The sequence below is a fragment of the Accipiter gentilis genome, chromosome 3 (assembly GCF_929443795.1).
Source record: "Accipiter gentilis chromosome 3, bAccGen1.1, whole genome shotgun sequence".
NCBI lineage: Eukaryota > Metazoa > Chordata > Aves > Accipitriformes > Accipitridae > Astur > Astur gentilis.
In genome coordinates, this window is record NC_064882.1 from 12464880 (window position 1) to 12578591 (window position 113712).

The 113712-nt window shown below is 41.1% G+C and overlaps 2 protein-coding genes across 4 annotated transcripts; one reads left to right on the forward strand and one right to left on the reverse strand.

Annotated features, from left to right (window-relative positions):
- Positions 1-5242: 5242 nt before the first annotated feature.
- Positions 5243-97485, forward strand: SNX25 (sorting nexin 25). Its single transcript, XM_049796742.1, has 19 exons — positions 5243-5954; positions 18064-18148; positions 26014-26230; positions 39177-39349; positions 40239-40425; positions 46953-47023; positions 56865-57055; positions 66790-66921; positions 68852-69127; positions 73192-73347; positions 77058-77189; positions 83097-83237; positions 83855-83968; positions 84510-84674; positions 90171-90288; positions 91507-91573; positions 93489-93670; positions 95207-95307; positions 96175-97485. Exons 1-19 carry the CDS (start codon positions 5502-5504, stop codon positions 96247-96249), a joined length of 3036 nt encoding a protein of 1011 aa, XP_049652699.1. The 5' UTR covers positions 5243-5501; the 3' UTR covers positions 96250-97485.
- On the reverse strand, positions 97485-111419 carry LRP2BP (LRP2 binding protein). Of its 3 annotated transcripts, none has more exons than XM_049797089.1 (8): positions 111287-111419; positions 110786-110898; positions 108668-108781; positions 107002-107144; positions 106819-106924; positions 106127-106350; positions 100202-100367; positions 97485-98365 (listed from the first exon to the last, which is right to left on the reverse strand). In XM_049797089.1, exons 1-8 carry the CDS (start codon positions 111348-111350, stop codon positions 98300-98302), a joined length of 996 nt encoding a protein of 331 aa, XP_049653046.1. In that variant the 5' UTR covers positions 111351-111419; the 3' UTR covers positions 97485-98299. The 3 variants fall into 3 exon arrangements, with proteins under 3 accessions (XP_049653046.1, XP_049653038.1, XP_049653054.1); XM_049797081.1 differs by having other exon boundaries at positions 110786-110901; XM_049797097.1 differs by lacking the exon at positions 111287-111419 and having other exon boundaries at positions 110765-110847.
- Positions 111420-113712: the final 2293 nt, after the last annotated feature.

The following is a 113712-nucleotide window of genomic DNA, read 5'->3' on the forward strand; positions in this document are numbered from 1 at the left end:
TGCCTGAGGTTGAGATAGTAGTGCCCCAGGCTGAGGTGCTGGACTCCATTTTGAGATAATGGTGCCCCACGTTGAGGCAATGAGGCCTTATGCCAAGGTGATGGTTTTCCGTGTGGGGGAAAGAGTGCCCCAGATTGATGTGATGGTGCTCCATATTGAGATGATGGTGCCCTGGGTTGGGATGATGGCACTCCTGGTCGATGTGCTGGCAGCCTATATGGAGGGGATGGCAACCCAGGTTGAGGGGATGGTGCCCCAGGCTAAGGTGACAGTGACCCACCTTGAGGTGATGGTGCCCCATGTTAAGGCAACAGGACCCTGGTTCAAGGCAATGGGCCCCTACATTATAGCATTATACACATACACACACACACACACATATATATATATATACACATTGCAGCACTGAGTGACATATACTGAGGAAATGGAGGGGGGAAATTGATCTGGAGGACTTCTAGGGACATCTGACCCAAATCTTTGGGGTTGGAGGATCAGGACCTTTCCCCGCATGAACCTGATCTCAACATCCTTGAATCTCAGTAGAATTATTGCAGAAACATGGATGAAGCCTTCAGGCAGAGTTTCATTACTTCTAGCACTGACTAGGTAAGTGGTGGCTACCTACTAGTGATCTGCCACCAGGAAGTGGTAGTGTCCTGTGTAAGGGTGGGAAAGGTTCCACCTCTTTCGAAGGGGTCAGTTGCAATATCAGACCTTGGCATTTCTTTAATAATAGTAATGTTACATTTTAACAAAGTAAGAAAGAATTATGTGAAAAGAAAGACTCCAGATTACTGATCTACACATTCAAAACTAAAAATTCAACTTTACTTTGGCCCCATTGTTCATTATAAAAAGATTTAATGACATGATCACATTTTTTTCTGAGCATACTGAATTTTGAGTTCAATCAGGGCTGTGCAGCCAAGAAAACTGTTGTGTATATGACCCTATTTCACTTGACTAATGAACACACACACACACACACACACACACAGAGGCACACATACATGTATGTATGTGTGTATATATATACTAGGTACCTCACATTGGACACTAAATGGGTAATTTTGTCCTTGTTTCCTGTGTCTCAGGTTCCTACCTGCAAATAGGCAAAAAATTGTCTCAAAAAGGTGTAGTGAAAAATAAAATCAGTTCATATTAGTATAGCATACTCTGTGGAAATGTGGGCAACAAAAATTAATGGTTATCTTCTGAGAGCAGTTCACCTAATTTTCAGTAAAGGAGGAATGGGGCCTAATGGAAAGATAGTATATGATTGTGTAAAGATTGTATCATAAGATCTTTACAAATTACATTCTTGTAAGGAGAAGAAACCTGTGTAAGTAGAAGTTTTGCTGTTGTAATATATAAACATTGAGGTAAAGTTCTATCAGACAAATGGTGTCTGCTTTTATAGAGACAGATTGTTTGCATGGTTTCCACTGAAATGTGTCTGCATTTTACATTTTCAATCAGGTCCAAAGCATCTACCATTGCAGGAAAAGTTTTAAAAGGCAAAAAACGTTGACAGTTTTAAGCCCCTTCATTCTACAAGCCTTTGAGAAATAAACACAATCATTTTCTTGAGTTTCTTGAAAGGTGTTAAATAAGATTTATTATACTGAGAAGTGTAACAGATAATCTCCTTTTCTCTCGCTCTGTTATCTAGGGTTTGTGAAATCAACAACATCCACTACCAAGTAAATTTGTTTCCTCTCTTTCCTATGATTATTTCTAACGGTGTTAGTTATCACTCTTCCATACCACCAGGTTTAAAAGTTCATGAGCGCTTCTGGGTTTTGTGCCCAAGAGGCTTTTAGGAATTCATATAAACTCTTAACATGACTGTAACTACAATGCAGCACCACAGCGGTTATAAAAAAGCATGTAACTAGTTCAAAGTTTTAAGAATACTAAAAATATAAACTAAGTATGCACTTTGCACACCTGTTTTTTTGCTTATAATGTAAATTTCTATTTTAATTGAGAAGTGGTAAATTGCTAACCTTTATAGCAATGTGATCTGAGCCAGAATGGCTCACAAAACAGAAAGTAAATCTGAAAAAGCCTTTAGGAAAGTATACATTTTAAGCATGTCTAAACATTTTAAAGGTGCAAATTTATTAAAGTTTAAAGCTTGCAGTACTGTGAAGGTGAAAGTTACAAGACTGTTACTAAACACATACCTAAAAGTGTGTTCAGACCAGTGTGGCTTTGTCTAGGGTATGTTATAAAGAAGTAAATTACACTCCTAGCTCAAAGGAAAAAAGAATATGCTGACTCTTCCCCCAAATCAGACATCTGTTTTAAAGTGAGATTAAAGTAGTCTTATCTTTGTAGGAAAGATACTTGCTACAATGCTTGAATAAGGTAGAGTTTGAATCTCTTATCTCATGAACTGGTTCCATGACTGAGCAAATAGTTACGGAAAGAGAATAAAATAAGCCTCAATTCACAAAATTGACCTCTGAAGTCCTTTTGTCTGTACAGAAAAGTAATTTTTAAAGTACAAAAGGGAAAGTTCAAATAACACTGAGGTAAACTTGAAAATTGCCATTGACTTTAGTGGAGCTAGGATGTCATCTAGAATATTAGGAATTGCACCTCAGGTTGAAAAGTCATAGAATCTTATTAAAAACTAAAAGAAAAACAATCAACTTCCCCCAGCTGTATGGATACACACTTGAGTTGATTTAGACATATCTAATACAGGGTATGGTGTGTAAATCCTAGCTAAAATTGGTGGGATTACTCATTCAGACGAGCTGGTTTTGTGCGTAAGCATTGCAGGACTAAACCGTGGTTGCAGGTATGTTTTTATCTTCCTCTTCACTTCTGAGAATTAATACCCTAATAAGAAAATAATCTCTGTTTACACAGGACTAACAACATTACATGCTCTGCTTCAGGTTAATTTAAAAATTCAATTCCCTTAAGTAGTTTTGACAGAGGCCCAGGCAGTTTCCTGAACGCATTTGCAGTAGAAGGCCTCTACACACTCTGTCTGGTTTCTTGTGTGGATCTTTATTAAGATCCCAGAATAGATCTTGAACTCAGTCCAAGGCCCTGTATTTTCTGAAATCTTTGAGGAATAAAGTATGGGCTGGGAGATGGATCTTTGCTTTTTGTTTTCTACCTGATGAGAATAAAATAACTTTATAGGAAACCTTCTGGCATGTTGGGCCTTATCCAAAAGCTTTCAGACTCTGCAACAATCTCTCTGTTGGTCTTGGTGATCAGATATATTGGAAGAACCTTGGTCCCCAAGGCCTCTGGTGAAGCGTCAGGAAGTATTGGCACATGGTAGTTCGCATGGGAATGGATTGTCGTTGCAGTAGTATTTTCACTATTATGATATGACGATTTTCACCGTTAATCACATTAGAGACATTACTTAAGTAATCAATTTCAGACACTCTGTGAATGGTCTGAGCTCGCATTTAAAAGGTCTTTGTGCAATTTAATATCCACTAAATAGAATAAACTGTAATAAAATTATATTTAAGTTGCTGTAAGGACTATGGATCAGATTAAGGAGTAGTGTCTTTTTTGGTCAGTGACTAAAATGGGAGCTAAAATCACTTCAAAACTACTTTGGGATTTTGAGAGGAAATACATTGCTATGCAGACCTCTAACAGATAAAGGCATGTATATATGGAGACAATTTTGTATACAAGTCAGGCCATACCATCAGACACTGTGGGGTTGGAAAACATAGTGGTGGAGTAAAACATTTGTTGTAACTTAGAATCCTGACTAGCTCTGTGCCTGTACTGTGCACATTTCCATGACACTGCTGCGCCGCGAGCTGACACCCAACCTCCCCGGTGCAGCGCAGTGCCAGGGCTGTAACCGAACCTTTCGGAACACCTGTACTGTTCATGTTCAATGCCTCGGCTCGATTAGTGTCGCAGAAGCATAGGGAAGTTTGGTGTCTTGTTTTAAAACGGTGCTAGTTGCGCTCTTGGAAGTTACATGGAAATGCAAACATTCACAAGATCAGGGCCTTGGTATTCATACCTCTTCTTCATCAAGCTAGTACAGTTCATTTTACAGAAGTACCTTTTTTACAGAACATGAATAAATCAAAAGGACTCCAACCTCAGCAACAGTGGCTGTTGTTTAAAAGATAAGATTCAGGGCTATTTTGCACATTAAGACCGCCAGAGTAGCAGCAATCTGAGAAGTGCTTCCCAGAAGTCTCAACACCTGTAAACACTTCTACAGCGCTTAACTTTCTCCCTGGGATATCTGCTCTTAAAATTAAGCCCATCACTAAATGCTTGTAAATCCACTTTTGAAGAGTCTGGCTTCCATAAGGAAAGCATCGCCCTTTACTCCTACTCTGAGGAGACCAAGGCCTCCCACTTTGGCAGTGCTCGGTAGCTGCTATAAACCCGCCAATTTGGAGGAGCTGTAATTGTGCCATGCCTATGGCCAGGAGAACATGCATCCCAGGCACAGCCGAAATATGGCAAGGCTTTTTGCCGCATGAGGAACTTCTGTTCTCAGATGTTAATGCCCCAAGCATTAACAAAACATCAGACCAGCAGAGGGAGGGTGGCGACGGGGGTGCTGGTAGGCTTCCTTTGGGGTAGCCGGGCAGGGTTCTGCAGAATCACGGTTGTCTCATTTCAACTGCTGTTCTGTCAACTTTTTCTTTCTGAAACCCAGTTATTTATGGTCTCCTTCGGCTCATCAGAGGGGTGCAGGTGGAGGGGTGCGTACAGCGCTCGCTCAGGAGGGGCTCTGGACCTCCGAGATGACCCAAGTCAAGGCTGTGCCCCGACCTCAGGCCAGGGCCTCGGTTCTGCAGCCAGACCATCCCGGGCCCCACCGGGCCGAGCGGCCGCCTGCGGGCTGCAGCCCCCCAGCTCTGCCAGGCCGCCCGTGGCGGAGGGGCGCCCGGTAGCTTTCCGCGGGGCGCACCTCCACACCGCAGCCGGCGGGGATCGCCGCGGGGAGGCACCTTCCCCGCCTCGCTTCCTCCCAGCGTCGCTGCTGTGCGCGGGGACGCCTCCGCGCCCCGCCACGGCGGAGCCCCGCAGGCCAGAGCCCGGCGCAGGGCGGCCCGCCCCAGCCCGGCCCCGCCGTGGGGCGGCGCGGCACGGCACGGCGCGGCGCGGCGGGCGCACATGTCCCCGGTCCGCCCACCCGCCCGCCCGGCAGGCACCGCCCCCGCCTCCTCCCCCTCCGCCTCCCCCTGCCGGACACCGAGCGGCGCGGCCGCGCCACGGCGCTCGGCTCCCGCCGCCCACCGGCGGGCAGCGCTGCCGCCTCAGCGGCCGCCAGGAAGCGGCCGGGCCGCCGCGCATCCGCCTGCCGCTGGGCATGAGCTCCGGCTCCCCCGGCGGCCACAGCGGTGCCAGTGGCGGCGGCGGCGGGCGGCGGCGGAGGCGGCGGAGGAGGCGAGGGGGGGCCCCGGGAGCGGCGACCTTCGCAGGGGGCTGCCGCGGCGGGAGATGCTCTTGCTCCCAGCGGCGCCAGGAGCAGCATGTTCCCCGGTGCCGACAGCGCTAGCAGCACGGCCGGGCAGCCCGAGGCGGCGGGGGCCGCCGCCCCGGGCCCCCCGGGCTCGCACGGCCCCGGCGGCGAGGCCGGCCGCCGCAGCGCCCCGGCGGCCGCCGCTGTGGCCGGCGGCGGCGGCGAGGAGGAGGCGGCGGCGGAAGACGAGGAGGACGAAGATCCCGGCTCGTCCCGCTTCGTGCTGGCGGCGGGGCTGGGGCTGCTGGCCGTGTCCGTCGTCCACCTGGGGCAGGAGCGGGCCGAGGCGGGGGGCGGCGGGCCGCCGTGCCTGGCCCTGCTGCTGCTCCGCCTCGCCCTCTACGGGGGCTGCGCCGCCGCCGCCGCCGCGCTGGGCACCCTGATCGTCCTGATGGGTCGCGGCCGCCGCCGCCTGCCGCCGCCGGACTTCGCCGCCGCAGCTCCGGTCCTGCGGGCCGCGGGGGTAAGTGGCGGGAGCGGGGCGGGCGGCGGCGGCGCGCCCTGTCCTTCCCGCCGGCGGGAGAGCGGGGACGAGGGGGACGGAGGCGGCGCGGCCCTCGCTCCGCCGCGGAGCGCCGGGCCACCCGAGCCCGTCGTCCTCCCGCGGCCGCAGGAGCCCGCCCGCTCTCTGCCGCTCGTCGGGGCTTGAAACGCGAAAAGTTGTGCTGGAGGGTGGCGGGCGGGGAGGAAAGAAATCAGGTCCTGGCCCCGAGAGAGACCTTCGGATTGCGGGAACGCTCGTAGGGCAGTGTGGTGGTGTTGGCTGTGTGTCAAATCCTTTTCTGCTCCTTCAGCTGAAATGTCATTAGTAAAAAGAGGGAGACGTGCTCCAAGAGCCAGCGTAGCGTTGCTGAAATGCATGCTCTGAAGTTGGGCAGCTTCAGATAGTCTTATCGTAGTGCCTTGAGGAAGTGCCCGCGCGTTCCCAAACGGCTGCAGACCTCTATGCAAAAGATAAACAAGTTTATTTTCTGTACCTCTTCTAAAATGTGCTAATTCATGTCCACGAGCTCTTTGTAGTTCACTGCTTAGGAGTATTGTTTGGTTTCTTCAGAACGGGACTGGTAGTACAAGATTTTCGGAGACTGACTGCAGGTACTAGTCAAAATAACTTTCCTCCCATCCACGCCCCAGCCCCCCATCACGTCAGCCAGTGCTCCCGAGCTGATCCTAGACGGGCCTGAAAAACTGCTGCTGGAAATGAGGACCTGTCTGCGCTCCTGTTCTGCCCGCGGGTCACAGGGCTGTAGTGTTTGACATCGCAGCCAGCGACGCTGGCTGGGTGCCCTTGGCCCCTCACCAGTGAGTTGGCAGGCCTTGGAGGGGTGCGTTGGTACGTGAAGTGCTGCGGCAGTAGACGGGACCGCCTAAGTGCTATTTCACTTCGATAGTGTCCCGTGGGATACCTGAGAGTAATCTACAAAAAAAAGAAAGGAGCATAATTGGTGCCACCTTGGTGTACAGCCTAGCTGTTCTGGTGACCCAGTTCATTACGTTTAGTATGTGTACTCTTTTTGTTAGCAGCCAGTAAATAATGCTGTCACTTCTGTGTTTCTGGGGCTGCAGTTGGTGCAGCTGAATTTGCAGAAATCAGAGGGTGCTGGCAGGGCAGAGAACCTGTTGGAAATCACTTGCTGATGTATTTGGCTGTCTTTCCGTCTTGCCAATCAAATCAGCTAATGACCTGCAGTAGTGGTTTATTTCTTCGTTCTTTGACCTAGGGAGGGAAAGAGCCTGTGTTTGTGAACAATACATTTTTCCAGGCCTGCATCTAATAGAAACTGGCAGGATGTTATTGCCAGTAGAAGGGATCGCTGGCCAGGGGATGGTGACTTCAATGACTGATAAAACTTGCAAAGGTGCATTCAGGATCTATTTGTGGCAGTGGGTGTGTGTGATACTTGTTTTGTCTTCTCGGTAGACTTTTTAAAAATCCTCTTTGCTTTGAAGACTCAACATCATACTCAGCTTTTTGAAGGGAGTGAGGAATAAATAGTGTGTACGAGCGTTAGAAGTGGGAAATGGGGAAGTGAGAAGACATAACGCACAAAGTCAGCAAGTGATAAGCAGAAGGTACCTGTCCTGCACGTAGGGTATTAAGTTGGTACAGCTAGGCATTGTTCAGCTGGTTTTTGTCATAGGGGTGCTGGGGAACAAATGTGTATTAAGTGCATAAGCACCTGCATAGTAAAGGACTATATGCTTTTGTATTTCACCATTCAGCTACCTTACACCAAATGGGGAAAAAAAAAAAGAAAAGAAAAATGCATCAGTAATAAATTCCCGTTGCCTTCAGATTTGCAAGATTAAATATTTTAGTGATAATGCCATAGCTCCAGTGATATTTATGGGCTGGTATACTTATCTGAAAGTCTGGATGTGTGTTAATTTACTTTTAGGAGAGCGTATTGTATACACAGTAGAAAAAAACTTTATGTAAACTTAGTAACTAAAATCTCCCTGCTGCAACTTTCAGATTTGCGAAATAGCCAAACGATGAAAATTGATTTAATTTGGGATGGTGAGAATTGAAGAAAAAACCCAGGAATTTATTGGTCTCTTTGTCTCCCCCTTTGTGAAAAACATAATATATAAGCCTACTGAACAGGAGTGAAACTAACACTGTCCAGAGACAAATACAGTCACTTTAGTTACTATACCATATGCACTTTTTTTTTGTGGTATGTTACTGCCTGTTTTTCGTCAAGATGTTCTCCTCTTGTGTCCATCCATTGGTTTAGTATATGTAACTAGTGCACACCTGCTCCTGCTTTGTGTGGTCTAGTATGTGGTGTTTGGATTTATTGTAGCTCTGTGATATGTGTTTGCTGTTTCAGAAGGGAAATGAAGTTTGGTGTTTAAAAGTCACTGCTCAAGCAGCATTACCTGCGGCAAAACTTTTTCCGAGATTGTTTCTTTACTCTCTCCCTGATTCAGTTAAAATTTTTCATTCTTCCCTCTTTGCAGTGTTCTCAAAATTTAATCTGGCTGTATGAAAGGGACTGTCAAAAAAGGAGTGAGCTTTTTTTACCCTTTCTATTCAGAAGCTGTTATTCCAGGCATCTTGTTTGGATGGCCTTCAATTTACAATTTTCTTGATTTCTTTCTGATACAAAATGGCTTCAGGGCCCCAAAGCTCCTTGATGTACTTTTTCTGAACACAATTTTGTATATGTTTAGCAGATTTCCTGATTGGTGCTTCAGCAACGTGTAGTTGAAGAAAATGATAGTGTCTGTATAGGCAGCATATAGAAGTGTAGGCCACTCCCTAAAATGTTTCTTCCAAAGTTTCCTCCATACATTTATCTTTGAAAAATTTGTAGGTTAATCTTTTTGTTATACGTACTTTTGTATTTACACCTCTTTATTATCATTCAGTTGTTACTCTCCCGTTTTTCATAGAGCCTTATGATCCTGTTGTCTTGTCTTTTCTGGGAGCCAGTAGTAGTATGACTGTAAAACTAGAATTTCTTCAGCCTTGTTGTGCCTTTTCTTCAAGAATAGGGAAGAACCCTCTGTTGGCCTAATAATTTTTTTTTTTTTTTGGTTAAGGAAAGAGTCTTATGACTGGTGTCTTGCTCTGCATGTGTCCTATGTACATGAACTCAAGGCAGATAGGTTCATTTTTCATTCCTTGAGTGATTTTCACACTGGGCTTAACAAACGAGGAAACACTAAGTGCTCAGTAATAAATATTTACTCTAGTAGGAGTCAGGCTCAGCTCTTCGAAAAAGAGTGGGAGTACTCTTGATCAACTTCAAAGGGACTTGGATCGAGTTCTTTATGGTGTGCTGAAAAAAGGGAGTTTTTTTTTAAGTTCTCAATTCTGCAAGCACTTACAATGTGAGTTCAGTGCTGTTGATTTTCAAGGACCTGTTCATGCAAGTGAATAACTTGGGTGAGGATGTGCTGTGTTGCAGGTTTGGACTTCAGAAGAGCAAGGTGTATGCCTTTTTTCATTTTGCTTGAGCTTGCTACTAGAGAAGCCATCTTTCCAAGTGTGAAGCTGTGCTTTGTCCTAAATATTGTTTGTGTAATCCCTTTGGGACTTGAAAGATGAAGACCTTCTGCTGAAGTCAGGTATCTCAGCAAGAGCGTCTGAAATCTGCTGAGAATTGCAAAGCAAGGTGTGCAAATTATATCCCTGTGATGAGGTGTGCTTTCAACATAGTCTTCCTGTATGCAAGAACTCTGATTGCAAGGTATATCTGGGTAGTCTTCTGGCTTCCACATAAAGCTTTGTGTTTCTTCCAGTGTTCTTTTATATTTTCATTGGAAAGAGAAGGGAAGAGAGGTGTACAGGTAACTCATAATATTGTTTTACTTACAAATTTAATAATATTGGTAAGTAGTTTCTGTTGATATTGAAATAGTGGGAATCAAACACCTTGAAATTGTACATTATGTTATTGTCAGGTATTTTTCAGCACTTCCCAGAAGCTGTTTTAGGACAAGATTATTTGTGGTAGAGGAGGGCTGCAAAATGCAAGGCAGCAAAAAGGCATGGTGACCCAATTGTACTTTCTTAAGAATGTCTGTCTCAAAGGGGATTTTTACTTTTCAAGTATCAGTGGACTTGCTCATACCAAAGATAGCCCTGGTTAGAACATGTGTCACCTCTTAAATTTAAGCTTGCTCCCTACATTGTTGTTAACTTGTGTGGCTGTAGGGGAGATAGCTTTGACTCATCTGAAGAACCATGTTAACCAAGTTAGTGGGAAGGGTAAGGAAAATGCTTTTTCCCACATTCCCAGTGTGAGTTGTTTCTCTGCCAAAAAACGTGGCAGGACAGAGTTTTTTCAGCATAGTGTTTTGACTTTGATGCAAAGCAAAAACTCTGAATAATAGAGACTTGGGTTATTGACTTCATTTAAATAATGCAAAACCCACAGATTAGTTTATTAAAGTGCTGCATTTTAAATTCAGATTAAATGAATGATACTCTGTATAGAGAATGATCTACCTAGTCTGTCTTGCAGCACTATCAGAAAGGTAATGTGTTTTTTTCCAGCTAAAAGGGTACACTGATTCTAATGTCCTGGTTTTAGTTTCCTATGATTAACGGTTGCCAATGATTTTGAGTATTTATTTAAAGCTCAGCTTCAGACCTATTTGGTCACTCTTGTTCACTACTGTTTAGTAGCTCTCCGTTTTCAGAAATAGTTTACTCTTACTTTCTGGCCCTGCGGGAGGTGTATGTGACTGTGTTTTATGTTCCTAAAGCCTTCTTCGATCCTTGAATGTGCACTTTTTGTGAATCTGGCATTAATGGGAGGGCATGGGTAAAGCTTTTCTCATTGGATCAGGTAATCGTTGAAATCTCTGGATGCTGGAAGATAGTACTGTTTTGTATTTAAGCCATAGGAGGATGAGTAGTGAGATTATTGGAAATGGTCTGAGTGATTCAGGTGGGATGGCAACTTAACCTCGGTTGACATCTGCCATGGTATCCAAGCTGAGTGCTCGGCTCTTTTTGAGGGACATAAGCAGAGAGAAAGGACATGCAGTTTTATTTTCCTTCACTGTTGGACTTCTGCCATCGGATGAAGTTTGCGAAGGTAAGCTCGCAGGAGCCCCAGCAGCTGTAGGAAGGGGAAGGTTTGCCATCTGTGGGCATCGATTTCAAGCATGATGCAAAGCAGTTCTTGAGGCAATGAGCAGTTTGGAGCTGCTGTGAGGGAGAGGAGAAACTTTCTAACTCCTTTCAGTCTGGATCTTTATGCCTTAGTTAAGTCTTCAAAAGTATTTATGGGGTTCTTATCAGTCTAAAGCCAAGCATGTTTTGCAGTGTGTCTCATTCTCTGGTCCGTTAGGGAATGTTGAGAGCCCCGATACTACTGGATTTTTGCTGTTACTTCTGGCAGTCATTAGCCTCTGCTTGCCGCTCTTCTGTCTTGCTTGTTTTAGATCCTCTTGGGCTTGCAACCAAATATTCTGATCTACTGCCATTCTTTTTTATCTTTTTTTTTTAATCAGTCATTTCTGGATTGAAAGGAGAGGATATGTTTAAATTTGGGTTTTTTTTAACAGAACTGAGAGTCTGACACTTGTTCTTAGTGCTATCTCTTACATAGGCAGGTTAACAATCAGTTTCTGATGATGCAGGTGACTTTACTTGCAGGCAGGTCCTGAAATGAAAATAATGAAAAGGTGTCGTAGCATTGCCTACCAATTTCAGGAATATTTTAAAATTTTAAAAGAATGTTGCATGAATTGCAAATGTTCAGTTATAGTTCAGTGGGGGCACTTTGGGGCCTGTAGTTTGGACATTTCTGCTACAGTTTATTTTTAGGGATCTGTGGAATATCTGTTATCCTTAGGGATTTATAAGCTTTTTCAGAATTGAAGTTTTGTCAGGACTGCATGCGTTGATTACCTGCAGGCGTAACTTTGAAGTGGTTACTTTATTCTCACAGGAGACTGATCTCAGGAAATGAAATGTTTTTCAGGCTCTGTGTCTCACTTATTTGTCCCTAACTCCTTAGTGGTGAGCAGACTTAGTTTTCCACACGGCCTTTTATCTGTCATGTATTATTTAGAGATTTCTTGTCTTGTCATGCAACCCTTTCTGTTTCCTTCCATTGTATCCTATGTCATCTTCAGCTCTGCATTGTATTGTGCTTGACATTTAATTTTCTCAACCTTGTGTTAGATTGATGTTTCATATTTTGATATGAATCAGGCTGCTTTTACCTTTGGTAAGTAATTAAAATAAAAAATAGAACTTGCATAGTCATAAGGGGAACAAGTTTGTGTTGTGTCCATGGGAGGTTTATATGACCAGTCATTCTGTACCATTTTTTCCCCTATTAAGCACGCACAGTGAAAGAGAACAAGTTAATGTTAATAAAATTAATGATGACAATTCATTGTGCATGTTTTGTGATGCTCTGTTAAAAAGACAGAACACCCTACCTTTGTACGGTGAAAAGTCCTGTGGGAAGGAGGGTATAGCAGTAGACAACGCAGGAGTTTCTCTTTGGTTGTCAAGCTGAGACTCTGCAGCTGAGGCATGAGCCTGTGCAGGTTTTTCTGGCTTGCCAGCAATTCAGTTATCATAGCACATGGCTCTTTTGGCCTTGAAGTCTAGGCCGTGGGTTCTTGTTGTCTGTTTTTAGCCGAGGAGGAGAGTGTGGAGGTGTCAGTAGACTGGGGCTGTGCATGTACCCTGAGAATGCATGTAAGCCTTTATTTTGATGGTAATATTAAAGATCCCAGCAGAGAATAATGCTGTAATTCTTGCTGAGCAGAAATTTGAATGCTAACTTGCCAATTATTTGTTAGCTGTACTGATGGGAATGAAAGTATTACCTGAGAAAAGTTTAATTTTCAAATTCTTATCTATCTAGTATTATATGATATCTCAAGTGAAGGAAGTTCTGACCTGATGATAAAATTTCTATACTGCTACAGTTTTGTGAGTTTTGAAGATGGTACATTTAAGATAGAAGATCCCCATATAATAAACACAGTTTACATGTTCCAGAAGCTACTATGGTAGTGGAAATAAGATATGCTGATATTATAAAATTGTTATTGAGATAATGATGCTTAACATAATAGGATTAACATGCTTTAAGTATGTTGATTTTTAAATTGGTAGTTATGGTATCCCTTATTATATGTAGAGAAACGCTTAATGTGACACACATAGACTTGCTTTGTAATCTAAAATAGAACTACAGGTATTAATTAAAAATATTAACTCTTGTGAATAGAAGATTTATTTTTGCTTTCTAAGTTGTAGTAATACTTAAGACTATAAGAAAACATCTATCCAGATCAGTTAAAGCTGAATTTATGGAGAGATCAGTGAAGTATTATTTGAAGCTGTGACTGTCGTCAAAGTCCAGTCTGATGTTAATGTTATGTTTTACAAAGAAAAGAAAGTTAATAGGGGAGCAGTGGGTGGAGCAAGTAGCTATGAATAACTGGATAGTGCTTATATGCTGAATTAGATGTCGTCTTTGCCTTTTAGATCGGTGATTAAACTGAGCGTCTCATGCACAGTGCCTATTTATATTGTGGGATCTGTCCAGAGCTCTTTTCTAGTTTTGTTGCAATTGAGTTAAGGTAATAGAAATAATTGTTAATTTTTCTCTGTTTCTGGCTTTAATTCCATGCCAGAGTAAGTCTGCGTGTGGGGTGTCTGTAGCATGTGCCTGGCTTTCTGCTGTTATGTTTTAAGAATTGCATTTGTTGACCGAGTGTTGCAGATGGATTTCTTGATAGTGGAAGGTACTCCTGTGCTGTCCGTGCTTTGCCATTTATTCAGTGTAGTTGCTGAAGCACTTTCTTTATTCTTTTTTATTTAACATTTATTGTTTTCTTCAAAACTAATTTTAAATTACTTAAATTGTTTAAACCAATAAATGACTGAGTTTTGGATCTGCAGGAGATGAACCTAAGCCAAAATTTCAGGCTCAATGCCAACCTTGGGTTTTTTCCCCTGGGTCTTTCAGACTGTTGTTGTCTGCGTCTTAAATCATTCTCGAAAGTAGAAAACAGTGAGTATTATTCAGAAGTCTCCAGGAAATACACACATCCTTTTTTTACAGCCTGTAAAAAAAAAAGTCAAAAATGGGGAAAACTTGAACTGTTTCAGGAAGCAGGCCTCCCTGTTTGTTAGCAACCTCATTCTTTGCATGTGCTTTCCAAATGTGCTCCACCCCTACCCCTTCAAGTCATTTTGTCAAGTCTTACTTAAGTTTCAGCCTGTTTGCTGCCATTCTTCAACAATAAACTCTACAGAGTAGGGCCTGATTTTTTTGGACTGTGATAGTGCAAGTCAGGACTAACAGGGAACACAAAAGGTTTTAATCAGTACAAGAGAGCATCTCAGCTAGAGCTTTGAGCTGTGTTAAATCCATTTAAGAACATCTTTGGCTCAGTCAGGGTTATGCCAACTGTTTCATAAAATGTAGCACCATTTTCCTTTAGATGAGCGACATGAAGAAAAATGTGAAAACATTCAAGTCTAGGCTTTCTAGCTGAACCTGTTCTCTGCATACATCCTCCGTCTGACTTGAGACAGTGGTGGGATGAAAATCTAGTGAAATCTGCTGGATTTTTCATTCTCTCAGCTGTTAGAGCTGAGTTTGGACTGTGAATTTTCTGATACCCTTCTGTTACCACAGGTGCTGGTAAACCTGTGTTACTGGGTTGTTATTGTTGCTTTTAAGGTGTTTGTTGCTACATGGCAGGCAACTCGGGGGTGCCTGTTAGTTTTTTAGTTTTTTTTCTTCTAGTCAATTCATCATTATAGTTGTCACAGAAACAGATTTTTTTAAAAGCAAATCTAAGCGAACAGGACTTACAAACTTGCATTTAGCAGAATCAAGTCTTAAGACTGAAAGGAGTTTGAGCAGCTGTTTTAGAGAACACAACTTAAGGTGTGAGACATTATCCATCACTAAATTAAATTCACAGTTCTCTGAAGGATTATTAACAATCACAGAATAGTTCGGGTTGGAAGGAATGTCTGGAGGGCATCTACTACTCCACTCTCCTGTTCAGAGTGGGTCCAACAAGGTAAGGTTGCTCAGGGCTTTGTCCTGTTGAGTTTTGAGTATCTCCGGGGATGGAGACTCCACAGCCTCTCAGCTCCCCCATTCTGGTATTTGACCAGCCTCATAATTAAAATAGTTTTGTCTTGTAAGTGATGGGAATCTTCTGTGTTCCAGCCTTGCCTCTTGTCCTGTGCATCTGCAAAGAAGAATCTGGTTCCCTCCTCTCTGCATCTTCTTGTTCAGTAGTTGGAGACAGGGATAAGGTCTCCCCGAACTGTTTTTCCTTGAGCCTGAACTAACCCAACTGACGTCACTCCAATGCATTGAAACGTTCCTATTTATTCAAATGTTAGATTCTCATCTGTTCTTGAAAATTGTTTTTAAACAAAGTTGAAACCTTGTTTTTAAACAAGGTTTGTTTCTTGCTCTGTGCTTTTCTCTCAGGCTGTTCATAGTGGTGTATGCAACACCTGTATGAGTATGGAAAATTTCTCAGAAAATCCAATATACTGTGCATCTTCCTTTGCCCTTCAGTAATTAATTCGTGCAGCAGCAAAATCACCTTTGCTAGTGGTGGTACTCACTTCTGAGCTTTTAAATTCTTTATGATTGGTTGTCTTACTTGAACTTCTCTATGCTAAACATTAATGTTACTCTTTTTAAAAAATTTTAAAAGCCCAGTACCTTTTAGAAGTCAAACGTACCCAACCGTAGAGGACACTCTCAATGAAACATGTTCTTGCAAGCTGAAGTGTGAGTTTGTATCTTGGTGTTTAAGAGGCGGGATTTCACTGAGGCAATAATAGTCTGCCTTGTTCTTAACATAAAAGGATCAGTTCCTGCTTTGTGGAATTGTGTAGACTGGATCCTAGTGTGGTGATGTGGAGCAAGCTATTTGCAACCATGGATCCCCTCTGAAGGCCTTTTTTTGTTTTGTTTTTTTTGTTCCCTCTGCTGTAAAGAAGTCCTGAACTGAGGCAGGTAGGGAGGCAAAAGTAAGGGTTCAACATTTGTAATTTTCTTAGCTTATGTTTAAACTAGTTTTGAAAGGAGTAATTTGGCTAGTGCTTAATGAGAGGGCTTATTGATCCTTTAGGCCATAAAAAAACCACTTCATGCAAACTATGTACAAATGAGAACTGTTGATGCCTAAGTTAGGGGCTTGAGGTTACAGACCTCTATGCAGGTATGACTTAGTTCAGCAGAAGGATTAGTCTTGAGGATACCCAAGCTAGCGTGGGTGTTAAGGAAGAAGGAGTATGTTGAGCACAGAGCTTCCTTCAGGATTGTGGCCTCATTTTTAGGAGCTCTTTCTTCACAGAAAGACCTGAGCGACTCAGCTTAATAGGGCTTTCTGAATCCCTTCCCCCTCCCCAAATGTACTTGGGATGTTTAATGTCTCTGAGTGTGCGTCTTCTCTTTTTAAATTGGAGTGGTTGTGAATCATCCTATTTCCTGCTGCAAATAAAGCAGAAAAATCCCGAAGTAATTGTGTGAGTAGCATTAACGCAGCTTTGCGTGGAGGAAGCACGACAACATTAGCAGTCAGAGGTGATGTATTAGAGCCTTACAAATACTGTTGTTAGGTGTTCTTCCAAACAGCAAAAATACTTTCTGCAGCTGTTTAGGTGGATATGGCTTAAGCTTCTACCAGCATTGTGTTCAGGTAAAAGGGGGTCATGAAAATCTGTAGTGGTTCATTAATCAGATTATACTCTGTTCTTACCCCTCCTTAACTATAGTTCTGATAGCAAGAAGGGCTGCAAATGGAGGCAAACATGCTGAAATCTTGCTGCTCTTGCCACTGATAGTGTTGTGAAGGGGGGAAGGAAATGGCTGGAAGACCACAGCCATGGTCTCAGAGTAGCGACTGGAAGAAGTCTAGGGAGTATTGCTGCACTCACCCAGAAGCTGGAACAAATTAACTGTGGGTGGAAGGAGGGCACTTGAGGCCTGGAAAGTATCCATTGAAATGCTGTGTGTTAGGCGTGAGGGAGTCTGAACAGCTTTATTCTGCTTTTGGGGTAGTGCTTAGACTCCTTCATCTATGTCCCATTAGACATACTTTATACTAGACTCTGTGTGCATGTATCTACAGTAGAAGGAGAACATGTTACACCAAAATACACTATTAGCCTGCTAATTGACTGAAATAATGGCATACTACCTTTAAAAACATTAAAGAGTGTTTTTACTTAAATCCCCCTTAAAGTTTATGCTGCTCTCTTATTCTGTATTTGGTGAATGTTGGAGGGATTGGGACGTTTCTGAAGCACTGTCTCCTCACCGAGGAGAGTCGGAGCGCCCATCAAGGGGAGTGAAGTAAGCTGAGAGGAGGTGGGGAGAAGTCCTACTTCTGATTTGAATTACACTCCTTTCTCTATAAGGGCAGCATGAATCACTGCTTTTTGTCTACACCCTGAAAAATGTTTCTGTCTGCCCGCCTGCTTGGACAGTATAAGAGCTAATACTTCAAAACAGACAAATGTTTGTATAGTACAGCAGCTTAGAATGCAGTGGCCAGAGGTTTCTTTGAAGGAAGGAGCCTAAAAGAACGTGAACCAAAATTACTGTAGGAGATCTAAGGGCTTTGCTTTTATTTTAAAAGTGGATCATGAGGCTAAATGAAGTCCATCATGACAGTAGGCTGTAAAGATGTTATATTTGATGTTGACCTATCTCTTGGAAATCTTAAAAGCTGGGAAAATACTGAGTAGAAGAGTTCCAGTTGTTTTATTAAATGCATGCCCTATTCTCAATGCATTGAATTGCAAATGGATACAGCTCCCTTCTACCAAAAAACCCTTAAAACCTCTTAAGGTTTTAAGATAATTTGGCAAGTTGTACAGCGTACGATAAGCAACACTGGGTATTAATGTGTGGTTAATGAATGATGTATAATCTCATAGACAATTGACACTCATCTGTTTTAATCATATGGGGTGACACTATTTGTATAAACCCCAAATTATTGGTACTAGTGCCTTGAATTGCAGTTTTATTTCTTCTGTCATTTTTGGTTTATTCCTTCCTCTTATGATGAATGTTCTCTTTGAATTTCAGAGTAATTGGTCTGGAAGCTCCTATGATTCAGTCCAATCAAGGAGAGTGGTCATTTCTCACAACATGGATAAAGCACTGAAAGAAGGTGAGTCTTAACTTGGACAAAGGATCATTAGACTCTGAATGTCTCTTGTCCTCTTAGCAAACCATGACTGCACAATATTCCAGGATTTTAGAATATGACCCTGGTTTATTCCTTGATACAAAATAAAAGTGCAAGGTCTTGGTTTCCCCAAGAGATCCACTCTAGTAAGTAATGTGTTGCTGTTTTTACAATTTAACTGATATCTCATCATTTTACTGGCTCTTTTTTACAGAAATATATTGAAATAGAATCCTCAATACAAAAGGGTAACAGTTCAAAGATTCTTGATTGAGTTTTCATGGACTAATAAATCCTGTAGACTCTTGCGAACAGTCTTCCCATTTAGTGCAATTCTTACCATGAAGACTGAATCTAAAATCAACATTTGTATTTCTGGCTGATATAGTCTATGAAATCTGTGGATCACCAGTGTAGTCATTGAGCTTTAGATTGTAAAATGTGAACCATGATCATATGGATTTAAAATATCTTGTTTACAGTTCTTTAAAATAAAGAATAACTACTACTCTACACGCATTTTTTTTTTTTTAACAGACTCCTGGTAATACAAAATATTGTAGAACTTAGGGATAGCATCAGAGTTTGAAGTAAAAATTTTTTTATTTGTTACTTGAAAGATTATGCTAGGTTGGAACTTAAAGAATGATTTGGGGGGGGGGGGGAAGCTGGCTTGCATATTAAAAGGAGGAAACTTGTAAAGATTTATGTCCTGTAGCTTTTAAAATGTATTTATAAAATTTGATGCCATTTCAGTTTTTGTAAATATTTTATGTAATTTTGAATATTTTTTCCTTTAAGACTTCTTTGCAGCGCTGGTTTTTTCCATATCTCTTTTCATATCTGGAGAGTATATTTTAAAATTAATGTTGCTTTAAACAGGTTGGCTGATTTATGAAAACTTCTTGGGATGTATAATGTTTTTAAAGTTATTTTTACGAATACCTGCTAGCAGGATACGTAGCTAAAATATAAAATTAAAACACTTTACCTACTATGTCATGTTTCATCTCAAGGTGAGCTATTATAACATATCATAATTTGGTTTTAGGCACCATTTTCATCTGCAGTCTGTCAGATTATAGGATTCCTGATGACGTGAAAAAGATAGTGGACTCCAAACATTACACATATGAAACAAGCACTAACAAGTTATTAGCTGTATTCTCACATGCGTACTTCACATTTTGGATAATCTGCATTGGAATTTTGAAATCAAGCCTTGACATAATTGGCACGGAGTCAGAGGTAGTGGGGTTATCCTGAGACAGACAACAGGTATTGTGGAATACTGGGGGAAGACAGTTGGGTTACACTTCTCTCCTGTTACTTGCACTTAGGAGTAACTTGTGTCTGTAAAAAATACAGGAGCTGTCTTCATCTAAGGTATTTATCCTGCAGACCATTCAGTTGGATGCATAAGTCCATCCTTACTCAGTAAGGCTGAAAGTAAGTTACCAATATTTAAGTGATTCATTTTTCAGAGTTGAGGAACTTCTGTTGTGACAGCTTACTTGCCTTTCTGCTATTTCTTTTCAGAGTAGCTTTTACCCTCCATTCTCACTCTGAATTTTGGAGAGCAAACTTGTCAGATGTGGTTGTATTTGTTCCAGGCCTAAGTGACTAATGAAGCCAACTTCTCTTCTGTTACACAGTTTGACAAGGATGCAACTGTACTTTTCACTCTACCACACATAGACTTAAGCAAGCTTTTTGGTTTTGGAAGGTGCCCGAGTCAACTGGAGTTTGAGATACTGAATGAATCCCCAAAAGAAACGTTTTACTTTTTTATTAAGTAAAATAAGTCTGTCTGAAAATAGACAGGACACATTCCTTGCCCTGTGACAGTTCCAAAACTTGTAGTTGTCTTGATGTTATGAATGGTTTTTTTAACAAGTTCATGGTTAAATAAAACTTCACTACTAATGGTACAAAAAATACTGTCTGTATTTCTGTTTCATTAGTGCTATATTCTAATGCTAAATTAATCTTACACTGATGAGGATTAAAGTATTTGTAAATCCCAGGAATTTTTGCCAACTTCTTGCTGTCTAGATCTAACATGCTGTTCAACAAAATGCTTTAAAAAGTCTAATTCATTTTAGTTGGGAGACGTTCAGTTCTCCTGAGGTTTTAATCTTGGTGACCAGTGCAGACTCCTACTGCCATTTGAGGTTTTGAATAGGTGGTGTCAGCTTATCACAGTTGATGGTGTTTTGCAGTGTGTTTTTAATCAGGTTTTACTTCTCGTTACATTACCTTAGAGATGCAAGGATAACATTTTTGGAGGAGCCAGCATCACCTAACTTCAGAAATGCTGTTGCTGGTTATAAAGAGACAGCCCTGTGGTTAATTCTGACTTCTTCACCTGTTCTTCGTCATCTGTGTAATTAAGTTTGCCTAGGGTTTACTTTTAGTTGCACCCCTCAAGAATTCGTGTTGACTGTTACTCAGTCATGTCATGCTTTTGCTGGTGTTACAGCCAGTCTGCGTGGACTTTTCTCTCTGGGTTTAGAGTGACTCTCCATTACTGCAGCGTTCCCTGAGGTTCTGTGGTGTCTCTCGTTTGACCAGCTGTCACGGGCTTTGCTGTGTTTTTCCTAATGTTCTCATCATAGTCTGTTAGTGTAGTTGGGAGGATAGATATCAGCGATCATCCTTAGTTTTAATTTAAGGAGTCATGCACATTTCCATTTCAACCATTGGTCTTATTTCAATAAACTTAAAAACATTATAGTGCTTAGATAGTTTTCCCGTGATGGTCATTGGCTGATAATAGTTGCCTGTGTCTTGGATAGTTTCTCATCTTGCCAAAGCCAGCGTAACAGAGTTGTTGGGAATCGTCTTTCTACAATGTTGGTCACTAAGTGCCACCAAGAAGAAACTTCTGTATACATTGGTTTACAGCTCGGTTCTTAATTTCTTTTCTATCTCCTGTTGACAACAGAGTAGTATAAAAGGACAGTGCTTCAGAGTGCTGCTTCATTCTTGATTATAGCATACTTGCATAAGCTGTAGATACAAGGTGAGGGAAAGCTGTGAATTAGCCCTGCTGCTGTGTGGTGTGTTTTATGAAATCTAAGTGCTCAAAATCAGAACAAGTTTAACGTTATAAAAAGGTTTTCCTTGCTGAATAAGGCAGAAAGAGAAGGCCTTTTAGTTGTAAACCCGAGTCCCTTTTTCAGCCAGTAGTACTTGAGTGACTAACGCAAAAATGTGTTTTCAGTATTTTTCATGCTTTTTCTTGATAGATTGATTTGATTCTTGTTTGCCTTTCATTTATCTTATGCAAAGAATAGATGAGCCACCTTTACAAATACTTTTAGCCTTTTAATGCTTCCTGTTGCTTATGTGGTAACTTCATGTTTTCAGCCTGTATCATATGGTAGTTTAGGAATATGTCTCTTGAGAGGCTGCGTTCAGTCAGACTCATGCTGCTGTCGCGCAGCATACTGTTTGGGCTGAAGGCTGTAGCTGTCAGTAGATTTATCTGCCGTGTGAGTAGCTGGTCTCCCAGGAACTGAATTTCATCTTCCATTTTTATTGCCCCATATCCTGTCGTCTTTTTGTTATTCTTCACAGTCAGTCTTTGTCTCTACTGCTTTAGTAGTGCCAGGAAAATAGATCTCCATATTACTTACCTGCTTTACTGCATCATTGATGAGGAAGTAAAACAGCATGGGCCATACATAGCACAACAAATCCCAGCAGAACTCCACTGGTGAAATCCTACTGCTGTGAAAACTGACTATTTATTCATATCCTGTGTTTCTTAGCTGTTAAAATATTTCATGCCAGACAGCCATCTCTTCTTTCATAGTGGCTTATCTTCCTTCAACCTGGTGTTGACCTTGTTGGAAATATTTTGGGAATTTAATTAGATTCTACCTCTGGATCAGATTTTCCCTGTCTGTGTTGTTGTTGACCCCTTAGAAGAACTCTGTTAGGGATGTAAGGCAGGACTTCGCTTTAGAGAAGGAGTTTTTTCCTCAATCTATCTCATTTCCCAACTTAAGGTCCACATACTGACATTTAGAAAAATAATTTGCAGTAGCTTCTGCCATTCTCTATTTGAAAAGCTGTATTCTTTTTTTTTTTTCCACAGGTCTCAAAAAATGAGTTGTTTGGGTCCAAAACATGAGCAAGACTTAATTTGAATTCATGTTCGCTCTGTTACTGGATTCAAACACTTGGAGCTAAGAACTCTTGGCAAAGGGTACATGGGCAGAACTATTTGAACAGAAATTTGGCTGATTTTTTTTTTTTTTTTTAAAGCATTTCCTAGATCTTTTGAACATATTTTTTTCTCTATTGTTTATATATTTGGAAATGTCCATGTTTTTTCTGCACATTTATAATAATGATTAAAGAAGCAAATGTCAAGGAAATTGTAATAAAAATAAACCAGACAATGTGGAGTGGGAGACTGTCAGGGTATGATCCCTTTTGCACAGGGGCTATCCATCTATGCACAATGATAACATCTAGTCTTAAACATGTCAGTTTCATAGAGTTTGAATAATGTTGTAAAATGCAAGTAAGCCAAGAAATGCTAGTGGTTTTGCAAGCACAAACTTTAACAAGAGAACTGAAATCTGGAAATCACTATTGCTAGTGACTGGGGCAGATTCCTAGTCACTAAAGTCTGGGCATTTACACAGCATTTCGCCAACCTTTAACACCATGGTCTAAATAAAGATTTAGTGGGCATGAGAAACTTCAATAAATAAAGATAATATTAAGTATAAAACATCATAATCTTAATTTATATTGTATACCTAAAACATAATAAAATCTAAAATACAGTGAGTGAATAATGGCCTTTATCTCTTTAAATTTAAAAATTAGTATCTTGGAAATGATGGAGTTGCATATTCAGAGTATTTATTAGTAATTTTTAGGGTCTTCAATATAGGGGCTTTAATATTTTAGTTTGATTTTTGAGGATGAAGATAAGGTGCTTTTTTTTTTTTTTTTGACTGAATTGGGTTTTGGCAAGAGGGGAAAAGTAGTAGCTGTAACAAATAACTGAGCATTTAACTTTTACTTATATAACAGTTCTTTGCCATGTACTTAACGGTGGTATAGTCTGCCATCTTTTTCCGTTAAATTTTTGTTGAAAGTATTTTTCTTCCAATTATAGCTTAGGATAACCATATCATACATGGTAAATCTAGTGTTGTAGTAGAGCATTATAATATTGCTTCTTGGCTGTTTGATGGTGGTTTCCTGTTGCAGGGTCTTAACACAATTCACATTGATGTTGCATTTCTATTTTACAGATTGCGATGCTTGCTGTTGTAGAATAACTCAAGCCAGTATTGTAGCTATACCTTCCCTTCTGTTGTTCATATGGTCACAGGAGAGTTTTGGATTTGACCATAACTTAAACGTAATGATTTGGTTCTCTCCAGTGCTTTCAGGAAAGGATATTTACTTCTTGTTTGAAACTTGGAAGGCTGTGTTTGCATTTGCATAGGGAGAATATTTCTAGTCTATTTTTTATTGGTGCTTTAAGAAAATGGGTAGGCATTTAGTCCTTGTTATTCAGATTTCTGTGTTATTTTTCATGAGGTTGGGTGATGAATTTTAGCAGCATAAGAACTGTCTACTGTGAAGTTCTGCAAATGGCAGATTGGAAGCCAGTCTGACCCACTGACTCTTACGGTGCCACTGATCCTCTGAATGAATGAGTGTGGAAGAAGGGGCAGCAGTTACTGTAGACCTGCGTGGGGTTAGGAGTGAAGGAAGGGTCTAGAGGGCTGTCCTCATGAACCTCCACACAAGTTTCTGGCTCTCTACTCCCAACACTCTTTTAGTTTGCAGTCTTTAAAAAGAGTAATTAAAGAGGCTCAACTTCATGCAGGAATTATTTTTAATCAGATTGTGACAACCGGGGACTTGGACCTTCTGAACTAGTTTAGAAAACCCAGTAGAGGTTTCTACGGTTTTGCACCAGACTCAATGCTGTCATTGCATCTGATTTGATCAGAAGAAATTTGTTTCGTGTTTGTAGCAGCTGAGTTAGCGGTAGTAAGGTATTGTCCTGAAAGTGTCTTCTGCTTTGCCTTTTATTCCTTTCTTGTCTTCTGATCAGTTGTTTTCAATGTTTTGGAGAACGTGCAGTGTAAAAATAATGAGAGTAGATGCAGGTATTGCAAAAGAAAAGAGTAACCAAGCTATAAGAAAAAGGTGGTTGCAGAAAGATGTGGGAAAAGTTGTGGAAAAATAGATAGTTAAAATGTGTATCGTGATGGGAGACTTAAGTAATAAACTTCAGTTTTTAAAATGCTGTTCCCAGTTGCTCTTCGGTGTGTCAAGGGATTATTTGTCAGTTTGCTTATCAGAAGACCACTACCTCTTAACTGTTCTTATCACTTTGTAGTATTTATGGGTGAGAGTTTTCAATGAAACATGATTTCTTCTATTTTAGAAAAGTAATGATATTGGATATGTTTCAACGTTGGAAGTTCCTATCCTGCAATATGGCTCTGCATATTTTTTTCTCTCCTGGATCAGAAAAAAGAATAAAAGCTTCTATTTCTTTATTTTCTCAAAATTAATTTAGAAGCCTCGAAATGACTTAGCAAAAGGCTTTTAAGTATGTATTTCAGCATACTCAGTGAAGTGACTCAGTTTCTTTCTTTATAAACCTGAGGAAGTTGACTAATGAAGCATTTGACTAGAAACTTTTATCAATTTTAGCGTTTTCATTTGAAATGTTTTTAACAAGGTGACATTGGATGAGGTCTGCTAGTATTTCAGGCAAGCAAAAGTATTCAACTTAGCACACTAATAGCAGAACAACTCATTAGTTCACTGTAACGCTGCTGGGGAGCTTTTTATAGCTTACTAAGCTGCCCAACAAACAACTTCTATCGAAGTGGAAAGTAAGAAATAGTGGAGTCACATGATTAATTGGCACCATGGGCTTACACTGGCAAATGAGATGTACTTTTGATGTAAAAGTCTGAAATCAGGATGTCTGGTAAAGAAGCTGCTCAGATTATCAGGAACATGACCGATTTTTTCCCCCTTCTTGTTCAGTTATCCCTCTGGTAGATGCAAACTGACTCCTTCCACCCCAACTCTTTCCCCATCTTGTAACTGCTAAACATGGCTGGTGCATGCTCCCTCCTAGACCTCCAGGGACATTCCTATAGTGAAACATCAGTAAAACTGGCGGCACACAAATACCAAAAAGAAAAGTCAGAACGGTAGAAGATGGTGTTGCCATGGGAATTGCAATTACAGTGATCTTGGTTATTGCTTGTAGATGTTGTTTGGAATACCTCGTCATTTTTGAAGTTGATGCTGTCTCACTAATCTACTTGTTCTATCTTATCTCTAGCTCTTCTGATCCTATAATGTACTTTCTGCAGTGTTGTTCAGTACTCTGTCTCTTGGAATCCAAAAATCTTACCACCGCCCCTTTTAACTGTGACTTTGGAGTGGAGACTCTTGAATTCCTGTGTAAAGGCAACTGCTTTCAGTCTGCAACGGTCTAGACACAGGCAGATTATATGATAGTTCATATAATGAAATCTACCGGGGAGAGACAGGTATTGGTTTGAGGTTTGTGTGTAGCTAGTAACCTGACTGCCTGAGCAAATCCACTTACAGGCTTTGCTTTGCAAAATGACCTCCAGTAACCTGTTAGGTGCAGATTTCTGTAACTTTGCCAACCTTACTTTCTTTGGCAAGAATTTAAAACCCAGAGAAGAAGATATGAAACTTACTACCCATCTAATTTTTGAGGAGAAGGGTGGAGGATTACATTTTTCCTGGCTTGGTGTGCCTTCCTCTTTTGCAGTTTTTGCTATTTATTGTTTTGTTTCTTCTTTCAGTGTTTGACTACAGCTATAGAGATTACATCCTGTCCTGGTATGGGCAACTCAGCAGAGATGAAGGGCAGCTGTACCAGCTGCTATCTGAAGACTTCTGGGAGATTGCCAAACAGCTGCGACAGAGGCTGAGTCACATTGATGTAGTTAAAGTTGTCTGCAATGATGTAGTGAAAGCTTTACTCTCACACTTCTGTGACCTTAAAGGAGCCAACACCAGGTAAAAACAGAACTGTCTTTTGTTGGAATTTTCTGCTTCTCTCTTTGCTTTCAGAGGTGTTATATCAAAGTAATGAAGTGTAACGCTTTTGTAGGCAACTGATGAAGAAAACAGTTCAAGCGTATTACCAGTTTTAGAGATCAAGCAGGCCTCGAGGCATCTGTAAGACCTGTGGAAGGAAACAGTTGTCCTCCTTTTTCTCAGAGTTTGGATTCACTGCTGTTTCCATTTAATCCTTGAATCCTTCGCTCATCGTAGGAGGTGGGCTGTGTGAGCAGTTCCTGCAAGTGTGAACCTGCAAGGGAAAGGAGAGGCGCTGTCAGAGCAGTCAACAGACAAGAAAATAGTTATTTGCACCTTTCCCAAAATAGGACCAGGGTTAGTTCCATTCAGTTTTCCATTTCTTCTGGCCCTGGGAGGCAAAGCCTTGCGGTTTCTGTAAGTGGCCTGTCCTGCAGTAACAAGATTTTTCTAGTGGCAAAAATTGTTGTCTGGATTTTCTTTCTATGTCTAGGTTATCTTGCTAATTCCATGAATTTCCTTTTTGGCAAGGGTCTTTTTGTCCACTTAAAAATGTCAGCTGTCCACTAGAGTTGCACCTAAATTGTAACTGCAAATGAGAACTCTTAGCCTATGCAATTTCCACATCTGAATGCACAGTTTGTGTAATTGTGCATGGAATTTGGGCTTATTTCTGCACTTAACTTGCATTTCAGTTATCGTAATTTAAATATGCGTTGGTCATTCAGATTTAGACTCTACATTTTATACTATGAAGTAGTTTTGCTTACAGTTAGATCCACATATTTTTAACACCCCTTCAGAGAAAAAAGATCAACTGTTTTCCGTCAGTGACCAGTCTGTGCTGCCGTTCACACTTCTTTATGTTCTGGACCAGAAGATAGGGTTAATGTATTTGTGGTCGATGCCAGCTTTTTATGTAAGCTGATGTGTAGGAAATAAAGACAAAAAAGGGTGGTTACATTCAAGAAAAGAAGAAATTAAGGTGTAGGCATGCTGCAGTAGATCTTGCACTGGATTCCAGATACTGCTTTATTTCAGCTCTGGAATGTGGTAGAAATCTTTTGGTCAGGTAAAGCTCCTAAGTGTGCTGCCTGATTTTTAAGCGTTATGCTTGCACGTGCCCTGTGTCACAGTAAAGTGCTTGCATTTGGGAAGAGTTTGATTTGAACAGTTAAAGGATGAGGATGGTGTTTTTCTTGTAAAGTGTAAATATTTTCCTGTTTGAAGCTGGGGATGTAGAATGTACAGTTGCAGAATTATTAATTGTTACTAATGCTGATTCTTCATGAGGTTTCTTATCTGCTGAGAATTATGACCAAAATTCTCCTGGGTATTTTCCAATTAACTTTTTCCCTTTGGAATGGTAAATGCCCCTTAGTCAATGCTGGATAAGGCAGGCTGCGTTAACGTGGTAATGAAAAAAATTCTGTCAAGAATTAATGTGATAGTGGGTTAAAAAAACACGACAAACCCCACAGCTGTAACTGCAGGCTTCGTATAGGTTGAAACTGGACCCACTGACTGTTTTCCACATACTGCAAGGCTGTGAATTCACAAGGAGGAAGGAAGGTCTGGTTTTAAGCCGCCTAACAGTAGATCAGCGGCATGACGCTGCATGATGCAAAAAGTGAAGCACTAGTGTATCCTCATGCTGCTCATCCAAACTTGCTCAAAAAGGCCAGGAGGCTTTATGGAAATTGCACAGGGCTCACCTTTTCTTGGCAGATGGAGAGAGGACTTAAATGCTATGTGTGCACTATGGCAAAGTCAGCAGAAGTGTGACATTGTGCTCATATGCTACAGATTGAATTTGTACTGCTGGGTGATCTGAGCATGCATCTAATAAACCTGGAAGCACAGCAGAAGACTGATACTGTTTTCTTTTTAAGGGAATTTGTGGTTTTAAGACTAATTAGAGTTTTGTACTAAATTGCCTACTGCTGTAGAGTTGTTGCTGGAACCTGCTGACATTTTGAGCTATAGACCAAGAACTGCAAAGTATGTCACTTCTAGCTTGGAAGGCAGAGTTTCTTGGAAAGCCTTCAATTCATTTCTATATTGCTGTCCTGGTTTTGGCTGGGATAGAGTTAATTTTCTCCCTAGTAGCTGGTATGGTGCTGTGTTCTGGATTTAGGATGAGAATAATGTCGACAGCACACTGATGTGTTAGTAGTTCCTAAGCAGTGTTCATAGGAAGTCAGGGACTCTTCAGCCTCTCATAATGCCCTGGAGTGAGAGGAGGGGTGTGGGGTGGGCACAAGAAGCTGGGAGGGGACACAGCCGGGATAGCTGACCCCAACTGGCCAAAGGGATATTCCGTATCGTGTGATGTCATGCCCAGTATGTAAACTGGGGGGAAAGCTGGCTGTGGGCCGCTGCTCGGGAACTGGCTGGGCATTGGTCAGCGTGTGGTAAGCAACTGCATTGTGCATCACTTGTTCTGTATATTCTACTTCTGTTATCGTTGTGATTATTATTTTCCCTTCCTTTTCTGTCCTATTAAACTGTCTTTATCTCAACCCACAAGTTTTACCTTTTTTTCTGATTCTCGCCCCCATCCTGTGGGGGAGTGGGCGAAAGGCTGTGTGGTGTTCAGCATCCTGCTGGGTTAAACCACGACAGTGGCCACAGTTCAAACACGGGAAATTCTTCCTTCTAAGGTAGGGAGCACCGAGATCTTCTTGATCTAGCTCCGCTTTCTGCCAAATGTTTTAAAGATGGTAGTGAATTTAAATTGGCATTCACATGTTTCCCTCTGTGTGTCCAATAATGAATCCAGTTAGTTTTGGATGATAAATATAGTGGAACAGAGACTGTCATGAGAGCAAGGTATCTTTCCTGTTGTGATGCCTGTTGGAGCACCGCATCCCGTTTCCGCTGCTGAGTTTATACCGCAGTGTGACAGCGAAGGGCATTTTGTTTGTTATCTGGTGGCTTACGAAGTTTTGAATACCTCTCCTACCATCTCCGGAGGACGTGCCACCCAAGCCACTTTGTCTCAGTTTTCCTTTATGACAAAAGATGAATCCACTGAAGTAACGGAAAGAAATTGTCTGTGCCCAGGAGGACAGAGATGTCCGTTTCTTCAGTGTGAAGTTCATATGTTGTGTCACTGCGTACATGTCAGCCACAGAAATTCCTTTACTTTTGTGCTTTCACTGACTAACTTCGACCTGTAATACCTGATAGATCAGGGTGCCCGAGGGTATGAAAACAGGCTGTGACTTTTCAGAATGAGGAAGGGTGCTACAGTCCTTCCCTTTGGTCCTGCTTTCCCTCTGGCTTATTTTAATCATCTCGAGGCTCTGCTTAGTAATAAACAGCTGAAGGTAAATGGCCAGCAGAGGCCAACAGATGAGGAAAAATGCTTCCCTGAATGAGGGAGAGCATGAGGGGAGGGGAGGCCGCTTCCACGGTGGCCAGTGGGAGGCAGGGAATCGGGAGGGAGAAGCCTGGCAGCGTTATGTCCGTTTCCCCTTTCTTTATTCTGTCCCCTGGCCTTCTTTAACGGTGACTGTCTTTCCTGCGCCTGCCAGACACTTCTACAGGGTGAAGTAAGGGCAGAGACACTCCTCTAGCCATGGGCAGAACTGTCCGGGGTGACACAGAGCCATGCAAGCTGTAGGCAAGACAACTCCCGACTCGTCCGTCTTGCATGCATTGCTGGGGTGTACCTTGAGGTCCAGTGGGGCTCTAAAGGATGCTGGCACTTTTCAGTTACAAAATTTGTGGCAATTCAGAATATTTTAGGTAGGAAACGGTTTCATTCCTAATATTAGCTCAGGGAAGAAATGGAATATGATGCTTCCCTGGGTCCAGCGTTAGCTAGTTTATGAGTTTGTGATATGGAAGAAAAATCAGCCTTGGATTTATTGGTAGAAGCCACTGTTCTTTTCCCATATGTTGTACAGAATCAGGAGCACATTCATAACAGGGTTAGCGAAGTGCATGCTGCAGGGTAGGGAGGGTAGTATTTGGCTGGGGCAACTTGATCCCAAAGGTAGAGGAAGAATTGATTTCTGCAAATACAGGTATGTGGTGTTGCAGGCTGCTTCTCACAGGTTGACTGATACATGACATCTGATGGGATGCTCAGAAGTCTTTCTGTGAGTGTGTGCCTGGACTTGCAGCATAAGTCATGACTTCGCAAAATGGATTCTTGGGGGCTGTAGGCTACTCGCGGTGCTGATTCAGAACCCATATTTAAGGGCTCAAAGCTCTTGGAAAGTGTGAGGTGGGGGGGAAGTGCTGTGGGGAAATTGCTGTTTGAGTGATCAGTGTGACAAGCAATTTGGGGATTTAAGTTCATATTGCACAAGTTTTGGTAATATTCCTTTTGTTTTCTATGTGCTACTGACAGGGTAAGGAGGGAGACAACTCAGTTCTTCATTTTCTTGACCCATGTGAATACCTTTGCTCGTGTAGATATATAACTTGTATTTTTTGTGATCACAATATGTAGTGTGATAAGAAACTCAGTAAAAATAAAAAGTGCTGCCACCACAAACTGATCAAGAGCAGATTGATGCAAAGGGAATTTAAGCACTTGAGATTTAACTTGTTTAATCCTATAGATGCATCCAAGTTGTCAGGATAGCTACTAAACACCTCCCACAGTTCTTGTTTTTCTTTCATAATTCCATTTGCTACCCACAAACCAAGAATACCAAGAACTGCTTATCACAGCCTCTGGAAAAGAATATCAAGAGGATTAGTATGAAATTGTAGACGTTCGTTGCAAAGGGAGCAGCTATATGAAAGTACTGAGAACAAAATAGTCACAAAAAGCCAAGGTCTGAGCATGTTATTAAAGTTAATTCATGGGTAGCACCAGGTCTAAAGCTCACCGTTGCCTTCAGGCTTCAGTGTGGGAAGCTTGGGTTTCCTGTTAATGACAGAGTATGACCTAGATACCACAATAAGCATTAGGACCTCCTGGTGCTGATATGGTCATACCACAGCTTGTAAGCTATTCATACATTTAAGTCTGTTATCAACATGACATGTCAAATGCTATTTCCTGAAAGAGGTAACTGTGACATGTATAAATTATATGGTTATCTTCACAGTAAATATTAAAGTGATTTATAAAATTTGCTGATGTATCTTGATAAAAATGGGAGCTGTGGAAATTTTGGTGTTGGCTTTGTCCTTATTTTTTGTTATGCTTTTTGGGATTGGTGTGGTTTGTTTTCAGAGGTTTCGGTATGTTTCTTTTTTATTTCTTTCTTTTTTTTCCAGGTGTGTTTATGATCCTGGCTTGTAAAGGTCTAAATTTGTTTCTTTTATTTTTTAGAAAGTTCAAATAGATCGAGCAGTTTTCATTCTGCTGCACTAGCAAGAAGCTTAGAGATCTGAGGGCGATAACAGGTGAAGAGATGCAGCCTGCAGGTGGTTTTGATGGTTTTCAGAATCAGTTTAATGAAAGTGTGTGGTGAGCGTTGAATGTACTGATGAAAGTCATTTAGAGTTACATGTGCATGTCAGCTCACAATTGCACTGATTGAGACTTAAATGTAACTCTGCAAGACTCTCTTGAAAGACTAATTAAAGAAATAACAAGGCTGAAGGGAATGTTTTGGGATTATTTACTTAAAGAGAAAGCACCTTTACATAATTTCCTGTAGAGTTGTTAATGTTTTTACAGATTCTTTGGTGGTCTGGGATTATTTTTTTTGGGGGGGGTATTCTTTTAATATTATTTATTTATTTGCTTGCTTCCTATTTTCAAAGCAGACAGATTTATCTTGTTTGTCATCATTAAGTTCCTGATAATGCATGTCTCCTAATCAGTGTACTTATTTTGGGATTTCTTGCCCTTGAACTGGTGGTACTGCCAACCCCAAACCTGCAAAGTCCCAAGTTGCATGGGTATTGCAAGTGATGACTTTGGGGCTGGCTTTTAATTTTTTTTCACCCCCTTTAGGACTCATTTTTAAGCTCCTCCATGTCATCGTGAGGGTTGAAACTATACAAAAATAAAGACAATGTTTCATGTCAGGAGCATATACCCAACCACAAATATCAGTCGTCTTTTAATACTCCTGACTGTAATGAGTCTTTACAATACAGGGAGTTACCAGATGGTTCTAATTAAGACTGTGGGTATCTAGAGTAGAACCTAGATAAAAAGAGGTATTTCAATGAGGTGCCTGTATTGGGAAACCTGGAAGCCCAGTCATAGGTGATGGTCCAGTATTACAAATCTGCCGTGGGTCCTGCGTTCCTGAGAAATGAGGAATTGGTGTTAAAGACGTGTTGGTATTGGCTCAGAGTTGCTTAGTTATAGCATGGGAAGGAAATGATGGTATTTCTATAATGTTGGCAATGTTTTAACTGCTTGTCTTCAGGAATACCAAAGCAAATCTGCTGTTCGGCTTTCCTTTATAAAGTGCTGGATGAACTCGCAGGTTTGCAGCAGTAGGGGGTAAAGTCTTAGTATTGATGACATTCAGCAGGATACACGTTCAGTAATTGCACGAAGCAATCTCAGAGCAGGGGATGGTTACAGCAGGTGTCATTTTGGTCCCAAAGAAAAGTGCTGCTTGGAACAGACCCGGCACAAAGGAATTTGCTTTGGCAGGCCCTACCCTATGGATCTATATTCACAGACCACTGCCTGTTCTTCTACTGGTTTGGGGGGGCAGCTGAAGGAAATCCCTTTGCTTTCTGATGCTATGAAATAACATTGGATAGCATTAAAAATTCAGAACAGGCTTAAAAGATTTCATAAAATGAAACTTACGGTAAAGAAACTTAGGTACAATTAAGGCTGGCTTTGTAGCTCATGGGGGAGCGAAGAGGGATATGACCTGTAAGCATGCTGTGTAAAGCATGAGTTCTGTCTAGTGTTTTAAATCACTGAAGTCACCCGCATCTTGATACACCAATATATGTCATTATTACTTCAGTCTTGATTGTTCAGGAAGACACAAATGAATTAAGTTGCCACTTGCCATTATTTTTCAATCGCCTAAAGCAGATTAAATGAGCCTGGTTTACAAAGCTTGTATCATGCCTGTTTTGGAACTGTTTGCTAGAGTGCCACATTTATGTTAGTTCACTGCACGCAGTTGTGCTCAGAATTTATGGATAATTGGCTGGGCTTTCAAAGCGCTCTCTAAAAATATCTGCACACAGCAAGAGTTTTCTCTGTGTGTACGTGCATGTGGATTGCAGCTAAGTTTCAGCTTTTCCTGTTGGTCTCTGCAAAATGAGCAGTGCCTTTCTTTACGCTTGATCACATTCCCACAGAGTTGAAGATCAAAGTATTATACCAAGCTGTAAGAATATGCCTGATCAGGACATCTTAGCTCCTGCTCCACAATAGTAATCAGACTTGGTTTGGTAGTTGAGCAGTGCTGTTAATACTTCTGTATTCTGCTCCTTTTTTTTATGGTTATCAGTGAAGGGATTGCTGTTTTCTGGGCAGACCTTTCATTGACACACAATGTATTCTCCCTGCAAGCTGATCAATGGTTATATTGAGGCAAACAGAAGTGTAATGCTTCGTGTATAAATGCAAATGAGGATATAAGCCTTGGATGTCTTGTCTTGTCTGGTTTACCACTGGCATATTGATTTATTTTGTAGCTGCTAAGCCTCCCCCCAAGCTTCCTCTACTGCTTTCAGTCTCCCCTTTATTTCTCTTGCCCAAACAGCAGTGAAAACTGCAGGATTTGTTGACACAACTGTTTGGCACTGATATGCAAAGCTTTGAATTTCCTGAAGACTTTGTTTCTCTATTCTTTTCATAAAAATCTGGTGGGGTTCTGTGCCTTCCCTTTTGCTTATTAAGTCACAGTTTAGGTACACTTTAGCTAGGAGAACAGTTGAAAGAACCCCTCTTTAGAGAGTCCTGTCATCTTAAGTAATGGAGACGACTCCAGAAAAAATTGAAACTCTTTGTAAATGGCCTGTCAACTGGAGAGTATGCAACTCTGCTCCCCCCCTTGCATTCCTGTAGGCAGGAACACAGACAAATGAGAAGGGTAAGAATCAAATATTTGACTTTCTCGTTGTTTATTCTGTTCCGTTTTCCATTTGTGTTCTGCTGGCTGTGTATCAGAAGAGTCCTGGCATAGGTCCAACTCAGCCAAGCTGTGTGTATTGGCTGTTGACTAGGAATAAATTTGTACAATAGGGAGACAAAGATAATGAGAAATGAGTTCTCTTGCGTGGATGATAGTATAGGTGCAGTTAATGCTTCAGGGTGTTTGCAGTCCCAAACAGACTGGCATTCCTCAGGAGACTTGTAGAGAGGCATTGAAGGCAAAGAAGACTAATCACAGTTTAGTAAAATTTTATGTGCATTATGGCTCTGTTTCGTGCTTTGCACATGATATGAAAGTATAGCTTGATCTAATCACTATGCATGATGTCCCACAAATAAGGTAAGAGCGTCTAAAAAGAATGGGTTTTGTGAGTTCATGGGCAAAAAAGCGATCACCACTTGCTTTTAGTTCTCACTCTGTATTGTTGTTAATACACAGAAACCAATTTTTAGGAGAAGTTAGTTTGCTGGTAGCCAACTGATGTTCAGTGTAAGTCATCCTGTTTGCCAGCATTTTGCATATGCTTCTGGCTGTGTTTCTAAGTGGCTGACTTTGGGTGGACCAACCTGTCCAGAAAAGGAAGACTTTACTTCCCCACTAAGAGGTCGCTGTACATAAAATGACCCAGACTTTCTGTCTGCCAGTAGTCTGCCTGGGATGTGTCTGGTTTTGGATAAATAATGAATGCCTTTAGGGAGAGCATGTGATGGGAAGTGTTTGATGCAGCGTAGAGGAGGCTGTAGGATATGTCTGGAGTATGCAAGAGGAATGGAAATGCACTGAGGTAAATAGTTAGGTATGCAGCTGCCAGAGAGAAAAGAAAAGATCCTGCCAAAACAAGATAAACAGCTTTCTGAGCTCAGTCATCTGCGCAACCTGCACTGGTTGATAATGAAGACTACACATCATCTTCATAAACCGCTGCTCCTCAGAAGAACAGAGTATTTACATCCAAGCTCTTCCAAGGAACTTGTTTTGAAATTTGTCTTACTTGTAACAATTGAAACTCTCTCCATGATCTACATTTGAAAACTAAGCATTTGATTTGAGATTGAGTAAGAGGCTTCAGTCAGTTCGAAACCAAATGTCATCTTTACATTTCTGTTGTACTGAAAATTAATTTAAAAACTAATTTTGTTCAGCTTGAGAAAAATCACTTGTATTATTAGAACAGAATTAGAGCTATTGTTAGAGTGTTGTTACTATTCCAACGTATTTGCTCCCTCCTGGACTGACTAGCAAAAATCAGTTTTTACACAATGCTGCCTGTCACTAGTGTCCATATAGTGGTGTCTAACTGAAAACTTCTGGTTTGACTGTATGCAGTCCTTGGTCACTTTTTCACATACAGAGGCAATGGGCTTGGAGCAGCTCTGTGAGTAACAGTCAGTTGACTCTAACCAGGACAGCAGCCTCCAGCTCTGAGAAGGACACAGAGGTTATAGACAAAGGGAGGAGGCACTGGTATGAGGATGTGACAGTTCTGAGCCTTTTTAACACCTTAGACCCTTCAAGTGAAGACCAGTGCTGGCTGCCTTTGGAAATTACCGTGGTGCCTTTCAGGCGACACTGCGTCTGTCTTGCTTTAACCGCTGGCATGGGTCACCTTGCTGTTAAACTGTAAGTCTGTGATTGGAGCACATCAGGCATGTGGCCGTGAAAGAACTGCTAGGGCACCTTGTCTCTGCTTCTACAGTCATTTTTGTATAAAGAGGCGGCACTGCTGTGACCTGCACTAAGGACTTCCCTTGGCACATCAAGTCAAACACGTTGAGAAGTCCAGAAAACCATCAGCACCTGCGAGGAGATGAACCGGTCAGTATTGGGCACAAAATCAAGATGGGGGAGGTTTGCTCCCTGTTTCTTTCAGAGCTGTGATCAGAAGAGCTGTTCGTGGGGAGTCTGCAAACAACACAGACTGTGCTGCCATGGGCTTGCTCATCCAGCAAGCACGTTGCTGTGAGTGTTCAGTGGCGCACAGCGCCCACCCAGTGCTTCATGCTGCAGTAGTGGCACAACCACCCCTTCACTGTGTTAGCTCTTCCCAAAATGCACCTACCACGATTGCCAGGAGCAGGGAGGATGTACTTGCCTGTTCAGTGGCAGGAAAAAGAGTTTATACTACGTTACTGTATAGTATAGCACACTATACCTGTCCTAACTCCAGTACTGATGTACTTGCTTGAAGTTAGGAGCCTAATTTTTTCACCAAGTGCAAAGTGAAAACAGCAAGAAATTTTGGATTTCCTCCATTCATTAGTATCCAGCTTGTATAACCCTTACAGTTAGTGAGTGGATTATAGTGAATGCCTTCCCCAGCAGGCTAAGAGTGATTCTGGCTGATAGTATTCTCCTGCTCTCTCTTGAAGCTGAACCAGAATTAGCCAAAGGCAGGCAAGATGGATCCTGACTCTGAAGCATTTAGGATGATGGAGGAAAACTGAGACTTTGTTCCCTAGTTATTTTTTTTTTGATCTGTGGTGATTTATTAAGATATAACATGAGCACATTCCAGCTTCAGCCTACTGATCAGAGGACTCAGCTTGAGGCAAGTTCTCTTGTCTCTTTTCTGAATCGTTCTGTGATTTCTGCATGCCTGAGATGCTCAGATCCAAGCAAGTGTTGTTAACCTGATTTGGCCAAGAAGTAACTTGCCAAATCTGTGATCTGGCTGAGAGGTGACTCAGATGGGACTTGGAAGATGCAGGTTCAGACCTATCAGACTGAGCAGAGCCTGAAGTCCAGGGCCTCTTACCCGCTCTGGGGTGAGCATACTGCCCACAGGGGTATTGACCCAAAGGTGGGGTTGCACACACACACACACGGAGCCCCTACAGTTTCATGCTTTCAAGTTTCATGCTTTATGTACCAGTAACACTGGTACTGGTAACAACATGGTTGGCTCTCGCTTGTCAAACTACTGAGGGGACTTTGCAAGTTTCTTTGCGCTTTGGGAGTCAGTTCACCTTTCCCTGTTTGCCATCACGATTCCACCCTCTTTCTAAATCTGTGGGTGGGTTTTTAAAATCTTTTTCTAAATTAGTTTTCCACTTAGTGTAGATGGGTGATAATGCCAAGTCTGTTACTATATAGTATCTTGCACAGACCAATTTGATGTAGCCTGCAGGTGGCAAGTTGAAAACTGCTGTTCTAGGAAAAGTCAGGTCAAACAGGCCAGTTATTTACTGGGAGATTTATTTGCCAGTAACAAAGGAAAGGTGGTAACTTCGGTATCTAACAGGTAGACCTGTTTCTCAAACTAGATATGATCCCAAATCCTCTGCTTAAAGGTTCAGGTCTACAGTTAGTTTGGTCTACAAGAATGTATTTGCTTCTTGAGTTTGTGTTGTGGGTTGACTGTGGCTGGATGCCAGGTGCCCACCAAAGCCGCTCTATCACTGCCCCCCTCAACTGGACAGGGGAGAGAAAATATAACAGAAGGCTTGTGGGTCGAGACAAGGACAGGGAGAGATCACTCAGCAATTACCGTCACGGGCAAAACAGACTTGACTTGGGGAAAATTAATTTAACTTATTACCAATTAAATCTGAGTAGGGTAATGAGAAGTAAAACCAAATCTTAAAACACCTTCCCCCCACCCCTCCCTTTTTTCCTGGGCTTAACTTCACTCCCCATTTTCTGTACCTACTCCCTGCCAGCGGTGGTGCAGGAGGATGGGGAATGGGGGTTGTGGTCAGTTCATCACATGTCTCCACTGCTCCTTCCTCCTCAGGGGCAGGACTCCTCACACTCTTCCCCTGCTCCAGCGTGGGGTCCCTCCCACAGGAGACAGTCCTCCACAAACTTCTCCAACGTGGGTCCTTCCCACGGCCTGCAGTTCTTCATGAACTGCTCCAGCGTGGGTCCCTTCCACGGCGTGCAGTCCTTCAGGAACAGACTGCTCCAGCGTGGGTCCCCTGCAGGGTCACAAGTCCTGCCAGAAAACCTGCTCCAGTGTGGGCTCCTCTCTCCATGGGTCCCCCAGTCCTGCCAGGAGCCTGCTCCAGCACGGGCTTCCCACAGGGTCACAGCCTCCTTCGGGCATCTACCTGCTCCGGCGTGGGGTCCTCCACGGGCTGCAGGTGGAGATCTGCTCCACCATGGACCTCCATGGGCTGCAGGGAGACAGCCTGCCTCACCATGGTCTTCCCCACAGGCTGTAGGGGAAACTCTGCTCCAGCACCTGGAGCATCTCCTCCCCCTCCTTCTTCACTGACCTTGGTGTCCACAGGGTTGTTTCTCTCACGTGTTCTCACTCCTCTCTCCAGCTGCTGAAGTTTTTGTTTGGGTTTTTTTTTTTTGACCCCTTCTTAAGTATGTTATCCCAGAGGTACTACCACTGTTGCTGATAGGCTTGGCCTTGGCCAGCGGTGGGTCTGTCTTGGAGCCGGCTGGCATTGCCTCTGTTTGACATGGAGGAAACTTTGAGCAGCTTCTCAGAAGCCACCCCTGTAGCCCCCCACTGTCAAAAACTTGCCATGCAAACCCAATACAGTTTGTCTTGTTCAATTTTTCAGAACAGTTGACGAGATTTCACTGTAAGATCAGTGATGGAACAATTGGTTTTTTATTCAGAGAAACTTTTTTCCTCCCACTTGCTGGGCTCTCTATTTGATGCAGTTTTAAAATACTGTATTTCTGTTTTGGCAGGTGAAAACATTGACAGGACAAAAGAGTTTGGAAATGTATCTTAACATTATTAAGAAAAATTAGCAGGAAAAATATACATGGTTTAAAGGGTTTCTTTACTGAAATTACTTACCTGATAATGGATTTTGGATATTTTATCAATTAGTGACTAATCATGATGCCACTGGTATGTAAGTTCTTTCCCTATTTTCCTTTCTTTCTCCGCCCCACCCCCTTAGGCAGGAAGATCCACCGAGACCTTTTTTGCTGCACCCATGCTTGAGGAGCTCTGATGAAGAAGTAAGATTCCTGCAAAAATGTTCTCAAATTCTGGTGTATTGTCTCCTACCCTCAAAGGATGTCCAGTCTGTCAGCTTGCGCATAGTCCTTGCAGAAATACTTGCAACAAAAGGTAGATCAAAGATCAGAGATGATTAACCTTTGTACCTGTACAATATTAGTAATTACAGACTTCATTATGTATAAGTCTTGATGCTCTGCTTTTAAATACTGAAATTTAATTTCTGTGATAACCAGTAAGGCACTTCATATTCTCAAAATCAAGGATATACTTACTTGACTCTCCTGACTTGATGCCAGGCTGTTTAGCACCTTTCAGGATAGAAACACAATTTGTCCATTCCATTCTTCTATTATTTTTTTTTTTTTTTTTTCAGAGGAACACTTTTGCAGTCTTCCATGGCATTATTTTTAGTGATTAGGTGAATAATTCTGGCCTTTTATTCAGATATGTAGAATCCATAGACTTAAGGATGTGATTATGACTGAATCATGATACCAGGTTTAATTAATCTTTTTAGATTTTGATTTATCCAGTGTGGTTTTTTAATTCAGGGTTTTCTATTTTGCTTTTTATTTTATCAGCTACACTTTAATCTGATTATAAATATACTAGTCATTTTTTTTATGTCACTGAAGTCAAATTCAGAAATGATGAAATCTCAAGTATATTATGCTATTCAGTTTACTTTTAATTTTCATTTATAGTGGTTGTAATGTCATAGCCTTCAAGGCAGACAGCAGAAAGAACAAAAACACTTGGAATTTTCCAAATAGAGGTCAGCTTTGTTAATGTACATCAATTTGTGTAATAGAATAAACAAACAGTTTTATCAAGAAGGTACATCCAATCTCAAATGTACTATGTAGTCCGGAAGACTGGTTTTGGATTTTTACCAACTTGCATATTTATTTTTGCCTTTTATCTGCAGTTTTCTTTTGAAGGACAGCAGTTATTCTTCAGCATAAGGATTTTGTTTTAAAATATTTTTCCTCTCCAGTACTGAAACCAGCGGTGGAACTGCTGAGTGATCCAGATTATATTAACCGAATGTTACTCAGCCAGCTGGAGTACAGAGAACAGATGAATGAGCATCAGAAGAAAGACTACACATATGCTCCTTCTTATGAGGAGTTCATCAAGCTCATTAACAGCAGCTCTGATGTTGAGTTCCTGAAACAACTGAGGTATTTAATGTTTCACTGTAGCTCGTTCAAAACTAAACATGCTTCTTTTGCCAGCCCATTACTGAGATTTGAATGAATTGTGATTTTTTCTTTTTAAATTCAATTTTAGATTTCTTTTTCTTTTGGTGAAGCAGAGACAGTAAGGATGATAAGCCACAACATTCGATAAATCTCTAATATAGTTAGCTTTTTAGATCGGTGGCAGAAAATGTTAAAAAATTCCACTTAGTAGTATGCTGGAGGTGACTGTACTGTTGAAAGGCATACAAGACCCTTATTTACAGCTTGCCTCTGTGGAGTTAGATAAAATAATATGTTGGATTTCCACTAGTGTGTAGTGATCTCCTCATTATCTTTATGAAGTATGGCTGGCCATGGTGGTCTGATGACTGAACCATAGCGACCCTATGGACACTGGGCATTCAGAGCAGGTTGCTGTGATTCTTTTGACATGGAAAGAGGGGTTTGAGTTCCAGCACTTTTTACCACTGGATCAGAGGTTTTCCTGAACTGTTGCAGGGAGGCGTTTCCCAGTTGCATCCTTCTTAAACATGTTAATGACATCTGAAGAATTCCTTAAAGACCGATAAAAACCCCACTGAGCTGCTACATATCATGAGTTTGTTTGATATTCCTCTTTTCGAGTGCAAACAGCACCTGCTCACTTTCATACTAACTTCGCCCCCCCCACCCCATCTCATCTCTTTTTCCTTCCCTCTTTCCTCATATGAGATACAGCTTGCATCTCAAGCCTGCTTGCCCAAGTACAAGATGTTTACGCTTGCCTTATCTTTATAGCTGAGCTGTTTCTCCTCTGATCTCTGGTGTGAGTGAAAGGATAAGGAGCAAGTGACTGGGAAGCAGGCAGCAGAGATACTGCTGCTGTAGGATCTCCCTAGCTGTCCTTGAGTTGGTTTTGCTGAGCACATCAAAGCTTTGGAGGACTGTTGAAGCCATTTCCAGAGTGTTTGTTCTAATCTGTTACCACCAGCCAGAACTGGTATTTTTTCCTCTTCCCTGACTCCCTTCAACTGCTGCTGCAGGTCAGCTGTCTCTCTTCCTAAATGGCTGCAGCAACATCTGAAGGACACAAGCACAGCGATCCCATTTGGTGCACTGTCATTTGTTGTGACCCAGACCTGTTAGACTCGGCTTGATCAGGCCAAGTGAGGGTTTACTGAGATGGAGTATGTGGGCTGCATAAATAACATCTTACTTTCTCTTGTTCTTCTCTTTGTTTCTGAAACCACTTGCATTTCTGAGATAGAAAATGCATTTAGGTGACGGCGTTGCTTGGCTACTTGCTGTTCATCTGCTGTAAAATTTGCTCTTTGCTCTGAGCCAGCGTGCCTTTCCTGAGAGCAGAAATTAGTCTCTATTAAACTCTGTCTAAAACCTAATTGACATCATATTTATTAGCATAATCACACTAATGGATGTGCTTGTTTTAAAAGAAACCCAACTCTTCTGTTGTTGTTGTTCAGGCACATTAATGCTCAATGTGCTCTCTTTTTAGCTGATAGGTCGCTTTAAATTGTGTTCTCTAATATCAGATAGCAAATTTGCTTTATGAGGTAATGTGGTTTTGGCTGCACTTAGGTTTTTCCTTTCTAGCCTGTGGAGTCCAACTACCATCATCTTGAGATGTGTTCCTCTGCACCCTACATAATGTTGATCAGTCTGAGCTGATCAGTATTTGAATGGAAAATGTCTAAGAAAATGTATCTTCTTTTCAAAGAGAAATAGTATTTGATTTTGGAGTCAGTGCTCATCCTTCCTCTGTTTACATAGAGCCAGTCTCTGGGAAGGTGGGTAAAGAGCGTTCCCCTGCGGGAGGAGGGATTCCTGTTTTGCTTGTTCTCTACCACTGTGGGAGCACCTGGAGAGATGGGCCAACCTGTAGTCATCTCAGTTCCGTAGTGTATTTTGCAAAGCTTTCATCATTTACCAGTAAAAGTTTACAGATTTATGTCAAGGAAACAAAACAGTGGTCCCTATATGGATGGGGGGGATGGGGGAGGAAGGTGATATTTTAGATCAACAAACTAAATGATATTTCGGGTTGTAAATCACAACAGTGAAATCCAGGAAAATCTATAAAAATGAAATTAAAGAGGAGGAAACAAACAAGCCATTGTGCAGTTACCACTGAGGAGCACAACTAGAGTCTGTCGGAGTGACGGGAGTGAGGAGAATGCTTCCAGTTCTCTTCCTACAACAAATAAATTACTGGCATGTTGTACTTAAACATGTTTCCCAGTTAGATGCTATTCTGGGTAATAGTATTCTGTTTATCAAAAATTCCTTTTCTTGGTTTTAATTGGAAGTCATTTTTCAGTGCCTGTTCTAAGCCAGTGCATGGCATGCATGAACTGTAAGCCTCCTTCTACTCCTACTCCTGATGTTGCCATGTAACATCTTGGTAAAGAACAGATACAAGTAGTAACAATTTTCAGTGTAGGCTTAGCTTTGAGGGAGATTTATCCCAAAGCACTACAGTTGCTGGGAGACTTTTTTTTTTTCCCCCCCAAACATTCCAGCCATGCTTTATCTTTGCAGATTAATTACTATCTACTTACTAAAATAAACATAAAATACATTGCTCAAAGAAAGAGGCCATGAGGCACTGATAAACAATTTCTCAGACTCTTGATGGACTGTAGTCAAGAAAGCTCAGGTTTCTGGGTGCTCCTCCATGTATGCACATGATGTTGCAGGAGAGAAATCCCATAAGGATCCTTCCAGACTGATTTCATTAACAGAGTTTTGCTAGGCTTTCTTGTGATTAGAACTAGGTATTTGTTATGGGGTAAGTAGGGAAAAATCCCTCGCTGGATCAGCAGAAACCTGTGGCTGAAGGATGTTGTTGCTCTTGGCCAGGAAATCAGAAAAGAGTGGGAGGCTGTGTGTGTGGGATCTCCTTGTAAGAAAGTGTCCCAGCTCTCTGCCTTGCAAATAGCTCTCCCTGAAAGGCTAATACAGTACTGGGATTTTCCAAATATTTTTTCTCTCCTTGCTTAGAAGGGTTACTGTAAGAAGAAATACTGTATTGATTTTCTGCATTGCTTTTATGGCTTCTATTTCTAGAACTTTTTTAAATGTTGCAGGAACTACTTATTAATTTTGGAGGTACTTTTGAATTCACGGTTCATTAATATCTGTAGTGGGCCTCTAACATTTGGTCACTTTACCTCTTAGCAGAATTTCTCTCTATTGCTTTGTGGAAACATCCCTTTCATTTTTATACAGGACATTTGGGGAAGTGATGTTTGTTTTCATAAAAAATTATTTGCTGATTTCCAAGGAGCTATTTTGTTTGTGTTGGGGTTTGGGGTTTTTTTCTCTTTTCATACATCTGCTTTCCGAAAATCTGGATTTGTACGGGGGGGGAAAAAAACCCAAACCAACAAAGCTTCCAGAGAAGGGACCATTGCGTGGTTACCTATGAACATTTTTCAAAGTCACTCTTTACAATGTTTATCTTCATTGTTGCTTATCATGAAGGGAGGCAGAGTTTTATTCCTGTTTTATCAAGTTTCCACAAAATGTGTTGTCCCTATTTCTTTCAAGAAGAAAAAAATAAACAGTGAAATTTCACCTTCATTTCCCCTCAGATTTAAGTTAGCATGTATAAAATGGAAGTCTGCTGCAAATAAGGGAGAAAAAATGAATTCTTCCATGTCAGATGTGAAACAAATTTACTTGCTCTGTCAGAAGACAACTAGAGATAAAGGACATGATGAGCTAAAAACATAGCTGAGAATAAATAGTGATAGGGAAATAAACTGGTGGATAGTTTTCATTCTGCTTTCAAGATCAGCATTATATTTATCCTGTTATTTATTAGTATAGCAGCAAAAGGTCACTACACAATTAATGGTAAGAAGGACCATTATCGCTGACTCTGTCATCTTTTACTTAAGAAATGAGGGAAAGGGATGAATATAACAAAGAACATGGAAGAGATAAGAGTTGGAAGGTAGAAGTAATGTGGATGTGAGCCCATGATTGGTCCAGTTTATCAAGTACAGTTCACTTCTTGAAAATAAAATCAGTGCATCACATTTAAAACTTCCTTAGATGTTTACTTACCGGCACCACAGAATATGTGGCAGCTGGAATATTTGGAACAGACTTTCAGGGAGAAAGGGTCATGGTCTGACGCTGTAGCTAGGGTGGTGTTTCTGTGGTGCAGTGTTGTACAGCACTCTCATTGAGTAGTTACAGCCAGAGCCCAGTGCTTAGGAAGAACAGACTAAATAGCATCTTTGAGGATGTAACTCGGAGCTTCTCCCTTACTTAAGGTAATCTAATGAAGAACAGAAAAAAAGAGATGCTGTATTTTACAGTATTGATAATGAAAACACGTAAAACCATGAGTGCAAACAAATGGGAGTAAATTTGGAATGAAAGAAGTTGCAAGGTAAAAGTGGAAACTACCTTCCATGTGCAGTATTTACTTGGTTGTCTGTACCTTGTTTGATAAATTCATGTTTACAGTTACCTTAGAACACCGGAGTGAGCTGAATGAGTGTTGTTTGTAACGCATTTACAGATGACATAAAAAGTCCAAGTGAGCTGTCCAGCATGATTTGAGAGGTCTGTGTCTGGGCAGGGAATTAACTGTGGGACTTCTATGCACCAAAATACCACCCTCACTATGGGGCTGTTCTTCTGCTGAAGGACTAGGCAAGAACTGTGGTGGTTGGTGGAAACAACCAAAATAGAGTAATGCCAAAAGGACGTAGGGTTAGAAAAATCAAAGTTTGCAAACAGGTTCTCAGGTTTCAACTTGGTAATTGGAGGAGTTGGGTAGAATACAGATTACTGCAGAAAAAACCCCAACTGCCTCTGGAAGTGTAGTTCTGAGTGAGCGTATGCTCTGTGTGTAGAACTGTATGTCTACACAAAGAGGCAGAGACAATCAAAATCCTGAAAGAGTTAGAGGAGGCAAGAGGAATGGGGGGAATTGAATAATGTTGGTCAAAGAAGTATACATGGAAGAAGGGGAATATATTTTAAGGGTTATAGACGCTTTCTTAAACAGAGAATAAGTAGTCATGGAAATAGCAGACTTTCTAGGAGGTTTCAGCCTTCATCTAGGAGTTAACTTAATAGATGAGGTTAGGGAACTCCTGCAAGAATGAGTTAAATTCCCTAGAATACTTGCTTTATTACTGTCCTGGTTTCAGCTGGGATAGAGTTAATTTTCTTTCTAGTAGCTGGTATAGTGCTATGTTTTAGTTTTAGTATGACAAGAATGTTGATAACACACTGATGTTTTCAGTTGCTGCTAAGTAGTGCTTATACCAAGTCAAGGACTTTTCAGCTTCTGATGCCCAGCCAGCAAGAAGGCTGGAGGGGCGCAAGAAGTTGGCACAGGACACAGCCAGGGCAGCTGACCCAAACTGGCCAAAGGGGTATTCCATACCATGAGATGTCATGCCTAGTATAGAAACTGGGGGGGAGGAGTTGGCTGGGGGGGAGGGGGGCGCAGATCGCTGCTCGGGAACTAACTGGGCATTGGTCAGCAAGTGATGAGCAATTGCATTGTGCATCACTTGTTTTGTGTATTCCAATTCTTTTAATATTAGTATTGTCATTTTATTATTATCACTATCATCATTTCTTCCTTTCTGTCCTATTAAATGGGCTTTATCTCAACCCGCGAGTTTTACTTTTTTTTTTTCCTGATTCTTCCCCCCATCCCACTGGGTGGCGGGGAAGTGAGCAAGTGGCTGTGTGGTGCTTAGTTGCTGGCTGGAGTTAAACCATGACAATTACCAGTATTAATAGCTGCCAGAGTAAGTGCACTGAGAGGGATTGGAGTGTTTGTTACAACCAGAACTTTGATGTTTATGAAAGATTTAACTGGCAGTCATTTTCTTTGCTGAGTACATGGTGTTTGTTAGTTACAAGATTGGTTTTACTTAAAATTCAGTTTACTAACTGCAGCTGTCTTCCATTATGTATGGTGTAGTTTTAGGTTTTAATTATTCTTGGAGTGTAGTACTTTAGTGTTTTACTTATTTTAGTGTAATACTTTTTTTTTTCTTCTCCCAAGTTATATATGCTCCACATATGTATTGAGTGCATTAGCTAGAAGAACCTTGCAGACAGCTCCTTGCTTTTGAACTGAATTCCCATGCTAGTTTCCTACAGAAAACTTCTATTTAATGTTAAGAGCGTGACTTTACATTGTGTTCACTGAGTATTACTAACTGGCTGTGTGCAGCACCAGCAGTTGGGAGAAGAGGGCAGTATTATTGTTAGCTGGATGTTTTCCTTTCCTTTCAAGATAACCTTTTTTTCCTACTCTGCTCCATATGCACACTGCTCCTTAGGTTGCAGGTACACTGAGAAATGACTGTTTCTAGGTGAGGAAGAGGTAGAAGTGGTTTGGTTTTTATAATTTCTTAAGTGTGCTGTATGAAGAACATGTTGTAAAAAATTAATATAATCTGTGTTTGTTTTTTTTTCTTCTCTCCTCCCTCTTTGCCCTTATCCCCTATTGTTTTTAAAACTAGGTATCAGATTGTAGTGGAAATAGTTCAGGCAACCACAATCAGCAATATTCCCCAAGTGAAGAGGCAGAAAGGTAAGATTCCATTTTGTTAAGTCACATCTGTTGTTTTCATTTTGAAAAGCTGTTTGAACTCCCGACATACATATGCAATCAGTGTGTGTGGGATTTTTAGACAGATTTTAGGAATGCTATGCCTTTAGTATTTCAGTTATGTTTCATTTGTCTGATTCTTCCAGAAACTCACATGGTGTGATTATCCCCCCACCCCATCTTCATCTAAGCTGATGGATCATGAGAAAGGTCATATCTATGATGCATTTATTTTCAGAACTTGCTGCAACTAGGATTTTTGGCATTATAAATTCATATGCTGAGAACCTTGCTTCCTCTTTCTTTTTCACACAATCCATTCTTCAAAGTCTCAGTGTGTTCTCCTTTCAAAACATAGAAGAAGGAATGATACAGCATAATTGTCAGTCAGACTTTATTTTGACTCTTCATTGTATTATGGTTTTGTGTTGCAATACAGAGTGCTCTTAAATCCTTCTGCAGTGTTTTGGCAACATCTGCCTTTTAAAATGCACATGCATCTTACATTTGTACTTATGTATTAAATATATTGCTTTTTATGGTCTCAAAATGTACTGAAACTGTGGTATATCTTTAGGAGATTAAATTGCTGGCAAAATTACAGACCAAATTTTTGCTTGGACAGATGTACTTAAGATATATCAAAGCATAATAAAAAGGCAGTGGACAATATAAATCAGTTTGTAAACAAACAAATCTAAAGGATGTTGCTTTTAGGTTCTCATGTAATCTCTTATCTGTCAGGTAAAAAAAAAAATATCCTTTTCTAGCTCCTTGTATTACAAAGGAAAGCTTTTAAAAGTGATTCAAGTGTAATGAAAAATGTAGAAATGGAAAATAAATGTGCTGTGGGGTGGGGGTGGGGGTGAATCTTTGGGCGGTTGGAAGAGTTTAGGGTCCATGCTCAAGTTTATGAAAGTATAAGGTTGTCAACACTGATATGCCTTTTGTTTACATTCTAAAATAGAGCTAGATTTGCATTCCTGTAGGACAAATTGCTTGTGTCAAATCAAGGCAAAAGGAAAAGTAGGCACTGGTTTTTGCTCAAGTGTACATTACAGAAAGTGATATTAATATTTCTCAGATGAAAGTGAATTTAATGGAAAGTCTGCCTCATAAAGTAATAAAACAAGAACAGGGAAGTTAACTCTGAGTACATTATGAAAAATCAATCTTGTTAAGCCTGTATTTCCATTTGTGCTGCTATTGGTCTTTGTTGTGACAAGAATTGATTTAGGGAATGTTTTTATACAGTTGAGGTTCCTACAATTAATTACTGTCTTACTATCCTCATGTCTCACCTAGTTAACTATCCACTGTTCTAAACCCTGAACAGAAGATCTTTTTCTGAAGCTACAAGTGCCTGGTACTGCAGAATAGCTATAAAAAGTTTATTGCTATCTATTTGGCCAAAGTAGATGTGGTTCCGCTTACTCTGTGGTGAAGTTGGTTCTACATTTTTATGGGCTCTTGACTTCTACCTGTATTAAAAAAAAGCCAACAGAAATTCCACTAGCTGATGCACTGAAGTTTTGTGTTAAGGTATTGACTTTTATTATTAGTTTAGTTACATGACAACATCGTATGTCATTTAAGAGTTGATTACCACTGCTGGCTATATTAGCCAGTGGGACTATTGTGGCTAAACCTTTTATTTATTAAATAGCCAACAGTTATTCACATTATGCCTGAAGAAAAAGGTGATGTTTTGTTGCTTGACACGTGTGGAACAGTATGTCCAACAGAGGCATACAATACAATCTTACTATAGTTCACGCAAATTTAAGGCAGTCTTCTAATCTGTTTCAGTTATTCCACCAAGGGTTTTTATCTACAAAAAATTTTCAGACTCACTCTACGTACAGTAAACTTTAAGAAGGCTATCAAAACTGTAGAGGGTTAAAAGCTAGTTCTGAAGGCTTTTTTGTGTCTTGTTATTCCTGAAGTAAGTGGAGACGTATTTACTAATGTGGTAATGAATCTAACGTGTTCCTGAATTTTAGGAAGAAAAGTTTAAGGAAGGTAGCACAGCTTTTCTTCCTTAAAACAAAGCAAAATCAACAAAAAACCCAGTGCAGCTCACTGTTGGTACAAAGATCGTTGAACTTTTGTGGAACAGACCACCATATTACTTAGGTCACCTTTTGATGTTTCCCTTTCTGGATGCCACAGCATACTGCTACCCCTGCAACAGCTGGATTTCATGGTGAATAACTAAATGTAAGCTTTATGCAAAGTGGAAGTGTGTTTGCACAATCTCATTCTCTCTTCCTCTTTTTAATCTGTTCCCCCAGTACCTGCTGTGTACCCGTGACAATGCGTGGGAGCACGTCTGTTCGATGTATATGACGGTCTCCCCTTTCCTGCTAGAAAATGAGCTCTTGCTTTTTGTGTCATGGGCATCGCATAGCTTTGATTCCAGCCTGGCGAGAGGTAGTCTTACTGGTAGCTATTTCCTTTATCCTATGGCGAAGTTGGGTCCTGAAAATGCAACTGTGCCTGGGTGTTCAGCTAGAGCAGCTGAACTTTGGCTGGCCAGCAGTCTGTTGAGCCTGATATCCACTCTCAGACTATGACTAGAGCAAGTGTAGAATAATATGTACATGGATATAGCCTCAACCCTCATCGGTTTGAGGCACAGGAGCTTCCCAAGGCAGCATTTTCAATACAAAAAGGTACAGCCACAAATGTGAGGACGACTTAGTGCAGCAGGAGCGGCCAATACTCTGCAGCTGCGAGTGCTTAGCTACTAAGGAAAGTAAGTGTTGTGCGAGTATGTGACTAGTAATAAATATGCCTGAGCAGGATTGTGTACCTTTGCTGTTGGTTGAGGAGATATAATTAAGTCTAAAACAGAGCAAAAATATTTTGTTTCTAAAAAGATTATCTGTCTATTATTAAAGGATGAGTAGCCTGAGGACCAGGTTTCAGACTGATGACTTCTCATATGAGCTACAGTTGCCTGACTTCTTTTACTATTTTGTCTGGTGATACTGTAGTACACATTTAATGTTGATGCCCAGAGGGGTTGGAGAGGAAGGCTTGTCCCTCGGCAAGGGCAGCGTTCTTTATACTTGATTTAACTAGTGTTGGTGCCACCTATTGGCAGACTATTTAGCTGTTAGGGCCCTCTAATAAAAGCAGAAAGTACTTTAAAGTACTTTTAAACATCATTGTATTAAACCCTCTGTGTTAAAAAATGGCATGTTATAGGGCCTTTTTTCTTTTCAGATTTCTATCGCTTGAATCTTCTGGCATGTGAGCATAGGAGAGTAAACGAAAACATACAAAAGCATCTGATTCATGTTAAGCAGTAAGTTTTGCATTTGACTCCCTGAGACAGTCAAATGTCTTAAAAGATTGAGACACAAAATAATTTGAGAGGTTCACAGTGTGATGCCTGTTGTGGGTGGATGATGTAACTTCTGTGGCCAGGAGAATTGCTTTTGGTCACTGCTAAAGCCAAATAAGAAACCTAATGTAGCATTATTGTTTTCAGAGGTTTTGATGGTTTATTTAGGACCGGTGCAGGCCACTGTAAATAGAAGCTGTTATGTTGCATGCTGATGCTACACTACTTCCCTCATTTATACTTGTACAAAAGCGCTGAATCTGATGTGTACATGTGTCTGCGTTACTTCTCCAAACTGTGTCCTCCTATGTATCCTCTTCCAAACTGGTCAGGGTCACACCAGCAGGGGCTGTAGGAGGAGTCTTTTTTTTACTCATCTTTGTTTTTTCTTCCTATTGATAGTTTTGGACTGTCTTCTTCTCTAGTCACATGTGCTGTGCTTGGAAGAATCGCATCTTTCTACATCTTTAACTGTAAAACTCTCTCCTCATCTTGCCTTTTGATAAGGATTCCTTGGAAGTACTGAACCAAATTTGAGCTAAATTTTAGGTATTTTAGGGTTTTTTTTTTTACAAAATGTATGTGTTAAAGATTTTGAAGACTAGAAATGCTTACCTGAAAATGTTTACTGCATTTTGATCTAGTAAAGCAGTTAGTAAGAGGGCAAACACACAGATCAGGCATTGTAGCACGAGTGAGTGAGGACCTGAGTTTCTAGAAGCAAGATTAGATCTTAATTCTTCTAAAGAAAAGGCTTCAAAAAACAATTGTGAAATAGCAACGAAAGTAAGTTGCTATAATAACTTGATGTTTGCTGTATTGTGAATAAGAAACTGTTTAAATACACTAGTTCTAATTTTAACAGCAACATTTTTGTTTCTTCTCTTACTGATACTGTGTTACAGTATCCTACAAGAATTTTAGCAAGGATCCCTTTTTACTAGCTGCTGTTCAAAACAAAAACCCACGAAGGCATGTACCTTGTCTTAGGGCAAAACAGAGCAAATCTCTCAACAGATTTTTTTTATTATTATTTATTTTTTCTTTTAACACTGTAAAAGGATTTGTTTGATTTGCCTTCTAATTTTCTGTGCCCTCCACCTTATATGTGACTTCACAGCATGACCGGAAACCACCCTTGGATGACTGAATGGGACTGTTTTTCAGATGTTGTAATTGACCCCAGGCATCCCTGTTGAGAAAACTGCTCCTTTCAAGCAGGGATTGTGAGACAGATCAAATAAGCAGCCATTTCTGTATGGAGAGCTCTGCTGTGTTGCAGTAGATTTCTCCTGCTGAGCATTCCTACTGTGTGTCTAGATATTCGCTTTTATAAGCGGAGCTGACAACTGGTACAGAAACAGAACTGTCTGTGGGCAGGCTTCTTAGGTACTGTGGTTCCAAAAGAGGCTTGAATGTTCAGCTGTAAAAAGGGACTTTTCTTTTAGAAACTGGGTCTCCAAGCTAACTTGGGTGTGTGGGTTGCGATGTGTGGGTTTTGTCAAGATGATAATTTAGAGTGAGGTAAAATGGATGCTTCTGCGTTCCAGTGCGTTACAGATGCCATCTAACTTAATTATGACAAAACTGTATTATGATTCCTCCCCCCACCCCCATCCTCCACACAGGGATAAACATGCGTATGCAATTATTTTTGCATAGCTTTTTGGCAAGAGCTAACATTGTGCTTGCACGTTGTGTTCAAGGAGTAAGTGTGGATGGAATCTTTGTGGATGAAGGTGAAGGTTACAGTGACTGATCATGGTAGACTTGTTTTGATTTATGATTTTTTCAAATCAGTTTTATAGAGGAAGTTCTTCTTTCTCTCCCGGAGATCCTTTGTGTGTGCTAGTGATGGTAATGTATCTTGTCCATGGTTGGTTTGGAGAGATGCCCATCAGTGAGAGAGGGAGGGGGAGAGGCTGACTGGTCAGATAGAAGTGACCAAAGGGAATGCAGAGACCTACAGACAGAGGATATATGTGGTGGATTTTATTTTATTGTATAGTACATATTTACTCCCATGCTCACGTTTACTGTACTGCCACTTGGCTTTTTGTTTTGCTCAGCTGTGACTGTGACGTGGGAGGCTGTGTTGCGCTATGTATTGCTAATGATCAGTGCCTAAATTCTCCATGATCTCCCGTTAAGTCCCTTCCCCCAGAGCTGTTGCCTGAAGTGTTTGGGATTTAGCGCTCTTTTTTACTTGTTCTTTTGTCTGACCACGTTAGAGCTGGTTTTCCCTTTGCTTGTACTGTGGGCAGTAAAAGAACCATGTGTACTGTGCTTCTCAAAGTCTGGCCTGCTCTTGCAGAATTGAACAAATACTTTTCCAGGCCTACATAGGCTTTGAAAATGCATAATTCAAAGTTTCTGGGAGTTCGAAGAGGTCTGTAATGGATGGTAAATTATATATAGAAGGTTATGGTTACTATTTATATGAAAAAGTTAAATTGGTGTTCACTATCTAAATACTTAAGCATGGCATTAAGTAGGTACTGCATGTGCTTAACTTGGCTCTTGCAAAAAGTCTTGGCAGAAGTGCATACAATGTTGTGCATGTGCGCAGCTCCTTCGCAAGACTAGCCAGATGAGTCAATGCTGTTGCATGTGTGCCAGGTGTCAGTATCTGTAATTCTTGAAGCTGTAAAGGAAGAAGAACTTGTACTTTCAGTTTTAATCCTAGTTTGCCATATATAACTTTGCAGTTAAAATGAGAAATCTTTGGTTTATGCTGGTACTATCAAAAGAGGGGACAGTTCATGCAGTAGTCCAATACAACTTAGTTTGTGCTTTACATACGTCTTAATTTACATTATTTTTGTTGTATCCTTTGCTGTGGCTTATGGTAATAAAGTTTGTGTGGCGTTTGTTTCCATGACTATCATTTGAAAGGCCCAGTGCTCTGAGTGAAAAACGTACGGTGTGAATAGGTACTGCAGTTTAATGTATTTAATGCATATAAACCTGACCAGGTAGCAAAACTACCAAAAGAAGAGGAGGAAAGAAAATAAGGTCTGAGTAATCCATTCTCAGAAATGTTTTTGCTGGGTTCTGGGATCTGCTCCTGGCCTTGTTCAAATCAAGGTAGTTATGAGTGATTCAGAAAAAAAAGTGGAAGCTTTCTCAGAAATCACTGTAGATGTACAAAAATGCATGGACTAGAAAAGATTTGCACAGATAGCTTAGCTTTGATTGCTTGGTATGTTTAGACTCACTTGGACTATTTGCATTTTAATATTGTTCAGTGCAAATTGAATTATCCACAACTGTGGATCGATAAGCAGTTTGAAATTCTGCTTTTGGTACTAATTGCATTTGGATGCCTTTGAGAGGGGTGCATAGTACTCCTGGGGTTTTGAAATTCTTCCATGGCAGTGCATGTCTCATCAAATTTTCCCCTGATAAGGAGAATTATTTTGGAGGAAGTTACTAGAAGACCCTTTGCTCCTTTGGGGATGGAGACCCTGCTCAGCTGTTGCTGGTAAACATGTATGCAACTCTTGGGGAGGAAGTGCTAAAGAAGCATCTCTCTTCTTGCTGATGAGGAGTGATTGTGTTTGTTTGCTTTTAATAATAATTTAAGAAAAATTAAATCCCCAAACTGTGAAGTTGATATAGTTTAAAAAAAAATTATCTAAAGGATGCATTTTCTTTCCTTGTGTAGTGATGAAACCGTGTCTTAGCATATATCTATTCCTTTTACATTTATTGGAGCTTGCTGAAAAGAATGTGAGTAAATGCAAGCCTCTTCTTTCGTAACTTTCTGGCTTTATTTGGTTTATGGTGATACCTGAATGTAGTGAACATCTTCTTTGCTGATATTCAGAAATGGCAAAAAAGGCTCTTAATTATATCTCAGTACTTTGGTGGGAGTGGGATCAGACAAGAATAAACTAAAAAGAGAAGTTGTCTTTATAGCTTAAAATACCTTTTGATAGGGCTTAATATGAAAAAACCAGAGCGGTTTAGATCTGAAAATCCAAGAATTCTGAAAAGGAGATTAGGGTTAGGAGAAAACCAATGATAAGCCTGACCTTCCCTAGTTGGCATGAAAATGCTCCTCCTGGTTTCTGCTAGCTTATGTTTCATACTTTGGAAAAGTGAAGTCAGGTTCAGTGTTTGTCCATGCTTTCATGCCATCTATCCTGCACTGCAGCACGTTAGCCGCACTCCTTGCTGGGCTGCTCTTCATCAGCCTCTTGTTTATTTGTGGAGCGATGTCGCTGCCAGGCTTTCATGGTGACTAGTCCTGTTTATCCATCGAGCAGGAACAGGCTGGCAGTGTGATCTCTATCATCTGCCCCAAGTGTTTCTTATGTGGAGTGGCTCCTTATGGATATGAAATGCTGAGTGAGGCAAATGTTTTTGAAAGATCTTTGCTAATAAAGTAATTAATCACCGGAAGCAAGTAGGATGTAGGGCTCATTAGTCTCTCCTGAAGGGCTGCTGCAATCACAGGATGATAACACTTCAGGTAAAGTAGACATGCTTACTTTGAAAACTCTTCGAGAATGCCTTGTTTTCACTAATAAGCGTACTTTTGTTTTAAGAAGGCTGAATGATCATTGCGTAGCACTGTTCATGGGTTTTCCAAGTGTGGGGTTTCAAGTATGCGTTTTAAGCCCAAAGTATTTAAGCTATTGAGAGAATTGAGAACTTTTAAAAAAATCATCTTAGAGTCAAATGCAGGAGGGGAAATGTTAATCTTCACTTTAAACTGCTGTCCATGTATTTATATTAGCTGTAGATGTTTTAAATTGAGGGGGAGAACTGTTTTGTGCTTAAGGTCTTTTCCTGCCTTTTGTTGTTCTCCTTTCTTTTTCTCTCATTAATACTGGTACCTCTGGTCAGGGAACTGAAACACTAAATTAAATGCTCTGTTGTCTTCCCTGTGGAGATAACATGCCAGGAAAACAGATGGCTGATTTTTATTTTTTTTTTCATGGTAAGCTTATTTTATCATTTGCTTCAGCGAGTATCATCTCTGTAGTTCACTATTCTATGGCAGCTCAGATGCAAATTATACTTATCCATTAAAACACTAACAGTCTTTGAATCAAGAAGGTTCCCCTACCAACATACATCAATACATGTAGCAAATAAAATGAGATTAAAAATATGGGAAAAGATATTGGGAGAATATCTATACTCACATTACATGTAGAACTTCAGGGAGCTTTATGTACCTTGAGTTGTCCTTCAGTATACAAGTGACAAGACTTACAGTCACATGCAGTAGTTACATGTGGCTTTGAGGGGGGAATAAAAGGATGAAAACAGTCCTACAAGGAGAATGTACCTTCATGTATTAGAAATGTGTTTAAAATGCCTATTTTAAATCATTCATAAGACATTTTCTTTTTTCTGTGTGTGCATTCACAAACCTAGATGTCTGGTTGTTTCTTTCCAGCAACTGTTTTGAAAATGGAAAGCTGTTTTCATCTACGTCATTTTACTAGCATTTGATTATTTCGAAAACATAGTAGGATAGATCTCTATTATTTACCCCTGAACAGTCAATTAATCCAGAGCCCAGTACAAGCCAGGTACTTCGCTACCAAGCCCTAGTTGCAGCCTGCAAAAGCAGGAGTATTATCGTTGAACAAGAGGAAAAGAAAACCAGTGTATAACTGAATCAGTTGCATCCTGCAAATATAAACTAGGAATTATTTCAACATAACAGGATTTTTTTAATCTGCTTTATTTGCTGCTGCTTTTTTTAGGCCCTGGTAATTAGCTGGAGGCTGGAATGTAGACTACACAAACATTACACCTTTTATTACCAAGTCTTATTCAGCTGACTGTCATCTTCATGTTACTTCACTATTTAACTGTACTGTGCAGTCTTGACGTGGCATTATAAGATATTTTTTTTTCTCCTAGTCATCTGATTATTTTGAGTGAGCTTTGGTCAGTATTGTTGTCTGGAGGAGATACTGTATGATGTGCTGTTCACATCAGGCTCAAGAAATTTGTATTTGCAAATGAGATGCATGGGAACATGTCATGCTGGGCTGGAGGGGATTGAGTCCAGTCCCTCATGATGCCAGGCAGTTGGTCAATGTTATGTTCAGTAAGGTACCTAAGCCATCAGCTCCGCGTGTTGTTGTACGCTATGGCTGTAGGCGACTTCCTAATGCTATCTGATAAATATACATCCTGTAGTACAAGTCTTGGGCCTGTGTGTTGCAACAAGCTATGGGAAGAGGGCTGGAGGGATCAGATTTCACTGGACGTTTGAATAAAGATATTTTTTTTTCTGAACTGTTTTATATAAAGCCTTGAGGTATCATTGGAGAATGTTTCAAAATCATCATTCTCTTTCAAATACAAACTTTCCAGTATCTGTGCTCATGTGCATGGTTGATTCCTGAATGACAGATGCTTTGATCGGGCAGGTCACAGAGGCAACACTGCGATGATGTTTTAATGTTGTAAAAGACTGTCTCTGATTTGCTTTATTCTCAGATTCAAAAGGAAAAGAAACTGCAGCAATGAAAGCTGACCTACTGAGGGCTCGCAATGTGAAGAGGTATATTAATCAGCTGACGGTGGCAAAGAAGCAGTGCGAGAAGAGAATAAGGCTCCTGGGAGGACCTGCTTATGATCAGCAGGAAGATGGCATTTCTGATGAAGGTGATGGCCCTCAGAGTCAGAAGGTATAAATCGTACCTTGTCTGAAAGTCATTCTAAATGTGTTAGCACTGGATGATTTTAGCCTCACTGTCATTAATCTCTCCCTTATCCCAGGAGTCAAGTACAAATTAATCGCTGCATAGTTTATCTTGGGAAAAGATCCCTGAAGTACCTGAAAAGACATACGGATCACTTAGCTTGGAATATTGCTAAATGTGAAACTTCATAAAGGTTCAAGTGGCTCATAAGCATGTGTGATTTTTGAGACATACTGCATGTAGGGAGTTAGGACATGGTAGTGGCCTTTCTGCAAGTAGCAACTTGCTTTCACATAAAAGATAGCCAACATATGTGCAGTGTTTCTTTGGCCCTTGTTATATTTACCGTAGGAAATACCTGTGGGTTTTGCAAATACAAAGTTATTCAAAAGCAAACACTTGTGGAAGGCAATTGACAAAATTAAGGGCAGTCATTGCAGAAAAACTGGTAAAGCTGTTGACTGAATGCTGGTTTTCAACATCACTGTAGTCTGGAATTGAAAAAACTAACATTTTTATTAGCCAGCATCTACAAAAATATAATTATGGCTAGTTATCCTTGCTAAACCTTAAGTTTGGTGACTTTGTGTAATCTACTCTGTCCCCTTTGGGCAAAGCACAGTAACTGATGTATTCAAATTAGTAAGAAGAGTCTATCATTGTAGGTAGAAGGGAATTATCTCTTCATGCAGAGACTTTTAATTTTCATTATTTCCCTGGAATGATTATAACTTAGTGGCATGTAAGAAAAAAGTTGCATAATGCAGAAATGGTTCTTGCTATTTGTGTTTTGTCTTTCTTGAGTAAGGTCTGAAAGAGAGCAATTCCCTAGCCCCCACTCATCCTTAAAGCATGATTTCAGATGGTGTGTCATAGATTGTGCCAAGGCAGTCCTGATCTCTTTCCTGAAGTTGGGTGTAGTGAGGGGTGCCAAGGAGAAAAGGAAAGAGGGAAGCATGTGGCAGCACCGCATGAGTCACTGATGCGGCTTTCGGTGCCTGCTGAGATGTTACGGGCTTTCCAGCGTAGATACATGGCAACATAAGATTATTCAGGAACAGGGTCAAGTGGTGAAGCTGCACTGGATAGGTGCAGGCATTGGGCAGAAATATAATAAAATATAATATTATTGTAATTAAAGGACATCCTGTTGTTAATGTTGCATGTTTCATAACTTGATGGATTTTTGGTGGGAGCTGCTGACCGAGGGTTATATCTTGCAAATATACCCATGAGTAGCACCATATTGAGTTAATGGTACTATTAGCAGGAATAAAGACTCCTTGTAGGGGCGTTTGTTGTAGTGATGGTGGAAACAACAGGACCCAGGGCTACTCTGCTTCTAAACTTTTGATGTATTTCTATGAAGAAGCCCTAGAACCCCTCCACACCCATGCCAGCATGGAAAATGGGAAAACTGCTTCTCTCTTTTGTTGCCCGCAACTCTCTGTTGCCAGGCAGGAGGCTGAGGGAGGCTGGATGAGAGAGGCCATTCCGTTCTTTTCTGGGCACAGAAAAATGCCAAGGGCTTGGCTGAGGAGGAGGACTCTCTTCACTGTCGCTTCCTTCCATCCTCTTCCTGCACTGTGGTAGCTGCAGTCTGGATTCTTACTTCAAGGGAGCCAGTGCTATTTTGGATGCTGGCCCCTCCTATGTGGGCCGTATTGACTGAACACTTAAGGCTTTTTTTAAGGAAAAGGGAAAGGCGTTTGGAATTTAGCAGGTAAACTAATGTTGGTATGTCCCTGCTGGTGGTCCACAATTTCTCTGTAGACTCTGTGTTGTGGTTTAGGCCCAGCTGGCAGCAAAGCACCATGAGGCTGCTCGGTCACTCCCTTCCCACCCCCCCCAGCCCCTGTGGGATGGGGAGGAGAAAATATAACAAAAGGCTCATGGGTCAAGACAAGGACAGGGAGGGGTCACTCACCAGTTATGGTCACAGGCAAAACAGACTTGACTTGCGGAAAAAGACAAAATCAATTTAATTTGTTACCAATCAAATCAAAACAGGATAATGAGAAGTAAAACTGCCAGCAGTGCAGGGGGATGGGGAATGGGGGTTGTGGTCAGTTTATGACACGTTGTCTCTGCTGCTCCTTCCTCCTCAGAGGCAGGACTCATCCCACTCTTCCCCTGCTCCAGCGTGGGGTCCCTCCCACGGGAGACAGCCCTCCACGAACTGCTCCAGCGTGGGTCCCTTCCATGGGCTGCAGTCCTTCAGGCACAGACTGCTTCAGCGCAGGCTTTTCCATGGAGTCACAGCCATCTTTGGGGGGCATCCATGTGCTCTGGCGTGGGGTCCTCCACGGGCTGCAAATGGGCATCTGCTCCACTGCTCACCTCCACCGGCTGCAGGGGCATCCCCTCCTCTGGCACACCTCCCCCCCTTCCTTCCTCACTGACCTTGGTGTCTGCAGAGGGGTTCCTCTCATGTTCCAGTCTCTTTCCCCATCCCACTGGGCAGGGGGGGTGTGTGAGTGAGTGAGCGAGCAGCTGTGTGGTGCTTAGTTGCTGGCTGGGGTTAAACCACAACACCTGCAGAATAACTAGCCTGTGTAGAAGAAACGGGAAGTTTGCCTTCCTTTCTTCAACTTGCCTGAAATAGGTCAGAAAGGGGCATTTACTGATGGTGTTTTGAATTACTATTTCATGCAAGTGTAATACAGAAGTTTGAATACATTCTTAACTTTGGGGAATTTTTGGTACTAGTTGAACAAAGAACAAATTGACTAATGACCTAAACTTGTTTTTTGGCTTTACTTCTGCATCCTACAGAAAGCTTTCTCTTTCCTGCAGTAGTAGGGGGCTAAAAGCATTGCCAGTGAAAGTCTTTAATGTGTGTTCTGATTACGGGCTTAAATGTGGAGATGGATTATTTGGAGCTGTCAATGTTTTCCTCTTATAGATTTAAGAAACAAAAATTAGGTACTTTGAAATACTTTTTTTTTTTTCCTTTTCACAGAGAATCTAATTGTAAAACAGTGTCAGTTTTCTGTTTGATAAATACATAACAGTCATGGGACTGTATAGACTTTGCACATGTTTCACTCACCTCATTATCCTGAATCCAGGTTCTCTAGGGAAATCCTGAATGTGTGAATTGTAATCAGATGTTTATAAGCAAGCAAACAAACCAACACCAGCTACTCTCTGAATCTGAATTTTGTCATTAGCTCTGATAATGATTTGTACTCTGCCCTGGGTGTTAAATTTGCTTTCAGAGAAAATGCAGTTTGAATTAGTGTAATATATAAAGCATCTCTTCTAATCTGATTATGGTCAGTGCAGTTTTAGTCCTTTTTCTTAGAAACTGTACCTGCACAGTACTGCAGTAATTCATTGAGTTCTTGTTGTCTGTGTTTATTCAGCAAACTATTTGTTTGATCTGTTGTGTAGAACAAGCCGAACAAGCCTCATCACCACATCTGTGAGATTTGATGTGTGGAGTCACAGCATCTCCTTAGTGGAGCTGTATGGTAAACCACAGGTGGTAGGAGGAGCTCTGGGGATCTGATCCTTGAGTAGCTATGCAATAGCAAGGAAACCACCTGAGTGTATCTTGAGGCACAGGCAGTTCATGTTAATAATCCTACCGATGAGGACTAAGTTGAAACTCCTGCAGAAGACCTTGCTTCCACCACATCTGTGGATAGATGCTGATTTAGCTGGTGACTGATCAGATTTTTCACTGTGATTTCTGAGCTTCAGGATGTGACATCACGTTATGTCAGGATACCTCATGGTACAGAATTTGGGGAAATAAAGAAAGTGAGCTTCAGTTGTTGTTCTTCCGTTGCCTGAAGATGGGGTGTCTTATGACAGAATTATGTTTGTGAACATTGTGAGTCTCAAGGCAGGGATTTATCCATTGGTTTATGTGCAGTGGAATGCCAGGTACCTTATGAGTATATACTTCCTGATAGGTATTCTTGCATTTGGTTCAGCTACTGCTGTAAATGACAAAGATAGCTTTCTGATGACTTACCTCTTTTTAAAAAATAATAGAAGGAATGTACGCTTTAATTTTAGTCAGTGTACAGACAAAGCATAAGTTAAGGGGTTTTAAAATGCAGCTTGGAGAAGGACATATTTTTCTAGTTTGGTTTTTTTTCTACATTCCTTTTATTACTGTCTTCTAAAAAATCAGAACAAAATCCACATGAAAAACAACACCAAATGAAAACAAGTCCTGCATTCTGACTGTTTGCCATCATCCCAGCAGAAAACCTCCATTACTGACCTTAATTCTGTTCACCCCACCCATGATCTTGTCCTGGTTTCAGCTGGAATAGAGTTAATTGTCTTCCTAGTGGCTGGTATGGTGCTATGTTTTGAGTTCAGTATGAGAAGACTGTTGATAACGCACTGATGTTTTCAGTTGTTGCTCAGTAGTGTTTAGTCTAAAGTCAAGGATTTTTCAGCTTCTCATGCCCAGCCAGCGAGAAGGCTGGAGGGGCACAAGAAGTTGGGAGGGGACACAGCCAGGACAGCTGACCCAAAGTGGCCAAAGGGGTATTCCATACCATGAGATGTCATGCCCAGTATATAAACTGGGGGAAGTGGGGGCAGGGGATCGTCGCTCGGGGACTAACTGGGCATCGATCGGCAGGTGGTGAGCAATTGCACTGTGCATCATTTGTATATTCCAATCCTTTTATTATTACTGTTGTCATTTTATTAGTTTTATCATTATCATTAATAGTTTCTTCTTTTCTGTTCTATTAAACTGTTCTTATCTCAACCCACAAGTTTTGCTTCTTCTCCCGATTCTCTCCCCCATCCCACTGGGTGGGGGGGAAGTGAGTGAGCAGCTGAGTGGTGCTTAGTTGCTGGCTGGGGTTAAACCATGACAGATCTGCAGTGCTGTTACCAGCTTTATTGTGGTTATTCATTATAGGCCAGTGTGGTTGTAGCAAATGGGATCCTGGTGTGTTGTAAAGAAATACAGTACAGTGCATCTGTGCTGTGTCTGGTGCCTATACAGGCCCTTCCAAATTAAGTAGTTTTATGTTCCTCTCCAGAGAGAGATTGTGACTATCTTTAGGGACTTGCCAAGACCAGGTCTCTGCTTCGTAGGGCCAGGAGCAAGGCTATTCTGTGTGCATACTTTAGGGATGCTGGTTAAAGCACCCTGCTTGGAAAAAAAAAAAAAATCTAACCCCCTTCCTAGTCTTTGACAGAGGCTGTGGTCAGCTGCGGTATATTAGCTACTTTCCTGTTGGGAGTAAGGAACTGATATAGCAGCAGTAAAGCTGCTGGTTGTTTCTGAACCTGGAAGCTGCTATTGAGTTAAAAGGACTTGAAGGGTTGCTGTTGAGGCTGATAATTCTAAGATTACATCTGCTAACTGGATATTAGATTTGAGGGTGTACACATGCCCTAATTCGTGCATATGTGCCAACATAGCTTAGAGCTTTGTATTCTAATCCGTGGTGATGCTGAGTCATAAAATGATCTTTTGCTGAGGATTACAAATAACTGCAGAATCTTGTTCTTTAAATCGGACAAGGAAGGATCCTCCCTAGAATACTTCCTGGATTGCATGCATCTTATGATAATTTATCACCTCAAACCTAAAAAACCTTTTTTTGTCCATCATTATTGTCATTGAAGTCTTAATAATGCTTATAGTACCATGTTTGTAATGTATTTAATAACTCCAGGATAGTCAAGCCTTTAACAAACAAAAACCTAAAAAAAATTTGAAGTCTCACTTCTGCAAGAGAAGTTTAAATAGGCTTTTCTGTCCATTAATATATTTCGTTAACGTATTTTAGTTTACAAGCTAACTATTAGGAGGTTTGTGTAACAGCATTATTAGGCCCTATTATTTAATTACCATGGGGCACCTGTGCAATGGGCACTTTGTTAGGTGAGAGGGATAGTTGCGGATTTTTTGCTCCTGGCAAGACAGCAGCACTTACCCACTATTACTTTTGAGAGGGGTTGTTTGTTACTTACCTTCCTTGCTGGCAGTCTGTGTGGGGATACCTTGGATAATAGAGACATAGAGACCAAGGTGACCTCTCGCTCAAGAAGTGATGGCACATGCTCCACATTGTGATTTGTTACCTCTTTTACTGAGTTTGTGTGGCAAGGTTTTGGTAGCCAGGGGGCTACGGGGGCGGGGGGGTGCTTCTGTGAGAAGCTGCTTTAAGTTTCCCCCATGTCTGACAGAGCCAATGCCGGCCGGCTCCAAGATGGACCCACCGCTGGCCAAGGCCGAGCCTATTGGTGATGGTGGTAGTGCCTCTGGGATAACATACTTAAGGGGGAAAAAAGTTGCTGTGGAATAGAAACAGCAGCTGGAGAGAGGAGTGAGAATATGTAAGAGAAACAACCCTGTGGACACCAAGGTCAGTGAAGAAGGAGGGGGAGGAGATGCTCCAGGTGCCGGAGCAGAGATTCCCCTGCAGCTCGTGGTGAAGCCCCTGGTGAGGCAGGCTGTCCCCCTGCAGCCCAGGGAGGTCCACGGTGGAGCAGATCTCCACCTGCAGCCCGTGGAGGACCCCACACCGGAGCAGGTGGATGCCTGAAGGAGGCTGTGACCCTGTGGGAAGCCCGTGCTGGAGCAGGCTCCTGGCAGGACTGGTGGACCTATGGAGAGAGGAGCCCACACTGGAGCAGGTTTTCTGGCAGGTCTTGTGACCCTGCAGGGGACCCACGCTGGAGCAGTCTGTTCCTGAAGGACTGCATGCCGTGGAAGGGACCCACGCTGGAGCAGTTCATGAAGAACTGCCGCCCGTGGGAAGGACCCATGTTGGAGAAGTTTGTGGACAACTGTCTCCCGTGGGAGGGACCCCTTGCTGGAGCAGGGGAAGAGCGTGATGAGTCCTGCCCCTGAGGAGGATGAAGCGGCAGAGACAACATGTGATGAACCGACCACAACCCCTATTCCCCATCCCCCTGCACTGCTGGCAGGGAGGATGTAGAGAAAACCAGGAGTGAAGTTGAGCCCAGGAAGGAGGGAGGGGTGGGGGGAAGGTGTTTTAAGATTTGGTTTTACTTCTCATTACCCTACTCTGATTTGATTGGTAATAAGTTAATTTTCCCCAAGTCAAGTCTGTTTTGCCCATGACCATAACTGGTGAGTGATCTCTCCCTGTCCTTGTCTTGATCCATGAGCCTTTTGTTACGTTTTCTTTCCCCTGTCCAGCTAAGGGGTGGTTGATAGAGTGGCTTTGGTGGGCACCTGGTGTCTGCTATCATTTACAGAGCTGACAGTCCTGGAGATGGTCAAGATCTCTGCTCAAGAGGCTGGAAGACACTCTTCTGCTTGTATTTTAAATCATTGTCCTTGATAAAATGATTGAATAGAAATTATGAGGATGCTCAGCAATGAGGCTAAACCACCGACTGGCCTTTGAGTTGTCAACTCTGTGTTCTTCTCTGACAGTCTGATCACCATTTCTGTAATAAGCCTAGCTTCAGCCAGCCTGCCTCTCTATGTTGTTCAATGAGGATTATAGAGTGAATTCTGAAAGGCAGAAGTTTATGTTCATATACCTGAATAGCTCTGAAGCTAAGAGCAAGCCATGTCCAGAAGATGCTGGTATTGTAAAGGATGAAGAGAGGAATGGCACATGACTCTCACTGAGGAACTTTGAAGATGAAAATGAGCATTTCAGCTGAGACAAACACAATTTACTTAAACACTGCCCAAATTTTGGGGAGCTGTTTCAGACAAAACATAGGTGGCTACAGTTTTTAAAGAGCCTACTTTAGCTTGGTTAATTAGGAAGTGACTTGTGCTAGTAATTGTGTACATGCATGTGTATGTGGTTTCCTCCCATACAGCTTGAGCCCAGCAAACCGTTTTTCCTAAATGTAACTTGGTGGTAAAGTCTCACAGGTACTAGGTTTAGGAAACTATATGGTCTTACTAGAGAGAGAGATGCTGATACATGAGCTGAATTGTATTATTATTAGGTATCAGAAAACCCATATTAGAGAAATTATTAATTCCTCAGGCTCTGCTGGAATTCACATCTTGTTCCATACCAAATTATCTTTGCTATAAAATGCAAAGTCATAGGAAGCTAAGATTCATTAGCCCCGGTGCTCTAAGGACCTGCTTTTCTTTTCAAAGGAAAAATTGTGGGTTGGTTGGTGTCTGTGAGGTACAAAGCAAGAGATCAAGACCACTCTGATGTATTTGGATTCCTGGTGATATGAGTAATGGCACTAGATGACCTACATGAAAACTCATTCAGCTGCTAGACTGAAAAGTTGGAGAAGGGGTGTTTGGTTTTGATAGGGTGTTGAAAATTAGTCCTATTTTTCAAAGAAAGCCAAAGTGGTTCATTTTGTTGAACATGGGAAGATCTGTTCATTTTGTCAGGGAGGTGTTTTGTTTTCAGGTGTTTAAGGCCTGGGTTTAGAAGAATAGTGCAGGATGAGGAAGCAATAACGGCTTCTTAATCCAACAGCTTAATGGCTGCAGCATCTGCTTGGGTGTGGGACTGTCCCAGTTTCACCTGGGATAGAGTTAACTGTCTTCCTAGTAGCTGGTACAGTGCTGTGTTTTGAGTTCAGTATGCGAAGAATGTTGATAACACACTGATGTTTTCAGTTGTTGCTCAGTGGTGGTTAGACTAAAGTCAAGGATTTTTCAGCTTCTCCTGCCCAGCCAGGGCACAAGGAGTTGGCACAGGACACAACCAGGGCACCTGATCCAAACTGGCCAACGGTGTATTCCATACCATGGGACATCCCATCTAGTTTAGGAACTGGGAAGTGGGGGGGTGGCAGGGAATCACCGCTCGGGGACTGGCGGGGTGTCGGTCAGCGGGTGGTGAGCAATTGCCCTGCGCATCATTTGTACATTCCAATCCTTTTATTACTACTGTTGTCATTTTATTAGTGTTATCGTTATCATTATAGTTTCTTCTTTTCTGTTCTATTAAACCGTTCTTATCCCAACCCAGGAGTTTTACTTTTTTTCCGATTTCCTCCCCCATCCCACTGGATTTGGGGGGAGTGAGTGAGCGGCTGCGTGGTGCTTAGTTGCTGGCTGGGGTTAAACCACGACAGGGACATCTGTGTTTCGTTTCCTTTTCTGTTTGACATATACCTTCCACTCTTATCTTGGGAAGAGTCCTGAGCGCTGTATCACAGCCCATACTCTTTCCCGGCTGCATTTCTGATAGATGCTTTTCAGTAACGCTCAGTTAATGGGAACTGGCTACCACATGCCCTCACTGCCAGGGTAAAGAACTACACTCCATCTTTCTCTGACCCTGGGAATAATTGAGATACATCTCAAAGCTCTGTGGCCTGTGGTGTGGAAACTGCTGATGTTACTCTTTGAATCAAACGAAGAATACATCAGTTGGCTTTCAGTTTGGCTCCTCTGCCTGGTGGAAACATTGGAAGTTAAGTTTTTGGCAATAGTATTTAATGTATGACTTGAAATGCCATCTTAGTCCTTTGAAATGTAGTCTTACCTCCTGGACAGAAAACATGTGGAAACATTTTCTAGCTGGTAGGAGCATAGATGCATTTATCTTCTAAATACTTACAACTAATATTTTTTTTATTTTTTTAAATGAATCAAAACTATTACTGTAGAAGGTCGGTGCAGTTGAATCTAGTACACATGTTTGTGGGATGCATGGTGCTCTGTGGACACATCAAGTGAAAAGATTTTCCCCTTAAGGGTTGGAGAGAAGCTAGTTAGGTATTTTCCTGGGCTTTACTCTTAGTTTTCTTTTCTCCAGATTCTTCAGTTTGAAGAAATTTTGGCCAACCCTTCATACCGAGAGCACTTCCGAATCTACATGGAAAGGATGGACAAAATGGCTTTGATCGGTCTTTGGGAGTCTGTGGAGTATCTGAAGAATGCCAACAAGGTGGAAGAAATTGCAAGTCCATGCGGCTTGTACATTAATTGGGAATCTATGCTTGTTGTGATCTTGATGTTAGGAAATGTCTTTGCATTTATGTTTTTAAAATAGCAATAGTATAGGATGGATGCTAAGCAATTTAGGTTTTTTTACTACTTCATGTCAATGTTTGAGGATAATATGGCAATTAAAAATTGTGGGCTGTTGTTTTGCATAGCAACATGACCTGTAAAAAGGATGCTTGATATGCAAAAGTTGTAGAATTATCTCCCCTGCCACCAGAGAAAAAACTTGCAGTAATATATTGGCTTTAGTTGTATCGGCTCATGTGAAACTTAAAACTACATTACAGTTTGATAGTCTGTACATAAACTTGTTATTTTGCCAATTAGAGGTAGCCCACTCAATCCAAAACCATGAAAATTTGTGTGTATGTGTTTTTAAAATCCTTTTGAAAGCGAGATTTTGCTTCAAAAGACCCCTTCCTCTCCCTGTTCTGTTGCTATGTAAGCAGCTAAGTTTCTCCAGGAATGCTACACTACTGCTGGAGGGAAGAAGCGATGCTATATTGTAATCTGTGCTAAAATAAAGTAAGAATGAGAACCCTGAAACAGGGATAGGAAATACCACTTAAAGTTTCTAGAAGTATCCTGGATCAATGGTGCACAGCAAGAACATAAAGGCCAAATTTGCTGTTTGTGAGCAGTGGTGTGGGTTTTGGGGGGAAAGTGTTTTAAACATTCAGGATTCACGCTAGCATGAATTACGAATTTCATTATTAAGTATCAGGTAACTTTTTTATTCACTGTAATTTTATTATTCCCCTATGTAAAAAGATTCTAGTAATTTGGAAAACAGAAATAACATCCTGTAACCAAAGTGGCAAATTGTAGACCGTGAGTAGTGAGCCATTAATACAGTCTGTATAAATGCTAACAACCAACTCAGGCTAGAAAGTGTTGATAAAAAGGGTTTGTCAGGCAGTGTGAAGAGTTGTATAAGTCGGTTTTGATTTGCAAACTGCTCGTGATTGGAAAAGGTGCTATAAATCATTTAATGACCTTTCAGCTGTGATTTCTGTCCTTGCTTTCAGAACAATATGTATAGTGCCTTTATTCAAGACTTCCCATTTTTTTTAAAGAGATTCTAATGTACTGTGCTCCTGTTGCTCCATGGAACGTAAATGTCAGTGCTTTGATTACAAAAAAGGTAGCATCATGCAGCCATGTGGCTGTGATATTGTCACATGAGGCAGGCAAGCACGCTGTGCCATACTAAGGGAGTAGATAATATCTTTTTAATTTGGGTCAGTTTGGGGACACAATCATGGGCTGTGCTGCATCACTTCTTCTCTTTCCTGTTCATTACTGTGAAGTTCAATCCTGTGCGCTCTTCTGTGCTCAGTGGAAATACCTGGCCTTCTGTACTGGTAGATAACTCCTTTTCTTCTTCCTTTTCTTTTTTCTTTCTTTTTTTTTTACTTTCTTTTCCTGCTCAAAAATGAATCATAGTCATGTATAAAGTGAGTTGATCCTATCCAGCAGAAGGCAGGAGAGCTGATAGAGCTGAACTCTACAATCTGAACTTAAAATGGTGACCACAGTGTTGCTCTAGCACTTTCTCCTTTTAATACCGGCTTTTGGAGCATACTTTTAAAAACAGTGGGTGTGGAAGCTATGGTAATTTTAGACCACAGCTGTTTCTTCACTTAGCAAATACTGATATTTATCTTGTGAAATTGACTGCTTAGCATAGGTGCACAGGCAGAGTGCTTGGTGTCAGTAAGAGATTCACAGATGTGTTCTCATACATCTGGGTGTGAAATTAGCTTGATCATCCTTCAAATTATGCACCTGGATCCTGAGTCATCATGATATTTTTAAAATTTGTTCATTATTCTCTTCTCCCTCTCTCCCTCACCCTCCCTCTTGCCTAGGCTGAAATACCTCAACTGGTGAGTGAAATTTATCAGAATTTTTTTGTGGAGAGCAGAGATATACCTGTGGAAAAATCCCTTTATAAAGAAATACAGCAAAGTCTTGTGGGAAATAAAGGCATTGAAGTATTCTACAGAATTCAGGCAGATGTTTACGAAACTCTAAAGGACAGATACTACCCCTCGTTCATTGTCAGTGATTTATATGAGAGATCAGTCAAGAAGGAAGAAGAAAGAAGTTCTGCTCAGCTAACTCCAGAGGACAAAGATGAAGTGGTGAGTCACATGGGCAATTTCTTTCACTGTTATTTAAGGTGATCTGAAGACAGTCCTGAGTAAAGCATATAGTCGCATCTCCTGTCCTTGAGCTTTGGACTACCTTTCTTTTTTTTCCGATGTATTTATAAATATCATCACTCTTGTAGTTTCAGCAGATAAACCTGCTATGTTTACAAGCTCATTGAAACAAAATGGTACAAAATGACTGACTACATAAACTTTAAATTAGTTAAAGTAGGTATTTCAGATTTCCAAGCCTTTTGTGTTCCGTAGCTTTCATTATGCCCCTTAGAGAATGCAAAACATACCTCATGAGCTCAGCTGCTCTGCTTTTTGATGAAGGAAATAGCACTGAAATATCAGTCTAGACGTGGTCTGTCCCTGTCCCCCACCCATTTCCTAGGGACTAAATAGGTATTAAAAATTGCCCAAAAGAGGAGAAAAAGTAATGAAAAAATATAATCTTAATGCCTTTTTATTATTTATTGAATAAATTAATAGGCTATGTTGGAAGATAAAACTGACTAAAATAGCTCTAGAACTGGAAAATACTAAAACAGAGCATTCAGAATGTTATAAGCAGTAACCTAACAGCAGCTCTCTTGGGGCAGGTTTTTTTAGTGGGTTCTCTAAATCGGTCATGTCGGGGGAACTTGTGTTACATTTATCTAAGAACGTTTTGACAAGAGCATCTCAGACTAGGAAGCATCTTTCAGTCAGGCTGCTGCTTCAGATCAGCATGGATATCTTCATTTTACATGCGAACGTGCTCAGAACACAATGACGTGTAATAGTTTGTCTAAAACTGGATCTAAATGGACAAATAAGAAGCAGAATTCAGAGATGCTGATATACGTTCTGCCGTGTAGAAACAATTTTTCCAGAACCGAAGACTTTTGTATTTACTGCTTAAATCTGACTTTCATTTCTGTAGGTGAGCTATTATAGTCTCTGTAGTCTGCATATCAGCAAATCTGCAGAGATGAGCTGTTATAAGTTAATTACTTCCAATATGAACTTTTAGAGCCTGCTGAATTTTTCATTGTTTGTTTCTCCCTGTATTCTTTTCCTTGATAAAAGATTCAGGACGCGTTTTCTACTTTGCTTGCTGCTAACTCAGCTATTTGTTGAGGGTGGTAGGTACTTCAAAGACTTTCTGTCCTTGTGTTTGCAGTCATTGGGACTTTGAGAAGAGGCTGTTACTGGTTTTGTCCAGAACTTTCTAAGTATTAAACATTGTGCTTTTTAATCTCTTCATGTATTTTATTCAGAGTCGAACAGAGATAACCGTTTCTCTAAGAAAACTGACACAACATTTTAGGGCTAGCTGTCCTCTGTCAGATAACATTTACTCTAGCTGCTGAAAAATTAGATTTTTTACTTCAGCATCATCTGTCCTTCCTCTGAGTCCTTGGGATATGTATGTGCCAGATTTGAAGGCTGTGTCTGCTGTGAAACCTTGAAGACTCATATATTGCCAAGTTTGCTAATATGGTTAAAGTTTTTTGCATTTTTAACAACTAATTAAGTATGAAGTTGCATATACAGCTAGAGCATCTCTCTGATAGATCAATCCTTATGGCTCTGTGCCATGCTTCAGGGTCTTTGAGGTGAAAATAAATTATAAATTCTTCTTTCTGAAGCTTCCAGTGATCTTTCAAATGTCGGTGAAAATGCACTACTGGCTAATAGGTTTGGGTTTTTTTCCTCCCAATGTATGGGAAGCCACAGCTGAGAAATCTGGTGTTTCTGGAGGGATCCATATAGTTAGCAAACACTAATTGTTTTTGGTTTAGTTTGGGGTTTGGAGGTCTACATCCTCACTTCCTGGGGCACTGTGGGAGTTACCTATGTTAATTTTCTGTAAATTTCACTGTTACAGCTGGATAGGTAAAAAGCCATCTAGTATCCTCATGGAGGGGAGGACAAAAGGGTGAGCTCTGATTAAACATCAGTAAATCAAATCAGAAGGTAGGAATTGGGGTGAGGCCAGACTCTGCTGATTCTGCTGCACATGGAACAAGCTCTTTCTTCTTCCTTCCAATCTGTCATCGCTTTTCGCTCCTTGGACAAACCTCCTTTAAGAAGTCATGAGTAGATGTAAAAATACAGAAGGAAGCAGTGCCTACATTCAGCACTTTGAGGAAGGAGGGTCTGGTGGTTTCACTGGTGCTGCTTGTGTCAGATTGCTAAAATAAGCCCAAAGTCTCTGTTCTGTAGCTCTCACAGAAATGAAAGTCATCATTATCAGTTTAGCAATCGGGAAAAACAGCACAATCCTTTATGATCTCAGCTTTGAGCGTGTTGGTTGTTGATCTGATAATTTGAATACAGGTAACTTGTTATTTTGTAAATCTAGCATTTTTGTGATAAACCTAGTGATTCAGGAGTGGTTTTTGCTGTAAGCGTCTGAAGCGTTAATGAGAGAGAAATCACGTGGCCTACCTCTGGGAGCAGAGCCTTACTGATTTGTAATTAATTGCAATCCTTTCATTACTAGAACCAAACTTCGTGTGAAAAGTCTTCTAATTCTTCAGTGTTGAAAACAGCATTTTTTTTATTCTTTTTGACCTCTGTGCTTCCCAACAAGTACGAGGTTTTTTTATTTTATGGTTCTGTTCAATAGAGTTTGGAATAACACCCAGCATTGTTAACTATTATTATTTGTATTACTGTAGTGCCAGGAGACAACAACAAGCTTCCATGAGCTGAGCTCTGTACACATGCTTGGAGGCAGTCTCCGACCTGAGGAGTTGACAGTTTATGCAGAATAGACAGAGGAAAGGATGGGATATAGAGCTAATGTTATTTACTCAGCCACATAGCAGACAAATGTGGAACTGGAAAAGGGCATGGATTTCTTAGCCTGGAACTCCTGACTTCTGCATGATGTTACCCTCCCTTATGCGGATCACACTAAGGAGATTAATTATCGTTGCTACTGTATCTCTTCTCAGAGTTTTTTTACTAAGATACAAAGTACTGCAGAATTTACAGTAAGACTGTCTCATCTAAAACTCAGAATTTAGTAGAGTATGAGACTTCCTTCTGTTAGCTTTTTGTTAATTATATAAAGATATAGCTTACTTAGTGGGAATATAATTAAATAGCACAGAACTCTCATTCATGAGATTAGATTTATAGCTTCCCACAGATAAATTTAGATACACTCAGTCATAAGCAGACCTCAAAGATCTTTGAACGTGGCAATGGTAACATCACAGTGCTGCATTTGCTGGATCTCAAGGTCTTCATGCCTATTTGGAGAAGCACAGTAAGAATAGGGAGGCTGAGGCAAATGCCAAAAGGTGTTAAAGAGGATGTCACTGAAAGGTGTGAAGTTTTCTATTTTTTTGCATGCCTGTAGTACACAAGGTGGAAAAAGCTATTCGTTTGTCTGAATGAATATAAGAAAATGATTTATGAGTTGAGAGTAATGCATATGTGCTTTTAACACATTTTTATTAATGCTTCTAAAAACAGCGGTAAAATCTGTTTATGAAGAGAAAGTACTTGGTTTAGATTGTTTTGCAGGCTGATAAATTTGTTTTCTGAGGGTTTGTGGGAGGCAGGACTGTTTGTCAGAACTGTGGTTTCTTTTGGTTTTGTTCCTGTCCCCCCCCCACCCCATCTCGTTACCTTTCAGCTCAGAGCTAAGTATTTGCTTTTCCATCTGGCTCTGAAAATTGATCGTGACTACTAAGCTGTTGTTGCTTTTAAAATAAACTTTGATTCTTCCTCTCATTTATACTAAAGCCTTAGCTTGAAGGTCATTTTACAGAGTTGGCAAGAGTTGCCAAAGAGCTGTAGTGTAAATTGTAATGGGGCTTTGTCTGTTGTTGGGGGGTTTTTTTGGTTGTGTTTTTCTTTTTTTTTTTTTTTTTTTTTTTAACAGACTTATGTTTCACGTTGGATCTGATGGTTGGAATATCTGTTAGAATCTGTTATACGTACATTTTCGTCTATATCAAGAAATGTTCTTAGATGTAAAATGCTTATGGAGCAAATAATAACTGTCTCCTTTTTCATATTAATGATGCACTTCCATCCTCTATTCCAAGGGCCAAGGTTGTGAAGAAGCTACGGAAGAATGCAGCACAAGAATTAATGAACAGGCCAGTTATGCTGTAAATAAACTTCGCCAGCTAAATGACAAGCTTGAGTATAAGAAACAGGCTCTGAATTCCATATGTAATTCACCAAAACCCGACAAAAAGGTAAGTACCTTTAGTGTCTTCAGGTGTTTTTGGGGGGGTTTTTTGGTTTTTAAATTATGTGTGTGTTTGTGTAATATCCAATTGTCTGAGGCTTTTTTTGGACAGGTCAGATTGCTATTTCAATCAGCCTGTTACAGAAAGTGAAATCAGAGCGTAGTTTTAATTGTTTATTTTTTCCATTTTTTTTAAAGCTATTGTAACTTAAATTGCAAATATGATTTATATTGCTTTGTTTGTTATAGAATAATAACCTCTCTCCTAGTGGTCTTGCAGCTTTGTTGGTGGCAAATAGTATTTCTCCCTTACATCTCTGCCCACCTGTATCTGTGTAGTTCTTTATGGCAGCTTGTTTTGTGTCCCTGTCACATCTGCAGCACTGCAGCGGAGGGGTGTGCGAGTTAGCTTCTGCTCCCTCTGCTGGCTTTGAAATAGCACAGCACAATTTCATAATCTCTACGGTTGTGAGTGCCTTGCTCAGATAAAGGGGAAAAACCCACCAAACCTATAAAAGTGAATTACTTCCTTTATGAGGAGCTAGGAGAAATCTTCAGGGCACTCATCAGACTAAAAATTCCGAGGGATATGAAACTTTGGCGCTCCGGTCTTGGATTAAGAAAAAAAATATAAAAATATATGCCTTTTTCCTCTTTACAAAGTGCAACGGTTAAGAAATCTAAGAACATATTCAGGCAGAAGCAAGTGATTTGCATTTGGCTTAGGCCGACTCATTTGCATTGCTACTGAGGATGGTATTACAGGACTGTTGTTAAGATGCAGCTGGGCCAAGCTTTTCAGGTGTAACGAGATTTGTTGCAAATGGTAGGCAGTGGGTGAACAAGTAGTCAACGTGTCCCCCTAAAACGGCCTTCTGCTAGGGATGGCAAAAATGTACCTGGGCATTAGTCGTTGCTCAGGACCTGGCTTCTTCGCACATTTGTTCTTTCACTCGGGGTGAGTGCGGAGATGCTGGTCTGAATAGAAGTTGACGCTCCGCTCGTTCCGTGCTGCCCCAGCTCTGGGAGTAGCTACCTCTCGGAGAAAGATGTGGGCGGTAGTCTTTGGGGCCACCCCTCGGTCCCTCCCACATTCCCTTCTGCCAGAGGTTGCTGCAGACAACTGGAAATGTGTCCGCAGCTGTTCTGGGCTGTCCCGCTCACAGCTGCTGGGCTGTGTGTGTGACCCTAGCTGGCAGAAGATAACCTCTTACTTGTCACCCAGTCACTGCTGCTCGGAGTGGAGAGAGCACAGGTGTGTCCTTTTAATGTTTGTTGTTTGTTTTTTTTTAATAATGCCTGTATTACTGCAGTAGCATTTACCTGTGGAGCTTTTAAATGGATAGTTAGGGTTGACAGTGTGAGACCTCCTTGTCACAGGGACTTTATTCTTTTCTCCTCTGGATGTGGCAGGTAAAAATTTGGTTCTTGGTCATATAAAATAAAAAAACGTTTTTAAAAATTCCGCAGTTTTGTGCCATATGAAGGGGAGTGTTGTGCCATTTTGTCCTAAATTTTTTAACCTCATGCTGTTCCTGGGTTGTTTTCTCTTTTTGAAATGGCTTTGCTGAGAGACCCGTAAAAACCACATACGTACATCTTTAACTGGCTTCTAGCACCGTGCAACTCAGATGCCAGTCAGTCAAGGAAGAGAACTGCTCATTTGAGGTGCATGTGGAGTGCTGCTAGCCTTAAAAGAAAATGCTCTTTTAATGTAGGGAGAAGTCTTTATTTCAGTTCTTTCTGTGGAATACAGAGAGTAGCAAAGATGACAAGCAGTCTCGGGCGCTGTCTCTGACATACAAGGCCCACCGCCATAGCAAATCGCTTGATCTCTGGAGGTCTGTGGCTGTGGTGCCGCCTTCAGTGCCTGTCTCATGCCCAAAGCTCAGCAGCTGTCTCCCCTGGGTCTGCGGTGCAGTCTCATGCTTTCCTGTGCAACCACAGTAAATGTGCAGGGACCAGATTCTTGCTAGAGTTCAGTCTTGTCGTCCTCCGTAGCAAAGCAAAACCTTAACATTCCCCGCTCGGAGCACTTTCTGGTGCTCACTTAGCCTCATTTTCAAACAAAACTGTGACACTTTTATTGAAATTAAATGGGACTTTACAGAAAAATGCCTCTGTCGGAAATTACATGGAAGTTGGAGGGATTTTATGTTAACTTGTTCAGGTCTTTCATATTTCCAGTGGACCTGTAGTAGGAGTGAACATACAAGACTTGCTTTGAGAAATTGTAAGAGGTGCTTTTACAACCAACTAGTTTTTAAGTTAAAATATGTACCACGGGCAAAAAAGAGTTATAAATAGAAAACAAGCACTAAACAAAAGTGAATGTCCTTGTGCATGCGTGAGTTAGGCCCTATCATTTGTTTCTGTAGCATGACAGTTTTACGAAAAGTGCTGTATAACTAAACCTTTATATATTGTTGCATTCACATGGATGTATCACTTGTATGTTCCCTCTGCATTCTTGGGAAACAATAGCTATATTCTTTCTATACCTAAGCTCTTGGGAAGGTGGGGATTGTACCCCTTCTAAAGTAGTGGGGTTTTCCCTGTATTTTTTTGCTCCTAAAATACCGTCTTTGAAAATATAGACATCTTTGAAACAGAATAATAAAATGGATCCAGTATCATTATAAAGTCTCAGTATTTGCTTTATAAGCATAGCAGCTATTTACTTATGATGAAATCTTACCAGTTCTTCTTTATTTATTGATTGTTCCTGGATGCTGCTTATAGGATTCCACGTAAGGTGACTGCAGAGCAATCTGTATGTCAATAGGAAATACAATAAAACACAAAATTATTCTGAATGTTAGGTACATGCTAGAAGGTTATTATATAGCTGTTGTGTAGATAATATTTCACATCTTACATGAGACAAAAATCTTGAAAAACGCAGAATTACTGTAGTTCTGTAAAATGTACCACTTGTGATGCAAGTTGTACAACTAAGACTTATGAATTTGACTATGTGGTATATCATTTAAAAAAAAAAAAAGTGTCAGCTTCTTTTGCTGTGTTTCTAATGTCACATCTTATGTATACTTCCAGGTTTTCTTGTCATACTGTCTCCTGGTAGTATGTGTGGTTACATATATTTTTGCTGATGTGATGAGATAACACTATTTCTCCTTTATGAGATTATGACGGTGACCTATGTCTTGATGAGAGCATCTTTTTAAATGTGCACTTTCCACAATAATAAATCCTTCCTTTTCCAAAACTACAATTAACTAAGTGGTAACTTCCTAAGTGATTGTTAACATAGCTAAGTTCCTAGAAACTAAATCTATCCCCAGGTTCTTTGGTCCCATCAGGTATGTCTGAAAATGGTAAGGAGGATGTCTTCAGTAACGCATATTTCAGTAACTGAAATTTCAAGTTTGTATAAAACATATAATGTGTAATACGTGTGTAATAAATAACCCTATCTGAATTGCCTTTTATGCTAATAGTGTGATAGTAGCACGTCCTTCTAACTTAGTTTTTTATTTTGGTATCAGGGTTGACCTTTAAGATTACTGTGTATTCTACAAGTTTGAGGCATCATAGATTTGTCTCACTTATGATTTTTTTTCCCCATGTTAATTGTTCTTTCTCTCCCTGCTTTTGTACTTTTTGTCCTTTCTCAGTAGCATCCCTAAAGACATAACTAGGCATGTTGCACAAGCTTTTTCACACCAATTGTAATCAATAAACTTTCCTCTGCAGATTGTTTCTAAGCTGAAGGATGAAATTACTCTGATGGAGAGAGAGCACAATGACCTTCAGCTGCACATTGCAAGAACGGACTGGTGGTGTGAGAATCTTGGTATGTGGAAAGCCTTCATTGTCTCAGGCGAGGTATGGGTTTTTTATGACTTTTTATCTTCTGGTTCAGTTCAAACTTCTATGAAGAGAAGAATAAAAACCTGTGTATACTTTCCTTATACCTTTGTGTACACTGTGTATACTTAATATTTACTTAGCAGGGGGAGGAAATCCTAATCTCTTCTGAACTCCTCCTGTGTTCCCCCAGTGACTACTATAATGCATATACAAAATTGCTAGTCCTTAGACACTGATGTAACGGAGTTACAAAAATACCTGCATGTATGTGAACTGGTTTTGGCATTGGGTAAAGTAATTTGCTATCTTAGGGGCGTTGTTTTTCATGAGAACTGTCTCTTATTATGCTATCACACTTGGGTGCAATTGTGTCTCTGCCATGTCTCAAAGATGCAGTACTTACACTTTGTGTTTTTTATTATTATATTTAACATCAGTACATTTTCAAGGGACTAGAATACCCAGAAATAAAGGGCTTTAAATCTGTAAGTTGAAGGAGAAGTGAAGTTTTTCTTTTTTTTTTCTTTTCTTTTTTTTTTTTTTTTGTCTTGTTCTGCTCTTCCATTTGGGTGTAGGCAGACAATTGTAGAACGAATGTAATTTAAAAACCCCCAAAACCTGTAATGGAAACAAAACCCATTACTATCTCATGGCATTGTATTCACATTTGCCATGAAAGGAACCCAATAAATGCTTGTTACGTAGTAACTGTAGGCTCACACCATATGTAAGCAATCTTCTTGACAGTATCACTTCAGAGAATTAAAGACAAATTGGATCTCTACTGGCATGCTTTCTTGTGCTATTAAGAAAATGTTCTTTAAATTAGTGTATGTAGTTTCTTTGAGGTAATTTTTCCTGGAAGAAAAAATTCTGTGCTGTTGAGTTTATTTGCTTGTGTCTTGAGCTCTTGCAAACCATTGATAGGTCTGTCAGTAGTTAAATGCATTGTCTGTAGAAGAAGACGTAGATCCAACAGTTTAAAAGCTTAAGGTGCCATTTTAAAAACCAAATTCTCAATGTGTAAACATTTGAGTTTGTTTTAATGCTGTTTGCAGGTGACACAGTTGAGAACAGTGATGCTCTTAAGTTGTCTTTAAGAGTTCTCTGTGGCTTTTGAAGTCTGTTTATAAAAAACAGTAATACCATGTGCAGCAAAACTCTAGAACACCAGCTTTCTGGTGAGTGGCACTGTACAGAACTGCTCAGTGTCTCCCTTATTACCGGATGAGAAAGTGGTTCTGCTAAATAAGAGGGAGTTTGGGAGAGGCTTCTAATTACTTTCTGCCTTAACTATAACTTATAAGTAGTACTGGATTAGATAAATTAAATGCAGGCTTGCATTAATTGTGCTGTTTGCAGCTCTTTGCTTCAAAGGGTAGGCTGGAGAAAACATTAATGTTGTAGTTATCCATGTTAATTAATTGCTTGGAACTGTTCTGGCTGCAGTTGATGATTTCAGGGGGTATGAGTAGGTGACATTTGTCTTCCTAGCTGCAAAATAGGCTGTTGCTAATCCTAGCGTGTAGCATTGTGGTTTTAGAGAGAAGAATGTAGTGGCCCTATGTTTTTTTGCAGAAAAGCTTAGTAAAAGTAAATTTTGCTATAGAATTTGAGCTGAAGGTGTAATAGCCTGTCGTCAACCTTTTAAACTGATTTACTAAACCAGTAAATAGATAATGCATAAAAAAACCTAGAATTACGTAAGACTTGGTGAAAAAATTGTCCAAACTGTTGTTTGCTCTCTTAGCTTGAATCTTTTAGTTGTTATGGTTTTGAGTTGTGTAAATGCACTAGCTGTGTATAAAATATATTAAAAAATCAATGTAAGTGGTATAACCTACAGGTGTCTCTCGGTAACTGATATTTCTGATAAAATGGTCTTTGGAGACTCAGTGTTTTGGCTGGTTGGTAGAGGTTGAAAAAAGACAGTAAGAAGATGCAGAATGAGGGGACCCACGATAACAATTTAAGTAATTCTGTGAGTTACTTCTCCATGACAGGTATATTCCCTCCCCATACCAGCAGGTATAAAACTTATAGCTATGTTACCTAACCTGCTCTACTTGCTTTAATGGTTTTGTTTGTATCGTTTCATATTATAGCAGGTATTCTGCCTCCTCTGTCCAAAGAAAAAAGACTGTTTCAGAGCATAACAACTTTCTAAAAATTTATTACTTTCATAAGGAGTGGAGTTTGTAGATTTGATTAAGGTGAAAAAATAGCTTGTCTTATTTAAATATCTTGGAATTTAGGATATTTATGCTCAGTGGAAATTAAGTAAATTAGCTTCCTGTGAATTGAGGAAAACAGCAGTGTGCCAGATATGCCTTCTGCACGGTCTTTCTATGTTTAAAAGGGACTTTTAAGGGACTTTTTTTTTTTTTAACAGCAGTCTGGTTAGCCCCTATTTCACTGCTGCATAGCTTGGGTCGGCTGTTTCAGAGAGCTGCTCTGAATGAGGGAATTTTCTGGTGAGTCACGCAGTTCTTCACTGCCTTAATGACTGGGCTAATTTTTGTTAATGTTTAATCATTCCTGGTGGATGTCTGGACCAGTCTTTAGTGCTTCCAAGAGGTGATTCATCAACTGTCCTTGGGAGCTTGTTACTTTACTGAACTATTATTACAGTGTTTGCTAATGTTAAGTTTACATTTTACCTACTGCAGCTAATAGCTATACCTTCTCCTGGAATGTATTTAGGAATATTTGTTCCTTTTTTTTTTCTTTTTTTTTCCCCCCCTCCAATATTTCATTGAATGTGTCTCACTGTTACCACACCACATACCCTGGTAAGAGGTGCTCACCTCTGATGTGTGCCTTCTAGGTTTTATTGATAGACGTAGGTGCGTCAACATCCTTGTTCATATCTCTATCTGCTTTGGGACTTTTGTTGCCTCATAGGGAGAAGGTAGAAATCTTCATTCTTCGTGGACTAGGTATCTGTGACATGCTAGTAGGCAGTAAATTCTGAAATAATTAATCTTTACATTGTCTTGAGGCTATGGCGTTGCTGCCAATGCAGAACAATCCCAATAGCCTGAAGCCGCTTTGGGTGCTTGAGGGCTGATTCTGTCCTTGCTAGGTAAGGAGCAGTGAATAACCTGAAAGACTCGCATGTAAGCTGAGGAAGGGGGCTGAGAAAGGGCTGAGTAGGAGACTTGCGGAAATGCCACGCTAGGGGCTAATTCTGAGAGCCCTTGCCCGTGCTGTGAAACGATCAGGGCTGAGACTGTCACAGGACCTTTGGACTTGGAAGACCAAACCGTATATACCGCAGATGGTAAGTTTATGCTCCTGAAGAGTCAGAGCTGGAAGAGGGCTAGCACGGTTCTTGGGAAGAACTGGGTGATTTTCAGGATGGGAGTAGTAGAAGCGCGGTGAAATCTCACCGCGTGCGTGGCATGTGAGGTTTGGCATTCAGCAGGAGCCCTGGGCTTTGGCTCCGACCCGTCGGAGCGCCTTGTGACTGGAAGCAGTAGGTACGCCGGTGGCTTGTCAGGTGTGCTGTTCGTCTTGAGTGGGCTGCAGGTGTGAAAAAGGCAAGTGCGGCCCTCGAATACATCAGGAGAGGAGTTTCCCTTTGAGACGAAGTGTTAGAGTCACTCTGCAGGTGCTGGGCCATGGTGTTTGAGAAGGGTGGAACTGAATGGATTGAATGAGGAGCTTTTGCCATGAGGAGTGATTGTGAAAGCACTTTGGTTTGCTTACCTAAGCAAAAGGGAGATGTGGAGGAATAGGGCTGTCTATAAAAACGCATCAGTAAGGGTAAACATAGGGGAGGGGTGAGGAGTTGTTGGAACAAACCGAAATGAGTTTGGAAATTGAAAGGAAACTTCCAATGACCAGGGTGAGGGTTTAGAGCAGACTTATAGCATAACGGGGATGGAAACAAAAATTGTTTCACAAGTTTGAATTCGTTCACGATAGCAGTTGTATGAGATGGTGCCTGTACAGCAAAGGACTAGATCTCCTGGTTTAGAAGACACCCCCCCCCCCGCTCCCCCCAAAATCCCATTTTTCTTCGTGTTCTCCAGTTGACTTACTAATTTGGAAAAACAAATGCACAAGTACTTAAGTTGGTCAAAAATTTTGCTTTCTTAAGAAGATCCTGAAGACTTTCAGATATTTGTATGAGGGCATTTGAAGGAAGTTGTAATGTTTCTCCATCTAGTAATCAGAATTTAAATGATCTTGCACATGGATCCTAACTTGAAAACAGGAGGAGGACTTAGTACTCCGGTTTCGACAATGTCCTTCCAGAGGGATGACTCTCTCCTGACAATTACAGTTCAGTTGACCCTACACACATGCAAATCCCTGCCCTGGGGATGAATGTGTAATGGAGAATGATACACATGACTCAAATCAGCATTTTCAGCACTGATCTCCCAGTTTTCAAAAGAAACTGCCCGGAGATGTTTGTGAGTCTCCTACGAACACAAATCCAATATAGCTGAGGGGTAGACAGGGCAGGGACTGTCCCAGGAGATCCCAGTCCCTCTGTGCCAGGTCTCTCTGACCTACATTTTGGAGCCTATTCGAGCATCTTCTTCTGCAGTAGTCTGGCAGGAGAAAGGCAGTTCCCCACATAGCTGTGCTGGGAACCGGGCACATTTTTGGACATTCAAGCTGGTGCTTTGTACTCTGTCTGGGTGCTGCTGCAGTTTTTCCTAGAGAGATGTGAAACCTGGGCCTCAGATTGGGTTTCCCAGTAGTCTGCGTGCAGCTTTTGGAGGAGTGCATCGCAGGGAATATTCTCCATGTGAAGCTCTGAAGAGCCATAAAATATGAAGATACGTTTTAGCTGTGCGCCTTGTACAGTGGTGGTGTAGCTGCTTGTCAAATTATCTGTCACTAGCATTAAGTGTCCTCAGACCTTTACAGGCTTCTCAGAAAATGTGTCATAATTATATGAATTTTAAAGTTTATTCTTAAATAGTCTTTAAAAAAAAAAGCCCCAAAAGCTTGAAAGTTATTACTTTCCTTAAAAAGATTGCGCGAGAGTGGCATTTTGTAATTACTTTTCTGTTATTTGCATGTATATTAAGACAAGCATTTGAGAGTTTGGCTTGGCCAAAAACCCCTGTGTATTTCACGCATTACGCTTATTTGCCTTTCATAAACTATTTAGCTGTCTCTTTAAAATAAGTAAACAAAAATCTGTTACCATTAGGACATAAGGGTGAAATTCCGGGTGGCTCATCAAATTAAGAAATAACGTGGTCACACTGCTGCAATCATCTCAAGTAACTTCTTTGCTGTAGTTTTGCCATTTGCACAATGCGGTTAATCCCTCCTCCTTCCTCTGGCTGTCGTACAGCTTGATTCATTAGTATTTCTGTAAGGCTGTGAGCTTCTCGGAAATAAACACTGCGTGGGTACCACACGTTCTGTGCGTGCAGAATAGCTCGAGTGAGCAGAGAAGTCGCTCTCAGACAGCACCAGCTGCTGCGGGGCCCAGCTGCAGAGCTGCTGTGCCCGGCGCGTGGGTGAGCCTCGGCACGAGCGCTAGGAAAGAAGGGTGGGAATAATGGGAGAACAGTCAGGAAAGCGCAGACGAGAGAGGTGCGGTATTGGTAAGCAATCGGAAAGCTATGTGGTAGGTACCTTAAAAACTGAAATAATACGTGCAGCTGTTTGAAGAAGACGCGTCAGGGAGACGCGATTGCTGACGGACGGCGTTGCAAAGCTGTACGTAAAGTGTAATCGTGGCTGGCTGGAGTTCTGATTCAGGACTGACATACCATTTTGGGTGAAGTTTTGTCCATTAAGGGTGTTGCTCCATCCGTAGCCTTCAGACTGCAAGAGAACAATGGGGCACTGTTGACTGACTTTGTGAGCCAGTCATCTGGCAGCCCAAATGTTCCACTGTTTGCTTTCAAAGTGGTATACCTTATCTGTTGGTTTCTTTCCCACAAGGTTTTAGAGGAGAATGGAGAACAAGTGCCCTGTTACTCTGTCATGGTGAGTTTACAAGAAGTTGGTGGAGCTGAAACTAAGAACTGGACTGTTCCCAGGAAGCTCAGTGAGTTTCAGAACCTACACCGGAAACTCAGTGAGGTATGAATTTCAGTTAGGGGAGGGAGAATATGCAAAATGCTAAAATTTGTCAGAGTGATGCTTGGAGAGGGGAAAAAAACTTTTTTTTTTTTTTTTTTTTTTTTTTTTGCCATTTTTTATGCCAGCCTTCTGGCTTTTTGCCTTTTAGAGCTAGTTTTCTATCTGCATATTTCTGGCCTCGGCCAGATGCTTATAAAATATGTCTATAATTTTTTTTAATTTCTTTTTTTTCCTTAATAATGCCTGTTTCACTGGACTAACCCAATGTCAAAATGGTATATGCTCTGCACTGTCATGCAAGAGCCTGCTTTAAAAACTAGATTTTGTTTCTGGCTTCCAGGGAGGTATTAGAAAAGACAGCTTTTGGAGACAGAGAAGATTTCCTTTTACAGTGCTTTAACCTTTCTGTCTGATAAGTGGTAGATAATGAAGGTGCTGTGAAGGAGGGAAAGGGTTTAGATGTGTGAGCCCATAGTGGGTAAGGGAGGGTGTTTTTCAAGGTGTTGAGAGGGGTATGGAAGGGCAGTGAGAGTACAAAGGAGTCTTCACTTCTGTTCTGAACCACCTGTGTTTTTCTGCACATGTATGTTAAGTGAGCTCTCCTTTCTCCTACACAGTGTTTTCCATCATTAAAGAAAGTTCAGTTGCCTTCCCTCAGCAAGCTGCCCTTCAAATCCATAGACCAGAAATTCATGGAGAAATCCAAGAACCAGCTTAATAACTTTCTGCAGGTAAGAAAACAAAGACAAAACCAACATGTCTAAACAGGAGAATTGAGTCATGCCTCTGGGGTAGATGTTGTCTCTCTATTGACTGAAGAGAGAGCCTAGAACAAATAGGTCATATGTAAGGTTTGACACTATAAATGCCAAAGTTGTCCAAAATGCCTGAAGTTGAGATGAGTTTGGCTGATAGTAACCGTTGCTCTAGTGGTAAGTTATTTAAACTTTGATTAATTAAGAAATAGTAAATAATGAATCCTGTAATTGCCACCTTTAACTGCAACACTTCACAACAAACGTCTTACAAATTAGAACTATTTTTATTTAAAAAGAAAGCTGTGAGATTAAAAATTTGAATCTTACTAATTCTAATACTTTAGAACTAGCTTCTTAAAGTATCTTTGAAGTATCTGAGAGACATGGATTTTTTTTCTCACTCTACCTCTGAGCCATGTCTTAATCAGTTTTATGGGATGGCCTGATAATGTTGTTTCCTTAACAAGAAATATTCAATTGATGTGTTGTTTCTGTCATTATTTTTCTCTCATAGAAATTGCTCTCTGATGAAAGGCTCTGCCCCAGTGAAGCACTTTACGCCTTCTTGAGCCCTTCCCCAGAGCACCTCAAAGTTATTGATGTGCAAGGAAAGAAGTCCTCTTTTTCACTCTCCTCATTTCTAGAACGACTTCCTGGTGATTTGTTTTCTCATCAGGAGGTAAGTGGTAGAAAAGTAATCTTCCCAAATTTAATTATATATCCAAAGTAAGCAGCGAGAGCCATTAATATAATGTATTTGAATGGCAGGTAATATTGGAAGACATTTCCAAAGACATTTTCAAAGGTCATTTTTAATTTACTGTAAGTGAACAAATAGTCAGAAATAAGAACTGTCTATGAACTTAAAAGGTGTTTATTAATACAATAAGTTTCCTGCCCTTTGATAAATATATATATATAGGCAAATGTGTAACATATCATGAATAAACAAATTGCAGTCCATGTGGGTTTGGGTTTTTTTGGTGTGTTTTTCTTTTTTCGTAGCAGAACTTCTCACTATTTGTGCTCTAGACATGTGTATTTCAGAGGGGTTTTGACAGGTAAAAATAGGAATCTTAGGAATCTTCTCTTGGCAGGGAACAGCTGCGTGTCCTTAATAATTTCTGGACAATTTCTGAAGCAAAACTAGTTTTGACAAAGAATTTTGGCAAGTGGTGCAGGCTCACTGAGGGAATTTGCGAATACAGGTGGGAGCCCATGTGGGCAAACCAGTTGGAGAATTTGATACTAAGCCACAAAAACCCATTGTCTCTCAAAATGCAGTGAAGAATCGATTAGTGACTAAAACTGGCCATAATTACTTGGCGCTCTATTCTGTGTGGTTCATCTTGCAGATATGCATCCTCCAAGGAGCTGTTTCTATTCCCCTTTTTAGTTATACGTGAGATGAAATACTTCTTTTCTTACATGCTGTAGTTGTCTGCAGTGGATGGGCCTTCTGTAGCGTAAATGGAGTTTGGGGAACTTGGACAGTTCTAGCCTGTTAATAGGCAAAAAAATGGTCTTGCATCTCTCAGAAATAAGAAAATCCTATATGTTTTAATTTTTCAGAATTGCACTGTGTTTTCACCTAGATGCTGAATGTATATGTCTCATTTCAGAGTAATAAATATAAAGAAAGTTTGAGAAACTAATTTTACAGTTCAATAGAAGTACTACAGTTCTAAAAATGAAAGTGCGTTCACTAAAATGGCTGTTAGGTAGAAGTAGCATAAAAGCATAGAAGCATGAAGCTATTTGTATTTCACTATCTAATTGAAAAACATCCTCAAGAAAAAAGCCAGACTGCACATATATTGTATTACGTGAGTGTGTAGGAGGATGTAGTTAGGAAATATGGGAGAAGGAAAGGGAGTTTGTAATAAGAGTGCATGAGAGGAGAGAGAACAAAGAAATGAAGCAGAAATGAAGCAACTGGTACTGAAAAAACTGAAGGAAGTCAAGCAAAAAATGCCCAGAGAATGTGGCAACAGAGGAGTTGGAACATAACTTCTTACTCAGTTTAAATTTAATACTGTCTGTTACTTGTGGGATGAGGAGCTTAATTTTGGCTAGACGGTATTATGCCAGGCACTGTACAAATGCAGACGAAGACCATCCTGCTTCACATCCACTTTCCCTCTCCTCTCCCCTCCTTCCCTAAGCTTAAACATAAGATGAGACAACAGAATACAGATGGAGGTAGTACAGGAAACTGTTAGACCCTCTGAATCAGTATGGCAAACGTTAGTCCTAGTTTAAAAATAATGATAAAATTAAGTGGAGGAGGGGAATTGTGAGGTGGTCTGGGATCAGCTCTGATTTTTCTTGGACACCCTTGTCTTTCAGTGTGAGCTTTAGATCAGCTCAGTCTTGCCCAGTGATAGCATTTTGGATAATGTACTAAAGCAGTTAAACTAGGGTTAAATCATTTGGTACAAGGTCATTAATGAAGTTAGTTGTGTTAAACCACACATTACAAAGCTGTTACAGTTGTGTTCTCTTTGTAACTAAGATTTCCTGGTGTAGTTTGTATTTTGGACTTTGTAGAAGAGAATGCTCTTGTACAGCGCTCTCTTTGCCTTTTACATCTCGTCTCACGCTTTTCAAATACGTGTTAGAGCAACAATATTACCTCGAGTGCTATTTTCTGGATTAGATATAGCAGCAATTTCAGATCTCTCATATATACAGCTCCTTGGACAGGGCTAGCTTTAGCACATATTTCTTAGCTCTTAAGACCAAGACCAAAACCAAATCAGAGGGAAAAATGCAGTTGATACCATCTAGAGGAAGGGCTTTTAGGTTTATGAAACATTAATGGATAGAAAATGCACTGTGCTGTAAGAATTTACACTTCTCATTGCATTTTCTAAATGACAGGGGAGTCACTGAACAGCAGAAAACCAGAGTGGGGACCTCGGAGAGGTCATTGGGTTTACCTTCCTGCTCAAGCAGACTCAACTGTACCAACAAAATTCTTGGCACGTGTTTGTCTAATGCGTGTTTAAACCTCTGATAGCTGATGTTCCCTAGCCGAGCAAGGCAGCGTATCCTGGTTCTTAGCTATCTTCAAGGTTAGAAGGCTTTTCTTGCTGTCTAACCTAAATCTCCCTTCTTTAGCCAGCTAGCTCTTGTCCTGTCTGCAGCAAACACAGAACAGTTTGGTTTAGGATCACCTCGGTTATCAGGAGTTACTACTTTCCTTTTGTCCTTTATTCGTTTCTCAGACTGAGCAGCCCCAATTTCTTCTAGTGTTTTGTTAGGTTATGTTTTATTTAGTTCTTAGGGTTTTATGTGGTTATCCGTATTTTTCTTGCAAATGTGGTGACTAAAATTTGAAATGTAATGCACCCACTAGGTTTTCCTATTCCCATGTATGAAAATAAGTTTTATATCTATATGTGTGTCCTGGTTAATCCCAGCCAGAAACTAAGCACCGTGCAGCTGCTCACTTAACCCCCCCCCCCCGCCCCGCCCCTGGTGGAATGGGGGAAAGAATCGGAAGGAAAAAGGTAAAACTCGTGGGTTGAGATAAGAACAGTTTAATAGAACAGAAAGGAAGAAGCTAATAATTATAATAATAACAATAATAATAAAATGACAATACTAATAAAAGGATAGCAGCGATCCCCCCAGGCCAACTCCCCCCAGTTTTATGTAGTAGGCATGATGTCACATGGTATGGAAAATTGGCCAGTTTGGGTCAGCTGTCCTGGCTGTGTCCTGCGCCAACTTCTTGAGCCCCTCCAGCCGTCCTGCTGGGTGGGCATGAGAAGCTGAAAAATCCTTGACTTGTTGCTAAGTAATGTTTAGACTAACTGAAGGCATCGGTGTGTTATCAACATTCCTCTCATGCTGAATCCAAGCCATAGCACTGTACCAGCTACTAGGAAGAAAATCAACTCTGTCCCAGCCGAAACAACGACAGTGTGTATGTATGTCATACAAACAGTGTTTGTGCTTAAACGTCATGGTATTACACTTCCTTGCCTTTTCCACAGCAGTATGGCCCTGGGATCTTTTTCTGTAGTCTTATCAATATCAGTTGTTTAATTTCCTGTATTTACATAGCGAGTTATTGCTGCTTTGCATTTGTCTTTATCAAACTGCACCCCGTGGGCTCAACTACAAATTCAGTAAGCATATTTTCTGTTCTGTTGCCCAAGTGCTTAATGAAAATACAGAATGATGCCTCCTATGAAAAAATAAATAAAATATAATTTCATTAAAATAACAAAGGGCCAAGAAGCCTGTTGACCAGAGGAAGACAGTGAGCAGACTGGAATTTGCTTTAGACTGTGTCCCTGGAGAAAACTCTCTTCGTCATCTGAATTTGTGTGCTTGTGTGGTAACATGGGTAATGATTTGTGGTTTTCTTGTGTGGCATTTCTTGTCATTATGGTGTGGCTTTTTGTTCCCTGCCCTTGGTCGCAGCTTAGCCTAACATTAGCAAAAGCTTTCAAAGCTGGGGACTCATCAAGCTGTGGAAGTCAGTAAACAGGGGAGTCTACGTGGACGTTTACAGTGCACTTCAGTGCTGTGGGGTGTTTTCTTTTGTTTTTCTGGTTATTAGGAGAGAAGCAGCATCTTGAGCAGTGCTAGAGAAAATGCCAAGTGTGACACAGGAAGTGAAGGGTACAGGATCTATGTGTTCAAATATGCAACACTGTGGAGCTATTCATTTATAGACTACTACGCAGTGCCACGCCTGGAGAAGACTCAGGGACTGGAACCCAAAGTTAATGATGGGCTTTAGAACGGGATTTGGAGGGCGTGAGGAGGGAGTAAGACAAACTGATGTACAGCAGAGACACTGTAGGATACTCATCTGTATAGCAGGGTTCAAATGACAGGCGAGGGGTGACTGAAAGATTACGACCATAAGAATAAGGCCAAGAAAGACACCAAAATAATGCAAGAGAAATAGAGCCATGGAGCAGGTTTTCCAGACTAGATGATGGCGGGGGGCGGGGGGAGCAGTATCAGATGATGGGATGACAAGGAAGAAAGGAAGGCAAAGGAAGAGATGACAGATTTCTTTGAAAACCAGGGCTGAAGAAAGAAAACTTGTCTGCGCACCATTCTGACCGTTCCTGAGCCAGAGACTGGGGCACCGCACCAGCCTCAGTGGGGTCAGGTCTGCCTCACTGCAGCTTTGCTATAAGCGTAGGCAGGTAGGAGAAAATCCAGGAAAGCAAAGGGATGTGCTGGCTGCCACAAGTAATGGTAGGTAGGTGGTTTAGTCCTGATCCAGAAGCAGATCTTCATGATACTGAGAAAAAAACCTGCTCTTCATTCTTCAATAAATGGTAGTGCCAAAACCGAGGTGGTTCAGTAAAGTCTTCTGTAAGTCTATTCTAGCTCTGCTCCCTTCGGTACCCTGAGCTTGGGTATCCTTAGGCTCGTGTCGCCGAGTATCGCCATATTATGTTTTTGCCTGGGACTGGTACTCGTTAACGGCGCTTGTATTTGCAGCGGCCAGTGTCTCCTCCACTGCGTACTGGGAGGACAACTTGCTAGTGCCTGATCCCACTGAGTAGCTTCAGCTGTGCAAGGCGCTGCCTGCTCTCCAGGGGAGCCAGCTGCCTGCTTCTCCCTGTGCCATAGCCAGATTCTCCCCATTTCTTCCTAGCTGCTTGTGTTGCAAACAGCTCCAGCCGGCTAGCTCCCCATCCCGCGCGTCCTTCATGGGCGCTGTGTCAGAGGAGGCTTTGCAGTCACAAACGCCTCTGAGCGCAGTCTCCTCCTTACAGCGCTCACCCGCTTCCTAGCAGCCAGTACGTGGCTCCCACGTCGCCTGCTTTCCCTTACCCAGCTTTCCCTTACTGCCAGGGCAATGGAGGCAGCGGACCCTGCAAGTCTGGGCAGATCCACCCAACACGGAGGTGCTTGCTGGGGCAAGGCTGCGGGCAGAAGAGCGAGCAGTGGTGGTGACTCCAGCAGCACTGAGCGTCCCCATCGCTCTGGTGCGGTGGGAAGGGCAATCCCTTTTCAGAATCCCTGGTGAGGCTCCTGTTTGCCAGATCCTGCCAGCAGCAGAGTTGGTGGCTCTAATGCCTGTTCTTGAGAGGGCTGGCTGCGCTCCTTCCCCAGAGGGTGGCAGTAGCTAATTCCATTCTGGAAGAGGGATGGGGAACCACAGTGCGTACCCATGTTGTGTCTCTCTTCCTAGGAAGAAACGGAAGAGGATAGTGATCTGTCGGACTACGGAGAGGAGGTGGATGGGAAAAGGGACTCTCTTGCTGAACCGTGTTTCATGCTGATCGGAGAGATTTTTGAGCTGCGAGGAAGTAAGCTGTGAACGTGCTTATTTGCTAGTGGAATCTGTTGCCCAAGAAATCCGGGGCACTTTGTAGTGCAGATTTTTCTGCTGTTTCAATAAGGGGAAATGTTCTTGCAATTTATGTATTTGTTTGGAACAGAGCTCTTCTTCAGTAGTTTATGACTTTGGTGCTTTCAGTCAGAAGTGAAGTTCCAATATAACATTGCAGTAAAAATGTGTAACTGGTAAGGGAGAGCTTTTGCATTCAGTGTTGTTAAGTTTTTCATTTAAAAAAAAAAAAAAAAAAAAAAATCTGGAAAAAACCAGAAAAGTACAAAAGCATGTTTTCTGTAAATAGCCTGCATGTTAGAATGTATGAATTGTGAGGAAGGAAAGATGGCTTTATGAAAGAACATGTCATTGACAAAGCTACATAATTTTAGTGTCCATTTTAAGTGTATTATGTAGGCATTGTAGTTCTACAATTTGTACAGTGGAAAAGATGGTAGAACTGTGGTATCTTTCAGTACCAGACTTTTTTTTTTCTTCCCCTCCTTTACGTAACTGAATGGTGGTAATAAGGAAAACTACTTTTGTTTCTGTTTGAATATGCAGCCACACTTGATGACCTATGAAATTATTTGCAGGGTAACTACTACAAAATGCATCACCTTCCAAAAATGGCAGATGTATCTTCCAAATACAGACTTTATTGTGCTGATGGTGAACAGTGTTGAAAGAAAGATTAACCAGTAGTTACTAGGAAGCACTCGCATTCGTTTCCTTTAATTGTAATGAAAAGCTAACTGCTTGGTTTGAGTGAAAATGTTTTCAGAATTTTAATGATGCTGCTGTGTGTACCACGTTGTTCTAGTACGTATGAAAAGAGTGTGAATTTTGAGGGGTTTTCTTTTTTCTAGTAGAAAAAGGGGTTTGGGTAGTTGTATGGCTCAGTAAACTTGAAATATTCTTAAACATAAACGTATCTGTAGTTTATACTGTGAACTTTTATGTAATCGGCAAGACTTAAAAACCATATAGCAAACAGTACAGGGAAAGCAGTCAAGAAAAATGAGACCCATGTACAATTAGTGAAATCTCATAAAGGATTATAACAGATACGTTTACTGTAGAGGTGGGTTGGGGTTTTTTTGCAGGGCTGGGGGAAGGTTTTGGACATGATCATGGGTTCCCTAATGTTATTAACATCTTGATCTTTATTTTCTGTCATTTTTCATTGTTCTAGTGTTCAAGTGGGTCAGAAAAACATTAATTGCACTAGTACAAGTCACTTTTGGAAGAACTATCAACAAGTAAGTAGCTGTTACTTTAACTGAACCTGCATTGTTGCTCTATGAAAAAAAGGCAGAGAGCAGAATTGTCAAAAAAAAAACCAAAACCCAAACCCCGGACATTCTGTTGTATGTGATAATCTGCATTTGTTTTCCACAGCTCAGTTACAAATATGTTGTGTTGATTAGAGAAGACGCAGATCTGTGAATTATCTTTTTCCTTATTTTTTTCCCCTACACAGGACTTTGCTTTTGGAAGAACACAGTATTTCATGGGATTTCATTTTATACATCTGTGTATACATATATGTATATATATGTGTACGTGTATATATATATGCATATATACATACATATATGTATAAAATGAGTTCCTGTCCTGTTTTTCTGAACGGCCTGGCTCTGAATGGGTCTTATTAGTTTGTGCTTTATCTTACGGTCTCATGAAGATTTTTGCCAGATCTGAAACTAGGTTTCTGTTTTCAGTAATTTCTTTCAAATCAAACGCGTATTTCCCTAAAGTGACTGAAGTAATGTTTGTGCATGATGAGAACCATTAATTTATAACATGAAACCTGTGTATGCACGTAACCGTGATGTGTTTTCAGAAAGGTGTTTTTCTGTATCATTTGAAGACATGTCTGCCAAGTGACGCCTGGACTAGGCTATGAAGGAAACGTGTGTGTCTGTACACACCTTTTGTGTGGAAAGCTATATCACTGGTCAGAAAAATTTTGGCAAAGTTTTCCTTTTCTTGTCAGATACAAAAGCCTACAGTAAAACTCGATTCAATAGAGCAGATGATTGATACAAACACATTTCCCATGACTCTTCAATCAGTACTGATGCTCTCACACATGATGATGTTTTTCTTGTGAAAGTCTGTGAATCTGTGATTTCTGTAGCACACTCACTTAGCCAAAGGGCCACTGAGAATCTGATGAAATGCATTATTTTGCTTTGGCGTAGCAGTGGGACTATTACTCAGGTAAGTGTCACAGCCCAGAAATCTACCAGCAGAATAGGCTGTTCCTTTGTCCAGTCAGTGCCTAAATTTGCACATGCCAGCATGGCTTTTAAAACCTCCCATGGATGTTATGTAGCGGTACATTGGACAAGAAGTGATGGCAAGTCACACAGTTGTCTCCTGGTGAACTGAGGGTATCTGACGGTATCCATTCACTGAGTTTTAAATTGATCGGTTCATGTGTTCGCACGCTGCTAATAACTGGCATGAAAGACACCTGAGAGAGGATAGAGTGTGTGTGCATAAGCATAGCATGCATGCAGAGTTGCTATGTAGCTTTTTACGTGTTGGTTGAATTTCTACATGTATTGATTCTAAGGGTTTTGGCCGTACTGTGGCACAGTTGGGCAGTACTGCCTGGAGCCTGCTGTCTACCTCGGACTCCTGGTGCTGAAGGCTACAGTGAGTGCCTGCAGCCACAGGAGGCTGCCCTCTCCATTTGTAATCCCTTCACTAATGTGCTGTTGGTATCTGCGAGGGGACTTACTGCGCTTTTATCAAAACTTCATCTGTTTTTATCCCACCAGGCACATCTCTGCATGCAACCAGTTTGGAATTCACTACTATTATTTAGCTGATTTTTATGTCTTTACCCAGTGGAGCCTTTGTACTGCCCATCCTTGAAATATATACACATTTCAGTGTAGTACTTGTACTTTGTCGTATGTGTTTGAGGACTACGTTGAAATGTAGCCTTCTCCACATCTCAGATATCTGGGGTGACCTAGATCCTAGAGTACCCAGAGCTGAATACGACTTGCTGTGATGCTGGTGAAATCACCTCAGATAAATTGGGATAATTACATGAAAACGAGAATCGCTTCCACTACTTCAAGGACTAAAAAGAATAAATCTGCATAAAATGTGAAAGACCAGCTCTGATGTGCTCCCTTCTACACTTCTTTACAGGCAGATCCGTGACACTGTACACTGGATGTTCAGTGAACCAATGCTTGTTTACTACATCGGTGTGTTTCGAGATGCTTTTTGGCCAAATGGGAAATTAGCACCACCACCGAGAGCCAAGAGCGACGAACAAAAGCAAGAGACGAAACAGAGAGCACAGCAAAAACTACTTGAAAACATTCCAGGTGAGATCACTTTCATTCTGCTTAATCATGGATTTAATAGCTAGTGAGGAAACTGGTTAATTGAATAGTGTTCTCCTGCATTTTAGATTTTTCCTGTAGAGTTGTAAATTACAGTTATTTCCATAAATAACTTTGGCCTTATTCTTTGCCTCTCCTGTCAGTCTGGTAAAGGGCACGGATTCAGGTATTATTTGTGGATGCAAAATCCAGTATCACTGTACTTCTGTATGTCATAATTCATCACGGAACCTAAGTTAAGTTGACTCTCTCTGCTGGTTCTCTGTGAGCAAATACCAGCTGGTTCTGCTACCTGGCACTACTCAGAAAACAGGGAGAGTGGCACCACCCCTATTACTTCTTTCTCTTATATTTCAAAATCAGAGGGAGGTCTACCCGTGCTGTCAGTGTTGTGTGTTGCTGTCTGTTTCTGGCAAGAGGTTTCAGGGCACTGAATGTTGGAGGGACCTGCAGCCTGGACAGAAGCATCCTAGATTGGGTGGGATTTGCAGCACTTTCCTTTGCCTGCCCTTACCTCCCAAGGCCAGGCAGCTTCCTCTTCAGCTTGCACATTTCTGGGGCACCGTTCTGAGATGCTCCATCCCGTCCCATTCACAGGACAGGGAGTCCAGTTCCATAATTCTGAATCTTCAGAGCTCACAGAAACCCAAAGGCACCTGTCTGGGAAGAACCGAAATCATTCCATTTAGCCCTTGGAAATGTGCTTAAACATAGCGTGAATGCCTTTTATCTCCCCTCCATCTGAATGGAATGTACTTTAATGAGCTATTTTATGGCTTCACGGAGATATCTCATACCCCCTTGCATTAGGTTGTTTAATCAACTTTTACTGCGAAAACAGCAGCAGGTATGCACGCAAAATATTTGTCATTTGATGTGTAAACAATCCTCTGTTTACTTCCTTCGTTACATACTCGCCTACTTACCTAGAATAGCCTTCCATAGTTGATTTGTGGTTTTGTTTGTTTCTGAGTTTGGGGAGATATGTCAGGACATAGCCGAATGCACTTTAAATTAACGATGAAGATCACTGTTTATTCTCTAATTTAATCCAAAACATAAATAATTGGCTTAGAGTTATCTGCTTACTTGTGGGAAGTATTTTCTATGAAGATTGAGAGGCAATTAAAGTGCTCAATCTGTTTTAACTGTTGCAGGAGTTCTGTCTCTGTGGCTGAAGGTGGATTTAAGTGAATGATTTAATAATGTATGACATTAGACTTGACTCTGAGAGGTGAACTACCTAAAAGGCATACTATATATCATGTTAAAACACTAAAAAATGTTGTCATTGAGATGTATACACTATTATTAACTTGAGAATAAGGGTATCTTTTCAACCTGTGACCTAAGTTACCTGTGTGTTTAAAAGGCTGGTGAACGGGGACGGTGTACCTTGCAGCCAAGGGCCATGAAGTGCAGTGGTTTGGTTTCCCCTCCTTTATGGGCAGCAGTGTTAGCTGGAGGTTTTGCCTCGCGTGAGTGAAACAATATAAGCTGAAGTAACATTTGTTGTAGATACTCTGCAGAGTCTTGTTGGACAACAAAATGCCCGTCATGGTGTAGTGAAAGTGTTCAATGCCTTGCAAGAAAGGAAGGCTAACAAGCATCTACTCTATGTGAGTAACCACAAAAGTAGCCTTTTAACTTCATAATCCTGTTAATTGCTGAACTCTGCTCACTCAGTATTAAAGACTTGGGGGGGTGGTGGGGGGAGTGCTTTTGCAGAGATTTCATATTGGACTACTGTTCTGTGTGCGACTAACTTTTTTTGCTATTAAAGTAAGTTGGAAAAAATGTACTTGGTTCCATCACTTGACTAATTTTTAATAACAAAGCTGTTTAAAAACAGTATTGCTTTTTGTCTAAAAGAGATCCTCTACCGCATCCAACTTGCCTGACTTCATAAGGTGCAAACTGACTTTTTCGTGGAGCTGAGAAAAACAAGCATACCTTGGAGAATCCTAGGAAAGGAGAGCTCCAGGACTGGCTCACAGTTAGGACCTGACAGCCCTCCAGAAGTCCCTGTCCTCCGCTGTTGGTTGGGACTGGTCAGAGTATGCAGCTGGATCCAAGTGCAATACCTTTGCTCTCAGTCAGTCTCTTCTGGCTCGTTGCCTGCAGCAGCCCGGCACATAACGCAGCCTCGGCACAGGAGCGGAGGCAGCCCGCTCGGGAGGTGCCTGCCCTGGCGCTTGCTGGCGTAGCTACCGCAGCTCCCACAGAACAGCACCAGTTTATACAGGGTGGGAGATCCCCACCTGAAAGCAGCTGCCTGTGGCACTTGCCTTCTTGCAGCCTTAAGGCATTTCCCGTGTCATCTGTAGGGCGCGTGCTAACTTCAGGATGAAAGAAAAGTATTTGCGTGAATGATGGAGGATGACTCTAGACGCTTCTGTTACCTGTGATGCTCTAAGCATGACAGAAAGGAAGAAGTAGTTCTCGTTTGGCACCTGTGCTCATCTTGACGCTTTTCTGTTTTTCAGGTTTTGCTGGAACTGCTGCTAACTGAACTGTGCCCTGAGCTGAGAGCTCATTTGGAGCAGCTTAATGCCGCTTAGGTTTGAATCTGCACAATTGGACCACTAGAGAAATGTCTATGTCCAATAATAGACATGAAACTTATTTTCCTCTTTTCCATAGAGGGCTGAGGACTATGATTATTTTTAGCGTTTTTCTTTCCTCTTGAGTTTTTTGTGAAGTAAACAGACTTGAAAAGATCTGATGCTGTAGTAGGGTAGACAAAACAAAGCTGTATAGTTGCCAATTTTTATTTAAATTGTTCTATTTGACTACTCTTCTGTTTCAACTATAGATTGAAAAATAAATGTTCATATAAGCTGAAAGAAACCAGAAAATATTTTAAACATTTATGAAAAGAAATTTTGCTTATAGTGGTAAACTAATGAATGTTGTACAGTTCTAATCTCCTCACTGAGGATTTGAGCATTCCTTTTTTCTTGTGTATTGAAAAAGCCTTGTCGTGCAATACTACATGTAAAGCTATTGTGAAAATTTTATCAATTTTATTTTTACCAAAGATTTCCCGTAGTTTGAAGCATTTGTAAGCAATAAATAACACAACTGGATTGCAGTACTTGATAATGAGGCTGTACTGACAACTAATGAACGAGTTTGACAGCACTAGTTTCGTAAGGAATATTTACGTTACTTTGAAGTCTGTGTCGAAAATATGTATTGTAAACTGGTATGTCCTAACAGAATGCCTGTGTTAAATGTTAGTTGAGAGATTAGTGCTTATGAATTGCTTCTATGAATGATTAAGCAGACATTTAATTAAACCATTCTAATCGCTTCCCTGATATTACTCAGGGCTGTTTTATTCAAATACCCCGATTTCAAACAACCTTCAGATCTTTCCCTTATTTTATACAAGGAAAGAAAACAATGTCTTCACTGTTTTTTTAATTTATGTAAAAATATGTAAATATGGTCTTGATGAACATCTAAATAATTAAACATCATCAAAAATCCCTAGGTGATACTCATTACTTTCTTTTAAATTCAGTACAGTTGTGCTCTTAGAAAAACTGCTTGCAGTTAAGGCTGGCTATATTGTAAGGTACATAAAATCCCTACGCTATATTTAAATCAATGTTTTTACTAATGTCTAGCCTTCTGCTCCAACAGTTTCAAAAAAGTTTTCAAGTCACAGCACAGTCCTAAAGAGCAAGCCAAATTCTGCACATATAAAGTTTTACAAGTAAATAGAAATGTGCAAGCTTACCATAGCAATCAGTAAAATTTACTAGTGGTTAATTGAAGTATCTTTTGGTAAAAGATTCAGCATAACACTGCTCAGGCGTACACACTCCTAGCCAACAGGTTTTCAACTATTTCTGGTACAAACAGGGGCAGTGTAAATGCAGTATGAAGAATGATGGAGGAAAACAGGCCTCATGCAGAGGACACGCAGATTGAATGTTTCCTTACTAATGGTTTTTTTTCCATAGTTCTTTAAGTAGCATTTTCTAGTTTTAGAAGTTGATGTGGTTTGAACTGTAAAGCTTAGTGTCATACCGACCAATTTCCAACTTTGAATCTCTGCAGTCTAAGAGTAAAATGTGTTAAGACACATAAGTAGATCTAGATGCATTAACGAAGCATGTGACAGAAAGTATACACACCACTAATAAAAGTAAGATTTAAAAATAGTCATGACCTGTGAATGGGTTCCATGTGAAAACAAGACAATTTCGGAGTCTAGCTTTTCAGAATATGAAAATTTAATGTTTAAATACTAAAAATGCAGAAAAGGAAACAACCATTTTTGTTTGGTTTTGGTTTGATTCATGTGCTGTATGACATGAAGAAAACACAGGACATCTGTCCCAGTAAAATGTCCTTAATAAACCTGAAGTCTTCAACACCATTTTTAAAAGTCTGCCTCATCTCAGTTAAAGGAAGAGTGTGAGCTTTTTGCTTTCTCTTTTTTTTTAGATAAAAAAGAATCAGTATATTGCTTTAAATAATAATTTCTAGAAAGCTGAAAAGCAAGCAGTAAGTGATGAAAAGTCTACAATTGCTGGAGTTTAAAGATGGTTTATTGTAGGAAATATATGTATATACCAGTCACAGTTAAAGGAAGCACTAAATTCTCCCAAGATTAGCTGCCAGTTCAAGGTCAGAAGCAACGCCAGGATCCAGAAGGCAGGCCTTTGAAAACAAAGAATAGGGAGTTCTAGTTTATAGCTAAAATAAAATAGTGTATTGTCAATATAACATTAATAAGGTCTTTAAGTTTTGTTGACATTACCTGAGGTAATCAACTTGTTAAAATATTAAAGAGTTAATATATTCAGCTTTAAATCCCTGTTTCTGATGCCACGTGAGAAGAATGCAGTGTTTAAAATGAGCATACTTGACTATAGTGTTAGGCTTGGTTTTATTTATTTTTTTTATTCTGTTTGTTGGTATGGTATGTGCTGGTACCGCAGTCAGAAATAGACATCTGCTTACCGCCTAGATCACTTACACTCACTTCCATCATGTGTTTCAGTACCCTCTGGGATGCCTGTCTTCTCTTTCTCACCTCTTTCAAAACTGACTGGGTCTAAGAAGAGTAGGCCAAAACCACAGCTAAGCAGTTAATTAAAAAAGCAAACATGAGTTTAATTTTAAGGGGGTATAATTGTACAGTTAACATGAGACCTATTTTGCAGGTACAAAAGAAACTGAACACACCCACAACTCTTGTTCTAAAGTTACTGCATCAGGTAGCTTCCTTGTTTATTTTCTGTTCCTTCTCTTTTGTTGTTGATGCAGAGATGCATGGCACCAGTCACTAGAAATGATCTCTCTCGATACACTAAGAAGCTAGTGACATTCCTCGATCAGTCTCAGATGTACAGCTAGTGAACGATGAGTGAAAGTTGTCATTTTCTTTCAGTTGTGGTGGTTACACTAGACCTGATGGAAGACAGTGGGAAGGGCTGTACTCGGACAAAGCCGTGCAGCAACTTAATCCTCATGGGCCTCTTCCATGCCTTAAGACTTACCTAGGACTGCTGGCTACAGTGTTCGTAACACCCCAGCTTATATTCCTTTCCCGATCTCCTCCTCATCCTATCCTCTATAACACTTTGACAGCAGGAGAACAAAATGTTTAAAATGTCTATTCGGAGGTTCACCTGCTCTGCTAGGCTTCTTGTATCAGTAGCTTCCTTGAATAAGGAGCCACAAAAATTGTTGTTTGATAATTTGTCATTTACATTACTCTCCATTTATTTGGATTGCACCAAGCTGGACCTCAAAGTATTCTACTTGCAGAAACAAATGGTCTCTACATGCACAGAAATCCAGGTCTCTCTGACGCACAGGTCCAATCTTGCTGCGCTCCCTGCAGTTGGCATAATCATCGTGCCTTGACTGTACCTTTTGGTACCACTGGTACTGTTTAGCGGATTCATCTTCTAGAAGCTGTTATCGATCTTCCTCAAGCAATAAATCTTACTTCAGAACTTTCAAAAATGTGACCTGTTTTTTCCCTATGTATCAGTAGCAGTAGATCCTCAGCTATTGTCATGCTTGGTTTTATGTTTACATTTTTAGCAACCAGTTATGACTGATTTAAATATTGTTAATGAGGACTGTGATTGTTAGAGAATCTAAAGTTAAGGAAAAGTTACGATTTTTCAGTTTGAGAGAATGACAGACAAAATTAATTGGGGATAAAATTATTCAAATTGTTTAGCTAATTTATCTTGCAAGGTACCAAGCTCTTTGCTGTGGTGATTATCACAGTTTTTTTGTTGTTGTTTGGCAGAACGCATTGTTTGCTTAAGCAGGTGGACAGGTAGTATCCTTTTAAGACTATTTTCAGTAGCTTTCAATATACTTCTATTTTACTTTTATTGTTTTCTTGCACAGATTTTTTTTTTTAACATAAATAATGTTGGAGTCTTTAACCAGACAGCAAGTGTAAAGACTCAAATCCAAGGTATCACGCAATTTCATGAGATAGGAACTAGCCTGTAAGACTTCTCAACTTACCTTAGAATAGCATTTTTTAGCAGCGGCTTGATCTTGCTGCACACCTAGGCCAAGCTGGAGGCATCTAGCCAAGTAGAAAGCAGCCATAGCAACTCCCTTGGCTACATATCTAGGAAGACAGTCGGTTACCTTTGCTAACATATCGATGTCATCGTTTTCTGTAATCCTGTTGTGGAATTTACAGCATTAGGTTAGATAACGCTATTTCAAGCAATAATGTAAGTCAACCATTTATGACTTCACCATGCCTCCTTTCCATTTACGTCATTCATTATCCAAAATAAGCTGAAATTTACATGTATTCAGCAGCCTGATGAGAATTCTTCTATTCAGAATTTGAAGTTAGTCTTACTTGAATATTATGATATTAAACAGCAAACAAATATGTAACTTTTGCAGTCACTTTCACTATAGTTATACTAGTTATAAAAGGCAGTATATTTTATGCTAATTGTTCCTATTAAACTATTTCAGGGAAAATAATATGTATGTGGAAGAAAGGCAAAGCTCTTAATTCATACAGTTGAGCAACCTTACCTAGTGGGAGATGTCCCTGCCCACAGCAGGGCGGTTGGAACTAGATGATCTTTAAAGGGCCAACCCAAACCATTCCATGATTCTATGATACTAAAATTCCAAGTTCTTACTAGGCTGTTGGCTGGCAAATCAAAATAATCTGAAGATCTTTATTTTCAGCATGTTGTTTTTACTAAGAACCATTTTAAGAATTGGAGGGTTATAGGTTATACTGTACATAACCACTTAACGTTTGTATGTTTGTACGTACCGCGTAGTTGGTATGAACATAGAAGGACATTCCACATGAAACAAGCTAGACTAGAGTGAATAGCTATCAGTCTACTTAACAGTGCAAGACAAAGACAAGCAGTATTTCACAGAGAAAACAATCCTTTTCAGCAATGAGTATAGCAAACGGTGTTCATAGCTGAATGACTGAATTACCAGAGCTGCTGCTGTGTGGCAGTGCAGCTTCTGTAAGGTGGTAAGTTGTGACATGTTTATTGCTGGGCAGCAGGAGCAGCTTCTTACCGCAAAAAGCGTGAATGCTGTTGTGCGCAGCTTATATAAGTAGTCTGTCTGCATCTTATGTCCAGCAAATTAATAATTTTTTTGACACATTGAACTTTTAACAGATACTAGCCAGCTCTGGAGGTTTGTTACAGAAGTGTGCTGTTTTATCAGCTACAGAACTGGCACCAACATAGCTTTTCTCCTCCATGACTAGTTCAAGGTACAGAAACTTGACACAGACTGGCTATTTTGAATATCGCAGCCTATAACAGAAGTCGCTCTTTCTGCCATACACAAACCACTCCAGCGTGTATGTAGGTGGAGCAGCAAGTCCCACAGTGACTGCCTGTGAAAAGGCTGGTCTGTACTACCGAGCCATGGCTCAGACCAGTACCTCTACACAAGCAGATAATCACCAGAAACCACTTGCCTGCAGATGCCTATTTTGTGGTCCAGGCTTAAAAATGCTGATGTAGTATGCATCCCCATAAGCAGCAACTGATGATAAGCTCAAGGGTAATGACTTGTCACTGTGTGCAGCAGCTACTCCTAGTTCCCAGACCATGCTGCTTGGAGTGCCTATTGCAGGATCCCACCCAGTATCAATGCTTACCTTTCCTGTAAAGGACACAGGAACTGGACCAAAGCACACTGAGCCACAGAGCAAGGAAAAGATGGGGTGGAAATCAGTGGGTAGAAATTACATTCAGATGGCAGAGGTGGAGAGCATTATACTACTATAATTATTATTATACTACAGAGTATTATACTGCTTATATAATACTTGTATTCTTTGCAGTATTAGAGGGGACAAGACGGAGATCATTAAGTGGTTTCAGAGCCATGTTCCTGTGGCGGACACCACAGAGAATGAGGCACCTTGGACCCTGATGACCCACAAAAGCAGGACCCTGCTTCAGCTCCCGCCCTCCAGCATTACAGCCACAACCAGATACGAAGCTTTAACAGCTGCGGACACCCACAAGCAAGGCTTGCAAGGAGGAACTACACCAGCAGCACACAGCGGATACCGCAAAAAGAAACGACGGGTGCTCGTAGCGGGTGACTCTCTGTTACGGGTCACTGAGGCGCCCATCTGCCAGACTGACAGCGAGTCATGAGGGGTGTGCTGCCTTCTGGGAGCAAAGGTCTGAGATGCTGCTGAGGGGGTGCCACAACTTGTCAAGAGCACAGGCTACTATCCATTGCTACTCCTTCACGTGGGCACGAATGACACTGCAAGCCGGAACCTGGGCAGAATCAAGGAAGACTACAAAGCCCTGGGGGTGCAAGTGAAAATTATTGGTGCCCAAGTTATCTTTTCTTCTGTTTTACTGCTTAGAGGAAAGTGTGTGGCCAGAAATAGACATATAATGCAAATTAACTTCTGGCTTCATGGCTGGTGCCATCGTAAGGGTTTTGGCTTTTATGACAACAAGACATTCGTCGATGACAATAGCCTATTAGGGAGGGATGGGATCCACCTGTCTAGAAGTGGCAAGGGAATCTTTGACAGCAGGCTGGCCAGCTTGATGAGGTAAGCCCTAAACTGAAGGACTTGAGGTCTGGGGTCCAAAGCAGCAACACTCACGCCATTGCAACCAACTGGGGAATGAGCCAGGCCAACCAGAGCTGCGACAAATATTCCTTAGCTGCCTCCCAGGATGAGAACCAGAAGACCAACCACCTCAAGTGTATGTATACCAATGCACACAGCCTGGGGAACCAACAGGAGGTACTGGAGCTCCGTACCCAGTCAGAAAGTTACGATATCACAGGAATAACTGAAACATGGTGGCACAAGTCACATGACTGGAGGATTGTGATGGAAGGCTATAGGCTGTTTTGTAAACAAGACAGGCAGGGAAGAAGAGGAGGAGTTGCCCTCTATGCTAAGGAGAACCTTGACTGTATAGAAGTCAGCTACAGTGATTGTGGAAGCCCTATCAAACGCCTCTGGGTCAGGATGAGAGGGGTTGTCTCCAATGGGGATCTTGCACTACGCATCTGCTACCGACCTCCAAACCAAGATGATAAGGCCAACGAAGCAAAATTTGGGTCACTTAAGCAAGCTTTGGGTCAACAGAAGCAGGTTCTTCTGGGTGATTTCAATACCCAGGCATTTGTTAGAAGAACAATTGTAGGAGATGGCTTGTAACCCCCGAAACAAAGATTGAGAGAAGCAGCGTGAGGGAAGCATGAACAATTGCGAGAGATGAAACCTGGTAAAGATAAGGGGCGGGGGGGGGGGGGGGCAGTCACCAAGAAAGCTGAAAAGGCAGAGGTTCTCAACACTTTCTTCATCTCTGTCTTTACCAGCACTGTTGGGCCCCAGGTTGATGCAAACACAGACCCACTGTCAGTGAAGGAAGCATTGGTATGTGAACTATTAAAGGAGCTTGACCCCTACAAATCGATGGGCCCCAAAAATATCCACACGAGGGTGTTAAGAAAGCTGGCTGATGTCATTGTGAGACCACTCTCCATAATATTTGAGAAGTCATGAACATCAGGCACCATCCCAGAAGACTGGAAGAAGGCTAATGTCACCCCCCCACACCTACAACAAGGGCTTAAAGGAGGATCCAGGAAATTACAGGCCCATCAGTCTTACTTCAGTCCCTGGGAACGTTATGGAACGAATCCTCCTGGGGGCTATCACAAGTCAAATGAAGCACGTGTCTGGGAGAAGCCAGCATGGACTCACCAAGGGCAAATCGTGCTTGACAAACCTGACCACCTTCTGTGACAAAGTAACCTGCTCGGTTGATGTGGGGCGAGCGGTGGACATTGTCTACCTGGATTTCTCCAATGCTTTCAGTACTGTTTCCCACAGCCTCCTCCTAGAGAAACTGATGGGTTACGGATTAGACAAGTGGTCTTTGCGGTGGGTGGGAAACTGGCTGACACGCCGCACCCAGGGGATGCTGGTAAATAGCTCCTTTTCAAACTGGCAACCTGTCACAACCTGGGTCGCCCAGGGACTGATATTGGGCCCAACACTGTTTAATATCTTTGTAAGTGATCTGGACTACGGGATCAAGCGTGCCCTGATGAAGTTTGCCAATTATACCAAATTGAGTGGGGAAGTGGACATTCGGAAGGGAGAACTACCCTGGAGGAAGACCTGGATAGGCTGGAAGAGTGAGCTAATGTCCTGGTTTCAGCTGGGATAGAGTTAATTGTCTTCCTAGTAGCTGGAACAGTGCTATGTTTTGAGTTCAGTGTGAGAAGAATGTTGATAACACTGAGGTTTTCAGTTATTGCTAAGTAATGTTTAGTCTAAAGTCAAGGATTTTTCAGCTTCTCATGCCTAGCCAGTGAGAAAGCTGTAGGGGCACAAGAAGTTGGCACAGGACAGAGCCAGGGAAGCTGACCCAAACTGGCCAGTGGGGTATTCCATACTATGGGACGTCACATCTAGTGTATAAACTGGGGGGAAGGGGGGAAATTGCTGCTCAGGGACTAACTGGGCTTTAATCAGCAGGTGGTAAGTAATTGCATTCTGCATCATTTGTATATTCCAATCCTTTTATCATTATTGCTGTCACTTTATTAGTGTTATCATTATCATTATTAGTTTCTTCTTTTTATATTCTATTAAACTGTTCTTATCTCAATCCACGGGTTTTACTTCTTTTTTTCCCAATTTTCTCCCCCATCCCACTGGGTGGAGGAGAGTGAGTGAGCGGCTGTGTGGTGCTTAGTTGCTGGCTGGGGTTAAACCCCAACAGCTACAAAGAACCTTATAAAGTTCAACAAGGACAAGCGTAAGGTCTTGCACCTGGGAAAACATAATCCAGGAGTGCAGCACAGGCTGGCATCTACCCAGCTGGGGAGCAGCTCTGTGGAAAGGGACCTGGGGGTCCTGGGGGACAACAAGCTCCATACGAGTGAACAGTGTGCTGCTGCGGCCATGAAACCCAACAGGATGCAGGTTGCAGCAACAAGGGCAACACCAGCAGAGAGAAAGGAGTCATTAGCCCACTCTACTCAGCGCTGGTCAGGCCACATCTGGAATACTGTGTTCAGTTTTGGTCCCTGCTACACAAGAAAGATGTGGACAGGCTGGAGAGGGTCCAGAGAAGGCCACAAAGATGATCGAAGGCCACAAAGATGATGATCAAAGGCCTAGGAAGCCTGCTGTATGAGGAAAGGCTGAGAGAACTGGGCTTGTTCAACCTTGAGAAAAGAAGGCGTAGGAGAGACCTTACCACCACGTTCCAATATTTAAAGGGTGGCTACAAAGAAGATGGAGACTCCCTTTTTACAAGGAGTCACATGGAAAAGATGAGAGGTAGTGGGTACAAGTTACTCCTGGGGACATTCTAATTGGACACGAGGAAAATTTTTCACAAGAACAGTCAGCCATTGGAATAATCTCCCCAGGGAAGTGGTGGATTCCCCAACATCAGACGCTTCTAAGATGTGGCTGGACAGGGTGCTGGGCCACCTTGTCTAGACCATGCTTTTGTCGAGACAGGTTCACCCAGTTGATCCTTGAGGTCTCTTCCAGCCTGATATTCTATGACTGTAGGGGTTTAAAAGGAAATGGTGAAGGCAGGAGCCTAGAGGAGATTGTGGACTGAGGAGACAAGAAGGCAGGGTTGCCTGTGGGCTTCTACTTGGTCTACTTCGGATTCTAGTTCAAGGCTGTTTTGCTTCACAGGATCAGAAAGAAAAGTTCAACTGTACTGAGTAATTGAGAACCTTATAGTATTAGTTTGTCTATGATTCGCTATTCCCTCTTTAGAGATGAGGTTTTGTAATTCATTCTCTCAAATGTCTCTTGAGTTTGAGAGACAAGAGCATGAATTTATCAATCATTTTCATCTGAGTTACATGGTCTTACATGAAGAACCGTAATAAAAAATAAAGCAAAATTAACTTCACCTTTTGGCTACTGCAACAGCTGTTGAGTAAAATTTTCTATTATAATAATATTCCACAAGATGGCCTTGAGCATAGATGTTTCCACGTTCTGCCGCTTCTCTCAAACACTCCAAAGCAGACTTAGTGTTTCGACGTATACCTTGTCCATAGAGATACATAACACCAAGTGCTCCCTGTGATTCCAGATTTCCATTGCCACATGCTTCTGAATGCCAGAAAAAGGCCTAAACAATAGGCATAAAGTTGGAGTATATATTTACTTTAGCTGCTTTTCTTGCATACTGTTTCCACAAAAGTTTTTACATCAACCACCCTGTAAGAAGTGCTTATACATAAAAGAAAGCAGAATCCTTGTGAGGCTTTTAAACCTGCTTCATTTACTGTCAGAGATGTCAATCAGTAACATCTGCTTGATTTCTGAAGGTTACCAAAGCTGACAAAACTTAAATCCATTCTATCCTTCTCGCTGATACTCCCACTAAAAAAAAAATAAATAATCTTGGCTAGTAGTGTCAAATGAGTCAAAATGAGGGGTTCTGGCCATCTGTTCATACAGGCTTAAATGGATGATAATGCCTAGCAGAACTTACTTAAAATACAGCTTTCAGAGTCAAATAGATCACTGTAATCTTTCTGTGAAATCCAAAATTAATTGAGACTCATGAAACTCAAAGGGTACAAGTGGACTTTACCTTCTTAAGATCTTTTAGAACTGACATGGAATAAAGCATTCCTAAAGTACTCTGGGCCTTTACGCTTGCTTTTGGATTTCCATGGTCTGCAGCAATAAGCCACAACCTAAGAAAATGGGTACAAAGAAAGTTTAAGTAACACAGCATCTTATATTCATTAGGAAAATTACTGACTGCTATTACCTTTCAGCCTCTTCAGTTGACTGCTTAACACCACATCCTTCATAATACGCTCTGCCAAGATTGTATGCCACTGCAAACTTCAAGTGTCTTGCTTCCGGGGCATCAGAGTAAAGTATTTTCTTCATGTATTCCACTCCCCTTTCCTAAAATTGAGACATTTTAGTTATTGCATTCAGGCTGCAAAGAGGATGAGATAAAGAGTCTGAGAATCCACTAACTTCTGCAAGACAGGTAATTTTTCCACTCTGAAGAAAGGCTTGAGGCATACTGGTAGGACAGTCTGGAGAACAGTGTTATACCAAAGCAGAACTGATCTTTGGTTACGAGGGAGCCCCTAGATTTTTTACTCCAACATATTTTTAATGTGAAACATTTCCCTATCAATGTTCATCTGATATTGTATTACTCTTCTTCATTGATAAACATTTTCTCAAAAATATTCTTGTGCATATATAAATGAAAGTCACATCCTAAACTTGCTATATTTTAAATTTTAGACTTCTGTAAACTTTTTCATATTGCATAATGTATCTGAAATCACAGAACAACCTTAACAGAAGGCAAAGTGATGCAACAGCACACTCCATTAAAAATACCTTAGATTCATAATGGACAAAAAAATGATAATGTTAAATAAGCAAATGGAGAACATGGCATATGAGCAGCTGTATAGTGTATCATCCAAGGACCTCAAAAGTATTTTGGAAACAAGACTTACACTGTTAGGATTTAGCACGGACACCCTGTTTAAATACACTAGAAACAGTCCTTTGCAAAAGGTTCCTCTTTTATTCACCTTTCATATTGTAATACACAAAAAAGAAAGAAACTTTACTAAAATGTTTATTTGCAAGTAAACCACTGTAGTAATTATACAGGCATACAGAACAAACGAACCACCTCTAAAACCCAGCAGAATATTTTCTGCTTTGCTGACAATCCTCTAAGCACCAGACAAGAGTCTGGTTTGTTAATACACTGTTTGGTTCATTTTTTTTCCCTCCTGTTTTGTTACCTGCCCTTCCTTTTGTCCTATTTGTATTCTTTCCTCATACCACTCTTTAAGATCATGTTCTCCAATAAATTAACTCTTCTCTTCTTATTGTAGCAAGTCATTCTTTTGTCTTCCTTTTTTGTCACATAAATCTTCAATTTGAATTCTTCAAGTTCTTGCAAATGTAATTCTTCATTTGTCTAATTTAAAAATATTACTGCCCACCACTGGCAGAAGCACAATCTTCTTTAGCATCCATGTAAAAACCATCTTTGTGCAACAGATGTTTTACACTTTGAAATATAGTTGTTTGATTTCCATTTTTACACATTTTATTTTCATTTATATACACTGCTTATTAAAAAGTAACAAATTAATAGCAATTTTTAAACATAGCTTCCACACAAAGTACAACCAAACCCTCAGAAGTTGTATTTTAAAATACAAATTGTCATATTTTTCAGATAAACCTGCTTTATTATAGCTTTTTTTGAGAACTTCTTCAGCCCAGAACCCTCTCTTTAATGACACTTTGTAAACATCTGTACTTTATGAAATTAATTGTAAATCAAAGACCAGTTTATTTTAAACTAAATAATCAAGCTTACAAAGAAGCTCTTGGTGATTATCAGCTAATATTAAAAGTAAAAAGTGTACAGCCGGATTACTCACAGGGTCTTCTTTAGTGCCTAGTCCATCATAATGCATTACACCAAGCTGATACATTGCTTGAAAATCTGTATCCTCGATTTTTTCAAATTGTATTAATGCTTCTTCATACAACCCCTGGGAAAGACAGAATAAACAATGAAGGACACAGAACGAAGTGTACATATGGCAGGCGAACTCTCCAGTACTGTTTTTCAACCTGGAACATTTCCCTCATGAAGAAAGAACAAAAAACTTGCAACCATAGAAGTGGCAGAAAACGGGAGTAAGTCACAATCACAAGAAAGTTGGATAGGGTGGAAGCACTTAGAACTTTCAAACAAGTTTTCTTTTTTTTAATATATATTAAAAAAGCCCTAAATATAAGTAGTGGTATACAAACATCACCTCTGAAACCAAAAGACATCCTGACAACCTTTCTTCCCCTCCCCCAAAATGTCATCTTTTTATTCTAAGGAGGTCAGAGTCTGATTCAGATGCCCTGCCCTATCTATCTGACATCCCTTAACTTAGGTGAGCTATTCTTATACCTCAGTTTAAGAATCTGCTTTTACATCTGAACTAAGGGTTGGTTTCACAAAGACTAAACTCGGATGTTTGAAGATTTTATGGACCCAGCTGTCTGCCCCACATTTCTTATGAAGGCATCACCTGCAACAGCAGATACTTTAACTTCTAAAAAAGAATCTTAGAGAGTATTTGCTTCTGCATTAAGTCAAAGAAGAAACTAGACATAAAAATACACAGTTAAACAACTGTAATGTAACAGTTAACTGAGCCTGGAGTCCTTACTAAAATATTTTTATATAAGCATACTAAGTAAAAAAAATATTAAAATTAAAATGTTCTTCTCTATAATTTTCCGTATGCTTTGATAAAACAATACCAGACTGCAAAAGTTTAAAACTGAGCCATAGTTCAACAGTCAGTCAAACATCCTCACAATGACAAAACACCCCTTGTTAATATTGTCCAAATTATTAATTGTCTAAACTACTAATTGTCTCAGGAGCTTAGCCATAATGACTGTGCAGGCTTTGTATTTTTGAAGAACTCTGGAAAAATAACAGTGCCTTTTTACAACCAGCTGTCATGAGTATCAGAAAAAGACGTATGGGAAGCACCTGTACTCTCACCTTTCCTGAGAATTTTAGTGCTATAAGGAGTCATATGGCTCTGATCAGACAGTGATTTTTATCTAACATCTGAAATTGCAGTACTATGAGAACATGCATTTGTAAGCACTACAGACATATGTCCGAAAATCTGGAAATTAAAACCTGCTCAAAGAATAAATTTAGCAATATATAACAGGGACATCCAAACCAGCTCATCAAGAAACACACAGGTCTTCTGCTCCAAGGGGTCAGTTGTGATCATGCCAAAATCAGGCAATTCATTAACACAAACATTAAGAAGGACAGGACCCAGAAAGCAGAAGCCCTGGGTGAGTTAATTCTGTTTCTGCTGCAAACCCTGAGACTGATTTAGACTGTGCCACTAGCTGCACTACAAACTACTGAATCCATGTACATCACATTTGAAAATACATGAGTCAGTACTTGTACTACATTCTTCTCCATCTTCCTGAACTGAGTTATTCTAATTTGCACAAGAAATTGAGGTTTATGTTCACCTGCCAGCCAGTCTTACACTGTTCCCCAAGCGTTTACTTTCAAATACATGGGCGATGCAATTTTAGCCAAAGTGGGCAGGGACAGAAATCTCAAAATAACATGTTTCAACAAATTTCATCAAAACTGGTGGCTAGGTAGGGAACAAAGACTGAAAGCTGTGTCTTGGGTCTGGGACCAGTACCACGTTAACTGAGACCAGTGTGTTGTGTTTGGCCAGTCACCTGGCCAAAAACCAACTGGGCTTGGGTGTTAGCTCTAGGGATAGGCTGCTGCTTACTTATCTGGTCCTTAGGAGGCCTGGAAGACACCACTAGATGTTTGGGGACAGTGTAGGAAAAACATATTTAGGGGGAACACCTGGCAATTTTAATGGGGAAAAAACAGGAATAGGCATCTCTTGCAGTTTTTTTAAAGTTCTCTCTCTTTCAATGGTATTGAAAATTGTCAGCTTTATAAAATTTACTTAAAAGATGGAAACCACAACCTCTTCGTAGTACAGTTGTCCTTTCAGAAAAGGTGCCAGAGGATCTCCGCCTGCTGTTCTCTTCGCCAACAGCTCCTCTGCTTTTGCAAACAAAGCAGCACGGCTGCAGTTCTCTGCTTAAAAAATAGACATATACATTTGCTTTTTTCCCAAAAGAGGTGGAACAGCATCAATAAGCACACTAACGGTCTGAAGCTGGTGGTGTCCCCTTTTCACGACATTTTTTGAAAGACAAAGATGAAAGAGAGAGCTATTTGATAAAAGGGAAAAGTTCAGTGAAGACAACCAGACCCTTGTGAACCTTAAGTTCGCCACAGAGGAGCTTAAAAGCGAACCTGAACAAAAGCGGGGACTTCACAAAAGTACCTGTCGGTGTCTGCTGGGAAGCAGCGTGGCTGGGGGAGCCTGACGGGCCCGGCTCCAGCCCGGCCCGCGGGGCCCTACCGGAGGGGCGTGCAGGGGGTGGTGGGGGTGGCGGTGCTCCGCAGGTCGGCTCCTTACCTGGCGCCTCGGGGCCGGGCTGGGCGCCGCCGGCCCGGGGCAGGGGCTCGCTGCGCAGCTTCATCCCGGCCCTGCGGCGAGCGGCCTGCCGGGCGGCCCGCAGCCGGGAGGGGGCGAGGGCCAGGCCTGCCGGGACGGCGGGAAGCCGGGCCCGCCCCGCCGGGTAACGGTGAGCCGGGAGCCCCGCGGCCGCGCCTGCTGGTGTCGGGCTCCCCGAGCCGCCAGGGGCGGGGGATGAGGGCGGCCGCCCCGCCGTGTGAGGCGGCGGGGCGCCTCAGGCGGGTGGCGGTTGGTGGGTGTGCGGCGGGTGGCGGCCGGCGGGTGGCGGTTGTCCCGCTTGCTGTCCCGGACCACCCACCTCACCGCAGCCCCGTGGCCTTTAACACGGCAGAAGAAGGAAGACGGGGAAAGTAACGTTCCCTTCGAGTTTGGGGCCATTCTTCCCAAGGAAAGGAGACTGACAGTGTCACGTAGGCCGGGGGGCTGTGGAGATAGCATTCTAGCTGTTGGCCGGTGCCAAACAATGCGAAAATACGTGACGGGAAAGGACAGGCTGCGGTTTGGGCATCCACCGGATCTTTCCCACTACCTGCCTGTCCTGTCGCAAATTAAATGCGGAAGCCCAGTGGGCAAAAATAACAGAAACTCTGAATGCAATTCAGTTAAAAGGGCACTAGGCCACGAAACTTCACTCTGGAAAATGAGACTTCACTACTTCCAGTGATCAGAAACTGTTTTGTTGGAATGCATTTTGTTTTCCCCATGTAGATACTACAAAACCTAGAAGGATAGTTGAGGGAAAATGCTGTTTGAAGCGGATTTCTCCTGAAATGTGAGGCATTGTTTCCACTTCTGTTGATAGCTTCTGGCTGTCTCTCTTATAAAAAGGGATATAATACCAAAATGCTGAGAGAGTGCTTTTAAAATTATCTTTAGCTGCATTCCCGGCTTTTTTTTTTTGCCTTTTTTTTTTTCCCCCCCCCCCCCCCCCCCCCCCGAGGATTATCATCCTTCCATTTTTGGCAGTGCAATCTGTTTCTATAGCAACAGGGACAGAGGCAACAGTCAAAACAGGAGCATAATGCTTGCGGATTTGTGCGGTTAAACCTGTGGGCTCCGCATGATGTTTTCCAACAGTCCCAACTAACTTTAAGTGCCAAAAACCTCCTAAACTCACCCTGATTCATTTTGTGTAGATGATACAGCCTAAGAAGTCTACAGGAAAATAAACTTTTTTTAAAGCATCAGTGAATTACTTGATTTAACAGGCAGAGTGAAGAACAGTCTGTGAAAGCCAGGATAGCCTTCAGCAAAGGCAATTAACGCTGGGCTGCGTTGCTGCTTTTGATGCTGAAGGGTGTGAGATCCAACAGCATGCCTTGGTTTACCTGATTGCTTACACACAGTTATTAGGACCAGTTTTTCCAATTTCATTTTCTTGATACCTCTGCAAGATGTGTAGTCAGAGATAGGAAGTGCAGAGGAATTTTTAGCGAGTTATCTTCCAGAACAGCTGTAGTTGGGAAGCCTTGTCCCTAAGTGGCCCTTGGGCTGGGCCATACAAAATAGATGAAAATTGTTGCATCTGTGTTTATAACCAATACAAGTATGTAGTTATTCAGGGGCAGAAGAGTTTTGCAGGCACTAATGAGGTGAGCAAAATGTGGCGTGAAGCTCAAGAACTAATTAATAGGAAGAATTAGAAAAGAGTCGTGGCTGGCAGGATGTGAGGGTTTGTGTAGGTGGTTAGGCTGGAAAGATGGAATTTCTCAGATGCAGCTTGAAACCTATGAATCGCTGAGGTAATGTGGGGGAGGGAAGGTCTTTAAAAAAAACTCCTGGGCGATCCAGGACTATTTAGTCTTAAGCTACTTTTGGATATGTGTGTTTTCAGAAGAGTCTTTATAGTTGTGTAAACAATGACTGTGGATTTCTGGCATCTGTGCAGAGGTATTTCATCCCCAACAATGCTTAGGTAGAAGTGTAGGGATTTTATGTGTTTATTAACTAATTTGCCTGGCTAGCTGTTCAGGAAAATAAACATTTGGTAATTACACAAGTGTATTTCTTTCCATATGAAAGGAGAGGTGAAAGCTGTCACTGAAATAATTCTGCTGAATTGATACACTGCCTGTTTACCTGGATTTCTGTACCTTTAAAAATGATGCTGTGTATGTTCATATTCCACTACTTAAATACTTTATATATGCTTTCCCAAAGGAGAAGCAGGAGGTAATTGTCATGATGTTTCTGCGTTTATTTCAGAATGATATATACCCTAAAGGAACACTGTTAGGCTTCTTTTCCCTTAACAACTCTGTTTATCAAAACCATGCAATTTTGTTATTTTCTTAAACACATGACTTTTTATTTCCTTTTTTTTTTTTTTTTTTTTTTTAATGATGGTAGTGATTATGAGTAACTTC

Excerpts from the sequence above, each read along its gene's own strand:
- SNX25 (XM_049796742.1), top strand. The coding sequence starts at position 5,502 with ATGTTCCCCGGTGCCGACAGCGCTAGCAGCACGGCCGGGCAGCCCGAG. Across the intron at positions 18,149-26,013 it reads GGATAAAGCACTGAAAGAAG|TGTTTGACTACAGCTATAGA; the intron begins GTGAGTCTTAAC and ends TTCTTCTTTCAG. Across the intron at positions 90,289-91,506 it reads GATTTTTGAGCTGCGAGGAA|TGTTCAAGTGGGTCAGAAAA; the intron begins GTAAGCTGTGAA and ends TCATTGTTCTAG.
- LRP2BP (XM_049797081.1), bottom strand. The coding sequence starts at position 111,350 with ATGAAGCTGCGCAGCGAGCCCCTGCCCCGGGCCGGCGGCGCCCAGCCC. Across the intron at positions 110,902-111,286 it reads GCCCGGCCCCGAGGCGCCAG|CAGAGAACTGCAGCCGTGCT; the intron begins GTAAGGAGCCGA and ends CTATTTTTTAAG. Across the intron at positions 108,782-110,785 it reads GACAACTGTACTACGAAGAG|GGGTTGTATGAAGAAGCATT; the intron begins GTTGTGGTTTCC and ends TGTCTTTCCCAG.